The 128,132-nt window shown below is 48.3% G+C and overlaps 2 protein-coding genes across 3 annotated transcripts; both read left to right on the top strand.

The window, feature by feature from the left end:
• Positions 1-9,249: 9,249 nt before the first annotated feature.
• LOC135575081 (double-strand-break repair protein rad21 homolog A-like) lies at positions 9,250-32,494 on the top strand. 2 transcript variants are annotated; one of them, XM_065027249.1, is made up of 14 exons: positions 9,250-9,382; positions 10,138-10,327; positions 10,854-10,983; positions 11,528-11,627; positions 12,136-12,242; positions 13,384-13,578; positions 14,834-14,956; positions 16,412-16,537; positions 21,521-21,744; positions 22,136-22,286; positions 23,836-23,969; positions 25,498-25,680; positions 27,102-27,182; positions 31,390-32,494. In XM_065027249.1, exons 2-14 carry the CDS (start codon positions 10,184-10,186, stop codon positions 31,579-31,581), a joined length of 1,890 nt encoding a protein of 629 aa, XP_064883321.1. In that variant the 5' UTR covers positions 9,250-9,382; positions 10,138-10,183; the 3' UTR covers positions 31,582-32,494. The 2 variants fall into 2 exon arrangements, with proteins under 2 accessions (XP_064883321.1, XP_064883322.1); XM_065027250.1 differs by lacking the exons at positions 9,250-9,382; positions 10,138-10,327; positions 10,854-10,983 and adding an exon at positions 11,096-11,113.
• A 4,375-nt stretch (positions 32,495-36,869) lies between these two features.
• On the top strand, positions 36,870-119,377 carry LOC135574923 (eukaryotic translation initiation factor 3 subunit H-like). The gene is made up of 4 exons (XM_065027043.1): positions 36,870-37,014; positions 58,575-58,731; positions 98,116-98,283; positions 119,274-119,377. The coding sequence occupies exons 1-4, from the start codon at positions 36,907-36,909 to the stop codon at positions 119,375-119,377; spliced, it is 537 nt and encodes a 178-aa protein (XP_064883115.1). The 5' UTR covers positions 36,870-36,906.
• The last annotated feature ends 8,755 nt before the right edge of the window (positions 119,378-128,132 follow it).

The following is a 128,132-nucleotide window of genomic DNA, read 5'->3' as shown; positions in this document are numbered from 1 at the left end:
CGCAGGATGACAGTTTAATGGCTGTGGGCCAGCTACAACAGGATGACAGTTTAATGGCTGTGGGCCAGCTACTGCAGGATGACAGTTTAATGGCTGTGGGCCAGCTACTGCAGGATGACAGTTAAATGGATGTGGGCCAGCTACTGCAGGATGACAGTTAAATGTATGTGGGCCAGCTACTGCAGGATGACAGTTAAATGTATGTGGGCCAGCTACTGCAGGATGACAGTTAAATGGCTGTGGGGCGAACTAAAACATCCTTTCTCTCTCTTTCCACTCCAGAGCAAGACTACCCAACATGCAGTGTGTGTGTGTGTGGGGGGGGTTAATGAGGACGTCTCTAACATACACACCAGAAGCTCCAGGAAGGTATCCCACTGTCTGGAGGGTTGACAACTCCACTGGGTTCGGATCCTCATTGAATATATTAAGATTAAACGCATCAGGAAGCTATTAGCAACATGCATCATGGGATTGAGGAAAGCGGGAGTCATCTCTGAATATTTGCAAGAGATATAACTTGGGTTTGTTTCACTCTCCTCATTAGTGAGTCCCTTGGCGAGACTATATGCAGAGGAGAATAGAGAAGCCCTGACCACAGTAGAATAGGGAAGCCCTGACCACAGTAGAATAGGGAAGCCCTGACCACAGTAGTATAGGGAAGCCCTGACCACAGTAGAATAGGGAAGCCCTGACCCACAGTAGAATAGAGAATCCCTGACCACAGTAGAATAGGGAAGCCCTGACCACAGTAGAATAGAGAAGCCCTGACCACAGTAGAATAGGGAAGCCCTGACCACAGTAGAATACAGCAGCCCTGACCCACAGTAGAATAGGGAAGCCCTGACCACAGTAGAATAGGGAAGCCCTGACCACAGTAGAATAGGGAAGCCCTGACCACAGTAGAATAGAAAAGCCCTGACCCACAGTAGAATAGGGAAGCCCTGACCACAGTAGAATAGGGAAGCCCTGGCCACAGAGGGTGTAATACTGTTTGTCAAATACAAAGACTATATGTAGAGTAGAATAAGGAAGCCCTGACCCACAGTATAATAGGGAAGCCCTGACCACAGTAGAATAGAGAAGCCCTGACCCACAGTAGAATAGGGAAGCCCTGACCCACAGTAGAATAGGGAAGCCCTGACCACAGTAGAATAGGGAAGCCCTGACCACAGTAGAATAGAGAAGCCCTGACCACAGTAGAATAGGGAAGCCCTGACCACAGTAGAATAGAGCAGCCCTGACCCACAGTAGAATAGGGAAGCCCTGACCACAGTAGAATAGGGAAGCCCTGACCACAGTAGAATAGGGAAGCCCTGACCACAGTAGAATAGGGAAGCCCTGACCCACAGTAGAATAGGGAAGCCCTGACCACAGTAGAATAGGGAAGCCCTGACCACCGTAGAATAGAGAAGCCCTGACCACAGTGGAATAGGGAAGCCCTGACCACAGTAGAATAGGGAAGCCCTGACCACAGTAGAATAGGGAAGCCCTGGCCACAGAGGGTGTAATACTGTATGTCAAATACAAAGACTATATGTAGAGTAGAATAGGGAAGCCCTGACCCACAGTATAATAGGGAAGCCCTGACCACAGTAGAATAGAGAAGCCCTGACCCACAGTAGAATAGGGAAGCCCTGACCCACAGTAGAATAGGGAAGCCCTGACCACAGTAGAATAGGGAAGCCCTGACCACAGTAGAATAGAGAAGCCCTGACCACAGTAGAATAGGGAAGCCCTGACCACAGTAGAATAGAGCAGCCCTGACCCACAGTAGAATAGGGAAGCCCTGACCACAGTAGAATAGGGAAGCCCTGACCACAGTAGAATAGGGAAGCCCTGACCACAGTAGAATAGGGAAGCCCTGACCCACAGTAGAATAGGGAAGCCCTGACCACAGTAGAATAGGGAAGCCCTGACCACAGTAGAATAGAGAAGCCCTGACCACAGTGGAATAGGGAAGCCCTGACCACAGTAGAATAGGGAAGCCCTGACCACAGTAGAATAGGGAAGCCCTGGCCACAGTAGAATAGAGAAGCCCTGACCACAGTGGAATAGGGAAGCCCTGACCACAGTAGAATAGGGAAGCCCTGACCACAGTAGAATAGGGAAGCCCTGGCCACAGAGGGTGTAATACTGTATGTCAAATACAAAGACTATATGTAGAGTAGAATAGGGAAGCCCTGACCCACAGTAGAATAGGGAAGCCCTGACCACAGTAGAATAGAGAAGCCCTGACCCACAGTAGAATAGGGAAGCCCTGACCACAGTAGAATAGAGAAGCCCTGACCACAGTAGAATAGGGAAGCCCTGACCACAGTAGAATAGAGAAGCCCTGACCCACAGTAGAATAGGGAAGCCCTGACCACAGTAGAATAGGGAAGCCCTGGCCACAGAGGGTGTAATACTGTATGTCAAATACAAAGACTATATGTAGAGTAGAATATGGAAGCCCTGACCCACAGTAGAATAGGGAAGCCCTGACCACAGTAGAATAGAGAAGCCCTGACCCACAGTAGAATAGGGAAGCCCTGACCACAGTAGAATAGGGAAGCCCTGACCACAGTAGAATAGAGAAGCCCTGACCACAGTAGAATAGGGAAGCCCTGACCACAGTAGAATAGGGAAGCCCTGACCACAGTAGAATAGAGAAGCCCTGACCCACAGTAGAATAGGGAAGCCCTGACCACAGTAGAATAGGGAAGCCCTGGCCACAGAGGGTGTAATACTGTATGTCAAATACAAAGACTATATGTAGAGTAGAATATGGAAGCCCTGACCCACAGTAGAATAGGGATGCCCTGACCACAGTAGAATAGAGAAGCCCTGACCCACAGTAGAATAGGGAAGCCCTGACCACAGTAGAATAGGGAAGCCCTGACCACAGTAGAATAGGCAAGCCCTGACCACAGTAGAATAGGGAAGCCCTGACCACAGAGGATGTTAAACTGTATGTCCAATACAAAGTAGGACTAGGTCTTCCATGGTAACTCTACTAACAAGACAAACCGTTGTCTACAATGATGAAATGGTTCCAAATATTCAGAATTGAACAAGCACCAGTTTTAGAGGGATACAACATATTATATAAACTGCAGTGATCAGGTTATCTGCACCAAATTCCCTCCAGACAGATATATGGTCTTGTTCAACCGGTTTATCTGCACCAAACTCCCTCCAGAGAGATGGTCTGGTTCATCAGATTATCTGCCCCAAACTCCCTCCCTACAGATGGTCTGGTTCATCAGGTTATCTGCACCAAACTCCCTCCCTACAGGTGGTCTGGTTCATCAGGTTATCTGCACCAAACTCCCTCCCTACAGGTGGTCTGGTTCATCAGGTTATCTGCACCAAACTCCCTCCCTACAGATGGTCTGGTTCATCAGGTTATCTGCACCAAACTCCCTCCCTACAGGTGGTCTGGTTCATCAGGTTATCTGCACCAAACTCCCTCCCTCCCTACAGGTGGTCTGGTTCATCAGGTTATCTACACCAAACTCCCTCCCTACAGGTGGTCTGGTTCATCAGGTTATCTGCACCAAACTCCCTCCCTCCCTACAGATGGTCTGGTTCATCAGGTTATCTGCACCAAACTCCCTCCCTCCCTACAGATGGTCTGGTTCATCAGGTTATCTGCACCAAACTCCCTACAGACAGATGGTCTGGTTCATCAGGTTATCTGCACCAAACTCCCTCCAGATAGATGGTCTGTCAGGCTCTGCAGGCTACAACAGACAGAAGAAGAAGACAGAAGACATGTACATTTCTCACCCTGAACAGGGCCAGTATATATAACCTTGTTGATTTGATGATGTTTAAATTGATATGGTGCCGGAATTAGCGGAGGCGCCTGTTGTCTTTGTGCTGACTTGCGGTAACAAATCAGCGGTTGTTTAATAAACTGTTGAAAACGTTAACTTGCTTGAATGTGGACTTCTCCGGACAGATATTCCTCTCCGGTTTTGTGATGAAACAAACGTATTAGCGATTTACAGTATTGAGTGCATACATTTTCATAATTGTCCTCGGTTAGGAATCGAACCTACAACCCTGGTGTTGCAAGCGCTGCGCTCTGACACACACAAACACATACACACACACACACGCGCATATTGATGCCACATACACACACACACACACACACATACACACACGCATATTGATGCCACATACACACGCACACACACACACACACACACACACACACACACACGCGCATATTGATGCCACATACACACACACACACACACACACACACACACACATACACACACGCATATTGATGCCACATACACACACACACACACACACACACACACACACACGTGCATATTGATGCCACATACACACACACACACACACACACACGTGCATATTGATGCCACACACACACACACCCACACACACACACGTGCATATTGATGCCACACACACACGTGCATATTGATGCCACACACACACGTGCATATTGATGCCACACACACACACACCCACACACACACACACACACGTGCATATTGATGCCACACACACACACACCCACACACACACACACACACGTGCATATTGATGCCACACACACACACGTGCATATTGATGCCACACACACACACACACACACACACACACGTGCATATTGATGCCACACACACACACACACACACATAGACACTCTTTCACACTCTCATATGCTGCTGCTACTCTGTTCATTATCTATCCTGATTGCCTAGTCACGTTTACCCCTAACTAGTTGTACATATTACCACAACTACCTCAGACTCCTGCACAGTGACTCGACTCCTTGTATATAGTCTCATTACTACCTGGTACCCCTGCACAGTGACTCTACTCCTTGTATATAGTCTCATTACTACCTGGTACCCCTGCACAGTGACTCTGTACTCCATGTATATAGTCTCATTACTACCTGGTACCCCTGCACAGTGACTCTACTCCTTGTATATAGTCTCATTACTACCTGGTACCCCTGCACAGTGACTCGACTCCTTGTATATAGTCTCATTACTACCTGGTACCCCTGCACAGTGACTCTACTCCTTGTATATAGTCTCATTACTACCTGGTACCCCTGCACAGTGACTCTACTCCTTGTATATAGTCTCATTACTACCTGCTACCCCTGCACAGTGACTCTGTACTGGTACTCCTTGTATATAGTCTCATTACTACCTGCTACCCCTGCACAGTGACTCTGTACTGGTACTCCTTGTATATAGTCTCATTACTACCTGGTACCCCTGCACAGTGACTCTATACTGGTACTCCTTGTATATAGTCTCATTACTACCTGGTACCCCTGCACAGTGACTCTACTCCTTGTATATAGTCTCATTACTACCTGCTACCCCTGCACAGTGACTCTGTACTGGTACTCCTTGTATATAGTCTCATTACTACCTGCTACCCCTGCACAGTGACTCTGTACTGGTACTCCTTGTATATAGTCTCATTACTACCTGCTACCCCTGCACAGTGACTCTGTACTGGTACTCCTTGTATATAGTCTCATTACTACCTGGTACCCCTGCACAGTGACTCTGTACTCCTTGTATATAGTCTCATTACTACCTGGTACCCCTGCACAGTGATTCTACTCCTTGTATATAGTCTCATTACTACCTGCTACCCCTGCACAGTGACTCTGTACTGGTACTCCTTGTATATAGTCTCATTACTACCTGCTACCCCTGCACAGTGACTCTGTACTGGTACTCCTTGTATATAGTCTCATTACTACCTGCTACCCCTGCACAGTGACTCTGTACTGGTACTCCTTGTATATAGTCTCATTACTACCTGGTACCCCTGCACAGTGACTCTGTACTCCTTGTATATAGTCTCATTACTACCTGGTACCCCTGCACAGTGACTCTATACTGGTACTCCTTGTATATAGTCTCATTACTACCTGGTACCCCTGCACAGTGACTCTACTCCTTGTATATAGTCTCATTACTACCTGCTACCCCTGCACAGTGACTCTGTACTGGTACTCCTTGTATATAGTCTCATTACTACCTGCTACCCCTGCACAGTGACTCTGTACTGGTACTCCTTGTATATAGTCTCATTACTACCTGCTACCCCTGCACAGTGACTCTGTACTGGTACTCCTTGTATATAGTCTCATTACTACCTGGTACCCCTGCACAGTGACTCTGTACTCCTTGTATATAGTCTCATTACTACCTGGTACCCCTGCACAGTGACTCTACTCCTTGTATATAGTCTCATTACTACCTGCTACCCCTGCACAGTGACTCTGTACTGGTACTCCTTGTATATAGTCTCATTACTACCTGCTACCCCTGCACAGTGACTCTGTACTGGTACTCCTTGTATATAGTCTCATTACTACCTGCTACCCCTGCACAGTGACTCTGTACTGGTACTCCTTGTATATAGTCTCATTACTACCTGGTACCCCTGCACAGTGACTCTGTACTCCTTGTATATAGTCTCATTACTACCTGGTACCCCTGCACAGTGACTCTATACTGGTACTCCTTGTATATAGTCTCATTACTACCTGCTACCCCTGCACAGTGACTCTGTACTGGTACTCCTTGTATATAGTCTCATTACTACCTGGTACCCCTGCACAGTGACTCTGTACTGGTACTCCTTGTATATAGTCTCATTACTACCTGGTACCCCTGCACAGTGACTCTGTACTCCTTGTATATAGTCTCATTACTACCTGGTACCCCTGCACAGTGACTCTATACTGGTACTCCTTGTATATAGTCTCATTACTACCTGCTACCCCTGCACAGTGACTCTGTACTGGTACTCCTTGTATATAGTCTCATTACTACCTGGTACCCCTGCACAGTGACTCTGTACTCCTTGTATATAGTCTCATTACTACATGGTACCCCTGCACAGTGACTCTGTACTGGTACTCCTTGTATATAGTCTCATTACTACCTGGTACACCTGCACAGTGACTCTGTACTGATACTCCTTGTATATAGTCTCATTACTACCTGGTACCCCTGCACAGTGACTCTGTACTGGTACTCCTTGTATATAGTCTCATTACTACCTGGTACCCCTGCACAGTGACTCTGTACTCCTTGTATATAGTCTCATTACTACCTGGTACCCCTGCACAGTGACTCTGTACTGGTACTCCTTGTATATAGTCTCATTACTACCTGGTACCCCTGCACAGTGACTCTGTACTCCTTGTATATAGTCTCATTACTACCTGGTACCCCTGCACCGTGACTCTGTACTGATACTCTTTGTATATAGTCTCATTACTACCTGGTACCCCTGCACAGTGACTCTGTACTGGTACTCCTTGTATATAGTCTCATTACTACCTGGTACCCCTGCACAGTGACTCTGTACTCCTTGTATATAGTCTCATTACTACCTGGTACCCCTGCACCGTGACTCTGTACTGATACTCTTTGTATATAGTCTCATTACTACCTGGTACCCCTGCACAGTGACTCTGTACTGGTACTCCTTGTATATAGTCTCATTACTACCTGGTACCCCTGCACAGTGACTCTGTACTGGTACTCCTTGTATATAGTCTCATTACTACCTGGTACCCCTGCACAGTGACTCTGTACTGATACTCCTTGTATATAGTCTCATTACTACCTGGTACTCCTGCACAGTGACTCTGTACTGGTACTCCTTGTATATAGTCTCATTACTACCTGGTACCCCTGCACAGTGACTCTGTACTGGTACTCCTTGTATATAGTCTCATTACTACCTGGTACTCCTGCACAGTGACTCTGTACTGATACTCCTTGTATATAGTCTCATTACTACCTGGTACCCCTGCACAGTGACTCTGTACTGATACTCCTTGTATATAGTCTCATTACTACATGGTACCCCTGCACAGTGACTGGTACTCCTTGTATATAGTCTCATTACTACCTGGTACCCCTGCACAGTGACTCTGTACTCCTTGTATATAGTCTCATTACTACCTGGTACCCCTGCACAGTGACTGGTACTCCTTGTAAATAGTCTCATTACTACCTGGTACCCCTGCACAGTGACTCTGTACTCCTTGTATATAGTCTCATTACTACCTGGTACCCCTGCACAGTGACTATGTACTGGTACTCCTTGTATATAGTATCATTACTACCTGGTACCCCTGCACAGTGACTGGTACTCCTTGTATATGGTCTCATTACTACCTGGTACCCCTGCACAGTGACTCTGTACTCCTTGTATATAGTCTCATTACTACCTGGTACTCCTGCACAGTGACTCTGTACTGGTGCTCCTTGTATATAGTCTCATTACTACCTGGTACCCCTGCACAGTGACTCTGTACTGGTACTCCTTGTATATAGTCTCATTACTACCTGGTACCCCTGCACAGTGACTCTGTACTGGTACTCCTTGTATATAGTCTCATTACTACCTGGTACCCCTGCACAGTGACTCTGTACTGGTACTCCTTGTATATAGTCTCATTACTACCTGGTACCCCTGCACAGTGACTCTGTACTCCTTGTATATAGTCTCATTACTACCTCAGACCCCTGCACAGTGACTCTGTACTCCTTGTATATAGTCTCATTACTACCTGGTACCCCTGCACAGTGACTCTACTCCTTGTATATAGTCTCATTACTACATGGTACCCCTGCACAGTGACTCTGTGCTGGTACTCCTTGTATATAGTCTCATTACTACCTGGTACCCCTGCACAGTGACTCTGTACTCCTTGTATATAGTCTAATTATTGTTATTGTATTGTGTTACTGTTACCTTTTTTGCTCATTGTTTTGACTTTTTAACCCTGCATTGTTGGGAAAGGGCTTGTACATAAGCATTTCACGGTAAAGTCCACACATGTTGTATTCGGCGCATGTGACATTTATTACATTTACTTTTGCCCGTTCAAGTCACGGGCCATAGACTGGTGCTCCTTGGCTAATCGAATCCGCACATTTTAAAGTCTGGCTCAGGAGCAAAGCATCTCGTCCTTCTCTATCTTTCACACACATACATGTTTTAGTCAGTTATCCAGAGAGATTATACAGTAGATAGTGCATACACATTTTCGTACACAACAAACACACTTGAATGAATCAGATTGCATATTTTATTTTTGCAATAATCGAATTTAAACAATCTCGCCCGCTATCATTGGTCAATGTATTTGCCATTTGCAGCTGGCTGTCAACACGAGCAGACTCCTCCTTCGCCATGTTTCGGGCTGTAAACATCCTGCTGATTTTAAAAGGACACTGAGCGGGAGGAAGTCTACTGGCGCCATCTTGATTCTTTTCATGAGTACAACAGGAAGAGACAATCGCTGGGAGTAATTGCATAATCATTGATATTTATTTTGAAAGGGGGGGTACAATCGGTAAGTTAAATATATTTTACTTTATGAAAAAAAAAATGATTTGTGAGTTTTGTGATCAGAAATTAGCGTGCACGCCGATGCTTTCTGTACCGGGGCCCTCCTACCAACTAGCGCGCCTGCTAACCGCTACCGGGGGGAAAAAAGTGTTTGCAGTTAATGCACGCACGCTCAGCACCGTCGCTAGTTAGCGTGAAATGATGCATCCCACAATTATGATCAATTATGATTACGCATTATCATGCTTCTCTTCTTATTTTGTTTACTTCGATATATTTTCCGAAATTGTTGCTAGGATTTCAAGCTAGCTAACTAGCTCTCTTGCTAACTGAACGGTTAACGTGAGCTAGCATGTTAGCATGCTAACCTAGCCATGTTCAATCAAAGCCCCAAGTAGTAGATTTTTTTTTCGGACAACTTTTAACTCGCAAGTCCACCAGTACTTGAACATGAGCTGCTAACTATATAAATCCTGTTTCAACCAGTACAATAATTAGCTAACTTAAGTTGTTTATTAGATTGCAAGGCAGATATTTCTGATTATTGGTCTCCTATCATCCAAAAAGCCAAAAGAGTCGTGAATGAGTCTGATCTTCAATCCAAAACGACACTTCATTTGTTGATATTAGCTACAACTACCGCCTATTTTGCATGTAGAATTTTCTTCCCAAAAGCTTAGCTACCTAAACATTTAGAGAAAGTTGCTATTTCACATTCCATCTTAATAAAGCTTTCAAATACGTCTTTCTCTATTCCAGGTGCTCTTACCCCCGGTTCTTCAAGAGCTAGCAACCAACCGGGACAATGTTCTACGCCCACTTTGTCCTGTCCAAACGTGGGCCTCTGGCCAAGATCTGGCTAGCGGCTCACTGGGACAAGAAGCTAACCAAGGCTCATGTGTTTGAATGTAACCTAGAGAGCAGTGTGGAGAGCATTATCTGCCCCAAGGTAAGCGGAGACCTGGCTAGCAGGTATCATGATTCATGTCTCTGTTGAATGCCCTTACACAATGAAGACCCAGTCTGAGAAGTCAGTCTCATCCCTTGGCTGTCCCATTGGCTAACCTTATTTCCGCATTGACCAAGCCAATAGTTTCAGATCTACGTGTGGAAGAAGTAGACATGGGTCTAATGATGGAACTAGCTAGTGACCAGATTAGTACCAGGCCGATTGACTGAGACTGCATGCATGTTACCCACATCGAGTAACATACCTTGGTAGTGACCACAGCTACTGGGTGATGCTTGCGGTTGACTGTTCTTCAGCCGATGGTGATGATGTAATGTGATCTATGGGACCTGTTCAGGAGGGCACATCATTACGCAACGTTCTAGAACTAGAAGTCTATTTTGTAGACCAGAAATGATTGTCAGATAGAATAGAGAATCATATCGTCTCTCTTCATTCTGTTTCAACAGCGTTCATAACATTTCACCACACTGAATACACCCATGGTTCTGTCTCCTCCCCCTAGGTGAAGATGGCACTGAGGACCTCCGGTCACCTCCTGCTCGGTGTGGTGAGGATCTACAACAGGAAGGCCAAGTACCTCCTGGCTGACTGTAATGAAGCCTTCATCAAGATCAAGATGGCTTTCAGACCAGGTGCGTAGCTTGGCTCTTATTATGGGACTAGGAAATAATCTTCATCAACGTGGCTTTCAGACCACGTGCGTAGCTTGGCTCTTATTATGGGACTAGGAAATAAACTTAATCAAGATGGCTTTCAGACCAGGTGCGTAGCTTGGCTCTTATTATGGGACTAGGAAATACACTTAATCAAGGTGGCTTTCAATCCAGGTATGTAGCTAGGGTGTTAAGTGACTAGGAATAAGGTTAATCAACGTGGCTTTCAGACCAGGTATGTAGCTAGTGTCTTATGGGACTAGGAATAAGCTTAATCAACGTGGCTTTCAGACCAGGTACTTGACTAGGAATAAGGTTAATCAACGTGGCTTTCAGACCAGGTACTTGACTAGGAATAAGGTTAATCGACGTGGCTTTCAGACCAGGTACTTGACTAGGAATAAGGTTAATCAACGTGGCTTTCAGACCAGGTACTTGACTAGGACTAAACTTGAAGAGATCAGGAGTTTGAGCGCCTGGTGATCCCAGTCTTACTGTTGTTTATTTGCTCACCACCCTCCAGGTGTGGTGGATCTGCCAGAGGAGAACAGAGAGGCTGCCTACAACGCTATCACCCTGCCGGAGGATTTCCACGACTTTGACCAACCCTTACCTGACCTTGAGTAAGTCATATAGATATATAGAAATAGATAGATATATAGATAGATATATAGATAGATAGATAGATAGATATATATATAGATAGAGATATAGATAGATATATAGAGATAGATATATAGAGATAGATATAGAGATAGATAGATATATATAGATAGAGATATAGATAGATATAGAGATATAGAGATAGATATATAGAGATATATAGATAGATTTATAGATATATATATATATCTCTATATATATATATATATATATTAGTGTCTATGGAGGAAGTTCCCTCCCAATACAACCCGACACAAGCCTCCCAGGAAGAGGACTGTTGCTAATTGTAACAGGCAACTAATGAGGATGCAAATCACCAAACAAGTATTCTCCTAATTTTAGGAGACCCCCGTCCCCTTCCTAACCAAATACAGATTGTACTCGGCTATCTGACATAAGGAACGGGTGATTATGCAGCGCTATAAGGAACTGAGTTGAAACGTTTTACACTGCCGTTTGTTTCCACAGCGACATAGACGTCGCCCAGCAGTTCACCCTGAACCAGAGCAGAGTGGAGGAGATCACCATGAGGGAGGAGGTGGGCAACCTCAGCCTCATGCAGGACAATGACTTTGGTAAGGAGCTGTCTGTCAATATTCCTGGCTTTTGTTCGACATAATCCAGTACTTTGGCGATCAAGAAAGTGTGTATATTTATTTCAACTCCCGCCTTTGGCTTGATGTCAATGTGGAGTTTACATCTTCCCCATGTGGGCCAGCCCCCTAGCAATTTTAGTTCTAGCCAATGAGCTTCAGCTCCTCCCATTTGAGTGACAGCTAGCCGGAGGCCTGCCCAGCGCTATCCAGGGCGGGCTCAACGGCCCAGTGGACACAGCAGGGAGAGAGAGAGCAACAACGTTGTGCACATTTGTGATGTATTATGCACATTTTTGTGGACCGCTTTTGGCTCGTGTGCTACTTTCAGAACTACTGGCTGAAAAGTATACAAAGTACCTGAGAATCTCTTTAACTGGGTTTTGGATCGCTACTGAATATGCATAGCAAGTCATGTTCATAATACACATTGTATTTCCCCTGTAAAAACCAACTGGTTCATGAATATGCAAATCTAAAACTAAGTCATACATTCTCATAATGCTACCTAGATTACCTAGCTGGAGACATTCTCATTATGCTAACTAGATTACCTAGCTGGAGACATATTCTCATTATGCTACCTAGATTACCTAGCTGGAGACATATTCTCATTATGCTACCTAGATTACCTAGCTGGAGACACATTCTCATAATGATAACTAGATTACCTAGCTGGAGACACATTCTCATAATGCTAACTAGATTACCTAGCTGGAGACATTCTCATAATGCTAACTAGATTACCTAGCTGGAGACATATGCTCATAATGCTAACTAGGTTACCTAGCTGGAGACATATGCTCATAATGCTAACTAGGTTACCTAGCTGGAGACATTCTCTCATTATGATAACTAGATTACCTAGCTGGAGACATTCTCATAATGCTAACTAGATTACCTAGCTGGAGACATTCTCTCATTATGATAACTAGATTACCTAGCTGGAGACACATTCTCATAATGCTAACTAGATTACCTAGCTGGAGACATACTTAGATTAGTTAGAATCAGACCTTCTCATGAATATTACCTTACCTTAATATTACCTTTACATCCCATCTCTTTGCCATTGGCTTTCCATGTATTGTAACAACCCTCTGTGTCCCTCCTGCGCTCCCAGCTGACTTTGGCATGGATGACCGTGAGATGATGAGGGTAGAGGGAGGCTTTGAAGAGGACATCATCCATGGAGCGGCAGCCTCTAATCTGCTGCTGGAGGCGGAGCCTGGGCCTGCTCAACTGCCGGACAAGTCCAACCACCTGGAGTACGACGACTTTGGAGACACCATGGAGAACAACGAAGGAGGAATGCTGGGTAGGGAGGAGGGGGGATGCTGGGTAGGGAGGGGGGATGCTGGGTAGGGAGAGGGGGATGCTGGGAGGGGGGGGGTGCTGGGTAGGGAGGGTTGGGGGTGCTGGGAAACCGCTCCATAGTGTCAACTGTTTCTGTGCTCTTAGGGAGGAGAATGCTGGGTAGGGAGGGAGGGGAATGCTGGGTAGGGAGGGAGGGGAATGCTGGGTAGGGAGGGAGGGGAATGCTGCGTAGGGAGGGAGGGGATGCTGGGTAGGGAGGGAGGGGAATGCTGGGTAGGGAGGGAGGGGGATGCTGGGAAACCGCCCCATAGTGTCAACTGTTTCTGTGCTCTTAGGGAGGGGAATGCTGGGTAGGGGAGGGAGGGGAATGCTGGGTAGGGAGGGAGGGGGATGCTGGGAAACCGCCCCATAGTGTCAACTGTTTCTGTGCTCTTAGGGAGGGGAATGCTGGGTAGGGAGGGAGGGGAATGCTGGGTAGGGAGGGAGGGGAATGCTGGGTAGGGAGGGAGGGGATGCTGGGAAACCGCCCCATAGTGTCAACTGTTTCTGTGCTCTTAGGGAGGGGAATGCTGGGTAGGGAGGGAGGGGAATGCTGGGTAGGGAGGGGGGGTGCTGGGAAACCGCCCCATGGTGTTTACTATCTGTGCTCTTAGGGAGGGAGGGGAATGTTGGGGAGGGAGGGAGGGGAATGCTGGGATACCGCCCCGTAGTGTTGACTGGTTCTGTGCTCTTAGGGAGGGGGATGCTGGGATACCGCCCCATAGCGTTGACTGTCTCTGGGCTCTTAGGGAGGGAGGGGAATGCTGGGATACCGCCCCATAGTGTTGGCTGTCTCTGTGCTCTTAGGGAGGGGAATGTTGGGTAGGGAGGGAGGGGAATGCTGGGATACCGCCCCATAGTGTTGACTGTCTCTGTGCTCTTAGGGAGGGAGGGGAATGCTGGGATACCGCCCCATAGTGTTGGCTGTCTCTGTGCTCTTAGGGAGGGGAATGTTGGGTAGGGAGGGAGGGGAATGCTGGGATACCGCCCCATAGTGTTGACTGTCTCTGTGCTCTTAGGGAGGGAGGGGAATGCTGGGATACCGCCCCATAGTGGTGACTGTCTCTGTGCTCTAAGCTGTGTGTTTGTGTGAAGGATTAATATAGTACTATTCTAAATTCAGGGTGATGCGATGACGGCAGTCAATGTGTTATCACCCCCCCCACTCCAAATGGTTTGTCCCGGAGCCTGAACCGTGTGTTGTCTCGTTTGTCCAGTGGATAAACTACTGTCCCAGGAGGATGGGGGTGGTATATTTGACGACCCTCCAGCCATCACAGAGAGCGTGATTCCCCCAGACCATGGAGACGATGACGACGACTTCGACAACCTACAGTCACGTACGTTCATTACCCAGACCAATGTGGTCATTTAAAATCTGTTGATCTTTCTCTCTTTCTGGGATAACATATCAGTGTGTTGTTCATTTGGGGCGTACCGTAGCAAATACTTTTCCCCAGCAGAAAACAAACACCTGTGTTCTCATTGGACAAGTTCAGGTTGTACCTCCCTGTTTCAAAACGTTTTCTCCCTACTGAACACTACCCGGATCACAAGCTTGTATGTTTGGTTAATCGATAACAATTCACAATTAAAATGACCTATGAACTTATTATTATTGATTTAACCATGACACAATTAAAACGTTTATTATTGATTTAACCATGACACCATTAAAACGTTTATTATTGATTTAACCATGACACAATTAAAACGTTTATTATTGATTTAACCATGACACCATTAAAACGTTTATTATTGATTTAACCATGACACCATTAAAACGTTTATTATTGATTTAACCATGACACCATTAAAACGTTTATTATTGATTTAACCATGACACAATTAAAACGTTTATTATTGATTTAACCATGACACAATTAAAACGTTTATTATTGATTTAACCATGACACAATTAAAACGTTTATTATTGATTTAACCATGACACAATTAAAACGTTTAATATTGATTTAACCATGACACCATTAAAACGTTTATTATCGACTTAACCATGACACAATTAAAACGACCTATGAACTTGTTTATTATTGATTTAACCATGACCCCATTAAAACGACCTATGAACTTGTTTATTATTGATTTAACCATGACACCATTAAAACGTTTATTGATTTAACCATGACACAATTAAAACGACCTATGAACTTGTTTATTATTGATTTAACCATGACCCCATTAAAACGACCTATGAACTTGTTTATTATCGACTTAACCATGACCCCATTAAAACGACCTATGAACTTGTTTATTATTGATTTAACCATGACCCCATTAAAACGACCTATGAACTTGTTTATTATTGATTTAACCATGACACCATTAAAACGACCTATGAACTTGTTTATTATTGACTTAACCATGACCCCATTAAAGCGACCTATGAACTTGTTTATTATTGATTTAACCATGACCCCATTAAACGACCTATGAACTTGTTTATTATTGATTTAACCATGACCCCATTAAAACGACCTATGAACTTGTTTATTATTGATTTAACCATGACCCCATTAAAACGACCTATGAACTTGTTTATTATTGATTTAACCATGACACCATTAAAACGACCTATGAACTTGTTTATTATTGACTTAACCATGACCCCATTAAAACGACCTATGAACTTGTTTATTATTGATTTAACCATGACCCCATTAAAACAACCTATGAACTTGTTTATTATTGATTTAACCATGACACCATTAAAACGACCTAGAAGATAATTACTGCTGTCATCACTCCCTGCATTAAGATGTGTTGTTGTGCCACAGCGGGTCCAGACAGTCCCGACTCCGGCCCAGTCGAGCCCCTGCCGGCCATGCAGGACCAGACGGAACAGACCACTCTGGTCCACAATGAGGAGGAGGCTTTTGCCTTGGAGCCCATCGACATCACTGGTGAGCAGCTCTCCTCTGTCAGAATAGTGGAGAGACACAACCCAAAAACACTTCTCTCAGCTCTCCTCTGTCAGAATAGTGGAGAGACACAACCAATAACACTTCTCTCAGCTCTCCTCTGTCAGAATAGTGGAGAGACACAACCCAAAAACACTTCTCTCAGCTCTCCTCTGTCAGAATAGTGTAGAGACACAACCCAAAAACACTTCTCTCAGCTCTCCTCTGTCAGAATAGTGGAGAGACACAACCCAAAAACACTTCTCTCAGCTCTCCTCTGTCAGAATAGTGGAGAGACACAACCCAAAAACACTTCTCTCAGTTCTCCTCTGTCAGAATAGTGGAGAGACACAACCCAAAAACACTTCTCTCAGCTCTCCTCTGTCAGAATAGTGGAGAGACACAACCAATAACACTTCTCTCAGCTCTCCTCTGTCAGAATAGTGGAGAGACACAACCCAAAAACACTTCTCTCAGCTCTCCTCTGTCAGAATAGTGGAGAGACACAACCAAAAACACTTCTCTCAGCTCTCCTCTGTCAGAATAGTGGAGAGACACAACCCAAAAACACTTCTCTCAGTTCTCCTCTGTCAGAATAGTGGAGAGACACAACCCAAAAACACTTCTCTCAGCTCTCCTCTGTCAGAATAGTGGAGAGACACAACCAATAACACTTCTCTCAGCTCTCCTCTGTCAGAATAGTGGAGAGACACAACCCAATAACACTTCTCTCAGCTCTCCTCTGTCAGAATAGTGGAGAGACACAACCCAATAACACTTCTCTCAGCTCTCCTCTGTCAGAATAGTGGAGAGACACAACCCAAAAACACTTCTCTCAGCTCTCCTCTGTCAGAATAGTGGAGAGACACAACCCAATAACACTTCTCTCAGCTCTCCTCTGTCAGAATAGTGGAGAGACACAACCCAATAACACTTCTCTCAGCTCTCCTCTGTCAGAATAGTGGAGAGACACAACCCAAAAACACTTCTCTCAGCTCTCCTCTGTCAGAATAGTGTAGAGACACAACCCAAAAACACTTCTCTCAGCTCTCCTCTGTCAGAATAGTGGAGAGACACAACCCAATAACACTTCTCTCAGCTCTCCTCTGTCAGAATAGTGGAGAGACACAACCAATAACACTTCTCTCAGCTCTCCTCTGTCAGAATAGTGGAGAGACACAACCCAAAAACACTTCTCTCAGCTTGTCTGGTGAGCAGCTCTCCTCTGTCAGAATAGTGTAGAGACACAACCCAAAAACACTTCTCTCAGCTCTCCTCTGTCAGAATAGTGGAGAGACACAACCCAATAACACTTCTCTCAGCTCTCCTCTGTCAGAATAGTGGAGAGACACAACCAATAACACTTCTCTCAGCTCTCCTCTGTCAGAATAGTGGAGAGACACAACCCAATAACACTTCTCTCAGCTCTCCTCTGTCAGAATAGTGGAGAGACACAACCCAAAAACACTTCTCTCAGCTCTCCTCTGTCAGAATAATGTAGAGACACAACCCAAAAACACTTCTCTCAGCTCTCCTCTGTCAGAATAGTGGAGAGACACAACCCAAAAACACTTCTCTCAGCTCTCCTCTGTCAGAATAGTGGAGAGACACAACCCAAAAACACTTCTCTCAGCTTGTCTGGTGAGCAGCTCTCCTCTGTCAGAATAGTGTAGAGACACAACCCAAAAACACTTCTCTCAGCTCTCCTCTGTCAGAATAGTGGAGAGACACAACCCAATAACACTTCTCTCAGCTCTCCTCTGTCAGAATAGTGGAGAGACACAACCAATAACACTTCTCTCAGCTCTCCTCTGTCAGAATAGTGGAGAGACACAACCCAATAACACTTCTCTCAGCTCTCCTCTGTCAGAATAGTGGAGAGACACAACCAATAACACTTCTCTCAGCTCTCCTCTGTCAGAATAGTGGAGAGACACAACCCAATAACACTTCTCTCAGCTCTCCTCTGTCAGAATAGTGGAGAGACACAACCCAAAAACACTTCTCTCAGCTCTCCTCTGTCAGAATAATGTAGAGACACAACCCAAAAACACTTCTCTCAGCTCTCCTCTGTCAGAATAGTGGAGAGACACAACCCAAAAACACTTCTCTCAGCTCTCCTCTGTCAGAATAGTGGAGAGACACAACCCAAAAACACTTCTCTCAGCTTGTCTGGTGAGCAGCTCTCCTCTGTCAGAATAGTGTAGAGACACAACCCAAAAACACTTCTCTCAGCTCTCCTCTGTCAGAATAGTGTAGAGACACAACCGAAAACACTATTTCATTGACTGTTAAAATGTGAATCTGCTATAAAAACAACGCTGTGAAAAAGTATTTGCCCCCTTTTTCTGATTTAAAATAAATAAATAAAAAATAGTAAAATTATTTTGGATATTTCTGATACTGAATGTTATCAGATCTTCAACCAAAACCTGATATTAGATAAAGGGGAACCTGAGTTCACAAATAACAAGGAAAAGGTATAGTTATACTTAAAGCATCCCCCAAAACCATCACAATACCACCACCATGCTTGACCGTTGGTATGAGGTTCTTACTGTGGGATGCAGTGTTTGGTTAAAATTTGAAGTTTTATTGAGTTGTAAAGGAGGCAATTACTTTTTCACCGGGGAATTGGGTGTTGAATAACTATATAATAATAATATATTTAATTATTTCTATACTCTGGTTCCCTTTATCTAATATTAGGTTTTGGTTGAAAATCTGATTTACATTTCAGTATCAAAAGTATGCCAAACAAATCTTTCTTCCCAGCAAAGCGGTGTTGGGTACTTTTAATCTCTAGTTCTGTAAAAACACAATGAAAAACACTTCAGTTGTCTCCGCTTGTCTGGAACTAAGAGAATAACTTGAGTTGTCTCAGCTTGTCTGGAACTAAGAGAATAACTTGTTGTCTCAGCTTGTCTGGAACTAAGAGAATAACTTGAGTTGTCTCAGCTTGTCTGGAACTAAGAGAATAACTTGAGTTGTCTCCGCTTGTCTGGAACTAAGAGAATAACTTGAGTTGTCTCAGCTTGTCTGGAACTAAGAGAATAACTTGAGTTGTCTCAGCTTGTCTGGAACTAAGAGAATAACTTGAGTTGTCTCCGCTTGTCTGGAACTAAGAGAATAACTTGAGTTGTCTCCGCTTGTCTGGAACTAAGAGAATAACTTGAGTTGTCTCCGCTTGTCTGGAACTAAGAGAATAACTTGAGTTGCCTCCGCTTGTCTGGAACTAAGAGAATAACTTGAGTTGCCTCTGGTTGCCTCTGATATTGTTGAACATTGACACCACAGGGACTTGATATGGTTGAACATTGACACCACAGGGACTTGATATGGTTGAACATTGACACCACAGGGACTTGATATGGTTGAACATTGACACCACAGGGACTTGATATGGTTGAACATTGACACCACAGGGACTTGATATGGTTGAACATTGACACCACAGGGACTTGATATGGTTGAACATTGACACCACAGGGACTTGATATGGTTGAACATTGACACCACAGGGACTTGAGCTTTGGAAGAATCTCCTTTTCTTTGAATGACTCCAGTCTGCGTACGAAACCCGGAAATAAACACCTGCCCCCTGCTGGCGAAGAATCACCTTCTTTATTCTGCTAACGTTTCAGCTAACCTATCAAACTTCTTTATTCTGCTAACGTTTCAGCTAACCTATCAAACTTCTTTATTCTGCTAACGTTTCAGCTAACCTATCAAACTTCTTTATTCTGCTAACGTTTCAGCTAACCTATCAAACTTCTTTATTCTGCTAACGTTTCAGCTAACCTATCAAACTTCTTTATTCTGCTAACGTTTCAGCTAACCTATCAAACTTCTTTATTCTGCTAACGTTTCAGCTAACCTATCAAACTTCTTTATTCTGCTAACGTTTCAGCTAACCTATCAAACTTCTCGCTCTGTGGCAGAAGAAAACTAATGTTAAAGAAATGGGGATTTTTGGTCATTAGTGGGAAAATGACATCCACACTTCTGTCTAGTGAACGAGAATGACATCCACACTTCTGTCTAGTGAACGAGAATGACATCCACACTTCTGTCTAGTGTCAGAGAATGACATCCGCACTTCTCTGTCTAGTGAACGAGAATGACATCCGCACTTCTCTGTCTAGTGAACGAGAATGACATCCGCACTTCTCTGTCTAGTGAACGAGAATGACATCCGCACTTCTCTGTCTAGTGAACGAGAATGACATCCGCACTTCTCTGTCTAGTGAACGAGAATGACATCCGCACTTCTCTGTCTAGTGAACGAGAATGACATCCGCACTTCTCTGTCTAGTGAACGAGAATGACATCCGCACTTCTCTGTCTAGTGAACGAGAATGACATCCGCACTTCTCTGTCTAGTGAACGAGAATGACATCCGCACTTCTCTGTCTAGTGAACGAGAATGACATCCGCACTTCTCTGTCTAGTGAACGAGAATGACATCCGCACTTCTCTGTCTAGTGAACGAGAATGACATCCGCACTTCTCTGTCTAGTGAACGAGAATGACATCCGCACTTCTCTGTCTAGTGAACGAGAATGACATCCGCACTTCTCTGTCTAGTGACAGAGAATGACATCCGCACTTCTCTGTCTAGTGAACGAGAATGACATCCGCACTTCTCTGTCTAGTGAACGAAGAATGACATCCGCACTTCTCTGTCTAGTGAACGAGAATGACATCCGCACTTCTCTGTCTAGTGAACGAGAATGACATCCGCACTTCTCTGTCTAGTGAACGAGAATGACATCCGCACTTCTCTGTCTAGTGAACGAGAATGACATCCGCACTTCTCTGTCTAGTGTCAGAATGACATCCGCACTTCTGTCTAGTGAACGAGAATGACATCCGCACTTCTGTCTAGTGAACGAGAATGACATCCGCACTTCTGTCTAGTGAACGAGAATGACATCCACACTTCTCTGTCTAGTGTCAGAATGACATCCACACTTCTCTGTCTAGTGAAAGAGACCAAGGCGAAGAGGAAGAGGAAGCTGATTGTCGACAACCTGAAAGAGCTGGACAGTAAATCGATCCGCGCCCAGCTCAGCGACTACTCGGACATCGTGACCACGTTGGACCTGGCCCCTCCCACCAAGAAGCTGATGATGTGGAAAGAGACCGGAGGAGTGGAGAAACTCTTCTCTCTCCCCGCACAGCCGCTCTGGAACAGCAAACTGTTGAAGGTAAGAGACCGGAGGAGTGGAGAAACTCTTCTCTCTCCCCGCACAGCCGCTCTGGAACAGCAAACTGTTGAAGGTAAGAGACAGGAGGAGATCAAAGCACAGCCGCTCTGGAACAGCAACCTGTTGAAGGTAAGAGACAGGAGGAGATCAAAGCACAGCAAACTGTTGAAGGTAAGAGACAGGAGGAGATCAAAGCACAGCCGCTCTGGAACAGCAAACTGTTGAAGGTAAGAGACAGGAGGAGATCAACACACAGCCGCTCTGGAACAGCAAACTGAACTATGTCCTGTGTTGTCAGATGTTCACACGGTGCCTGACTCCCCTGGTGCCTGATGAGATGAGGAAGAGGAGGAAGGGTGGAGAGGCACTGAACTATGTCCTGTTTTGTCAGATGTTCACGCGGTGCCTGACTCCCCTGGTGCCCGATGAGATGAGGAAGAGGAGGAAGGGAGGAGAGGCTGATAGTCTGGATGAGTTCCTGAAGGACCTGGAGAACCCCGAGGTGCCCAGAGAGGAGGCTCTGTCTGGCAGGGACGTTATTGGTAAGTTACCTTCAGCCTCCCACCCCTCATATACTAACCCCAGAGAGGAGGCTCTGTCTGGCAGGGACGTTATTGGTAAGTTACCTTCAGCCTCCCACCCCTCATATACTAACCCCAGAGAGGAGGCTCTGTCTGGCAGGGACGTTATTGGTAAGTTACCTTCAGCCTCCCACCCCTCATATACTAACCCCAGAGAGGAGGCTTTCTCCCTGTCTCACCCCTCATATACTAACCCCAGAGAGGAGGCTTTCTTCCTGTCTCACCCCTCATATACTAACCCCAGAGAGGAGGCTGTCTCACCCCTCATATACTAACCCCAGGGAGGAGGCTGTCTCACCCCTCATATACTAACCCCAGAGAGGAGGCTGTCTCACCCCTCATATACTAACCCCAGAGAGGAGGCTGTCCCACCCCTCATATACTAACCCCAGAGAGGAGGCTGTCCCACCCCTCATATACTAACCCCAGAGAGGAGGCTGTCTCACCCCTCATATACTAACCCCAGAGAGGAGGCTGTCCCACCCCTCATATACTAACCCCAGAGAGGAGGCTGTCCCACCCCTCATATACTAACCCCAGAGAGGAGGCTGTCCCACCCCTCATATACTAACCCCAGAGAGGAGGCTGTCTCCCTGTCTCACCCCTCATATACTAACCCCAGAGAGGAGTCTGTCTCCCTGTCTCACCCCTCATATACTAACCCCAGAGAGGAGGCTTTCTCCATGTCTCACCCCTCATATACTAACCCCAGAGAGGAGGCTGTCCCACCCCTCATATACTAACCCCAGAGAGGAGGCTGTCTCCCTGTCTCACCCCTCATATACTAACCCCAGAGAGGAGGCTGTCTCCCTGTCCCACCCCTCATATACTAACCCCAGAGAGGAGGCTGTCTCACCCCTCATATACTAACCCCAGAGAGGAGGCTGTCTCACCCCTCATATACTAACCCCAGAGAGGAGGCTGTCCCACCCCTCATATACTAACCCCAGAGAGGAGGCTGTCCCACCCCTCATATACTAACCCCAGAGAGGAGGCTGTCCCACCCCTCATATACTAACCCCAGGGAGGAGGCTGTCTCACCCCTCATATACTAACCCCAGAGAGGAGGCTGTCTCACCCCTCATATACTAACCCCAGAGAGGAGGCTGTCCCACCCCTCATATACTAACCCCAGAGAGGAGGCTGTCTCACCCCTCATATACTAACCCCAGAGAGGAGGCTGTCCCACCCCTCATATACTAACCCCAGAGAGGAGGCTGTCCCACCCCTCATATACTAACCCCAGAGAGGAGGCTGTCCCACCCCTCATATACTAACCCCAGAGAGGAGGCTGTCCCACCCCTCATATACTAACCCCAGAGAGGAGGCTGTCCCACCCCTCATATACTAACCCCAGAGAGGAGGCTGTCCCACCCCTCATATACTAACCCCAGAGAGGAGGCTGTCCCACCCCTCGTATACTAACCCCAGAGAAGGTTTTCTCCATCTCTCTCCTCAGACCAGACCTGTCATTATCAAACCAACCCTGTGTCTCTCTCTCTCTCCTCAGACCAGACCATCATGGAGGAACCCAGTATGCTGCAGGCCTCAGCCATGGAGGGAAGTAGGACCACCCTGGATGAGTCTGTCATGCCACCACCGTCCACCCCACACGGACTCAAACACAAGGAGGCTGGCCTGCCTGTGAGTACTGCTGCTTTCATTCAGGAGGCTGGCCTGCCTGTGAGTACTGCTGCTTTCATTCAGGAGGCTGGCCTGCCTGTGAGTACTGCTGCTTTCATTCAGGAGGCTGGCCTGCCTGTGAGTACTGCTGCTTTCATTCAGGAGGCTGGCCTGCCTGTGAGTACTGCTGCTTTCATTCAGGAGGCTGGCCTGCCTGTGAGTACTGCTGCTTTCATTCAGGAGGCTGGCCTGCCTGTGAGTACTGCTGCTTTCATTCAGGAGGCTGGCCTGTCTGAGTACTGCTGCTTTCATTCAGGAGGCTGGCCTGCCTGTGAGTACTGCTGCTTTCATTCAGGAGGCTGGCCTGCCTGTGAGTACTGCTGCTTTCATTCAGGGGGCTGGCCTGCCTGTGAGTACTGCTGCTTTCATTCAGGGGGCTGGCCTGCCTGTGAGTACTGCTGCTTTCATTCAGGGGGGCTGGCCTGCCTGTGAGTACTGCTGCTTTCATTCAGGAGGCTGGCCTGCCTGTGAGTACTGCTGCTTTCATTCAGGAGGCTGGCCTGCCTGTGAGTACTGCTGCTTTCATTCAGGAGGCTGGGGTAGCCTAGTGGTTAGGTGTAGGCGGCTGCCTAGTGGTTAGAGTGAGGCGGCAGGGTAGCCTAGTGGTTGAGTACTGCTGCCTAGTTTCATTCAGGAGGCTGGCCTGCTAGTGGTTAGAGTGTAGGCGGCAGGGTGCCTAGTGGTTTCATTCAGTGGTTAGGCTGGCCAGGGTAGCCTAGTGGTTAGAGTGTAGAGGCGGCAGGGTAGCCTAGTGGTTCAGGAGGCTGTAGCCTAGTGGTTAGAGTGTAGAGGCGGCAGGGTAGCCTAGTGGTTAGAGGTAGCCTAGTGGTTAGAGTGTAGAGGCGGCAGGGTAGCCTAGTGGTTAGAGTGTAGAGGCGGCAGGGTAGCCTAGTGGTTAGAGTGTAGAGGCGGCAGGGTAGCCTAGTGGTTAGAGTGTAGAGGCGGCAGGGTAGCCTAGTGGTTAGAGTGTAGAGGCGGCAGGGTAGCCTAGTGGTTAGAGTGTTGGACTAATAACCAAAAGGTTGCAAGTTCAAATCCCAGACCTGACAAGGTACAAATCTGTTGTTCTGCCTCTGAACAAGGCAGTTAACCCACTGTTCCCCGGTAGGCCGTCATTGTAAAAATAAGAATTTGTTCTTAACTGACTTGCCTAGTTAAATGAAGGTAAAATAAATACATTTTAAAAACCCCGTCAGAATGGATATGGAACAACCAGCCAGCAATGGAATCATTCATGTTTTGTCCATTTCCTGTGACTAGTTGTCTTACCTACTGTAGTCGGATGCACCTAGTTAAGTCTCTGAATCAGAGCATCTGCTACACTTACATAATGTTAAACGATGTGCGTAACCCCCCCCCCCCCAATAATAACAGCAAAGTGTATTTAAATGTATTCAACTACCAGTAATGAAAAGGTTGATGTTTTGTCTTGCCTCTGACTAGTTCTGGTATGTGTATCCAACAACCCTCTCTCGTCTCGTCCATTTAGATGGGAGCCCAGGAGCCTCAGGCTGATCTCTCAGTCCTCTCCATGGCCCAGGTAGACCTGCCCCAGGTAGACCTGCCCCAGGTAGACCTGCCCCCAGAGGAGAGCCTCAGCCTCACACAGCTGGTCCCTGAGCTGGATCTGCTGGACAAGGAGAAGAAGGACAAGGATGACAGTGATGAGGAGGTGAGTGGTGGCAACTTACTATCAGAGAGGGTTTATATGGGGGGGAGGGTAGAGACTGGGGAGGGGGGGGGGTAGAGACCTGGGGGTTGGGGAGGAGGGGAGGGTAGAGACCTGGGGGGGGGAGGGGGAGGGTAGAGACCTGGAGGGGAGGGTAGAGACCTGGGGGGAGGGTAGAGACCTGGGGGGGGGAGGGTAGAGACCTGGGGGGGAGAGGGGGGGGAGTGGAGACCTGGGGGGAGGGGGGGGGGTAGAGACCTGGGGGGGGGGGAGGGTAGAGACCTGGGGGGGGGAGGGGGTAGAGACCTGGGGGGGGAGGGGAGGGAGGGTAGAGAGGAGGAGGGGGTAGAGACCTGGGGGGGGGGGGTAGAGACCTGGGGGGGGGAGGAGGGGGAGGGTAGAGACCTGGGGGGGGAGGAGGAGGGGTAGAGACCTGGGGGAGGAGGGGAGGGTAGAGACCTGGGGGAGGGGAGGGTAGAGAGGAGGGGTAGAGACCTGGGGGGAGGGGAGGGTAGAGACCTGAGGGGGGGGGAGGGTAGAGACCTGGGGGGGGGGAGAGACCTGGGGGGGGTAGAGACCTGGGGGGGAGGGGAGGGTAGAGACCTGAGGGGGGGAGGGTAGAGACCTGGGGGAGGAGGGGAGGGGTAGAGACCTGGGGGGGAGGGGAGGGTAGAGACCTGGGGGGGAGGAGGGGAGGGTAGAGACCTGGGGGGAGGGGGAGGGTAGAGAGGAGGGGGTAGAGACCTGGAGGGGAGGGTAGAGACCTGGGGGGAGGAGGGGGTAGAGACCTGGGGGGGAGGGGAGGGTAGAGAGGGGGGAGGGGGGAGGGTAGAGACCTGGGGGGGGGGGAGGGTAGAGACCTGGGGGGGTAGAGACCTGGGGGGGAGGGGGAGGGTAGAGACCTGGGGGGAGGGGAGAGGGTAGAGACCTGGGGGGGGGGGGGGTAGAGACCTGGGGGGGGAGGGAGGGTAGAGACCTGGGGGGAGGGGGGAGGGTAGAGACCTGGGGGGGGGGTAGAGACCTGGGGGGGAGGGGAGGGTAGAGACCTGGGGGGAGGGGAGGGTAGAGACCTGGGGGGAGGAGGGGAGGGTAGAGACCTGGAGGGGACCTGGAGGAGGAGGGGAGGGTAGAGACTCTTCACTCTTGGGGTCAACTTGGGGGGAGGAGGGGAGGGTAGAGACCTGGGGGGGGGGGAGGGTAGAGACCTTCACTCTTGGGGAGGGGGTAGAGAGACTCTTCACTCTTGGGGTCAACTTGAACCTTAGCTTGATAAACACCTCAACAATTTGACCTCAACTGGCCTGATGGAAAAGTAACATTTGTGGGTAATACACATCTATGATACCTTTGGAGATGAATGGACTGTGTCCAGCCACCTTGAGGTCCTGCATGTTTTCAGAGTGTGTGTGTGTGTGTGTTTGCAGGAGGAGGAGGGGGATCCAACTCAGGACCAGGAGGAGAAGAGGTGGAATAAGAGGACCCAGCAGATGCTGCACGGCCTTCAGGTAAACAAATATCTTGTTATTCACTTCTTCAAGTAAACAAACAAACTATGCTAATGTTCTGTTGGGAATTAGAGGTACAGAATATTACATTTCCATGTGGAAAACTGCTATAATGGAAAACAGGTCGTTGGAGAATATCTGATGACATCTGATGTCTACATCTGGTGATATCTGATGTCTACATCTGGTGATATCTGATGTCTACATCTGGTGATATCTGATATCTACATCTGGTATCTACATCTGGTGATATCTGATGTCTACATCTGGTGATATCTGATGTCTACATCTGGTGATATCTGATGTCTACATCTGGTGATATCTGATGTCTACATCTGGTGATATCTGATGTCTACATCTGGTGATATCTGATGTCTACATCTGGTGATATCTGATGTCTACATCTGGTGATATCTGATGTCTACATCTGGTATCTACATCTGATGATATCTACATCTGGTGATATCTGATGATATCTACATCTGGTGATATCTGATGATATCTACATCTGGTTTCTACATCTGGTGATATCTGATGTCTACATCTGGTGATATCTGATGTCTACATCTGGTGATATCTGATGTCTACATCTGGTGATATCTGATGTCTACATCTGGTGATATCTGATGTCTACATCTGGTGATATCTGGTATCTACATCTGGTATCTACATCTGGTGATATCTGATGTCTACATCTGGTGATATCTGATGTCTACATCTGGTGATATCTGGTATCTACATCTGGTGATATCTGGTATCTACATCTGGTTTCTACATCTGGTGATATCTGATGTCTACATCTGGTGATATCTGATGTCTACATCTGGTGATATCTGATGTCTACATCTGGTGATATCTGATGTCTACATCTGGTGATATCTGATGTCTACATCTGGTGATATCTGATGTCTACATCTGGTGATATCTGATGTCTACATCTGGTGATATCTGATGTCTACATCTGGTGATATCTGATGTCTACATCTGGTGATGTCTGATGTCTACATCTGGTGATATCTGATGTCTACATCTGATGTCTACATCTGGTGATATCTGATGTCTACATGATATCTGATGTCTACATCTGGTGATATCTGATGTCTACATCTGGTGATATCTGATGTCTACATCTGGTGATATCTGATGTCTACATCTGGTGATATCTGATGTCTACATCTGGTGATATCTGATGTCTACATCTGGTGATATCTGATGTCTACATCTGGTGATATCTGATGTCTACATCTGGTGATATCTGATGTCTACATCTGGTGATATCTGATGTCTACATCTGGTGATATCTGATGTCTACATCTGGTGATATCTGATGTCTACATCTGGTGATATCTGGTATCTACATCTGGTGATATCTGGTATCTACATCTGGTGATATCTGGTGTCTACATCTGGTGATATCTGATGTCTACATCTGGTGATATATCTACATCTGGTGATATCTGGTATCTACACATCTGGTGATATCTGATGTCTACATCTGGTGATATCTGATGTCTACATCTGGTGATATCTGATGTCTACATCTGGTGATATTTGATGTCTACATCTGGTGATATCTGATGTCTACATCTGGTGATATCTGATGTCTACATCTGGTGATATCTGATGTCTACATCTGGTGATATCTGATGTCTACATCTGGTGATATCTGATGTCTACATCTGGTGATATCTGATGTCTACATCTGGTGATATCTGATGTCTACATCTGGTGATATCTGATGTCTACATCTGGTGATATCTGATGTCTACATCTGGTGATATCTACATCTGATGTCTACATCTGGTGATATCTGATGTCTACATCTGGTGATATCTGATGTCTACATCTGGTGATATCTGATGTCTACATCTGGTGATATCTGATGTCTACATCTGGTGATATCTGATGTCTACATCTGGTGATATCTGATGTCTACATCTGGTGATATCTGATGTCTACATCTGGTGATATCTGATGTCTACATCTGGTGATATCTGATGTCTACATCTGGTGATATTTGATGTCTACATCTGGTTTCTACATCTGGTGATATCTGATGTCTACATCTGGTGATATCTGATGTCTACATCTGGTGATGTCTACATCTGGTGATATCTGATGTCTACATCTGGTGATATCTGATGTCTACATCTGGTGATATCTGAGGTCTACATCTGGTGATATCTGAGGTCTACATCTGGTGATATCTACATCTGGTGATATCTGATGTCTACATCTGATGAGCTGTTCAGGTTCATCTGGTGATATCTGATGTCTACATATGATGAGCTGTTCAGGTTCATCTGGTTGTCTGGAGGCAACTGACTTCATATCTTAGCGGTCATTCCATCATCTCTTATTTGGGCGAACCACTTTCTCCTGGGTCGGTCTGTTTTCTAGCTGGACGAACCCCTGGGTCGGTCTGTTATCTGGACGACCCCATCTGGTCTGTTATCTAGCTGACCCCCTGGGTCGGTCTGTTATCTAGCTGGACGACCCCTGGGTCGGTCTGTCATCTAGCTGGACGACCCCTGGGTCGGTCTGTTATCTAGTCGGACACCCCTGGGTCGGTCTGTTATCTACGCTGGACGACCCCCTGGGTCGGTCTGTTATCTAGCCGGACGACCCCCTGGGTCGGTCTGTTATCTAGCTGGACGACCCCCTGGGTCGGTCTGTTATCTAGCTGGACGACCCCCTGGGTCGGTCTGTTATCTAGCTGGATGACCTTCTGGGTCGGTCTGTTATCTAGCTGGACGACCCCCTGGGTCGGTCTGTTATCTAGCTGGACGACCTTCTGGGTCGGTCTGTTATCCTGGGACACCCCTGGGTGGTCTGTTATCTAGCCGGACGACCCCCTGGGTCGGTCTGTTATCTAGCTGGGACCCCTGGGTCGGTCTGTTATCTAGCTGGACGACCCCCTGGGTCGGTCTGTTATCTAGCTGGACGACCCCCTGGGTCGGTCTGTTATCTAGCTGGACGACCCCCTGGGTCGGTCTGTTATCTAGCTGGACGACCCCCTGGGTCGGTCTGTTTTCTAGCTGGACGACCCCCCCTGGGTCTGTCTGTTTTCTAGCTGGACGACCCCCCCTGGGTCGGTCTGTTATCTCGCTGGACGACCCCCTGGGTCGGTCTGTTATCTAGCTGGACGACCTTCTGGGTCGGTCTGTTATCTAGCTGGACGACCCCCTGGGTCGGTCTGTTATCTAGCTGGACGACCCCCTGGGTCGGTCTGTCATCTAGCTGGACGACCCCCTGGGTCGGTCTGTTATCTAGCCGGACGACCCCTGGGTCGGTCTGTTATCTCTACCCCCTGGGTCGGTCTGGACGGACGACCCCCTGGGTCGGTCTGTTATCTAGCTGGACGACCCCCTGGGTCGGTCTGTTATCTCGCTGGACGACCCCCTGGGTCGGTCTGTTATCTAGCTGGACGACCTTCTGGGTCGGTCTGTTATCTAGCTGGACGACCCCCTGGGTCGGTCTGTTATCTAGCTGGACGACCTCCTGGGTCGGTCTGTTATCTAGCTGGACGACCCCCTGGGTCGGTCTGTTATCTAGCCGGACGACCCCCTGGGTCGGTCTGTTATCTAGCTGGACGACCCCCTGGGTCGGTCTGTTATCTAGCTGGACGACCCCCTGGGTCGGTCTGTTATCTAGCTGGACGACCCCCTGGGTCGGTCTGTTATCTAGCTGGACGACCCCCTGGGTCGGTCTGTTATCTAGCTGGACGACCCCCTGGGTCGGTCTGTTTCTAGCTGGACGACCCCCTGGGTCTGTCTGTTTTCTAGCTGGACGACCCCCCCTGGGTCGGTCTGTTATCTCGCTGGACGACCCCCTGGGTCGGTCTGTTATCTAGCTGGACGACCTTCTGGGTCGGTCTGTTATCTAGCTGGACGACCCCCTGGGTCGGTCTGTTATCTAGCTGGACGACCCCCTGGGTCGGTCTGTTTTCTAGCTGGACGACCCCCCCTGGGTCGGTCTGTTATCTAGCTGGACGACCCCCTGGGTCGGTCTGTTTCTAGCTGGACGACCCCCTGGGTCGGTCTGTTATCTAGCTGGACGACCCCCTGGGTCGGTCTGTTATCTAGCTGGACGACCCCCTGGGTCGGTCTGTTATCTCGCTGGACGACCCCCTGGGTCGGTCTGTTATCTGGTTGAACAGACCATTGATCAGTAAGGTGACCGTCTCTCTGTTCTCTCCTCTCTACAGCGAGTCATGGCCAAGACGGGAGCCGAGCAGGTCAGCTTGTTGGCGCTGTGTCGAGACAACAACAAGAAGCAGGCGGCCGCCAAGTTCTACAGTTTCCTGGTTCTGAAGAAACAGCAGGCCATCGAGCTCAACCAGACCGAGCCTTACAGTGACATCATCGCTACAGCCGGACCAAGATTCCACCTGGTTTAGACACTGCCTGAGGTCCAAATGCCACTGGTTCCTATACAGCGCCCTACTTTTGACCAGAGCCTCCTAGGGTTCTGGGCAAAAGTAGTGCACTATATAGGGAATGTGGTGCCATTTGGGAATGTCTTTTTCACTATTTTTATGTATGTTTTAGTTGTTTTTTTTGCCTTTTTGTTGGGGGGTGGGGGGTCCTAAATGCTAACTTTGAAAAGGATTGTACTGTTTCTACCACCAACTGAATCATGCAGTATTGTTGTTTTTTTAGTGAGAAATGCATTTATCCAGTATATTTATATTTCCTGTCTAGTTGTTTTTTTTTTTTTTTTTTCATTTTGTAAAGCTTTCCGACCACACTCGTTGTTTTGTTTTGGGGAGGGGGGGGTTGGGAACAATACATGTCCCATTGCTCTGCAACGGTCAAATTCATCAAAAGATTCATCAAATTTTTAGTCTCCAATCAAGAATTCCCCTCCAAAAAAAATAGTGTAAGAACATTAGTCTTTCATGCTACATACATGCTGTTTACAGGTACTGTTATATCATGAGAGAAATGGAATAAGTGCTCTTCACCTCGAGGTCTTCCTCATTGCACTTGACATAAAATTCTGGTTTTCATGAGAGAGAAAAAAAAAATCATTTTTTTTAGTTTTTACAGGTTGTTATTTGTGTTTATAAATTGGCTATATTACGACTAGCATTGAATTGTATTGTTTAGGTGTATAATAATAATGCCCATTTTATTCCCGTTGCGTTTTGTACCTCCAACAGCTATGTTTGTTGTCGTTGCGTAAAGTAACTAGACGCTTGCACATGTTTCAATGAAAGTTGGATGATCCCGTGTTTTTTTAAGTCTTATGGTTAACTAGCTGTTGTGATACTTCTGTAAAGAATTTGAAATAAAAAAGTGTTTTAATTACTTGGTTTACAAACTCTGAACCATTTCAGTCTGGTGAAATGACATCTGTTCCAGAAAGCAAGATCAATGACTTGGTCCAGCGGACTTGTTCAAAATGACTTGGCCCAGCGGACTGTTCAAAATGACTTGGCCCAGCGGACTTGTTCAAAATGACTTGGCCCAGCTGACTTGTTCAAAATGACTTGGCCCAGCGGACTGTTCAAAATGACTTGGCCCAGCTGACTGTTCAAAATGACTTGGCCCAGCGGACTTGTTCAAAATGACTTGGCCCAGCGGACTGTTCAAAATGACTTGGCCCAGCGGACTGTTCAAAATGACTTGGCCCAGCGGACTGTTCAAAATGACTTGGCCCAGCGGACTGTTCAAAATGACTTGGCCCAGCGGACTGTTCAAAATGACTTGGCTGTTCAGCGGACTGTTCAAAATGACTTGGCCCAGCGGACTGTTCAAAATGACTTGGCCCAGCGGACTGTTCAAATGACTTGGCCCAGCGGACTGTTCAAAATGACTTGGCCCAGCTGACTGTTCAAAAAATGACTGTTCAAAATGACTTGGCCCAGCTGACTTGTTCAAAATGACTTGGCCCAGCTGACTTGTTCAAAATGACTTGGCCCAGCTGACTGTTCAAAATGACTTGGCCCAGCTGACTGTTCAAAATGACTTGGCCCAGCGGACTGTTCAAAATGACTTGGCCCAGCTGACTGTTCAAAATGACTTGGCCCAGCTGACTGTTCAAAATGACTTGGCCCAGCTGACTGTTCAAAATGACTTGGCCCAGCTGACTGTTCAAAATGACTTGGCCCAGCGGACTGTTCAAAATGACTTGGCCCAGCGGACTGTTCAAAATGACTTGGCCCAGCGGACTGTTCAAAATGACTTGGCCCAGCGGACTGTTCAAAATGACTTGGCCCAGCGGACTGTTCAAAATGACTTGGCCCAGCTGACTGTTCAAAATGACTTGGCCCAGCTGACTTGTTCAAAATGACTTGGCCCAGCTGACTTGTTCAAAATGACTTGGCCCAGCTGACTGTTCAAAATGACTTGGCCCAGCGGACTGTTCAAAATGACTTGGCCCAGCGGACTGTTCAAAATGACTTGGCCCAGCGGACTGTTCAAAATGACTTGGCCCAGCTGACTGTTCAAAATGACTTGGCCCAGCTGACTGTTCAAAATGACTTGGCCCAGCTGACTGTTCAAAATGACTTGGCCCAGCTGACTGTTCAAAATGACTTGGCCCAGCTGACTGTTCAAAATGACTTGGCCCAGCTGACTGTTCAAAATGACTTGGCCCAGCTGACTGTTCAAAATGACTTGGCCCAGCTGACTGTTCAAAATGACTTGGCCCAGCGGACTGTTCAAAATGACTTGGCCCAGCGGACTGTTCAAAATGACTTGGCCCAGCTGACTGTTCAAAATGACTTGGCCCAGCTGACTGTTCAAAATGACTTGGCCCAGCTGACTGTTCAAAATGACTTGGCCCAGCTGACTGTTCAAAATGACTTGGCCCAGCTGACTGTTCAAAATGACTTGGCCCAGCTGACTTGTTCAAAATGACTTGGCCCAGCTGACTGTTCAAAATGACTTGGCCCAGCTGACTGTTCAAAATGACTTGGCCCAGCGGACTGTTCAAAATGACTTGGCCCAGCGGACTGTTCAAAATGACTTGGCCCAGCGGACTGTTCAAAATGACTTGGCCCAGCTGACTGTTCAAAATGACTTGGCCCAGCGGACTGTTCAAAATGACTTGGCCCAGCGGACTGTTCAAAATGACTTGGCCCAGCGGACTGTTCAAAATGACTTGGCCCAGCGGACTGTTCAAAATGACTTGGCCCAGCTGACTGTTCAAAATGACTTGGCCCAGCTGACTGTTCAAAATGGCTTGAAATTATTTAATCTTTTAGAGAAATGTGGACTTAAAATAACTGACTTGACACAAGTTGAGGCAACTTAAAGGGATGCTTAAATATTTTGGTAATGAAGCCTTTTTACCTACTTCCTCAGAGTCCAATGAATCCGTGGATATAATTTTCATGTCTGTGTGCAGTTTGAAATCAAATAAAAAAAATGTAAAAGGATGTTGCTAACTAGCGTTAGCGCATTGAATGGAAGTCTATGGGAACAGCTAGCATGCTTCATACTGGACACAGTCTGAGACATAAAATGGTATCCATGAGTTAATCTGACTGGGGAAGAAGATAAAGGGCTTAATTGCCAAAATCTCGAGGTATCCCTTTAGTAATCCTGCTGTTTAGAATACAACACCAGTTGACACTCCCGACGAAAAAGCTTAAAACCCGCCAGCTGTATGTTAATGATGTTGTTGTTCAGCCACGACTCTGTGAAACATTAGATATTAATCAAATGAAATGTATTTATAAAGCCCTTCTCACATCAGCTGATATCTCAAAGTGGTGGACTATACATATATGTAAACAGCCGGTGCACGATATCTTAAGGTTTTGCTCGCCTGAGGTAGAGTATCTCATGATAAACTGTAGAATCAATCAATCAAATGTATTTATAAAGCCCTTCTTGCATCAGCTGATGTCACAAAGTGCTGTACAGAAACCCAGTCTAAAAACCCCCAAACAGTAAGCAATGCAGGTGTAGAAGCACGGTGGCTAGGAAAAACTCCCTAGAAAGGCAGGCACCTAGGAAGAAACCTAGAGAGGAACCAGGCTATGAAGGGTGGCCAGTCTTCTTCTGGCTGTGCCAGGTGGAGATTATAAGAGAACATGGCCAAGATGTTCAAATGTTCATAAATGACCAGCATGGTCAAATAATAATAATCACAGTAGTTGTTGAGGGTGCAGCAAGTCAGCACCTCAGGAGTAAATGTCAGTTGGCTTTTCATAGCCGATCATTAAGAGTATCTCTACCGCTCCTGCTGTCTCTAGAGAGTTGAAAACAGCAGGTCTGGGACAGGTAGCACGTCCGGTGAACAGGTCAGGATTCCATAGCCGCAGGCAGAACAGTTGAAACTGGAGCAGCAGCATGGCCAGGTGGACTGGGGACAGCAAGGAGTCATCATGTCAGGTAGTCCTGGGACATGGTCCTAGGGCCCAGGCCAGTTGAAACTGGAGCAGCAGCATGGCCAGGTGGACTGGGGACAGCAAGGAGTCATCATGTCAGGTAGTCCTGGGGCATGGTCCTAGGGCTCAGGTCCTCCGAGAGAGAGAAAGAAAGAAAGAGAGAAGGAGAGAATTAGAGAACGCACACTTAGATTCACACAGGACACCGAATAGGACAGGAGAAGTACTCCAGATATAACAAACTGACCCTAGCCCCCCGACACATAAACTACTGCAGCATAAATACTGGAGGCTGAGACAGGAGGGGTCAGGAGACACTGTGGCCCCATCCGAGGACACCCCCGGACAGGGCCAAACAGGAAGGATCTTCCTCTCCTCCTTCCTTTCATCTTTCCTTCATTCCTTCCTTCCCCCCCTCTTTCTCCCTCTCTTCTCTTCATAACAGTAGAGGCAAAGCCCTCTAAAGAGGTGGAGACCACAGTGGGACCACACGTTGACACATTATTCCACTCATTCAATCTGTCTCTTAGCAACCCCTCCATCTTGTTGTGTCATTCTGGCACATTGAAGAATTCCTCCAGTACGGGGTGTGTAATCGCTGCCCTGATATCAAGAAGCTCTTTTCGGTCATAAGACACATCGTCAGAAACATTATGTACAAAATAAGTGACAAATAAAAACATACATATTGGTTACAGGATCGTAAAACGGCAACCATCTCCTTCGGCGTCATTATTATGTAGTGTCTAAGGCACTGCATCTCAGTGCAAGAGGCGTCACTACAGTCTCTGGTTCGAATCCAGGCTGAATCACATCCGGCCGTGATTGGGAGTCCCAAAGGCCGAGTACAATTGGCCCAGCGTCGTCCGGAGTAGGCCGACATTGTAAATAAGAATTTGTTCTTAACTGACTTGCCTCGTTAAATAAAAAGCTTACATTTAAAACGGCAACATCTTCTCTATGCCTCATGGCAAAATGTGTACAATTGCAGGAAATTAACTCTAAAACGTATTTTTTCCCTAACCGCTGTCAAGGGGGGGCTGCTAAAATGTTTTGATCGCTGGGGGTGGGGGAAATTAAATGTTGCTTTGGGCCCCAAAAGGCTCGTGAACGGCACAAGACAATTTACTGTTAAAAAGTATAGAAAGGAGAGAGGTTGAATATCTTTTCCTCATGAAATGAATTATGTGATGGCAGCAATAAATCAATGACATCGTGTTTGAACTACTTACTGTTTGTAGATATGACTGTATCCAGTCTTTGAATAATGGCTCTACACTCGGAACTATTTATCATGTAACCATTTATCCCAAGCGTAGAAAGCCGGTGCACCATGTCCCACCCTCTCTTTCCTCCCTCTTTTTTTCGGCGTGTTTCAGAATGGCTACTCGCAAGGAAACACCGTCGACACCAACCGCCCCGATGGCTGCCACGTCTCCGGGAGCAACTTTAGATTCACCCGTGAAGCAGATTCAGATCGAAGGGCTGGTGAGTTAAATACGAGGTTATTTCTGTCCGTTTTTGGAGGCTGTGGGACCCGGATAGACTGGCTGGAAAGTGTGGCTATGCTAGTTAGCTTTAGCATCATGGCGGACACAAGCGGGATGTATGGAATGTGTCCTAACTGTTAAATGTGGTTGGATAGTATCGCTGTCTACCATTTTTGTTGTTGTGACAATAAAAAACCCGATTTACCAGACATTAACACCAGGGTCTTGTTGCTAACGTTAAATGTGGTTAGTACTGCCATACTGTGTTGGATCCTCTCTAGCCATCTTGTCTCAAGAGGACCACAATGGAAATAATCCCGTTAACCTCGATTTTTATTCATGTTCATTTATAAGGCTTTTAAGTTTTATGTGTACTTTTTTTTTTTTTTTTTTAATGGTCGAATTAATAAATTAAACTAAAACACTTTTTTTTTCATGTAGAAAAGGATAGTGACGTCACTCCTACCATACGGCTGAAAATCCATCTCAAACTATGTAGTTAAATAAACAGGGGTGGACAAAAGTACCCCCTTTTCAAACTTGAGTAAATGTAGACCTCTTAAAAGAAAATGACTCAAGTAAAAGTCACCCAGTAGAATACTATTAGAGTTAAAGTCTTAAAGTATTTGGTTTAAAATGTACTTAAGTATCAAAAGTTATAGTATACATTTAAAATGTCTTATATTAAGAGAACCAGACGACACAATGTTCTTGTTTTTTTACATTTACGGATAGCCAGGGTCACAGTTCAACTCTCAGACATAATTTACAAACTAAGCGTTTGTGTTTAGTGAGTCCTCCAGATCAGAGGCAGTAGGGATGACCAGGGATGTTCTCTGTTTAGTGAGTCCTCCAGATCAGAGGCAGTAGGGATGACCAGGGATGTTCTCTGTTTAGTGAGTCCTCCAGATCAGAGGCAGTAGAGGTGACCAGGGATGTTCTCTGTTTAGTGAGTCCTCCAGATCAGAGGCAGTAGGGACGACCAGGGATGTTCTCTGTTTAGTGAGTCCTCCAGATCAGAGGCAGTAGGGATGACCAGGGATGTTCTCTGTTTAGTGAGTCCTCCAGATCAGAGGCAGTAGGGATGACCAGGGATGTTTCTCTGTTTAGTGAGTGTTTAGTGAGTCCTCCAGATCAGAGGCAGTAGGGATGACCAGGGATGTTCTCTGTTTAGTGAGTCCTCCAGATCAGAGGCAGTAGGGATGACCAGGGATGTTCTCTGTTTAGTGAGTCCTCCAGATCAGAGGTAGGGATGACCAGGATGTTCTCTGTTTAGTGAGTCCTCCAGATCAGAGGCAGTAGGGATGACCAGGGACGTTCTCTGTTTAGTGAGTCCTCCAGATCAGAGGCAGTAGGGATGACCAGGGATGTTCTCTGTTTAGTGAGTCCTCCAGATCAGAGGCAGTAGGGATGACCAGGGATGTTCTCTGTTTAGTGAGTCCTCCAGATCAGAGGCAGTAGGGATGACCAGGGATGTTCTCTGTTTAGTGAGTCCTCCAGATCAGAGGCAGTAGGGATGACCAGGGATGTTCTCTGTTTAGTGAGTCCTCCAGATCAGAGGCAGTAGGGATGACCAGGGATGTTCTCTGTTTAGTGAGTCCTCCAGATCAGAGGCAGTAGGGATGACCAGGGATGTTCTCTGTTTAGTGAGTCCTCCAGATCAGAGGCAGTAGGGATGACCAGGGATGTTCTCTGTTTAGTGAGTCCTCCAGATCAGAGGCAGTAGGGATGACCAGGGATGTTCTCTGTTTAGTGAGTCCTCCAGATCAGAGACAGTAGGGATGTTCTCTGTTTAGTGAGTCCTCCAGATCAGAGGCAGTAGGGATGACCAGGGACGTTCTCTGTTTAGTGAGTCCTCCAGATCAGAGGCAGTAGGGATGACCAGGGATGTTCTCTGTTTAGTGAGTCCTCCAGATCAGAGGCAGTAGGGATGACCAGGGATGTTCTCTGTTTAGTGAGTCCTCCAGATCAGAGGCAGTAGGGATGACCAGGGATGTTCTCTGTTTAGTGAGTCCTCCAGATCAGAGACAGTAGGGATGTTCTCTGTTTAGTGAGTCCTCCAGATCAGAGGCAGTAGGGATGACCAGGGACGTTCTCTGTTTAGTGAGTCCTCCAGATCAGAGGCAGTAGGGATACGTTCTCTGTTTAGTGAGTCCTCCAGATCAGAGGCAGTAGGGATGACCAGGATGTTCTCTGTTTAGTGAGTCCTCCAGATCAGAGGCAGTAGGGATGACCAGGGATGTTCTCTGTTTAGTGAGTCCTCCAGATCAGAGACAGTAGGGATGTTTCTGTTTAGTGAGTCCTCCAGATCAGAGGCAGTAGGGATGACCAGGGCGTTCTCTGTTTAGTGAGTCCTCCAGATCAGAGGCAGTAGGGATGACCAGGGACGTTCTCTGTTTAGTGAGTCCTCCAGATCAGAGGCAGTAGGGATGACCAGGGATGTTCTCTGTTTAGTGAGTCCTCCAGATCAGAGGCAGTATGGTGACCAGGGATGTTCTCTGTTTAGTGAGTACAGATCAGAGACAGTAGGGATGTTCTCTGTTTAGTGAGTCCTCCAGATCAGAGGCAGTAGGGCGTTCTCTAGTGAGTCCTCCAGATCAGAGGCAGTAGGGATGGGGATGTTCTCTGTTTAGTGAGTCCTCAGATCAGAAGTAGGGATGACCAGGGGCGTTCTCTGTTTAGTGAGTCCTCCAGATCAGAGGCAGTAGGGATGACCAGGGATGTTCTCTGTTTAGTGAGTCCTCCAGATCAGAGGCAGTATGGATGACCAGGGATGTTCTCTGTTTAGTGAGTCCTCCAGATCAGAGACAGTAGGGATGTTCTCTGTTTAGTGAGTCCTCCAGATCAGAGGCAGTAGGGATGACCAGGGACGTTCTCTGTTTAGTGAGTCCTCCAGATCAGAGGCAGTAGGGATGACCAGGGACGTTCTCTGTTTAGTGAGTCCTCCAGATCAGAGGCAGTAGGGATGACCAGGGATGTTCTCTGTTTAGTGAGTCCTCCAGATCAGAGGCAGTAGGGATGACCAGGGACGTTCTCTGTTTAGTGAGTCCTCCAGATCAGAGGCAGTAGGGATGACCAGGGATGTTCTCTGTTTAGTGAGGCCAGATCAGAGGCAGTATGGATGACCAGGATGTTCTCTGTTTAGTGAGTCCCAGATCAGAGACAGTAGGGATGTTCTCTGTTTAGGAGTCCTCCAGATCAGAGGCAGTAGGGATGACCAGGGACGTTCTCTGTTTAGTGAGTCCTCCAGATCAGAGGCAGTAGGGATGACCAGGGATGTTCTCTGTTTAGTGAGTCCTCCAGATCAGAGGCAGTACATTTACATTTACATTTAAGTCATTTAGCAGACGCTCTTATCCAGAGCGACTTACAAATTGGTGCTTTCACCTTATGACATCCAGTGGAACAGCCACTTTACAATAGTGCATCTAAATCTTTTAAGGGGGTGAGAAGGATTACTTTATCCTATCCTAGGTATTCCTTAAAGAGGTGGGGTTTCAGGTGTCCCGGAAGGTGGTGATTGACTCCGCTGTCTGGCGTTGAGGGAGTTTGTTCCACCTGGGGGCCAGAGCAGCGAACAGTTTTGACTGGGCTGAGCGGGAACATTCAGTGGTAGGGAATGCAGGCCACAAGGTGGATACTTTTGAGTCAGAGCCACTGAGGTGAAAATGCAAGGCAAGCACCATGGTTGTAGTTTACAGTAGGGATGACCAGGGATGTTCTCTGATAAGTGTGTGAATTGGACCATTTCCATTTCCTGTCCTGCTAAACATTCTAAATGTAACAAATACTTTTGAGTTTCAGAGAAAATGTTTGGAGTAAAACCTAAAATTGTCAAAAATATAAATAGTTCATTACAGATACCCCCCCAAAAAAACTTCCTAAGTACTTTACACCACTAGTAGTTAGTCTGTAGCAATAACTGGGAGCATATATACATAGTTCAAAGAGGGATGTTGCCATGCCGACCAATTTGAGGCACATTCATGTTCAGGCGTCAAAACAAACCACAGGACTGACAGTCAGTGCCAGAAGTGGCCCCTGCTGTGTCCACAGTACAGGACTGACAGTCAGTGCCAGAAGTGGCCCCTGCTGTGTCCACAGTACAGGACTGACAGTCAGTGCCAGAAGTGGCCCCTGCTGTGTCCACAGTACAGGACTGACAGTCAGTGCCAGAAGTGGCCCCTGCTGTGTCCACAGTACAGGACTGACAGTCAGTGCCAGAAGTGGCCCCTGCTGTGTCCACAGTACAGGACTGACAGTCAGTGCCAGAAGTGGCCCCTACTGTGTCCACAGTACAGGACTGACAGTCAGTGCCAGAAGTGGCCCCTGCTGTGTCCACAGTACAGGACTGACAGTCAGTGCCAGAAGTGGCCCCTGCTGTGTCCACAGTACAGGACTGACAGTCAGTGCCAGAAGAGGCCCCTGCTGTGTCCACAGTACAGGACTGACAGTCAGTGCCAGAAGTGGCCCCTACTGTGTCCACGGTACAAAACACAGGACTGATAGTCAGTGCCAGAAGTGGCCCCTGCTGTGTCCACAGTACAGGACTGATAGTCAGTGCCAGAAGTGGCCCCTGCTGTGTCCACAGTACAGGACTGACAGTCAGTGCCAGAAGAGGCCCCTGCTGTGTCCACAGTACAGGACTGACAGTCAGTGCCAGAAGTGGCCCCTACTGTGTCCACGGTACAGGACTGACAGTCAGTGCCAGAAGTGACCCCTACTGTGTCCACAGTACAGGACTGACAGTCAGTGCCAGAAGTGGCCCCTACTGTGTCCACGGTACAAAACACAGGACTGACAGTCAGTGCCAGAAGTGACCCCTGCTGTGTCCACAGTACAGGACTGACAGTCAGTGCCAGAAGTGGCCCCTGCTGTGTCCACAGTACAGGACTGACAGTCAGTGCCAGAAGTGGCCCCTACTGTGTCCACGGTACAAAACACAGGACTGATAGTCAGTGCCAGAAGTGACCCCTGCTGTGTCCACAGTACAGGACTGACAGTCAGTGCCAGAAGTGACCCCTGCTGTGTCCACAGTACAGGACTGACAGTCAGTGCCAGAAGTGGCCCCTGCTGTGTCCACAGTACAGGACTGACAGTCAGTGCCAGAAGTGGCCCCTGCTGTGTCCACAGTACAGGACTGACAGTCAGTGCCAGAAGTGGCCCCTACTGTGTCCACAGTACAGGACTGACAGTCAGTGCCAGAAGTGGCCCCTGCTGTGTCCACAGTACAGGACTGACAGTCAGTGCCAGAAGTGACCCCTACTGTGTCCACAGTACAGGACTGACAGTCAGTGCCAGAAGTGACCCCTGCTGTGTCCACAGTACAGGACTGACAGTCAGTGCCAGAAGTGACCCCTGCTGTGTCCACGGTACAAACCACAGGACTGACAGTCAGTGCCAGAAGTGGCCCCTACTGTGTCCACAGTACAGGACTGACAGTCAGTGCCAGAAGTGGCCCCTACTGTGTCCACAGTACAAAACACAGGACTGACAGTCAGTGCCAGAAGTGACCCCTGCTGTGTCCACAGTACAGGACTGACAGTCAGTGCCAGAAGTGACCCCTGCTGTGTCCACGGTACAAAACACAGGACTGACAGTCAGTGCCAGAAGTGACCCCTGCTGTGTCCACAGTACAAAACACAGGACTGACAGTCAGTGCCAGAAGTGACCCCTGCTGTGTCCACAGTACAGGACTGACAGTCAGTGCCAGAAGTGACCCCTACTGTGTCCACAGTACAAAACACAGGACTGACAGTCAGTGCCAGAAGTGACCCCTGCTGTGTCCACAGTACAGGACTGACAGTCAGTGCCAGAAGTGACCCCTGCTGTGTCCACAGTACAGGACTGATAGTCAGTGCCAGAAGTGACCCCTGCTGTGTCCACGGTACAAACCACAGGACTGACAGTCAGTGCCAGAAGTGGCCCCTGCTGTGTCCACAGTACAAAACACAGGACTGATAGTCAGTGCCAGAAGTGGCCCCTGCTGTGACTACTCAAACAAATAACAAAAAAGCTCACAAATGAACTGGAAAAACAGAAATAACAGATTTGCATCTAGGCTACATGGACCTTTTCTCTTGCACTACCTCCGTTTTGCCAACAGAGGGCGCCATTGTTTTACTGCTAGTGAAATCTCATCAATCTGCAGTATAAAAAAATAAAGAGGTAGTTTTTTTTTAATGCTTCACGTTTAAGGAGAGGAGAGGAACTTGACTGGGCAGCTGCTGCTAGAACACGATTTGATCGTCCTCGTTATAAGTCAACAGCCAGACTAGAGGACTAAAGGTTCAAATCAGAGTCTACTGTGTATTGTTTAAGTGCTTGGCTGGTTAGATACAAGGACATTTGTTATGAAGAAATATGGACTCATTTTGGGGAAATAATTGTCTGGCCGCATCTCAAATAGCACCCTATTCTCTAATATAGCGCACCGCCCCTGGTTAACAGTAGTGCACTATATAGGGAATAGGGCCCTGGTCTAAAGTAGTGCACTATATAGGGAATAGGGCCCTGGTCTAAAGTAATGCACTATATAGGGAATAGAGCCCTGGTCTATAGTAATGCACTATATAGGGAATAGGGCCCTGGTCTAAAGTAATGCACTATATAGGGAATAGGGCCCTGGTCTATAGTAATGCACTATATAGGGAATAGGGCCCTGGTCTATAGTAATGCACTATATAGGGAATAGGGCCCTGGTCTAAAGTAATGCACTATATAGGGAATAGGGCCCTGGTCTATAGTAATGCACTATATAGGGAATAGGGCCCTGGTCTAAAGTAGTGCACTATATAGGGAATAGGGCCCTGGTCTAAAGTAGTGCACTATATAGGGAATAGGGCCCTGGTCTAAAGTAATGCACTATATAGGGAATAGGGCCCTGGTCTAAAGTAGTGCACTATATAGGGAATAGGGTGTCATTCAGGATTCAGCCTGTGTTTGTCTGTGAAATAAACTGCATTCGTTCATTTTGGGGCTTCCGAGTGGCTCAGCGGTCTAAGGCACTGCAACTCGGTGTTAGGCGTCACTACAGGCCCTGGTTCGATCCCGGGCTGAATCACAGCCGGCCGTGATCGGAAGTCCCATAAGGCAACGCACAATTTGGCCCAACGTCGTCCCGGGTTAATGGAGGTTTTGGCCAGTGGTAGGCCGTCATTTGTAAATAAGAATTAACTGACTTGCCTGGTTGAGTAAAACATTTAACCCACCTGTGGTTGCTGCCTGCCTGGTGCTAGATTGGATCATTGTGAAGGACAGTTATTCCCAGTGTAGCTAAACTATTCACCTGCTCGGGGGTACTTGGAGCCAGCCAGCTAGTTGCTATTCCATTGCATCATGCTAAGTCAAGAGAGTCAGGTCTAGAGTCAGGTCTAGAGTCAGGTCTAGAGTCAGGTCTAGAGTCAGGTCTAGAGTCAGGTCTAGAGCCAGGATGTCCTGTTCAAACAGAAGCAGGATCTGTTTTATTTCTGTAGATGCATATGAATCATTTATAAAGCCACAAATATAATGTTTTTAGTCACATGCAGCGAATACAACTGATATAGACCTTAGAGTGAAATGCTGAATACAACAGGTGTAGTAGACCTTACAGTGAAATGCTGAATACAACAGGTGTAGTAGACCTTACAGTGAAATGCTGAATACAACAGGTGTAGTAGACCTCACAGTGAAATGCTGAATACAACAGGTGTAGTAGACCTTACAGTGAAATGCTGAATACAACAGGTGTAGTAGACCTCACAGTGAAAAGGGGGGTACCGGTACAGAGTCAATATGGAGACTATATACAGGGGGTACCGGTACAGAGTCAATGTGGAGACTATATACAGGGGTACCTTACAGAGTCAATGTGGAGGCTATATACAGGGGGTACCGGTACAGAGTCAATGTGGAGGCTATATACAGGGGGTACCGGTACAGAGTCAATGTGGAGGCTATATACAGGGGGGGGTACCAGTATAGAGTCAATGTGGAGGCTATATACAGGGGGCACCGGTTAGTTGAAGTAATTGAGGTAATATGTACAGAGTCAATGTGTGGGGAGCATCAGTTAGTCGAGGTACTATGTACATGTAGGTAGAGATATTAAAGTGACTAGATGATAACAGAGTAGCAGCAGTGTAAAGATGAACACTTAGGCAATAAATGAACAGTTAGGCCATTGATTTATAGACCTAATTACATTGGAGTTTCCTCTCTCTCCTCAATTTTCTCAGACAATTAGGCGAAGGGCTGTTTCCTCGTCTTCACTGCCTCCGCCTCATTGTTCTCCCTCTCAACATGCTGGTTTCATTTAGTTATTATGCACATAGCAACATAGGGAAAGGTGCCAATTCCACAGTTATTATGCACATAGCAACATAGGGAAAGGTGCCAATTCCACAGTTATTATGCACATAGCAACATAGGGAAAGGTGCCAATTCCACAGTTATTATGCACATAGCAACATGTGGAAAGGTGCCAATTCCACAGTTATTATGCACATAGCAACATAGGGAAAGGTGCCAATTCCACAGTTATTATGCACATAGCAACATAGGGAAAGGTGCCAATTCCAATGTTATTATGCACATAGCAACATAGGGAAAGGTGCCAATTCCACAGTTATTATGCACATAGCAACATAGGGAAAGGTGCCAATTCCACAGTTATTATGCACATAGCAACATAGGAAAGGTGCCAATTCCACAGTTATTATGCACATAGCAACATAGGGAAAGGTGCCAATTCCACAGTTATTATGCACATAGCAACATAGGGAAAGGTGCCAATTCCACAGTTATTATGCACATAGCAACATAGGAAAGGTGCCAATTCCACAGTTATTATGCACATAGCAACATAGGGAAAGGTGCCAATTCCACAGTTATTATGCACATAGCAACATAGGGAAAGGTGCCAATTCCACAGTTATTATGCACATAGCAACATAGGGAAAGGTGCCAATTCCACAGTTATTATGCACATAGCAACATAGGGAAAGGTGCCAATTCCACAGTTATTATGCACATAGCAACATGGGGAAAGGTGCCAATTCCACAGTTATTATGCACATAGCAACATAGGGAAAGGTGCCAATTCCACAGTTATTATGCACATAGCAACATAGGGAAAGGTGCCAATTCCACAGTGCACTAAAAACAATGTTTCAGAACCGCGGACAGCGACCGTAATGACACGGGAGAAAGTGCTTTCGTTATAAAACATAACATTAGACGGTGATTGGCGGCTGGCGTGGCTGAAGTTTTTCTATGTAGAGGGACTATCGGCAAGGCCAATGGAGAAGGGCAGGTGTCGGCCCCATATATTGGTCATTCTCTATTGATCAACTTGGAGTCACGCGATGAGTTTAACCAGCTGTTGTTGTTGTTGTTGGTGTTGCTGGTGTTGTTGTTGGTGTTGTTGTTGTTGCTGTTGTTGCTGTTGGTGTTGTTGCTGTTGTTGCTGTTGCTGTTGTTGCTGTTGTTGGTGTTGTTGGTGTTGTTGGTGTTGGTGTTGTTGCTGTTGTTGTTGTTGTTGTTGTTGGTGCTGTTGTTGCTGTTATTGCTGTTGTTGTTGTTGTTGTGTGCTGTTGTTGTTGTTGGTGCTGTTGTTGTTGGTGTTGTTGTTGTTGTTGGTGCTGCTGTTGTTGTTGGTGCTGCTGTTGTTGTTGTTGGTTGTTGTTGTTGTTGGTGGTGTTGTTGCTGTTGTTGGTGGTGGTGTTGGTGCTGTTGTTGGTGGTGGTGTTGTTTGCTGGTGTTGTTGCTGTTGTTGGTGGTGTTGTTGTTGGTGTTGTTGTTGGTGGTGTTGTTGGTGGTGTTGTTTGCTGTTGTGCCAATTGGTGTGGCTGTTGTTGCTGTTGTTGGTGGTGTTGTTGCTGTTGTTGGTGGTGTTGTTGCTGTTGTTGGTGTGGTGGTGTTGTTGGTGGTGTTGTTTGGTGGTTGGCTGTTGGTGGCTGTTGTTGGTGGTGTTGTTGGTGGTGTTGTTGGTGCTGTTGCTGCTGTTTGGTGTTGGTGGTGGTGGTGGTGTTGCTGCTGTTGGTGGTGTTGTTGGTGGTGTTGTTGTTGGTGCTGTTTGGTGTTGTTGTTGTTGTTGCTGTTGTTGGTGCTGTTGCTGCTGTTGTTGGTGGTGGTGTTGTTGTTGGTGGTGTTGTTGGTGTTGTTGTTGTTGTTGGTGGTGTTGCTGTTGTTGGTGGTGTTGATGTTGTTGGTGCTGTTGTTGGTGCTTGTTGTTGTTGGTGGTGTTGTTGGTGGTGTTGTTGTTGTTGGTGGTGTTGTTGTTGTTGGTGGTGTTGCTGTTGTTGGTGGTGTTGCTGTTGTTGGTGGTGTTGCTGTTGTTGGTGGTGGTGTTGTTGGTGGTGTTGTTGCTGTTGTTGGTGCTGTTGCTGCTGTTGTTGGTGGTGTTGTTGTTGTTGGTGGTGTTGCTGGTGGTGTTGCTGCTGTTGTTGGTGGTGTTGTTGTTGTTGGTGGTGTTGTTGTTGTTGGTGGTGTTGCTGTTGTTGGTGGTGTTGCTGTTGTTGGTGGTGTTGTTGTTGTTGGTGCTGTTGTTGTTGTTGGTGCTGCTGTTGTTGTTGGTGCAATAGTCACTGATCTGGCTTTCAAGTCTATGAAAATTTCGTTTTTTTGTTGTTGTGACAAACAGCATAAATCCATGTTCATTGATACTCTTGTATTTAGTAATGTCTGCTCTGAACTGCAGGTTTGAGGAATTGAGACATAAAGGCTAACTTGTCTATTACAGTAAAATAATGTCTAAATGTGTTTTGGTGTCTATGTCCTATTTCTGTTGGATCAAACCTCAAAATGTAAATAGGGAGTTGAAACCGCTTGTCAGACAGGATGATGTGATCTGTCAACTTTGTTGGTGTGAGGCAAGGGGGGGGGGGGGCTTGGTGTGAGGGGGTGGGGCTACACGGCGGTCGCGTGGCCCTACACGGCGGTCGCGTGGCCCGGCCCTACACGGCGGTCGCGTGGCCCGGCCCTACACGGCGGTCGCGTGGCCCGGCCCTACACGGCGGTCGCGTGGCCCGGCCCTACACGGCGGTCGCGTGGCCCCTACACGGCGGTCGCGTGGCCCGGCCCTACACGGCGGTCGCGTGGCCCGGCCCTACACGGGGTCGCACGGAGGCCCACGGAGGCCCGGCCCTCCACCGAGGCCCTTGCCAGCCCTACCAACAGTTCTATTGAGCGTTGCACCAGGTTAACAGGTCAGGTGGAGGCCTCAGTCAGCTACTTCAGATGCTTGGCAGGTGCAAACATTCCACATCGTAGATCCTGAGTCACTAACGTCCGGGCAACTCAAAGCTAACGTTTTATTTCTGACATCGTGTTGCCTTTCCCTTCAGGATGTGTTATTGTGTCTGTGTGGCTCATGATTTATGGCCTGGAGTTGAGGATGGAAGTCAGCAGAGTTTCCGCCTACGATTTCATTATTTATTTATTTGTTTGTTGCTTGATTCAATTTTAAACCTGTTTTGATTTTTTTTTTTACAATTTTAGTGCCCACACATATCCATCTTTCTTCTCCACATGAAGTTTGCTGCCACCAGCTGTTTGAGCAAGATCGATCTGAGGTAGAAGAGAAACCTACCTAATAAAGTCCAACAGGCTTTACTTGCAATACCTGATGGTATTTATATGAAGCCTGAATATCAACACAAAGCCACTACTAGCTGATTTTAACTCGCAGTCCTTCAGGAGATGTGGGACGATCGATTTGTCGCAGTTCCAGCTCTGTTGTGACACTCCATTATTTTAGTTTTTGAGACGTGATGAAAGGATTGGTGTGGCTGGGTGAAGGTTTAGAATACGAGACGTGATGGAAGGATTGGTGTGGCTGGGTGAAGGTTTAGAATACGAGACGTGATGGAAGGATTGGTGTGGCTGGGTGAAGGTTTAGAATACGAGACGTGATGAAAGGATTGGTGTGGCTGGGTGAAGGTTTAGAATACGAGACGTGATGAAAGGATTGGTGTGGCTGGGTGAAGGTTTAGAATACGAGACGTGATGGAAGGATTGGTGTGGCTGGGTGAAGGTTTAGAATACGAGACGTGATGAAAGGATTGGTGTGGCTGGGTGAAGGTTTAGAATACGAGACGTGATGGAAGGATTGGTGTGGCTGGGTGAAGGTTTAGAATACGAGACGTGATGGAAGGATTGGTGTGGCTGGGTGAAGGTTTAGAATACGAGACGTGATGGAAGGATTGGTGTGGCTGGGTGAAGGTTTAGAATACGAGACGTGATGAAAGGATTGGTGTGGCTGGGTGAAGGTTTAGAATACGAGACGCGATGAAAGGATTGGTGTGGCTGGGTGAAGGTTTAGAATACGAGACGCGATGGAAGGATTGGTGTGGCTGGGTGAAGGTTTAGAATACGAGACGTGATGGAAGGATTGGTGTGGCTGGGTGAAGGTTTAGAATACGAGACGCGATGAAAGGATTGGTGTGGCTGGGTGAAGGTTTAGAATACGAGACGTGATGGAAGGTTTGGTGTGGCTGGGTGAAGGTTTAGAATACGAGACGTGATGGAAGGATTGGTGTGGCTGGGTGAAGGTTTAGAATACGAGACGTGATGGAAGGATTGGTGTGGCTGGGTGAAGGTTTAGAATACCAGACGTGATGAAAGGATTGGTGTGGCTGGGTGAAGGTTTAGAATACGAGACGTGATGAAAGGATTGGTGTGGCTGGGTGAAGGTTTAGAATACGAGACGTGATGGAAGGATTGGTGTGGCTGGGTGAAGGTTTAGAATACGAGACGTGATGAAAGGATTGGTGTGGCTGGGTGAAGGTTTAGAATACGAGACGTGATGAAAGGATTGGTGTGGCTGGGTGAAGGTTTAGAATACGAGACGTGATGGAAGGATTGGTGTGGCTGGGTGAAGGTTTAGAATACGAGACGCGATGGAAGGATTGGTGTGGCTGGGTGAAGGTTTAGAATACGAGACGTGATGGAAGGATTGGTGTGGCTGGGTGAAGGTTTAGAATACGAGACGTGATGGAAGGATTGGTGTGGCTGGGTGAAGGTTTAGAATACGAGACGTGATGGAAGGATTGGTGTGGCTGGGTGAAGGTTTAGAATACGAGACGTGATGGAAGGATTGGTGTGGCTGGGTGAAGGTTTAGAATACGAGACGTGATGGAAGGATTGGTGTGGCTGGGTGAAGGTTTAGAATACGAGACGTGATGGAAGGATTGGTGTGGCTGGGTGAAGGTTTAGAATACGAGACGTGATGGAAGGATTGGTGTGGCTGGGTGAAGGTTTAGAATACGTGAGTATTGACAGACTTTAATCTGACCCTGTGGCTTTGAGAGAGGAAAGAAGGACGTTTGGGGGAATAGGCCTTTAAAAAGTGTCCGTTCTGTCCCTATAAAATGTGGACTGAATCCAGACGTTGGGGGGAAAAAACGATTTTTCAACAATATAAAACAAATGTATTGAATTTGGGAATCAAGTAAATGTATTGAAAATAAATGCAGGGTACGTAGGAGTCTTACCACTTAACGTGATTGGTCTGAGTGGCCAGGGGAGGGGCTTGGTGTGAGTGGCCAGGGGAGGGGCTTGGTCTGAGTGGCCAGGGGAGGGGCTTGGTGTGAGTGGCCAGGGGGAGTGAGTGGCCAGGGGAGGGGCTTGGTGTGAGTGGCCAGGGGAGGGGCTTGGTGTGAGTGGCCAGGGGGAGGGGCTTGGTGTGAGCGGCCAGGGGGAGGGGCTTGGTGTGAGCGGCCAGGGGGAGGGGCTTGGTGTGAGTGGCCAGGGGGAGGGGCTTGGTGTGGGCGGCCAGGGGGAGGGGCTTGGTGTGAGTGGCCAGGGGAGGTATAAATGCAGGGTACGTAGGAGTCTTACCACTTAACGTAGCCGTTAGCGATGATGCTAACGAAAAGTCTTCTGGTAGATTAAAAGTTCCCCCCCCAAAAAAACTTCTCAATTAAATGTTAAGTACGAAGTAGCCAATGTTCACCTGGCAGAATGACCTCGTGAATATTGTCTTCGATACAGAGGGTTTTCTGTTCACACACCTCCTGTTGGTGGAGAGCACATTATACACCCATTGTCATCGATACAGAGGGTTTTCTGTTCAGACACCTCCTGTTGGTGGAGAGCACATTATACACCTATTGTCATCGATACAGAGGGTTTTCTGTTCAGACACCTCCTGTTGGTGGAGAGCACATTATACACCTATTGTCATCGATACAGACCTCCTGGGTTTTCTGTTCGATACAGACACACCTCCTGTTGGTGGAGAGCACATTATACACCTATTGTCATCGATACAGAGGGTTTTCTGTTCACACACCTCCTACACCTATTGTCATCGATACAGAGGGTTTTCTGTTGGTGGAGAGCACATTATACACCTATTGTCATCGATACAGAGGGTTTTCTGTTCACACACCTCCTGTTGGTGGAGAGCACATTATACACCTATTGTCATCGATACAGAGGGTTTTCTGTTCACACACCTCCTGTTGGTGGAGAGCACATTATACACCTATTGTCATCGATACAGAGGGTTTTCTGTTCACACACCTCCTGTTGGTGGAGAGCACATTATACACCTATTGTCATCGATACAGAGGGTTTTCTGTTCACACACCTCCTGTTGGTGGAGAGCACATTATACACCTATTGTCATCGATACAGAGGGTTTTCTTTTCTGTTGGTGGAGAGCACATTATACACCTATTGTCATGATACAGAGGGTTTTCTGTTCACACACCTCCTGTTGGTGGAGAGCACATTATACACCTATTGTCATCGATACAGAGGGTTTTCTGTTCACACACCTCCTGTTGGTGGAGAGCACATTATACACCTATTGTCATCGATACAGAGGGTTTTCTGTTCACACACCTCCTGTTGGTGGAGAGCACATTATACACCTATTGTCATCGATACAGAGGGTTTTCTGTTCACACACCTCCTGTTGGTGGAGAGCACATTATACACTTTTATTATTAACTAACTTTTATTTCCGGCAATTCTATGTTTTTTTTACCATCGAGGGTAGATATTATTTTTGTTGCCATTTTAAAAGCTCTCTTCCTGTGATTCTACATATTTCGCAGTGTGTGTGTTCATGTGATATTTCAGAGACTCCCAACATCACAACTAAATCAGATGTTTTAGAGAAACAAGCTATAAAACACGTTGGCTGCCCTGGGCTCGTTGCCCCTGGGCTCGTTGCCCCTGGGCTCGTTGCCCTGGGCCTTTCTGACAGGTCTGTTATTCCCCATGGTTCCCTGGTCTGTTATTCCCCATGGTTCCCTGGTCTGTTATTCCCCATGGCTCCCTGGTCTGTTATTCCCCATGGCTCCCTGGTCTGTTATTCCCCATGGCTCCCTGGTCTGTTATTCCCCATGGCTCCCTGGTCTGTTATTCCCCATGGCTCCCTGGTCTGTTATTCCCCATGGCTCCCTGGTCTGTTATTCCCCATGGCTCCCTGGTCTGTTATTCCCCATGGCTCCCTGGTCTGTTATTCCCCATGGCTCCCTGGTCTGTTATTCCCCATGGATCCCTGGTCTGTTATTCCCCATGGCTCCCTGGTCTGTTATTCCACATGGCTCCCTGGTCTGTTATTCCCCATGGCTCCCTGGTCTGTTATTCCACATGGCTCCCTGGTCTGTTATTCCCCATGGCTCCCTGGTCTGTTATTCCCCATGGCTCCCTGGTCTGTTATTCCACATGGCTCCCTGGTCTGTTATTCCCCATGGCTCCCTGGTCTGTTATTCCCCATGGCTCCCCATGGTTCCCTGGTCTGTTATTCCCCATGGTTCCCTGGTCTGTTATTCCCCATGGCTCCCTGGTCTGTTATTCCCCATGGCTCCCTGGTCTGTTGGTTCCCCTGTTATTCCACATGGTTCCCTGGTCTGTTATTCCCCATGGCTCCCTGGTCTGTTATTCCCCATGGCTCCCTGGTCTGTTATTCCCATGGCTCCCTGGTCTGTTATTCCCCATGGCTCCCTGGTCTGTTATTCCCCATGGCTCCCTGGTCTGTTATTCCCCATGGCTCCCTGGGTTCCCATGGCTCCCTGTTATTCCCCATGGCTCCCTGGTCTGTTATTCCCCATGGCTCCCTGGTCTGTTATTCCCCATGGCTCCCTGGTCTGTTATTCCCCATGGCTCCCTGGTCTGTTATTCCCCATGGCTCCCTGGTCTGTTATTCCCCATGGCTCCCTGGTCTGTTATTCCCCATGGCTCCCTGGTCTGTTATTCCCCATGGCTCCCTGGTCTGTTATTCCCCATGGTTCCCTGGTCTGTTAATCCCCATGGTTCCCCATGGCTCCCTGGTCTGTTATTCCCCATGGCTCCCTGGTCTGTTATTCCCCATGGCTCCCTGGTCTGTTATTCCCCATGGCTCCCTGGTCTGTTATTCCCCATGGCTCCCTGGTCTGTTATTCCCCATGGCTCCCTGGTCTGTTATTCCCCATGGCTCCCTGGTCTGTTATTCCCCATGGTTCCCTGGTCTGTTATTCCCCATGGCTCCCTGGTCTGTTATTCCCCATGGCTCCCTGGTCTGTTATTCCCCATGGCTCCCTGGTCTGTTATTCCCCATGGCTCCCTGGTCTGTTATTCCCCATGGCTCCCTGGTCTGTTATTCCCCATGGTTCCCTGGTCTGTTAATCCCCATGGTTCCCCATGGCTCCCTGGTCTGTTATTCCCCATGGTTCCCCATGGCTCCCTGGTCTGTTATTCCCCATGGTTCCCTGGTCTGTTAATCCCCATGGTTCCATGGCTCTGGTCTGTTATTCCCCATGGCCCCTGGTCTGTTATTCCCCCTGGTCTGTTATTCCCCATGGCTCCCTGGTCTGTTAATCCCCATGGTTCCCCATGGCTCCCTGGTCTGTTATTCCCCATGGCTCCCTGGTCTGTTATTCCCCATGGTTCCCCATGGCTCCCTGGTCTGTTATTCCCCATGGTTCCCCATGGCTCCCTGGTCTGTTATTCCCCATGGTTCCCTGGTCTGTTATTCCCCATGGTTCCCCATGGTTCCCTGGTCTGTTATTTCCCATGGTTCCACATGGTTCCCTGGTCTGTTATTCCCCATGGTTCCCACATGGTCTGTTATTCCCCCTCCCTGGTCTGTTATTCCCCATGGTTCCACATGGTTCCCTGGTCGGTTATTTCCCATGGTTCCACATGGTTCCCTGGTCTGTTATTTCCCATGGTTCCACATGGTTCCCTGGTCTGTTATTTCCCATGGTTCCACATGGTTTCCTGGTCTGTTATTCCCCATGGTTCCACATGGTTCCCTGGTCTGTTATTCCCCATGGTTCCACATGGCTCCCTGGTCTGTTATTCCCCATGGTTCCCTCATCTGTTATTCCCCATGGTTCCACATGGTTCCCTCGTCTGTTATTTCCCATGGTTCCACATGGTTCCCTGGTCTGTTATTTCCCATGGTTCCCTGGTCTGTTATTTCCACATGGTTCCCTCGTCTGCTATTTCCCATGGTTCCACATGGTTCCCTGGTCTGTTATTTCCCATGGTTCCACATGGTTCCCTGGTCTGTTATTTCCCATGGTTCCCTGGTCTGTTATTTCCCATGGTCCCACATGGCTCCCTGGTATTAATAACCAATAGGGTTCCTCAACCTCTCCTCTGTTCCAGCAGTGTGAGATTGTCTGTTGGTCTCGACCTGCTTCTGCTCTTATCAATGTGATTTATGAAGAACTCTTGTGACCTGTTGTTTTTCAGCTTGTTACTCTTGTTTTATTCACACTGTTGTCCTTTTTGATCTTCCACTTATCTTCCGCGTCTCCGGTGTGTTCTCTCTAGAACAACAGAGCGCTAAGGCCTCTATATTTATGTTTATTCCACTTATCTTCCGCGTCTCCGGTGTGTTCTCTCTAGAACAACAGAGCGCTAAGGCCTCTATATTCATGTTTATTCCACTTATCTTCCGCGTCTCCGGTGTGTTCTCTCTAGAACAACAGAGCGCTAAGGCCTCTATATTCATGTTTATTCCACTTATCTTCCGCGTCTCCGGTGTGTTCTCTCTAGAACAACAGAGCGCTAAGGCCTCTATGTTTATTCCACTTATCTTCCGCGTCTCCGGTGTGTTCTCTCTAGAACAACAGAGCGCTAAGGCCTCTATGTTTATTCCACTTATCTTCCGCGTCTCCGGTGTGTTCTCTCTAGAACAACAGAGCGCTAAGGCCTCTATATTCATGTTTATTCCACTTATCTTCCGCGTCTCCGGTGTGTTCTCTCTAGAACAACAGAGCGCTAAGGCCTCTATGTTTATTCCACTTATTTCCGCGTCTCCGGTGTGTTCTCTCTAGAACAACAGAGCGCTAAGGCCTCTATGTTTATTCCACTTATCTTCCGCGTCTCCGGTGTGTTCTCTCTAGAACAACAGAGCGCTAAGGCCTCTATGTTTATTCCACTTATCTTCCGCGTCTCCGGTGTGTTCTCTCTAGAACAGAGCGCTAAGGCCTCTATGTTTATTCCACTTATCTTCCGCGTCTCCGGTGTGTTCTCTCTAGAACAGAGCGCTAAGGCCTCTATGTTTATTCCACTTATCTTCCGCGTCTCCGGTGTGTTCTTCTAAACAGAGCGCTAAGGCCTCTATATTCATGTTTATTCCACTTATCTTCCGCGTCTCCGGTGTGTTCTCTCTAGAACAGAGCGCTAAGGCCTCTATGTTTATTCCACTTATCTTCCGCGTCTCCGGTGTGTTCTCTCTAGAACAGAGCGCTAAGGCCTCTATATTCATGTTTATTCCACTTATCTTCCGCGTCTCCGGTGTGTTCTCTCTAGAACAGAGCGCTAAGGCCTCATCCCTCCATGGTGTCTATTTTTATATTTATATTTATTTCACTTTTATTTAACCAAGGAAGGCTAGTTGAGAACACCTTTATTTAACCAAGGAAGGCTAGTTGAGAACACCTTTATTTAACCAAGGAAGGCTAGTTGAGAACACCTTTATTTAACCAAGGAAGGCTAGTTGAGAACACCTTTATTTAACCAGGTAGGCTAGTTGAGAACACTTTTATATAACCAAGGAAGGCTAGTTGAGAACACCTTTATTTAACCAAGGAAGGCTAGTTGAGAACACTTTTATATAACCAAGGAAGGCTAGTTGAGAACACCTTTATTTAACCAAGGAAGGCTAGTTGAGAACACCTTTATTTAACCAAGGAAGGCTAGTTGAGAACACTTTTATATAACCAAGGAAGGCTAGTTGAGAACACCTTTATTTAACCAAGGAAGGCTAGTTGAGAACACCTTTATTTAACCAAGGAAGGCTAGTTGAGAACACCTTTATTTAACCAAGGAAGGCTAGTTGAGAACACCTTTATTTAACCAGGTAGGCTAGTTGAGAACACCTTTATTTAACCAAGGAAGGCTAGTTGAGAACACCTTTATTTAACCAAGGAAGGCTAGTTGAGAACACCTTTATTTAACCAAGGAAGGCTAGTTGAGAACACCTTTATTTAACCAAGGAAGGCTAGTTGAGAACACCTTTATTTAACCAGGTAGGCTAGTTGAGAACACCTTTATTTAACCAAGGAAGGCTAGTTGAGAACACTTTTATTTAACCAAGGAAGGCTAGTTGAGAACACCTTTATTTAACCAGGTAGGCTAGTTGAGAACACCTTTATATAACCAAGGAAGGCTAGTTGAGAACACCTTTATTTAACCAAGGAAGGCTAGTTGAGAACACCTTTATATAACCAAGGAAGGCTAGTTGAGAACACCTTTATTTAACCAAGGAAGGCTAGTTGAGAACACTTTTATATAACCAAGGAAGGCTAGTTGAGAACACTTTTATTTAACCAGGTAGGCTAGTTGAGAACACCTTTATTTAACCAAGGAAGGCTAGTTGAGAACACCTTTATTTAACCAAGGAAGGCTAGTTGAGAACACCTTTATATAACCAAGGAAGGCTAGTTGAGAACAAGTTCTCATTTCGAGTGACCTGGCCAAGAATAAAGCAGAGCAGTGACACACAACAAACATCAACACAGAGTTTCACATGGAGTAAACAAACATACAGTCAATAACACAGTAGACATAAAGTCTATATACAGTGAGTGGAAATGAGGTGAGATTAAGGAGGTGAGGCAATAAATAGGCCGTAGAGGTGAAGTAATTATAATATAGCAATTAAACACTGGAGTGATGAATGTGCAAGTAGAGATACTGGGGTGCAAAGGAGCAACACAATACAAGTAACACTATGGGGATGAGGTAGTTAGATGGGCTATTTAGAGATGGGCTATGTAGAGGCGGGGCTGTGTAGAGGCGGGGTTATGTACAGGTGCAGTGATCTGTGACCGCTGGTGCTTAAAGCTAGTGATGGAGATATGAGTCTCCAGCTTCAGTGATTTTTGCAGTTTGTTCTAGTCATTGGCAGCAGAGAACTGGATGGAGAGGCGGCCGAAGGAGGAATTGGCTTTGGGGGTGACCAGAGAGATATACCTGCTGGAGCGTGTGCTATGGCTGGGTGCTGCTATGGTGACCAGTGAGATACTGTATACCTGCTGGAGCGCGTGCTATGGCTGGGTGCTGCTATGGTGACCAGAGAGATATACCTGCTGGAGCGCGTGCTCCGGGTGGGTGTTGTTATGGTGACCAGTGAGATATACCTGCTTTAGCGCGTGCTACAGGTGGGTGTCCACACAGTCAGGATTATTCCCCGAGTCTAGTGGAGACTAATAATCCTCTATAGTGTCTGGCTTGGTCAGTTTCTGACAAATACTTTGTCTTGCCCTTTTCTGAAATTATCTCTCTCCCCCTCTCTCCCACCCCTCTCTCCCCCCCTCTCTCTCCCCCCTCTCTCTCCCACCCTCTCTCTCCCACCCCCTCTCTCCCCCCTCTCTCTCCCACCCTCTCTCTCTCCCCCTCTCTCTCTCCCCCTCTCTCTCCCCCTCTCTCTCCCCCCCTCTCTCTCTCCCCCTCTCTCTCTCCCCCTCTCTCTCCCCCCTCTCTCTCCCCCCTCTCTCTCCCACCCTCTCTCCCACCCTCTCTCCCACCCTCTCTCTCTCCCCCTCTCTCTCCACCCTCTCTCTCTCCCCCTCTCTCTCTCCCCTCTCTCTCTCCCACCCTCCCTCTCTCCCACCCTCTCTCTCCCACCCTCTCTCTCCCACCCTCTCTCTCCCACCCTCTCTCTCCCTCCCCCTCTCTCTCACCCTCTCTCTCTCACCTCTCTCTCTCTCACCCTCTCTCTCTCACCCCCTCTCTCTCCCACCCCCTCTCTCTCCCACCCTCTCTCTCCCACCCTCTCTCTCACCCTCTCTCTCCCACCCTCTCTCCCACCCTCTCTCCCACCCCCTCTCTCCCACCCTCTCTCCCACCCTCTCTCCCTCCCCCTCTCTCCCACCCTCTCTCCCACCCCTCTCTCCCACCCCTCCCACCCTCTCTCCCACCCTCTCTCCCACCCTCTCTCCCACCCTCTCTCTCTCCCACCCTCTCTCTCTCCCACCCTCTCTCTCTCCCACCTCTCTCTCCCACCCTCTCTCTCTCCCACCCTCTCCTCTCTCTCTCCCACCCTCTCTCTCTCCCACCCTCTCTCTCTCCCACCCTCTCTCTCACCCTCCCTATCTCTCACCCTCCCTATCTCTCCCTCTACAGGTGGTCCTGAAGATGATCAAGCATTACCAGGAGGAGGGTCAGGGCAGTGAGGTGGTTCAGGGTGTACTACTGGGCCTGGTAGTGGAGGACAGGTTAGAGATCACCAACTGTTTCCCCTTCCCTCAACACACCGAGGACGACGCCGACTTTGATGAAGGTACGTGAGAACACTGGGTTTGTGCTTCGAATTGGAAAAACCTACTGCTATTCTTTGTGTGTGTGTGTGTGTGTGTGTGTGTGTGTGTCCCTTCAGTGTGTGTGTGTGTGTGTCCCTTCCGTGTGTGTGTGTGTGTGTCCCTTCAGTGTGTGTGTGTGTGTGTCCCTTCAGTGTGTGTGTGTGTCCCTTCAGTGTGTGTGTGTGTCCCTTCAGTGTGTGTGTGTGTGTGTCCTTCAGTGTGTGTGTGTGCTCAGAATGTTCAGTGTTTCTCATTATGTCTCCCGTGTGTCAGTCAGTACCTCATCAGAGATCATTCCTCTGACCGGAGCCTCTGCTATTTTCCGTATCAGACCCTGTTTCTCCGGGCAGCTCGTTGGCCCTCAGTCCAACTGACTGACAGACAGTCTGTCCCGAGGAAGGGAAAGGTCTCTCCGATCATGTCCCTCATTTCTCTCACTAACAAGCTACGGTACTGAATTCTGGGTAATAACCCGAGCGAGCATGAGAGGTTGCTAAAAAGGTCGTTAGTATCAGAGGTCTGGGTGTATGTTAGTGAGCAATTTAGAGGTCTGTTTGTAGTAGTGAATGGAGAACAGTAACTCTGAGATATCTAGTAGGTCTGTCTGTAGTAGTGAATGGAGAACAGTGACTGAGATATCTAGTAGGTCTGTCTGTAGTAGTGAATGGAGAACAGTAACTGAGATATCTTGTAGGTCTGTAGTAGTGAATGGAGAACAGTAACTCTGAGATATCTAGTAGGTCTGTAGTAGTGAATGGAGAACAGTGACTGAGATATCTAGTAGGTCTGTAGTAGTGAATGGAGAACAGTGACTGAGATATCTAGTAGGTCTGTAGTAGTGAATGGAGAACAGTGACTGAGATATCTAGTAGGTCTGTAGTAGTGAATGGAGAACAGTGACTGAGATATCTAGTAGGTCTGTAGTAGTGAATGGAGAACAGTAACTGAGATCTAGTAGGTCTGTAGTAGTGAATGGAGAACAGTGACTGAGATATCTAGTAGGTCTGTAGTAGTGAATGGAGAACAGTAACTGAGATCTAGTAGGTCTGTAGTAGTGAATGGAGAACAGTGACTGATATATCTAGTAGGTCTGTAGTAGTGAATGGAGAACAGTAACTGAGATATCTAGTAGGTCTGTAGTAGTGAATGGAGAACAGTGACTGAGATATCTAGTAGGTCTGTAGTAGTGAATGGAGAACAGTGACTGAGATATCTAGTAGGTCTGTGTAGTGAATGGAGAACAGTAACTGAGATATCTAGTAGGTCTGTCTAGTAGTCTATTGAATGGAGAACAGTGACTGAGATATCTAGTAGGTCTGTCTGTAGTGAATGGAGAACGGTGACTGAGATATCTAGTAGGTCTGTAGTAGTGAATTGAGAACAGTAACTGAGATATCTAGTAGGTCTGTAGTAGTGAATGGAGAACAGTGACTGAGATATCTAGTAGGTCTGTGGTAGTGAATGGAGAACGGTGACTGAGATATCTAGTAGGTCTGTAGTAGTGAATGGAGAACAGTAACTGAGATATCTAGTAGGTCTGTCTGTAGTATTGAATGGAGAACAGTGACTGAGATATCTAGTAGGTCTGTAGTAGTGAATTGAGAACAGTAACTGAGATATCTAGTAGGTCTGTAGTAGTGAATGGAGAACAGTGACTGAGATATCTAGTAGGTCTGTGGTAGTGAATGGAGAACGGTGACTGAGATATCTAGTAGGTCTGTAGTAGTGAATGGAGAACAGTAACTGAGATATCTAGTAGGTCTGTCTGTAGTATTGAATGGAGAACAGTGACTGAGATATCTAGTAGGTCTGTCTGTAGTAGTGAATGGAGAACAGTAACTGAGATATCTAGTAGGTCTGTAGTAGTGAATGGAGAACAGTAACTGAGATATCTAGTAGGTCTGTCTGTAGTAGTGAATGGAGAACAGTAACTGAGATATGTAGTAGGTCTGTAGTAGTGAATGGAGAACAGTAACTGAGATATCTAGTAGGTCTGTCTGTAGTAGTGAATGGAGAACAGTAACTGAGATATCTAGTAGGTCTGTAGTAGTGAATGGAGAACAGTAACTGAGATATCTAGTAGGTCTGTCTGTAGTAGTGAATGGAGAACAGTAACTGAGATATCTAGTAGGTCTGTCTGTAGTAGTGAATGGAGAACAGTAACTGAGATATGTAGTAGGTCTGTAGTAGTGAATGGAGAACAGTAACTGAGATATCTAGTAGGTTTGTAGTAGTGAATGGAGAACAGTAACTGAGATATGTAGTAGGTCTGTAGTAGTGAATGGAGAACAGTAACTGAGATATCTCCTCACAGCTGATTGGTCAGTCATGTGTTCTAAGAAGCCCAGTCTCTGCACGACACTGACCCATGACCCCAACATATAGTGGTGCCCTGTAGTGTACAAAACCAATTTAAACGAACAGACAGCAGAGAAACAGGCTAAAGTGGTATGGGGCAGTAGAGGCGCTTGAAGATTTGTTTGTTTGTAGCCTTGGGTCTGGGAAAAATTAGACTTTAAAAATAAATAAATTATAAACTCATTTAATGCAATTCTATGTAATTATACACGACTGGAGAATTAACAGATTTTTAAAATTGTTATACTCAAATGATTGGCTGCTTTGACACTGACATGGAGAATGGGGCAGTAGATATACTCAACTTATACTCTAATGATTGGCTGCTTTGACACTGACAAATGGATAATGGGGCAGTAGATATACTCAACTTATACTCAAATGATTGGCTGCTTTGACACTGACAAATGGAGAATGGGGCAGTAGATATACTCAACTTATACTCAAATGATTGGCTGCTTTGACACTGACAAATGGAGAATGGGGCAGTAGATATACTCAACTTATACTCTAATGATTGGCTGCTTTGACACTGACAAATGGAGAATGTGAGATCATTAAACGACCTGGTCTTGAATCCATCAACAGTCGAGGTCGAGGTGTGTGGAAGAGAGACACATGGTACAATATGAGGAAGTTATAGTCCTAAACAAGCTTGCCTAGTTTCACCCACTCACCCAATGACGTGCAGCTCCCTCACAGGCCATGGCCAATGGGCTCGTGCCTAAAGCCCGTCTCTAGTTTGGTAAACAACACTGTTCGAGTCGATAGGTCTATTTGGAAGTTTAATAAAATATTTTTTTTGTAGACTACATACAGTCTTTATCTCAGCAGCTCTCCAAACTGTGCTGTCCCGTGATTTGTATTTGAAATAATGCGAAAGGCCTGTTTGTTTGTTTGTTTGTTTGTTTGTTTGTTGCTGCAATGCTGTTCACTGTCAGATATGTTAAGCGTTACAGACTGTAGGCGATGCCTTGTGATTGGACGATACACAATCCACAGCTAGGCTATTAAAAAAAATAAACAAGCTATCGATCCTCCGTGGCTAAATTATAGACCTACTCCTAGTGTAGTATTCTGAATTATTTCATTTATTTCTGAACAGACAGCAGTGATTTCTGTGACTTTGGCCAAATGTATTTCAGTTTTTCAGGGTTGTGTTAGCTCCACCGGGACCCTTCTCATGGCTGTGCCTCTATCAGGAAGTAAATGATGAAGGACCCTTCCTTCTCATGGCTGTGACTCTATCAGGAAGTAAATGATGAAGGTCCCTTCTCATGGCTGTGACTCTATCAGGAAGTAAATGATGAAGGACCCTCCCTTGTCATGGCTGTGACTCTATCAGGAAGTAAATGATGAAGGTCCCTTCCTTCCCATGGCTGTGACTCTATCAGGAAGTAAATGATGAAGGTCCCTTCTCATGGCTGTGACACTATCAGGAAGTAAATGATGAAGAACCCTTCCCATGGCTGTGACTCTATCAGGAAGTAAATGATGAAGGTCCCTTCCTTCTCATGGCTGTGACTCTATCAGGAAGTAAATGATGAAGGTCCCTTCCTTCTCATGGCTGTGACTCTATCAGGAAGTAAATGATGAAGGTCCCTTCCTTCTCATGGCTGTGACTCTATCAGGAAGTAAATGAAGAAGGTCCCTTCTCATGGCTGTGACTCTATCCGGAAGTAAATGATGAAGAACCCTTCCCATGGCTATGACTCTATCAGGAAGTAAATGATGAAGGACCCTTCCTGCCCATGGCTGTGACTATCAGGAAATAAATGCTGAAGGACCCTTCCTTCCCATGGCTGTGACTCTATCAGGAAGTAAATGATGAAGGACCCTTCCTTCCCATGGCTATGACTCTATCAGGAAGTAAATGATGAAGGACCCTTCCTTCCCATGGCTATGACTCTATCAGGAAGTAAATGATGAAGGACCCTTCCTTCCCATGGCTATGACTCTATCAGGAAGTAAATGATGAAGGACCCTTCCTGCCCATGGCTGTGACTCTATCAGGAAATAAATGCTGAAGGACCCTTCCTTCCCATGGCTATGACTCTATCAGGAAGTAAATGATGAAGGACCCTTCCTTCCCATGGCTGACTCTATCAGGAAGTAAATGATGAAGTTCCCTTCTCATGGCTGTGACTCTATCAGGAAGTAAATGATGAAGAACCCTTCCCATGGCTGTGACTATCAGGAAGTAAATGATGAAGGTCCCTTCCTTCCCATGGCTGTGATTCTATCAGGAAATAAATGAAGGACCCTTCCTTCCCATGGCTGTGACTCTATCAGGAAGTAAATGATGAAGGACCCTCCCTTCCCATGGCTGTGACTCTATCAGGAAGTAAATGATGAAGGTCCCTTCCTTCTCATGGCTGTGACTCTATCAGGAAGTAAATGATGAAGGACCCTTCCCATGGCTCTGACTCTATCAGGAAGTAAATGATGAAGGACCCTTCCTTCCCATGGCTGTGACTCTATCAGGAAGTAAATGATGAAGGACCCTTCCTTCCCATGGCTGTGACTCTATCAGGAAGTAAATGATGAAGGACCCTTCCTTCCCATGGCTGTGACTCTATCAGGAAGTAAATGATGAAGGACCCTTCCCATGGCTGTGACTCTATCAGGAAGTAAATGATGAAGGACCCTTCCTTCCCATGGCTGTGACTCTATCAGGAAGTAAATGATGAAGGACCCTTCCTTCTCATGGCTGTGACTCTATCAGGAAGTAAATGATGAAGGACCCTTCCTTCCCATGGCTGTGACTCTATCAGGAAGTAAATGATGAAGGTCCCTTCTCATGGCTGTGACTCTATCAGGAAGTAAACGATGAAGGTCCCTTCTCATGGCTGTGACTCTATCAGGAAGTAAAGGATGAAGGTCCCTTCCTTCTCATGGCTGTGACTCTATCAGGAAGTAAATGATGAAGGACCCTTCCTTCCCATGTCTGTGACTCTATCAGGAAATAAATGAAGTTCAACTCTAGAGAGATGAGAGGTGCAGGCTCGTATCTATCAGAGCTGAGCGAGGGAGGAGAGAGATCATTGAAATATCATCTGGTTATGTGAGAGATGTACTTCTCTCTCTCTCTCTCACCACAGCAATGGCCACGAGTTGGTCTACAGGCTACAACGTTGCGCACATCATGAACCCGAGCCGGCCCAACCCGACTCAATCATTTGTTGTTCCTTCGACCATGAGACACTTATTAGGTTCAGTCGGGTCAATGCAGCGTATGTAACAATGTGTTCAGTCTCTGCATGGTCAACGCAGCACATTGAGACACCTGTCAGTCTGCATGGTCAACGCAGCACATTGAGACACCTGTCAGTCTGCATGGCACATTGAGACAAGTCTGCATGGTCAACGCAGCACATTGAGACACCTGTCAGTCTGCATGGTCAACGCAGCACATTGAGACACCTGTCAGTCTGCATGGTCAACGCAGCACATTGAGACACCTGTCAGTCTGCATGGTCAACGCAGCACATTGAGACACCTGTCAGTCTGCATGGTCAACGCAGCACATTGAGACACCTGTCAGTCTGCATGGTCAACGCAGCACATTGAGACACCTGTCAGTCTGCATGGTCAACGCATCAACGCAGCACATTGAGACACCTGTCAGTCTGCATGGTCAACGCAGCACATTGAGACACCTGTCAGTCTGCATGGTCAAAGCAGCACATTGAGACACCTGTCAGTCTGCATGGTCAACGCAGCACATTGAGACACCTGTCAGTCTGCATGGTCAACGCAGCACATTGAGACACCTGTCAGTCTGCATGGTCAACGCAGCACATTGAGACACCTGTCAGTCTGCATGGTCAACGCAGCACATTGAGACACCTGTCAACCTGTCAGTCTGCATGGTCAACGCAGCACATTGAGACACCTGTCAGCAGCACATTGAGACACCTGTCAGTCTGCATGGTCAACGCAGCACATTGAGACACCTGTCAGTCTGCATGGTCAACGCAGCACATTGAGACACCTGTCAGTCTGCATGGTCAACGCAGCACATTGAGACACCTGTCAGTCTGCATGGTCAACGCAGCACATTGAGACACCTGTCAGTCTGCATGGTCAACGCAGCACATTGAGACACCTGTCAGTCTGCATGGTCAACGCAGCACATTGAGACACCTGTCAGTCTGCATGGTCAACGCAGCACATTGAGACACCTGTCAGTCTGCATGGTCAACGCAGCACATTGAGACACCTGTCAGTCTGCATGGTCAATGCAGCACATTGAGACACCTGTCAGTCTGCATGGTCAACGCAGCACATTGAGACACCTGTCAGTCTGCATGGTCAACGCAGCACATTGAGACACCTGTCAGTCTGCATGGTCAACGCAGCACATTGAGACACCTGTCAGTCTGCATGGTCAACGCAGCACATTGAGACACCTGTCAGTCTGCATGGTCAACGCAGCACATAAGTTCAGTCGGGTCAATGCAGCACATTGAGACACCTGTCAGTCTGCATGGTCAACGCAGCACATTGAGACACCTGTCAGTCTGCATGGTCAACGCAGCACTTAAGTTCAGTCGGGTCAATGCAGCACATTGAGACACCTGTCAGTCTGCATGGTCAACGCAGCACTTAAGTTCAGTCGGGTCAACGCAGCACTTAAGTTCAGTCGGGTCAATGCAGCGCATTGAGACACCTGTCAGTCTGCATGGTCAACGCAGCACTTAAGTTCAGTCGGGTCAACGCAGCACATTGAGACACCTGTCAGTCTGCATGGTCAATGCAGCTCCGCCCTGCCCCGCCCCGCCCTGCCCCGCCCCCATCCCGCCCTGCCCCGCTCCGCCCCGCCCCATCCCGCCCCGCTCCGCTCCGCCCCGCCCTGCCCCATCCCGCCCTTCCGCCCGCCCCGCTCCGCCCTGCCCCGCCCCATCCCGCAGCACATGTAACAATGTTGACGACAACGATGCTGTTTTCACTTTGCATCTTAATATCAATCCACTAGGTTTCTATAGTGACACTATTAGTTTGTGTTTCTTACATCTGTAAACATCTAGTTTGTCTTTTTCTTAGCAAGTTGGGACCTGAATCATGTTAGCCGCTAATGCTAGTTAGCTGGCTAGCTAATAAATGTACTGAGTGAGAGCAAACGTAGCTAGCTAATAAACGTACTGAGTCAGAGCAAACGTAGCTAGCTAATAAACGTACTGAGTCAGAGCAAACGTAGCTAGCTAATAAATGTACTGAGTCAGAGCAAACGTAGCTAGCTAATAAACGTACTGAGTCAGAGCAAACGTAGCTAGCTAATAAACGTACTGAGTCAGAGCAAACGTAGCTAGCTAATAAACGTACTGAGTCAGAGCAAACGTAGCTAGCTAATAAGCGAGGGCTGAGTCAGAGCAAACGTGCTAGCTAATAAACGTACTGAGTCAGAGCAAACGTAGCTAGCTAATAAATGTACTGAGTCAGAGCAAACGTAGCTAGCGAATAAATGTACTGAGTCAGAGCAAACGTAGCTAGCTAATAAATGTACTGAGTCAGAGCAAACGTAGCTAGCTATACAGCCTGATAATACCAGCTGGAGACCGGTCCTCAGAGACTACGTGAGGAGTGACTGGAATAAGACTGGGCTCAGATGGGTAGATGGAGACCGGTCCTCAGAGACAACCAGCAAGGAGAATCAGGGTTGCACATTCCTGCCAACTTTACCCAAATGTAAAGTAGAGGACATTCAGCAGCTCTTGAAGGACAATGGAAGTACATAAAAACACCGTCTTTATTGTTACAAGTAAACACGTTCATTTTGGCTTTCCTCCAAACTCCCCGTTTTTCCAAAAATCCCGATTGGAGGATATAGCGGCACTAGGGAGAGAGAGACTGGGTTATGGGGAGGGAGAGACTGGGTTTATGGGGAGGGAGAGACTGGGTTTATGGGGAGGGAGAGACTGGGTTTATGGGGAGGGAGAGACTGGGTTTATGGGGAGAAAGAGACTGGGTTATGGGGAGGGAGAGACTGGGTTTATGGGGAGGGAGAGACTGGGTTTATGGGGAGGGAGAGACTGGGTTTATGGGGAGGGGGTTTATGGGGAGGGAGAGACTGGGTTTATGGGGAGGGAGGAGGGCTGGGTTTATGGGGAGGGGAGACTGGGTTTATGGGGAGGGAGAGACTGGGTTTATGGGGAGGGGAGACTGGGTTTATGGGGAGGGAGACTGGGTTATGGGGAGGGAGAGAGACTGGGTTATGGGGAGGGAGAGAGAGACTGGGTTATGGGGAGGGAGAGAGAGACTGGGTTATGGGGAGGGAGAGACTGGGTTTATGGGGAGGGAGAGACTGGGTTTATGGGGAGGGAGAGACTGGGTTATGGGGAGGGAGAGACTGGGTTATGGGGAGGGAGAGACTGGGTTATGGGGAGGGAGAGACTGGGTTTATGGGGAGAGAGAGACTGGGTTATGGGGAGGGAGGAGAGACTGGGTTTATGGGGAGGGAGGACTGGGTTTATGGGGAGGGAGAGACTGGGTTTATGGGGAGGGGAGAGACTGGGTTTATGGGGAGGGAGAGACTGGGTTTATGGGGAGGGAGAGACTGGGTTTATGGGGAGGGAGAGACTGGGTTTATGGGGAGGGAGAGACTGGGTTTATGGGGAGGGAGAGACTGGGTTTATGGGGGGGGGAGACTGGGTTTATGGGGAGGGGAGACTGGGTTTATGGGGAGGAGGGACTGGGTTATGGGGAGGGAGAGAGACTGGGTTATGGGGAGGGAGAGAGAGACTGGGTTATGGGGGGGAGGAGAGACTGGGTTATGGGGAGGGAGAGACTGGGTTATGGGGAGGGAGAGACTGGGTTATGGGGAGGAGGGGAGACTGGGTTATGGGGAGGGAGGAGAGATGGGTTATGGGGAGGGAGAGGATGGGTTATGGGGAGGAGAGAGAGATGGGTTATGGGGAGGGAGAGAGAGACTGGGTTATGGGGAGGGAGATGGGCAGAGAGAGAGACTGGGTTATGGGGAGGGAGAGAGAGAATGGGTTATGGGGAGGGAGAGATGGGTTATGGGGAGGGAGAGAGAGATGGGTTATGGGGAGGGAGAGAGAGATGGGTTATGGGGAGGGAGAGAGACTGGGTTATGGGGAGGGAGTTATGGGGGAGAGAGACTGGGTTATGGGGAGGGAGAGAGAGATGGGTTATGGGGAGGGAGAGAGAGACTGGGTTATGGGGAGGAGAGAGAGATGGGTTATGGGGAGGAGAGAGAGACTGGGTTATGGGGAGGGAGATGGGCAGAGAGAGAGACTGGGTTATGGGGAGGAGAGAGAGAATGGGTTATGGGGAGGAGAGAGAGATGGGTTATGGGGAGGGAGAGAGAGATGGGTTATGGGGAGGGGAGAGAGATGGGTTATGGGGAGGGAGAGAGAGACTGGGTTATGGGGAGGAGAGAGAGACTGGGTTACGGGGGGGAGAGAGAGACTGGGTTACGGGGGAGGGAGAGAGAGAGACTGGGTTACGGGGAGGGAGAGAGAGACTGGGTTTGGGGAGGGAGAGAGAGACTGGGTTACGGGGAGGGGAGAGAGACTGGGTTACGGGGAGGGAGAGAGAGACTGGGTTACTGGGGAGGAGAGAGAGACTGGGTTACGGGGGGAGAGAGAGACTGGGTTACGGGGGAGGGAGAGAGAGACTGGGTTACGGGGAGGAGAGAGAGACTGGGTTACGGGGAGGGGAGAGAGACTGGGTTACGGGGAGGGAGAGAGAGACTGGGTTACGGGGAGGGAGAGAGAGACTGGGTTACGGGGAGGAGAGAGAGACTGGGTTACGGGGAGGGAGAGAGAGAGACTGGGTTATGGGGAGGGAGATGGGAGAGAGATGGGTTATGGGGAGGGAGAGAGAGACTGGGTTATGGGGAGGGAGAGAGACTGGGTTATGGGGAGGGAGATGGGAGAGAGATGGGTTATGGGGGAGGGAGAGAGAGACTGGGTTATGGGGAGGGAGAGAGAGACTGGGTTATGGGGAGGGAGAGAGAGACTGGGTTATGGGGGGGAGGAGAGAGAGACTGGGTTATGGGGAGGGAGAGAGAGACTGGGTTATGGGGAGGAGAGGAGAGACTGGGTTATGGGGGGAGGGAGATGGGGTAGAGAGGAGAGAGAGACTGGGTTAGGGGGGAGGGAGATGGGCAGAGAGAGATGGGTTATGGGGAGGGAGAGAGAGACTGGGTTATGGGGAGGGAGAGAGAGACTGGGTTATGGGGAGGGAGAGAGAGACTGGGTTATGGGGAGGGAGAGAGAGACTGGGTTATGGGGAGGAGAGAGAGACTGGGTTATGGGGAGGGAGAGAGACTGGGTTATGGGGAGGGAGAGAGAGACTGGGTTATGGGGAGGGAGAGAGACTGGGTTATGGGGAGGGAGAGATGGGTTATGGGGAGGGAGAGAGATGGGTTATGGGGAGGGAGAGAGACTGGGTTATGGGGAGGGAGAGAGAGACTGGGTTATGGGGAGGGATAGAGAGACTGGGTTATGGGAGGAGAGAGAGACTGGGTTATGGGGAGGGAGAGATGGGTTATGGGGAGGGAGAGATGGGTTATGGGGGAGGGAGAGATGGGTTATGGGAGGAGAGATGGGTTATGGGGAGGGAGAGAGAGACTGGGTTATGGGGAGGGAGAGATGGGTTATGGGGAGAGAGAGAGACTGGGTTATGGGGAGGGAGAGATGGGTTATGGGGAGGGAGAGAGACTGGGTTATGGGGAGGAGAGATGGGTTATGGGGAGGGAGATGGGGCAGAGAGAGAGACTGGGTTATGGGGAGGGGAGAGATGGGTTATGGGGAGGGGAGAGAGATGGGTTATGGGGAGGAGAGAGAGACTGGGTTATGGGGAGGGAGAGAGAGACTGGGTTATGGGGAGGGAGAGATGGGTTATGGGGAGGAGAGAGATGGGTTATGGGGAGGTAGAGAGAGACTGGGTTATGGGGAGGGAGAGATGGGTTATGGGGAGGAGAGAGAGACTGGGTTATGGGGAGGGAGAGAGAGACTGGGTTATGGGGAGGGAGAGAGAGACTGGGTTATGGGGAGGGAGAGAGACTGGGTTATGGGGAGGGAGAGAGAGACTGGGTTATGGGGGAGGAGAGAGAGACTGGGTTATGGGGAGGGAGGGTGAGATGGGTTATGGGGAGGGAGAGAGAGACTGGGTTATGGGGAGGGAGAGAGAGACTGGGTTATGGGGAGGGAGAGAGAGACTGGGTTATGGGGAGGAGAGAGAGACTGGGTTATGGGGAGGGGAGAGAGACTGGGTTATGGGGAGGAGAGAGAGACTGGGTTATGGGGAGGGAGAGAGAGACTGGGTTATGGGGAGGGAGAGAGACTGGGTTATGGGGAGGGAGAGAGAGACTGGGTTATGGGGAGGAGAGAGAGACTGGGTTATGGGGAGGGAGAGAGAGACTGGGTTATGGGGAGGAGAGAGAGACTGGGTTATGGGGAGGGAGAGAGAGAGACTGGGTTATGGGGAGGAGAGAGAGACTGGATTATGGGGAGGAGAGAGAGACTGGGTTATGGGGAGGGAGAGAGAGACTGGGTTATGGGGAGGGAGAGAGAGACTGGGTTATGGGGAGGGAGAGAGAGACTGGGTTATGGGGAGGGAGAGATGGGTTATGGGGAGGGAGAGAGAGACTGGGTTATGGGGAGGGAGAGAGAGACTGGGTTATGGGGAGGGAGAGAGAGACTGGGTTATGGGGGGGAGGGAGAGAGAGACTGGGTTATGGGGAGGGGAGAGAGAGACTGGGTTATGGGGAGGGAGAGAGAGACTGGGTTATGGGAGGGAGAGAGAGACTGGGTTATGGGGAGAGAGAGAGACTGGGTTATGGGGAGGGAGAGAGACTGGGTTATGGGGAGGAGAGAGAGACTGGGTTATGGGGAGGGAGAGAGAGACTGGGTTATGGGGAGGGAGAGAGACTGGGTTATGGGGGGAGGGAGAGAGAGACTGGGTTATGGGGAGAGAGAGAGACTGGGTTATGGGGAGGGAGAGAGAGACTGGGTTATGGGGAGGGAGAGAGAGACTGGGTTATGGGGAGGGAGAGAGAGACTGGGTTATGGGGAGGGAGAGAGAGACACTGGGTTATGGGGAGGGAGAGAGAGACTGGGTTATGGGGAGGAGAGAGAGACTGGGTTATGGGGAGGGAGAGAGAGACTGGGTTATGGGGAGGGAGAGGGAGAGACTGGGTTATGGGGAGGGAGAGACTGGGTTATGGGGAGGGAGAGACTGGATTATGGGGAGGGAGAGACTGGGTTATGGGGAGGGGGAGAGAGATGGGTTATGGGGAGGGAGAGACTGGGTTATGGGGAGGAGAGAGAGACTGGGTTATGGGGAGGGAGATGGGCAGAGAGAGACTGGGTTATGGGGAGGGAGAGAGAGACTGGGTTATGGGGAGGGAGAGACTGGGTTATGGGGAGGGAGATGGGGGCTCTGACTCTGATAAACAACCAAGTCACATGGAATTCTAAAGGACGTCTCCTGCAGTTGGAACCCAGCCAGGGAACCCAGTTCTACAGCGTTCCACCCAACCTACCCTCTCTAATCTCTACAGAGGTTTAATTAAGGAACGGAAATATTTCAACCAGATTTGAGTAAAGAGAGCGACGTGGGGGACTAAGAGAGGGGGAGACGGAAAGTGTGGGAGAAAGATAGAGACTGGGAGAGAGAGGAAAATGGTGAGATGGAGGGAACAGGCAGAGTGAAATGTCCTTTTGGCATTTGTTTTAATTAGCCAAATGAATGCACTTAAATGCCCAAATCTAGTTTATGGCACTGCAGTGAAGCCACCCCAAAACAAGGGCAGTATTTATTTGGGGGAGCAGTAATTATGGAGAGAAATACTTAACGGAGGAACCCTGCTCTTATGTCTGGGTGGAGGAGAGGGGCCCCGTCTCCTCTGTAGCCCTTAACACGGAGGGGCCCCGTCTCCTCTGTAGCCCTTAACACGGAGGGGCCCCGTCTCCTCTGTAGCCCTTAACACAGAGGGCCCCCCGTCTCCCCTGTTGGCCCTTAACACGGAGGGGCCCCGTCTCCTCTGTGGCCCTTAACACGGAGGGGCCCCGTCTCCTCTGTGGCCCTTAACACGGAGGGGCCCCGTCTCCTCTGTAGCCCTTAACACAGAGGGCCCCCCGTCTCCCCTGTGGCCCTTAACACGGAGGGGCCCCGTCTCCTCTGTGGCCCTTAACACGGAGCGTCCCCTTCTCCTCTGTAGCCCTTCTGTCTGTCCCCGGCTCCAACGGGCCGTCTCCTCTCTGTCCCCGGCTCCAAGGGCCGTCTCCTCTCTGTCCCCGGCTCCAACGGGCCGTCTCCTCTCTGTCCCCGGCTCCAATGGGCCGTCTCCTCTCTGTCCCCGGCTCCAACGGGCCGTCGTCTCCTCTCTGTCCCCGGCTCCTCTCTGTCCCCGTCTCCTCTCTGTCCCCGGCTCCAACAGGCCGTCGTCTCCTCTCTGTCCCCGGCTCCAACGGGCCGTCTCCTCTCTGTCCCCGGCTCCAACGGGCCGTCTCCTCTCTGTCCCCGGCTCCAACGGGCCGTCGTCTCCTCTCTGTCCCCGGCTCCAACGGGCCGTCGTCTCCTCTCTGTCCCCGGGTCCAACGGGCCGTCGTCTCCTCTCTGTCCCCGGCTCCTCTCTGTCCCCGGCTCCAACGGGCCGCCGTCTCCTCTCTGTCCCCGGCTCCAACGGGCCGTCGTCTCCTCTCTGTCCCCGGCTCCAACGGGCCGTCTCCTCTCTGTCCCCGGCTCCAACGGGCCGTCTCCTCTCTGTCCCCGGCTCCTCTCTTCCTTACTAATGCCAGGCCTTCAGCTTATTGGCAGGCAGAGGCAGTACTGAGAGTGTGTGTGTGTGTGCGCGCATTGGATTGCACAGCGTTTGTTACAATAGTTCTGTTTCACTGAAATGGCTGCATTGTAGGTCACAAGTCTGCATTATTCTATCTAGCCTCCACTATAGAGTAGACTCTACACCTCTACACCTCTATAATGTGAGGGTTCTATCTAGCCTCCACTATAGAGTAGACTCTACACCTCTACACCTCTATAATGTGAGGGTTCTATCTAGCCTCCACTATAGAGTAGACTCTACACCTCTATAATGTGAGGGTTCTATCTAGCCTCCACTATAGAGTAGACTCTACACCTCTACACCTCTATAATGTGAGGGTTCTATCTAGCCTCCACTATAGAGTAGACTCTACACCTCTACACCTCTATAATGTGAGGGTTCTATCTAGCCTCCACTATAGAGTAGACTCTACACCTCTACACCTCTATAATGTGAGGGTTCTATCTAGCCTCCACTATAGAGTAGACTCTACACCTCTACACCTCTATAATGTGAGGGTTCTATCTAGCCTCCACTATAGAGTAGACTCTACACCTCTACACCTCTATAATGTGAGGGTTCTATCTAGCCTCCACTATAGAGTAGACTCTACACCTCTACACCTCTATAATGTGAGGGTTCTATCTAGCCTCCACTATAGAGTAGACTCTACACCTCTATAATGTGAGGGTTCTATCTAGCCTCCACTATAGAGTAGACTCTACACCTCTATAATGTGAGGGTTCTATCTAGCCTCCACTATAGAGTAGACTCTACACCTCTACACCTCTATAATGTGAGGGTTCTATCTAGTCTCTACACCTCTATAATGTGAGGGTTCTATCTAGTCTCTACACCTCTATAATGTGAGGGTTCTATCTAGTCTCTACACCTCTATAATATGAGGGTTCTATCTAGTCTCTACACCTCTATAATGTGAGGGTTCTATCTAGTCTCTACACCTCTATAATGTGAGGGTTCTATCTAGTCTCTACACCTCTATAATGTGAGGGTTCTATCTAGTCTCTACACCTCTATAATGTGAGGGTTCTATCTAGTCTCTACACCTCTATAATGTGAGGGTTCTATCTAGTCTCTACACCTCTATAATGTGAGGGTTCTATCTAGCCTCTACAGTATAGTGTGAGGGCTCTATCTAGCCTCTACAGTATAATGTGAGGGTTCTATCTAGCCTCTACAGTATAGTGTGAGGGCTCTATCTAGCCTCTACAGTATAGTGTGAGGGTTCTATCTAGCCTCTACAGTATAGTGTGAGGGGGTTCTATCTAGCCTCTACAGTATAGTGTGAGGGGGTTCTATCTAGCCTCTACAGTATAGTGTGAGGGGGTTCTATCTAGCCTCTACAGTATAATGTGAGGGGGTTCTATCTAGCCTCTATAGTATAGTGTGAGGGGGTTCTATCTAGCCTCTACAGTATAATGTGAGGGGGTTCTATCTAGCCTCTATAGTATAGTGTGAGGGGGTTCTATCTAGCCTCTACAGTATAATGTGAGGGGGTTCTATCTAGCCTCTATAGTATAGTGTGAGGGGGTTCTATCTAGCCTCTACAGTATAGTGTGAGGGGGTTCTATCTAGCCTCTACAGTATAGTGTGAGGGGGTTCTATCTAGCCTCTACAGTATAATGTGAGGGGGTTCTATCTAGCCTCTACAGTATAGTGTGAGGGGGTTCTATCTAGCCTCTATAGTATAGTGTGAGGGGGTTCTATCTAGCCTCTACAGTATAGTGTGAGGGGGTTCTATCTAGCCTCTACAGTATAATGTGAGGGGGTTCTATCTAGCCTCTACAGTATAGTGTGAGGGGGTTCTATCTAGCCTCTATAGTATAGTGTGAGGGGGTTCTATCTAGCCTCTATAGTATAGTGTGAGGGGGTTCTATCTAGCCTCTACAGCAGGGGTGTCAAACTCATTTCGCATCGTGGGCCACATACGGCCTAGGGAGATGTCAAGTGGGCCGGACCATTAAAATTATACCATACTCTGCTACACTGCTCCACGAAATTGAAAATGTATGGAGTTGTATGAACAGTAGAATTCCATCACACAACTTTTGTTTTGAAGCTGCTGACTAACATTAAAGTGCACATTTTTTAAATCACCACAGTAAGGATTCATCTTCACAGAGCCTTATTCTTTCAATGCAAACAGTATCTAAGGCAGCATTTTAAAGGTGTTAGTCTAGTCTGGACTTGTATTTGTTCCTGAAACTTGGCATCTTTTGGCCTGTACAAGTGCATCAACACCAGGTGTCATGTCCTGACTAGCTGTCACTTTCAGAATGTCATTTAAGTGCTTGTTTGTGAGCCTTGAACTCATTTTTGTTTTATTGATATTCATCACTGAGAAAATTTGTTCACAAAGGTAGGTTGTCCCAAACATGCACAAAATTTTAGCAGCCAGGGCTGTTAATTTGGGGTACCCTGGTAGTAGATACTGATAAAATCTGTCCAGACCTACAGAGGCAAATTTGCCCTTCAAATCTGCATCACACTGCAAATCAATTATCTCTAGCTGAATTTCGACCGGCAGATCAGAAGCTTTAACTGTGAAAGGTGAGCGAAAAACTGAAAATTCTGTCTCAAGTTCACCAAATACCTGAAAACGTTTCTCTCCCGCAATAGTCCTGCAATTTTGTCTTTGTACCGTTTCATGTCCGCATCAGGTCTGGTCACACACACATCTCTCAGACAGGGGAAATGAGCAGGGTTGCCATTTGCCAGTTGCATCTCCCACAAAGTCAGCTTCAACTTAAATGCATGTATGTTGTCAGAAAACTGTGTGACAACTTTTTTGCGGCCTTGCAACATTTTGTTCAGATTGTTCAAGTGTTCAGTAATATCAACCAAGAATGCAAGGTCCCGTAGCCATTCCTGAGATTGTAATTCCAACACCGGTTTTCCTTTTTTCTCCATGAACTGTCCGATTTCCTCTCGTAGATCAAAGAAATGCCTCAGCACAGCGCCTCGGCTTAACCATCTCACTTCAGTGTGGTATGGCAGGCTGTGGGTAATGTTGCTGTCGCTGAGAAGTTTGTCAAACTGGCGATGGTTCAGACCTCTGGACCGGATGAAATTTACAGTGCGAACAACCACCTCCATGACGTGGTCCATTTTCAGCGACTTGCAACACAATGCCTCCTGGTGCAAAATACAGTGAAATGTCCAGAAACGATCTCCTCCATTAAGGGCTTGTACTTTGTCTTTGAACTTTGTCGCGACACCTGCTTTCTTTCCGACCATGGATGGCGCGCCGTCTGTAGCCAGGCTGACAGCGCGGGACCAGTCCACTCCAACTCTGTCCAATGCAGCAACGACAGAGCCGAAAATGTCCTCGGCTGTTGTGGTGTCCATCATTGGCACCAACTCAAGAAACTCTTCAGTAACAGTCAATGTCTCATCAACTCCTCGAATAAATATGGCCAGTTGCGTCTGTGATGTCAGTGCTCTCGTCAATTGCCACGGAAAATGCAATAAATGACTTGACTCTCTGTTTCAATTGACTGTCTAAATCTGCCGATAGTTCCGAAATCCTCTCTGCTATAGTATTCCTCGTCAGGCTAATATTGGCAAAAGCTTGTCGCTTCTCGGGACATACAAGTTCAGCCGCCTTCATCATGCATCGTTTAACAAAGTCACCGTCGAATACGGCTTCGATGCTAATGCTATTTCGCTAGCAATTAGGTAGCTGGCTTTTACCGCTGCTTCACTGACTTCTCGGCTCTGGATGAAAGTTGACTGCTGTTTCCTCAGACCCGCCAGCAATTCGTTAATCTTATCTCTTCTCAGTTGTCCTTGCAAGCCGTCATATTTTTCGCTGTGATGAGTCTCGTAGTGGCGTCGAATATTATATTCCTTCAATACCGAAACTTGTTGCAAACACACCAAGCACGAAGGTTTTCCGTGCATCTCTGTAAATAAATAGGGCGTGGTCCATTTTTCTTTGAAAATTCTACACTCCTTATCTACTTTTCTCCGTTTGGATAACGACATTTTGGCTAATGAGGGTGTAGCGGAGAGGTAGAGACCAAGGTATTAACAACGTCGTAACAAGCAGCAGATGGCGCATTGATACCGTCTGCTGTTTTCAGTCTGTCTCAGTGATGCGGCTTGTCTTCTACTCTGATGGAAAGAGTGCGCCCCTTAGCGGATAATCCATGAATTGTAGCGAATTAAAAATATTAATTCCATGTCTTTTATGCATTTTTTCCACTTTCAAATTATCCTGCGGGCCTGATCGAACCTCCTTGGGGGCCGGTTCCGGCCCGCGGGCCGTATGTTTGACACCCCTGCTCTACAGTATAGTGTGAGGGTGCTTTCTAGCCTCTACAGTATAGTGTGAGGGTTCTATCTAGCCTCTACATTATAGTGTGAGGGGGTTCTATCTAGCCTCTACAGTATAGTGTGAGGGGGTTCTATCTAGCCTCTACAGTATAGTGTGAGGGGGTTCTATCTAGCCTCTACAGTATAGTGTGAGGGGGTTCTATCTAGCCTCTACAGTATAGTGTGAGGGGGTTCTATCTAGCCTCTACAGTATAGTGTGAGGGGGTTCTATCTAGCCTCTACAGTATAGTGTGAGGGTTCTATCTAGCCTCTACAGTATAGTGTGGGGGTTCTATCTAGCCTCTACAGTATAGTGTGGGGGTTCTATCTAGCCTCTACAGTATAGTGTGGGGGCTCTATCTAGCCTCTACAGTATAGTGTGAGGGGGCTCTATCTAGCCTCTACAGTATAGTGTGGGGGTTCTATCTAGCCTCTACAGTATAGTGTGAGGGGGTTCTATCTAGCCTCTACAGTATAGTGTGAGGGGGTTCTATCTAGCCTCTACAGTATAGTGTGGGGGCTCTATCTAGCCTCTACAGTATAGTGTGAGGGTTCTATCTAGCCTCTACATTATAGTGTGTGGGGGCTCTATCTAGCCTCTACATTATAGTGTGTGGGGGCTCTATCTAGCCTCTACATTATAGTGTGTGGGGGCTCTATCTAGCCTCTACAGTATAGTGTGAGGGGGTTCTATCTAGCCTCTACATTATAGTGTTTGGGGGCTCTATCTAGCCTCTACAGTATAGTGTGGGGGCTCTATCTAGCCTCTACAGTATAGTGTGGGGGCTCTATCTAGCCTCTACAGTATAGTGTGAGGGTTCAGTGTAGTTGACAGCTATAATCCAGGACAGACCGTCTGTATAGTGTGAGGGTGCAGTGTAGTTGACAGCTATAATCCAGGACAGTGTGAGGGTTCTATCTAGCCTCTACAGTATAGTGTGAGGGTTCAGTGTAGTTGACAGCTATAATCCAGGACAGACAGTCTGTATAGTGTGGGGGCTCTATCTAGCCTCTACAGTATAGTGTGAGGGTTCAGTGTAGTTGACAGCTATAATCCAGGACAGACAGTCTGTATAGTGTGGGGGCTCTATCTAACCTCTACAGTATAGTGTGGGGGCTCTATCTAGCCTCTACAGTGTAGTTGACAGCTATAATCCAGGACAGACAGTCTGTATAGTGTGGGGGCTCTATCTAGCCTCTACAGTGTAGTTGACAGCTATAATCCAGGACAGACAGTCTGACCTCTACAGTGTAGTTGACAGCTATAATCCAGGACAGACAGTCTGTATAGTGTGGGGGGAAACATGAATAATAACTGAATGTGTAGTTGACAGCTATAATCCAGGACAGACAGTCTGTATAGTGTGGGGGGAAACATGAATAATAACTGAATGTAACCGGCTTGATTAGATCACTGCTGACTGCTGGTTCAGAGGTTTGCCCTCCTCACTCTCCTTTCGACCCTCCATCTCTCTCTCCATCTCTCTCTCTCCATCTCTCTCTCTCCATCTCTCTCCCTCCATCTCTCTCCCTCCATCTCTCTCCCTCCATCTCTCTCCCTCCATCTCTCTCCCTCCATCTCTCTCCCTCCATCTCTCTCTCTCCCTCCATCTCTCTCCCTCCATCTCTCTCCCTCCATCTCTCTCCCTCCATCTCTCTCCCTCCATCTCTCTCCCTCCATCTCTCTCTCTCCATCTCTCTCTCTCCATCTCTCTCCCTCCATCTCTCTCCCTCCATCTCTCTCCCTCCATCTCTCTCCCTCCATCTCTCTCCCTCCATCTCTCTCCCTCCATCTCTCTCCCTCCATCTCTCTCCCTCCATCTCTCTCCCTCCATCTCTCTCCCTCCATCTCTCTCTCTCCATCTCTCCCTCCATCTCTCTCTCTCCATCTCTCTCCCTCCATCTCTCTCTCCCTCCCATCTCTCTCTCTCCTTTCCTCTCTCCTTTCTCCCTCCATCTTTCTCCCTCCATCTCTCTCTCTCCTTTATCCCTCCATCTCTCTCTCTCCTTTATCCCTCCCTCTCTCCCTCCATCTCTCTCCTTTCTCCCTCCATCTCTCTCTCCATCTCTCGCTCTCCTTTCTCCCTCCATCTCTCTCCCTCCATCTCGCTCTCCTTTCTCCCTCCATCTCTCTCCCTCCATCTCTCTCTCCTTTCTCTCTCGCTCCCAATATGCATTAACTTAATTCTCCTTTCGTAATGTATCTTCCTTCCTTCCTTCCAGAGTTACACATCCATTAGATCATTGATTCAGTCTTGTTTTCTCTCTCTGAGCTTCACTAATTCAAATCATTTGTCAGTGTCCTTCAAAAGAAGTCAAGTTGAGGAAGAAACTGCTGTTTTGTATTGGCCCACCGGCCCAGCCGCATGGCGCCGGAGTGTCCAGAACGGTCCCAAGCCGGCCAACCCGACCCACTTCTGAGGGCTGGTTACCAGACCTGGGTTCAAGTACTATTTGAAATCATTTCAAATATTTTAGCTGTGCTTGATTGTCCAGGCGCCATGGACCAAATAGAATAGTTTCTGAACTGGGAACCTGGTCTTTCTGACTCTCCAGGCTCAAAAAAAAGTTTTTGAACACACAGGTCCGCTGGCTTGCTGTTTCCTGTTTGAAATGTAATCCATAAATTAGGTGTCTCCCGGGCCCCAGGGTGTCTGCGCCGGGCCCCAGGGTGTCTGCGCCGGGCCCCAGGGTGTCTGCGCCGGGCCCCAGGGTGTCTGCCGGGCCCCAGGGTGTCTGCGCCGGGCCCCAGAGTGTCTGCGCCGGGCCCCAGGGTGTCTGCCGGGCCCCAGAGTGTCTGCGCCGGGCCCCAGGGTGTCTGCCGGGCCCCAGGGTGTCTGGCGGGCCCCAGGGTGTCTGGCGGGCCCCAGGGTGTCTGGCGGGCCCCAGGGTGTCTGCCGGGCCCCAGGGTGTCTGCTTGCCGGTGCAGCTTGTGTAATATGACCAACCCACTACAAACAAATGATTAAAATCCAGACAAATATTTACACAAGAAGCAATCTAATATCACACAGTCAAACTCTCAGAATAAATAAAGGAATTCTGTTCTTCAACAGAAAGAGAAAGCACCATCACAAGGTCACAGAGCTAGAGACGTGGAGAGGGAGAGCTAGAGACAGGGAGAGAGAGAGAGCTAGAGACGTGGAGAGGGAGAGCTAGAGACAGGGAGAGAGAGAGAGCTAGAGACGTGGAGAGGGAGAGAGCTAGAGACAGGGAGAGAGAGAGAGCTAGAGATGTGGAGAGGGAGAGAGCTAGAGATGTGGAGAGAGAGAGAGCTAGAGATGTGGAGAGAGAGAGAGCTAGAGACGTGGAGAGAGAGAGAGCTAGAGACGTGGAGAGAGAGAGAGCTAGAGACGTGGAGAGGGAGAGAGCTAGAGACGTGGAGAGAGAGAGCTAGAGACGGGAGAGAGAGAGAGCTAGAGACGTGGAGAGAGAGAGCTAGAGACGTGGAGAGAGAGAGCTAGAGACGTGGAGAGAGAGAGAGCTAGAGACGTGGAGAGAGAGAGAGCTAGAGACGTGGAGAGAGAGAGAGCTAGAGACGTGGACAGGGAGAGCTAGAGACGTGGAGAGAGAGAGAGCTAGAGACGTGGAGAGAGAGAGAGCTAGAGATGTGGAGAGAGAGAGAGCTAGAGACGTGGAGAGAGAGAGAGCTAGAGACGGGGAGAGAGAGAGAGCTAGAGACGTGGAGAGGGAGAGAGCTAGAGACGTGGAGAGAGAGAGGGCTAGAGACGTGGAGAGAGAGAGAGCTAGAGACGTGGAGAGCTAGAGACGTGGAGAGAGAGAGGGCTAGAGACGTGGAGAGAGAGAGAGCTAGAGACGTGGAGAGAGAGAGGGCTAGAGACGTGGAGAGAGAGAGGGCTAGAGACGTGGAGAGAGAGAGAGCTAGAGACGTGGAGAGGGAGAGGGCTAGAGACGTGGAGAGGGAGAGAGCTAGAGACGTGGAGAGAGAGAGAGCTAGAGACGTGGAGAGGGAGAGCTAGAGACGTGGAGAGAGAGAGAGAGCTAGAGACGTGGAGAGAGCGAGAGCTAGAGATGTGGAGAGAGAGAGAGCTAGAGACGTGGAGAGAGAGAGAGCTAGAGACGGGGAGAGAGAGAGAGCTAGAGACGTGGAGAGAGAGAGAGCTAGAGACGTGGAGAGGGAGAGCTAGAGACGTGGAGAGGGAGAGAGCTAGAGACGTGGAGAGAGAGAGAGCTAGAGACGGGGAGAGAGAGAGAGCTAGAGACGTGGAGAGGGAGAGCTAGAGACGTGGAGAGAGAGAGAGCTAGAGACGTGGAGAGAGAGAGAGCTAGAGACGTGGAGAGAGAGAGAGCTAGAGACGGGGAGAGAGAGAGAGCTAGAGACGTGGAGAGAGGGAGAGCTAGAGACGTGGAGAGGGAGAGCTAGAGACGTGGAGAGGGAGAGAGCTAGAGACGTGGAGAGAGAGAGAGCTAGAGACGGGGAGAGAGAGAGCTAGAGACGTGGAGAGGGAGAGCTAGATACGTGGAGAGGGAGAGAGCTAGAGACGTGGAGAGAGAGAGCTAGAGACGGGGGAGAGAGAGAGCTAGAGACGGGGAGAGAGAGAGAGCTAGAGACGTGAGAGAGAGAGAGCTAGAGACGGGGGGAGAGAGAGAGAGCTAGAGACGTGGAGAGGAGAGCTAGAGACGTGGAGAGAGAGAGAGCTAGAGACGTGGAGAGGGAGAGAGCTAGAGACGTGGAGAGGGAGAGCTAGAGACGTGGAGAGAGAGAGAGCTAGAGACGTGGAGAGGGAGAGCTAGAGACGTGGAGAGGGAGAGCTAGAGACGGGGAGAGAGAGAGAGAGAGCTAGAGACGGGGAGAGAGATAGAGCTAGAGACGGGGAGAGAGAGAGAGCTAGAGACGGGGAGAGAGAGAGAGCTAGAGACGGGGAGAGAGAGAGAGCTAGAGATGTGGAGAGAGAGAGAGCTAGAGACGGGGAGAGAGAGAGAGCTAGAGACGGGGAGAGAGAGAGAGCTAGAGACGGGGAGAGAGAGAGAGCTAGAGACGTGGAGAGGGAGAGCTAGAGACGTGGAGAGAGAGAGAGCTAGAGACGTGGAGAGAGAGAGAGCTAGAGACGTGGAGAGGGAGAGCTAGAGACGTGGAGAGGGAGAGCTAGAGACGGGGAGAGAGAGAGAGCTAGAGACGGGGAGAGAGAGAGCTAGAGACGGGGAGAGAGAGAGAGCTAGAGACGGGGAGAGAGAGAGAGCTAGAGACGGGGAGAGAGAGAGAGCTAGAGACGGGGGAGAGAGAGAGCTAGAGACGGGGAGAGAGAGAGCTAGAGACGGGAGAGAGAGAGAGCTAGAGACGGGGAGAGAGAGAGAGCTAGAGACGGGGAGAGAAAGAGAGCTAGAGACTGGGAGAGAGAGAGAGCTAGAGACGGGGAGAGAGAGAGCTAGAGACGGGGGAGAGAGAGAGCTAGAGACGGGGAGAGAGAGAGAGCTAGAGACGGGGGGAGAGAGAGAGAGCTAGAGACGGGAGAGAGAGAGAGCTAGAGACGGGGGAGAGAGAGAGCTAGAGACGGGGGAGAGAGAGAGAGCTAGAGACGGGGGAGAGAGAGAGAGCTAGAGACGGGGAGAGAGAGAGCTAGAGACGGGGAGAGAGAGAGAGCTAGAGACGGGGAGAGAGAGAGAGAGAGCTAGAGACGGGGAGAGAGAGAGAGAGAGCTAGAGACGGGGAGAGAGAGAGCTAGAGACGGGGAGAGAGAGAGCTAGAGACGGGGAGAGAGAGAGAGAGCTAGAGACGGGGAGAGAGAGAGAGCTAGAGACGGGGAGAGAGAGAGAGAGAGCTAGAGACGGGGGGAGAGAGAGAGCTAGAGACGGGGAGAGAGAGAGAGAGAGAGCTAGAGACGGGGAGAGAGAGAGAGAGAGCTAGAGACGGGGAGAGAGAGAGAGAGCTAGAGACGGGGAGAGAGAGAGAGAGCTAGAGACGGGGAGAGAGAGAGAGAGCTAGAGACGGGGAGAGAGAGAGCTAGAGACGGGGAGAGAGAGAGAGAGAGAGCTAGAGACGGGGGGAGAGAGAGAGAGAGCTAGAGACGGGGAGAGAGAGAGAGAGAGCTAGAGACGGGGAGAGAGAGAGCTAGAGACGGGGAGAGAGAGAGAGCTAGAGACGGGGAGAGAGAGAGCTAGAGACGGGGGAGAGAGAGAGAGCTAGAGACGGGGAGAGAGAGAGAGCTAGAGACGGGGAGAGAGAGAGAGCTAGAGACGGGGAGAGAGAGAGAGCTAGAGAGGGGGAGAGAGAGAGAGCTAGAGACGGGGAGAGAGAGAGAGCTAGAGACGGGGAGAGAGAGAGAGCTAGAGACGGGGAGAGAGAGAGCTAGAGACGGGGGAGAGAGAGAGCTAGAGACGGGGAGAGAGAGAGAGCTAGAGACGGGGAGAGAGAGAGAGCTAGAGACGGGGAGAGAGAGAGAGCTAGAGACGGGGAGAGAGAGAGAGCTAGAGACGGGGGGGAGAGAGAGAGCTAGAGACGGGGAGAGAGAGAGCTAGAGACGGGGGAGAGAGAGAGCTAGAGACGGGGGAGAGAGAGAGAGCTAGAGACGGGGAGAGAGAGAGCTAGAGACGGGGGAGAGAGAGAGCTAGAGACGGGGGAGAGAGAGAGAGCTAGAGACGGGGAGAGAGAGAGAGCTAGAGACGGGGAGAGAGAGAGAGCTAGAGACGGGGAGAGAGAGAGCTAGAGACGGGAGAGAGAGAGAGCTAGAGACGGGGAGAGAGAGAGAGCTAGAGACGGGGGAGAGAGAGAGCTAGAGACGGGGAGGAGAGAGAGAGAGAGCTAGAGACGGGGGGAGGGAGAGAGAGAGAGAGCTAGAGACGGGGAGGGAGAGAGAGAGAGAGCTAGAGACGGGGAGGGAGAGAGAGAGAGAGCTAGAGACGGGGAGGGAGAGAGAGAGAGAGCTAGAGACGTGGAGAGAGAGAGAGCTAGAGACGTGGAGAGAGAGAGGGCTAGAGACGTGGAGAGAGAGAGGGCTAGAGACGTGGAGAGAGAGAGAGCTAGAGACGTGGAGAGAGAGAGCTAGAGACGTGGAGAGGGGGAGTTGTAATTTCCCCCCACTCCGTTTCTAATGGACTCAGAATGAACAGGGAGTTGTTGGTGAGGCGAGGGTTAATTTCCCTCCACTCCGTTTCTAATGGACTCAGAATGAACAGGGAGTTGTTGGTGAGGCGAGGGTTAATTTCCCTCCACTCCGTTTCTAATGGACTCAGAATGAACAGGGAGTTGTTGGTGAGGCGAGGGTTAATTTCCCCCCACTCGGTTTCTAATGGACTCAGAATGAACATGGAGTTGTTGGTGAGGCGAGGGTTAATTTCCCCCCACTCCGTTTCTAATGGACTCAGAATGAACATGGAGTTGTTGGTGAGGCGAGGGTTAATTTCCCCCCACTCGGTTTCTAATGGACTCAGAATGAACATGGAGTTGTTGGTGAGGCGAGGGTTAATTTCCCCCACTCCGTTTCTAATGGACTCAGAATGAACAGGGAGTTGTTGGGGAGGCGAGGGTTAATTTCCCCCCCGTTTCTAATGGACTCAGAAGGAACAGGGAGTTGTTGGGGAGGCGAGGGTTAATTTCCCCCACTCCGTTTCTAATGGACTCAGAAGGAACAGGGAGTTGTTGGGGAGGCGAGGGTTAATTTCCCCCACTCCGTTTCTAATGGACTCAGAAGGAACAGGGAGTTGTTGGGGAGGCGAGGGTTAATTTCCCCCCCGTTTCTAATGGACTCAGAATGAACAGGGAGTTGTTGGTGAGGCGAGGGTTAATTTCCCCCCACTCGGTTTCTAATGGACTCAGAATGAACATGGAGTTGTTGGGGAGGCGAGGGTTAATTTCCCCCGTTTCTAATGGACTCCGAAGGAACAGGGAGTTGTTGGTGAGGCGAGGGTTAATTTCCCCCCACTCCGTTTCTAATGGACTCAGAAGGAACAGGGAGTTGTTGGGGAGGCGAGAGTTAATTTCCCCCCGTTTCTAATGGACTCAGAAGGAACAGGGAGTTGTTGGTGAGGCGAGGTTAATTTCCCCCGTTTCTAATGGACTCAGAAGGAACAGGGAGTTGTTGGGGAGGCGAGAGTTAATTTCCCCCCGTTTCTAATGGACTCAGAAGGAACAGGGAGTTGTTGGTGAGGCGAGGGTTAATTTCCCCCCGTTTCTAATGGACTCAGAAGGAACAGGGAGTTGTTGGGGAGGCGAGGGTTAATTTCCCCCCCGTTTCTAATGGACTCAAAGGAACAGGGAGTTGTTGGTGAGGCGAGGGTTAATTTCCCCCCGTTTCTAATGGACTCAGAAGGAACAGGGAGTTGTTGGGGAGGCGAGGGTTAATTTCCCCCCCGTTTCTAATGGACTCAGAAGGAACAGGGAGTTGTTGGGGAGGCGAGGGTTAATTTCCCCCCCGTTTCTAATGGACTCAGAAGGAACAGGGAGTTGTTGGTGAGGCGAGGGTTAATTTCCCCACGTTTCTAATGGACTCAAAGGAACAGGGAGTTGTTGGTGAGGCGAGGGTTAATTTCCCCCCGTTTCTAATGGACTCAGTGGCTCCTCTCACCTGTTCTCTTCTGTTCCACCTGGTTCCTCTGATTGGCTGTAATTAATCTTAGTTAAGCACGGCTGCCACCCTGTCTGCTGCAGGGGTGCTGAGACACACACACACACACACGGACACACACACACACGGACACACACACACACGGACACACACACACGGACACACACACACGGACACACACACACACGGACACACACGGACACACACACACACGGACACACACGGACACACACACACACGGACACACACACACACACGGACACACACACACACACACACGGACACACACGGACACACACACACACGGGGACACACGGACACACACACACACGGACACACACACACACGGACACACACACACACACACGGACACACACACATGCGGACACACACACACACACGGAAAGACACACACACACACACACACAGATACGGAAACACACAGGGGTCTGACTCAACTACTGTTGACCAGGACCTCTAGGAAAACCCACAGGGGCCTGACTCAAAGCGAGTGCCCGGTCTAGGGAATACTGTGTCATTTGGTATATGACCATAGAGGGACTGACAACATTTAGTATGAATAATACCGAAAGCAGTGGGCTGTGACTTGGTCTCAGCCCCCTGGTCTCAGCCCCTGGTCTCAGCCCCTGGTCTCAGCCCCTGGTCTCAGCCCCCTGGTCTCAGCCCCTGGTCTCAGCCCCTGGTCTCATCCCCTGGTCTCAGCCCCTGGTCTCAGCCCCTGGTCTCAGCCCCTTGTCTCAGCCCCCTGACCTCATCCCCTGGCCTCATCCCCTGACCTCATCCCCTGGCCTCATCAGAGAGAGAGAGAGAGAGATACACCCCCTGTATATAGCCTCGTTATTGTAATGTAGATAAAAATAAAAACGTTGAGTTTATTTAGTAAATATTTATTTTTAACTCTATTTCTTGAACTGCGTTGTTGGATAATAAGGGCTTGTCAACATGTCAACATATCACGGTAACACCTGTCACACGTGACAAATATAAATAAATTAGATTTTGGTTTGAGAATGTAGCTGTGCTGTTGTCAATAGTCGTATGGAGAGAGATGAGCATCTAGAAGGTTGGACCGTTTTTATGAGGAAATGCGTAATGATGTAAATTATTCCTCTGTTTCTCTGCTCGTCTTTAGACTCAGTCGTCTGTCGAAACCACCTTTCCCTTTGAATCTTTTCACTTGAATGAGAATCACATAGCGTGTAACTACCTCCTCCCAGGCTTCATTATAGAGCACGGGCTTTTAAAGGAGCCATTACCCATAGTCCTCTCTGTTCTCCCACGGAATGTTATGGAAGACACTTCCGTCATCACTCCCACTTAAACCTCATCTCTCTCCGTGGGGGGTCTGAACAGACCATTCACCTGCTCCATACGAGGATCGGTACGGTGAGGTTCTGAACAGACCATTCACCTGCTCCATACGGTACGATGAGGATCTGAACAGACCATTCACCTGCTCCATACGTACGGTACGGTGAGGTTCTGAACAGACCATTCACCTGCTCCATACGGTACGATGAGGATCTGAACAGACCATTCACCTGCTCCATACGTACGGTACGGTGAGGTTCTGAACAGACCATTCACCTGCTCCATACGTACGGTACGAATCGTTCAACTGCGCCCCAAATGGCAGACTATTCCCCCCCCCTCTTTTTTATAGGGGTACTACTTTTGTTTAACACTAGTGCACTATAGAGGGAATAGGGCTCTGGTCTAAAGTAGTGTACTATATAGGGAATAGGGTCCTGGTCTAAAGTAGTGCACTATATAGGGAATAGGGCCCTGGTCTAAAGTAGTGCACTATATAGGGAATAGGGCCCTGGTCTAAAGTAGTGCACTATATAGGGAATAGGGCCCTGGTCTAAAGTAGTGCACTATATAGGGAATAGGGTCCTGGTCTAAAGTAGTGCACTATATAGGGAATAGGGCCCTGGTCTAAGTAGTGCACTATATAGGGAATAGGGTGTTGTTTTGGGGACGTGTGCTAGGAGAGGAGAGGTGAATGTGGCTGGGTCACATTGTCTCCGTGATTTATATAATAGAATTGGCTTTTCTCTGGGATAAGGAAGCTTCTAGACCACATATTATCTCTCTGGTTGGATCGGTGTGTGTGTGTGTGTGTGTGTGTGTGTGTGTGTGTGTGTGTGTGTGTGTGTGTGTGGTATTATGGTTCAGAGATGTGCAGTACGAGGATCATTTCAAGGCGGAAACAGAGAGACTGTCAGACAGCACCTGGAAACAGACCGGACTCTGAGCTTCAGCTAGAGTGACGGTCCTTGACCTGCACCCTATTCCCTATATAGTACACTACTGTTAACACTAGCCCCGTGGACGGAATAGGGGACGATTTGGAACGTGTCTCGTACACTACTGTTAACACTAGCCCCGTGGACGGAATAGGGGATGATTTGGAACGTGTCTCGTACACTACTGTTAACACTAGCCCCGTGGACGGAATAGGGGACGATTTGGAACGTTGATATTTGACTCACTTCATACTTGGATTTTTCTCTCACCGATTCTCTTCCAGAAACACCAGTCGTTGTGACCTACTTACCAAACGGGAGAGAAATCTACATTAAGATGTATTGGAGAGGAGAGCTACAGTTAGTTTATAAACATGTTTATTTGTTCTGAAAGGGTGTTTGAGTCCAGAAGTACGAGTCTGCCTGATGAATAATGTTTATAAAAGACTGTAGACTGTGTTCCACTAGCGTACACAACCTGTTAGTGTACACAGCCTGATGTTAGCGTACACAGCCTGATGTTAGCGTACACAGCCTGATGTTAGCGTACACAACCTGGTGTTAGTGTACACAGCCTGATGTTAGCGTACACAGCCTGATGTTAGCGTACACAGCCTGATGTTAGCGTACACAACCTGTTAGTGTACACAGCCTGATGTTAGCGTACACAGCCTGATGTTAGCGTACACAACCTGTTAGTGTACACAGCCTGATGTTAGCGTACACAGCCTGATGTTAGCGTACACAGCCTGATGTTAGCGTACACAGCCTGATGTTAGCGTACACAGCCTGATGTTAGGGTACACAACCTGATGTTAGCGTACACAGCCTGATGTTAGCGTACACAGCCTGATGTTAGCGTACACAGCCTGATGTTAGCGTACACAGCCTGATGTTAGCGTACACAGCCTGATGTTAGCGTACACAGCCTGATGTTAGGGTACACAACTTGATGTCAGCAGCCTGATGTTAGCGTACACAGCCTGGTGTTAGCGTACACAGCCTGATGTTAGGGTACACAACTTGATGTCAGCAACCTGATGTTAGCGTACACAGCCTGATGTTAACAACCTGATGTTAGCGTACACAGCCTGATGTTAGCGTACACAGCCTGATGTTAACAACCTGATGTTAGTGTACACAGCCTGATGTTAACAGCCTGATGTTAGCGTACACAACCTGATGTTAACAACCTGATGTTAGTGTACACAGCCTGATGTTAACAGCCTGATGTTAGCGTACACAGCCTGATGTTAGCGTACACAGCCTGATGTTAGCGTACACAGCCTGATGTTAGCGTACACAGCCTGATGTTAGCGTACACAGCCTGATGTTAGCGTACACAACCTGTTAGTGTACACAGCCTGATGTTAGCGTACACAACCTGATGTTAGCGTACACAGCCTGATGTTAGCGTACACAGCCTGATGTTAGCGTACACAGCCTGATGTTAGCGTACACAGCCTGATGTTAGCGTACACAGCCTGATGTTAGCGTACACAGCCTGATGTTAGCGTACACAACCTGATGTTAGGGTACACAACCTGATGTTAGTGTACACAGCCTGATGTTAGCGTACACAACCTGTTAGTGTACACAACCTGATGTTAGCGTACACAGCCTGATGTTAGCGTACACAACCTGTTAGTGTACACAACCTGATGTTAGCGTACACAGCCTGATGTTAGCGTACACAGCCTGATGTTAGTGTACACAGCCTGATGTTAGCGTACACAGCCTGATGTTAGCGTACACAACCTGTTAGTGTACACAACCTGATGTTAGCGTACACAGCCTGATGTTAGCGTACACAGCCTGATGTTAGCGTACACAGCCTGATGTTAGCGTACACAGCCTGATGTTAGCGTACACAGCCTGATGTTAGCGTACACAGCCTGATGTTAGCGTACACAACCTGATGTTAGGGTACACAACCTGATGTTAGTGTACACAACCTGATGTTAGTGTACACAGCCTGATGTTAGCGTACACAGCCTGATGTTAGTGTACACAGCCTGATGTTAGTGTACACAGCCTGATGTTAGTGTACACAGCCTGATGTTAGCGTACACAGCCTGATGTTAGCGTACACAACCTGTTAGTGTACACAGCCTGATGTTAGCGTACACAGCCTGATGTTAGCGTACAGAGCCTGATGTTAGCGTACACAGCCTGATGTTAGCGTACACAGCCTGATGTTAGCGTACACAGCCTGATGTTAGCGTACACAGCCTGATGTTAGGGTACACAGCCTGATGTTAGCGTACACAGCCTGATGTTAGGGTACACAACTTGATGTCAGCAACCTGATGTTAGCGTACACAGCCTGATGTTAACAACCTGATGTTAGTGTACACAGCCTGATGTTAGTGTACACAGCCTGATGTTAGTGTACACAGCCTGATGTTAACAGCCTGATGTTAGCGTACACAGCCTGATGTTAGCGTACACAGCCTGATGTTAGCGTACACAGCCTGATGTTAACAACCTGATGTTAGCGTACACAACCTGATGTTAGCGTACACAGCCTGATGTTAGCGTACACAACCTGATGTTAGCGTACACAGCCTGATGTTAGCGTACACAGCCTGATGTTAGCGTACACAGCCTGATGTTAGCGTACACAGCCTGATGTTAGCGTACACAGCCTGATGTTAGCGTACACAGCCTGATGTTAGCGTACACAGCCTGATGTTAGTGTCCTCCCTGGTATTTAACCAGGTTCTGTCTGTAGGGCTGAGAGGTCCTCCCTGGTATTTAACCAGGTTCTGTCTGTAGGGCTGAGAGGTCCTCCCTGGTATTTAACCAGGTTCTGTCTCAGGCTTTGGGTCCCTAGTTTCACTGCTGTACTTGTTGAACTCAGTCTGGCTTGTTCAACTTGTTGAACTCAGTCTGGCTGGCTGCTTTGTCTGCCTCAACAATGGCCTGGTTCTGCGTGACGGAGGCTAGCGTGGGGTGGGCGCCAAGGCCAGCACCTCTTCTAAATGTGTTCTATCATCTGTCCCATAGTCTGCTTTAAGCCTGTAGTCATGGGTTCTCAACATACATCTAGCTCTCTCTCCTGCTCATCTTCCTCCTCCTTCCTTCTCTTGTCTCCCTCATGTAACCTAGCTCCCTCTCCTCTTCCTCCTTCCCTCTCTTGTCTCCCTCATGTAACCTAGCTCCCTCTCCTCTTCCTCCTTCCCTCTCTTGTCTCCCTCATGTAACCTAGCTCTCTCTCCTCTTCCTCCTTCCCTCTCTTGTCTCCCTCCTCCTTCCCTCTCGTGTCCGCTGCTCATCTTCCTCCTCATCCTTCCCTCTCTTGTCTCCTGCTCTTCATCCTCCTCCTCCTTCCTTCTCTTGTCTCCCTCGTGTAACCTAGCTCTCTCTCCTCTCCCTCCTCCTTCCCTCTCTTGTATCCTGCTCCTCATCCTCCTCCTCCTTCCCTCTCTTGTCTCCCTCTTCCTCCTTATTCCACTCCTCCCTCTTCTTGTCTCTCTCCTCCATCTATTTATTTTTCTCCAGTCCTCCTTCCGTCAGTTTAACTGTTGCTAAGGCCAGAGCAGCCAGTCACTGAATCCCCAGTCCTCCTTCCGTCAGTTTAACTGTTGCTAAGGCCAGAGCAGCCAGTCACTTAATCCCCAGTCCTCCTCCCGTCAGTTTAACTGTTGCTAAGGCCAGAGCAGCCAGTCACTGAATCCCCAGTCCTCCTTCCGTCAGTTTAACTGTTGCTAAGGCCAGAGCAGCCAGTCACTGAATCCCCAGTCCTCCTTCCGTCAGTTTAACTGTTGCTAAGGCCAGAGCAGCCAGTCCTCCTCCCATCAGTTTAACTGTTGCTAAGGCCAGAGCAGACAGTCACTGAATCCCCAGTCCTCCTCCCATCAGTTTAACTGTTGCTAAGCTCCTTTCAGGGTGTCCAGTATGTAATCTAATCAAAATATATTCTTCAAGATCAAGTTATTCTCTCAGAAGGTCTTTATCGTCCAAGGGAGGAGGGTTGATATGTCTCTGTGTAGCTCACGTTCTCTCAGAAGGTCTTATCGTCCAAGGGAGGAGGGTTGATATGTCTCTGTGTAGCTCACGTTCTCTCAGAAGGTCTTATCGTCCAAGGGAGGAGGGTTGATATGTCTCTGTGTAGCTCACGTTCTCTCAGAAGGTCTTTATCGTCCAAGGGAGGAGGGTTGATATGTCTCTGTTCTCTCAGAAGGTCTTATCGTCCAAGGGAGGAGGGTTGATATGTCTCACGTTCTCTCAGAAGATCTTATCGTCCAAGGGAGGAGGGTTGATATGTCTCTGTGTAGCTCACGTTCTCTCAGGTCTTATCGTCCAAGGGAGGAGTGTTGATATGTCTCTGTGTAGCTCACGTTCTCTCAGAAGGTCTTATCGTCCAAGGGAGGAGGGTTGATATGTCTCTGTTCTCTCAGAAGGTCTTATCGTCCAAGGGAGGAGTGTTGATATGTCTCTGTGTAGCTCACGTTCTCTCAGAAGGTCTTATCGTCATTTACATTTTACATTTAAGTAATTTAGCAGACGCTCTTATCCAGAGCGACTTACAAATTGGTGCTTTCACCTTATGACATCCAGTGGAACAGCCACTTTACAATAGTGCATCTAGGTCTTTTAAGGGGGGAGAGAAGGATTACTTTATCCTATCCTAGGTATTCCTTAAAGAGGTGGGGTTTCAGGTGTCTCCGGAAGGTGGTGATTGACTCCGCTGACCTGGCGTCGTGAGGGAGTTTGTTCCACCATTGGGGGGCCAGAGCAGCGAACAGTTTTGACTGGGCTGAGCGGGAACTGTACTTCCTCAGTGGTAGGGAGGCGAGCAGGCCAGAGGTGGATGAACGCAGTGCCCTTGTTTGGGTGTAGGGCCTGATCAGAGCCTGGAGGTACTGAGGTGCCGTTCCCCTCACAGCTCCGTAGGCAAGCACCATGGTCTTGTAGCGGATGCGAGCTTCAACTGGAAGCCAGTGGCGAGAGCGGAGGAGCGGGGTGACGTGAGAGAACTTGGGAAGGTTGAACACCAGACGGGCTGCGGCGTTCTGGATGAGTTGTAGGGGTTTAATGGCACAGGCAGGAGCCCAGCCAACAGCGAGTTGCAGTAATCCAGACGGGAGATGACAAGTGCCTGGATTAGGACCTGCGCCGCTTCCTGTGTGAGGCAGGGTCGTACTCTGCGGATGTTGTAGAGCATGAACCTACAGGAACGGGCCACCGCCTTGATGTTATTTGAGAACGACAGGGTGTTGTCCAGGATCACGCCAAGGTTCTTAGCGCTCTGGGACGAGGACACAATGGAGTTGTCAACCGTGATGGCGAGATCATGGAACGGGCAGTCCTTCCCCGGGAGGAAGAGCAGCTCCGTCTTGCCGAGGTTCAGCTTGAGGTGATGATCCGTCATCCACACTGATATGTCTGCCAGACATGCAGAGATGCGATTCGCCACCTGGTCGTCAGAAGGGGAAAGGAGAAGATTAATTGTGTGTCGTCTGCATAGCAATGATAGGAGAGACCATGTGAGGTTATGACAGAGCCAAGTGACTTGGTGTATAGCGAGAATAGGAGAGGGCCTAGAACAGAGCCCTGGGGGACACCAGTGGTGAGAGCACGTGGTGAGGAGACGGATTCTCGCCACGCCACCTGGTAGGAGCGACCTGTCAGGTAGGACGCAATCCAGCGTGGGCCGCGCCGGAGATGCCCAACTCGGAGAGGGTGGAGAGGAGGATCTGATGGTTCACAGTATCGAAGGCAGCCGATAGGTCTAGAAGGATGAGAGCAGAGGAGAGAGAGTTAGCTTTAGCAGTGCGGAGCGCCTCCGTGATACAGAGAAGAGCAGTCTCAGTTGAATGACTAGTCTTGAAACCTGACTGATTTGGATCAAGAAGGTCATTCTGAGAGAGATAGCGGGAGAGCTGGCCAAGGACGGCGCGTTCAAGAGTTTTGGAGAGAAAAGAAAGAAGGGATACTGGTCTGTAGTTGTTGACATCGGAGGGATCGAGTGTAGGTTTTTTCAGAAGGGGTGCAACTCTCGCTCTCTTGAAGACAGGAGGGACGTAGCCAGCGGTCAGGGATGAGTTGATGAGCGAGGTAAGGGAGAAGGTCACCGGAGATGGTCTGGAGAAGAGAGGAGGGGATAGGGTCAAGCGGGCAGGTTGTTGGGCGGCCGGCCGTCACAAGACGCGAGATGTCATCTGGAGAGAGAGGGGAGAAAGAGGTCAGAGCACAGGGTAGGGCAGTGTGAGCAGAACCAGCGGTGTCGTTTGACTTAGCAAACGAGGATCGGATGTCGTCGACCTTCTTTTCAAAATGGTTGACGAAGTCATCTGCAGAGAGGGAGGAGGGGGAGGAGGATTCAAGAGGGAGGAGAAGGTGGCAAAGAGCTTCCTAGGGTTAGAGGCAGATGCTTGGAATTTAGAGTGGTAGAAAGTGGCTTTAGCAGCAGAGACAGAGGAGGAAAATGTAGAGAGGAGGGAGTGAAAGGATGCCAGGTCCGCAGGGAGGCGAGTTTTCCTCCATTTCCGCTCGGCTGCCCGGAGCCCTGTTCTGTGAGCTCGCAATGAGTCGTCGAGCCACGGAGCGGGAGGGAGGACCGAGCCGGCCTGGAGGATAGGGGACATAGAGAGTCAAAGGATGCAGAAAGGGAGGAGAGGAGGGTTGAGGAGGCAGAATCAGGAGATAGGTTGGAGAAGGTTTGAGCAGAGGGAAGAGATGATAGGATGGAAGAGGAGAGAGTAGCGGGGGAGAGAGAGCGAAGGTTGGGACGGCGCGATACCATCCGAGTAGGGGCAGTGTGGGAAGTGTTGGATGAGAGCGAGAGGGAAAAGGATACAAGGTAGTGGTCGGAGACTTGGAGGGGAGTTGCAATGAGGTTAGTGGAGGAACAGCATCTAGTAAAGATGAGGTCGAGCGTATTGCCTGCCTTGTGAGTAGGGGGAAGGTGAGAGGGTGAGGTCAAAAGAGGAGAGGAGTGGAAAGAAGGAGGCAGAGAGGAATGAGTCAAAGGTAGACGTGGGGAGGTTAAAGTCGCCCAGAACTGTGAGAGGTGAGCCGTCCTCAGGAAAGGAGCTTATCAAGGCATCAAGCTCATTGATGAACTCTCCGAGGAACCTGGAGGGCGATAAATGATAAGGATGTTAAGCTTGAAAGGGCTAGTAACTGTGACAGCATGGAATTCAAAGGAGGCGATAGACAGATGGGTAAGGGGAGAAAAGAGAATGACCACTTGGGAGAGATGAGGATCCCGGTGCCACCACCCCGCTGACCAGAAGCTCTCGGGGTGTGCGAGAGCACGTGGGCGGACGAGAGAGAGCAGTAGGAGTAGCGGTGTTGTCTGTGGTGATCCATGTTTCCGTCAGAGCCAAGAAGTCGAGGGACTGGAGGGAGGCATAGGCTGAGATGAACTCTGCCTTGTTGGCCGCAGATCGGCAGTTCCAGAGGCTACCGGAGACCTGGAACTCCACGTGGGTCGTGCGCGCTGGGACCACCAGATTAGGGTGGCCGCGGCCATGCGGTGTGGAGCGTTTGTATGGTCTGTGCAGAGAGGAGAGAACAGGGATAGACAGACACATAGTTGACAGGCTAGAGAAGAGGCTACGCTAATGCAGAGGAGATTGGAATGACAAGTGGACTACACGTCTCGAATGTTCAGAAAGTTAAGCTTACGTAGCAAGAATCTAATTGACTAAAATGATTAAAATGATACAGTACTGCTGGGGTAGGCTAGCTGCGTTGTTGACACTACCCTAATCAAGTCGTACCGTTGAGTGTGAAGTTTCTACAATGCTGCTTTTGGGAGCTAGCTGGCTAGCTAGCAGTGTTGGTTACGTTACGTTGCGTTAGGAGAACGACAATAGCTGGCTAGCTAACCTAGAAAATCGCTCTAGACTACACAATTATCTTTGAAACAAAGACGGCTATGTAGCTAGCTATGTAGCTAGCTACGATCAAACAAATCACACCGTTGGGACTGTAATGAAATGAAATGAAAATGTGATACTACCTGTGGAGCGAAGCGGAATGCGACCGGAATGCGAAAGTTCTATTCAGTAGGCGTTAGCTGGCTATTGGCTAGCTAGGAGTGTCTCCTACGTTAAGGACGACAAAATAGCTGGCTAGCTAACCTCGGTGAATTAAGATAATCACTCTAAGACTACACAATTATCTTGGATACGAAGACAGCAAAGACAACTATGTAGCTAGCTAATACTACACTAATCAAGTCGTTCAGTTGAGTGTGATAGTTACTACAGTGCTACGGTAGCCGGTGAACGTATGCTAGCTGGCTAGCTGCTAGGCAGATAGGAGGACGACGAAATACGATAATAACGCAATTATCTTTGATACAACGACGACTATGTAGCTAGCTAAGAAGAAATTGCTAAGATTAGACAAATCAGACCGTTGTACTATAATGAAATGAAATGAAATGTAATGAAAAAGTTATACAACCTGCAGACCGAAGCGCGGATGCGACCGGCTCGCTCCAACCCGGAAGACTAGTCTCACTCGTCCAAGGGAGGAGGGTTGATATGTCTCACGTTCTCTCAGAAGGTCTTATCGTCCAAGGAAGGAGGGTTGATATGTCTCTGTTCTCTCAGAAGGTCTTATCGTTAAGGGAGGAGGGTTGATATGTCTCTGAGGGGAGGGGGGGCTGGTTGGGGGATGGATGTTCTGAGGAGGGGCTGGTTGGGGGATGGATGTTCTGAGGAGGGGGCTGGTTGGGGATAGATGTTCTGAGGAGTGGGACCGGTTGGGGGACTGGTTGGGGATAGATGTTCTGAGTGGGGTGGACTGGTTGAGGGATGGATGTTCTGAGGGGGCTGGTTGGGGGATGTTCTGAAGGGGGAGGGGCTTGTTGGGGGATGTTCTGAGGAGGGGGGGACTGGTTGGGGGTCCAGAATGAGTGTTTGGGGATAAGTAAGGGGGTTGGAGGCCACAGCTGGCCAATGAGACACGGATGAATCAATTTCTCTCTCTCTCTCTCTCTCTCTCTCTCTCTCTCTCTCTCTCTCTCTCTCTCTCTCTCTGTCTCTCTGTCTCTCTGTCTCTCTCTGTGCCCTGTGATTGACTGGGATGGTACACACACAAACAGTCACACTCGGAGTGATGTGTAAATGTGCTGTCTGTCCTCGTTAACCTCCCGGTGCTGTCTGTCTCCGGTCTTCCTCTACTCTATTCTGTCTGTCAGTGGGAGGCCAGGGGAGGAATATGGCTGATTCCCCAGCAGAGAGGGAGATGGTTGATTCAGTCTGCTGTCATGTATTTATAACCTACCTGATGAATGGAAAAAGTAAAAATGTCTCCTCCTCCCTCTGCCTGTCCTGTCTCCTCCTTCCTTCCTTCCTTCCTTCCCTCTCCCTTTCCACCTCCCCTTCTCCTCCCCCACCCTCTCTCCTCCCCCTATCCCCACCTCTCCTTCTCCCCCACCCTCTCTCCTCCCCTATCCCCACCTCCCCTTCTCCTCCCCACCCTCTCTCCTCCCCCTATCCCTACCTCTCCTTCCCCTCCCCCACCCTCTCTCCTCCCCCTATCCCCACCTCTCCTTCTCCCCCACCCTCTCTCCTCACCCTATCCCCACCTCTCCTTCTCCCCCCACCCTCTCTCCTCCCCTATCCCCACCTCCCCTTCTCCTCCCCCACCCTCTCTCCTCCCCCCTATCCCTACCTCTCCTTCTCCTCCCCACCCTCTCTCCTCCCCCTATCCCCACCTCTCCTTCTCCCCCCACCCTCTCTCCTCCCCTATCCCCACCTCCCCTTCTCCTCCCCACCCTCTCTCCTTCCCCTCCCCACCTCCCCTTCTCCCCATCCACCCCCACACTCTCTCCTCCCCCTCTCCTTCTCCCACCCCCACACTCTCTCCTCCCCCTCTCTCCACCTCTCCTTCTCCCACCCCCCACCCTCCCCCCTCTCCTCCCCCTATCCCCACCTCCCCTTCTCCTCCCCCACCCTCTCTCCTCCCCCTATCCCCACCTCTCCTTCTCCCCCCTCTACCTCTCCTTCTCCCCCAACCTCTCTCCTTCCCCTCCCCCCACCCCCCCCCACACTCTCTCCTCCCCCCCACACTCTCTCCTCCCCCACCCTCTCTCCTCCCTCTCTCCACCTCTAGTCCAGTATCAGATGGAGATGATGCGGTCTCTCCGTCATGTCAACATTGACCATCTTCATGTGGGCTGGTACCAATCAACCTATTATGGATCATTTGTCAGCCGGGCCCTGCTGGACTCTCAGTTCAGTTACCAGCACGCCATCGAGGAGTCTGTCGTGCTCATCTACGGTAAGTCATCCGTCTGAGACGCGCACACACACACACCACACCACAAACACACCACACACACATCTGACAAGGCTGCTACGGTGTGAGCCATGCTCACCTACAGTAAGTGGAGATTGGATGGAAACTAAAGTTATATAGCTGACACACACCTTACAAATCCACCCTGACACGATACTACTGTCTCTGCTGTTAAGGTGCTGCTAGGTGGTAGTGATACTACTGTCTCTGCTGTTAAGGTGCTGCTAGGTGGTAGTGATACTACTGTCTCTGCTGTTAAGGTGCTGCTAGGTGGTAGTGATACTACTGTCTCTGCTGTTAAGGTGCTGCTAGGTGGTAGTGATACTACTGTCTCTGCTGTTAAGGTGCTGTTAGGTGGTAGTGATACTACTGTCTCTGCTGTTAAGGTGCTGCTAGGTGGTAGTGATGCTACTGTCTCTGCTGTTAAGGTGCTGCTAGGTGGTAGTGATGCTACGGTCTCTGCTGTTAAGGTGCTGCTGGGTGGTAGTCCTGCTACTGTCTCTGCTGTTAAGGTGCTGCTAGGTGGTAGTGATACTACTGTCTCTGCTGTTAAGGTGCTGCTAGGTGGTAGTGATACTACTGTCTCTGCTGTTAAGGTGCTGCTAGGTGGTAGTGATACTACTGTCTCTGCTGTTAAGGTGCTGCTAGGTGGTAGTGATACTACTGTCTCTGCTGTTAAGGTGCTGCTAGGTGGTAGTGATACTACTGTCTCTGCTGTTAAGGTGCTGCTAGGTGGTAGTGATGCTACTGTCTCTGCTGTTAAGGTGCTGTTAGGTGGTAGTGATACTACTGTCTCTGCTGTTAAGGTTCTGCTAGGTGGTAGTGATACTACTGTCTCTGCTGTTAAGGTGCTGCTAGGTGGTAGTGATACTACTGTCTCTGCTGTTAAGGTGCTGTTAGGTGGTAGTCATGCTACTGTCTCTGCTGTTAAGGTGCTGCTAGGTGGTAGTGATACTACTGTCTCTGCTGTTAAGGTGCTGCTAGGTGGTAGTGATGATACTGTCTCTGCTGTTAAGGTGCTGCTAGGTGGTAGTGATGATACTGTCTCTGCTGTTAAGGTGCTGCTAGGTGGTAGTGATACTACTGTCTCTGCTGTTAAGGTGCTGCTAGGTGGTAGTGATACTACTGTCTCTGCTGTTAAGGTGCTGCTAGGTGGTAGTGATACTACTGTCTCTGCTGTTAAGGTGCTGCTAGGTGGTAGTGATACTACTGTCTCTGCTGTTAAGGTTCTGCTAGGTGGTAGTGATGCTACTGTCTCTGCTGTTAAGGTGCTGTTAGGTGGTAGTGATACTACTGTCTCTGCTGTTAAGGTGCTGCTAGGTGGTAGTGATACTACTGTCTCTGCTGTTAAGGTGCTGCTAGGTGGTAGTCCTGCTACTGTCTCTGCTGTTAAGGTGCTGCTAGGTGGTAGTCATGCTACTGTCTCTGCTGTTAAGGTGCTGCTAGGTGGTAGTCATGCTACTGTCTCTGCTGTTAAGGTGCTGCTAGGTGGTAGTGATGCTACTGTCTCTGCTGTTAAGGTGCTGCTAGGTGGTAGTGATGCTACAGTCTCTGCTGTTAAGGTGCTGCTAGGTGGTAGTCCTGCTACTGTCTCTGCTGTTAAGGTGCTGCTAGGTGGTAGTGATACTACTGTCTCTGCTGTTAAGGTGCTGCTAGGTGGTAGTGATACTACTGTCTCTGCTGTTAAGGTGTTGCTAGGTGGTAGTGATGATACTGTCTCTGCTGTTAAGGTGCTGCTAGGTGGTAGTCCTGCTACTGTCTCTGCTGTTAAGGTGCTGCTAGGTGGTAGTGATGATACTGTCTCTGCTGTTAAGGTGCTAGTCATGCTACTGTCTCTGCTGTTAAGGTGCTGCTAGGTGGTAGTGATACTACTGTCTCTGCTGTTAAGGTGCTGCTAGGTGGTAGTGATACTACTGTCTCTGCTGTTAAGGTGCTGCTAGGTGGTAGTGATACTACTGTCTCTGCTGTTAAGGTGCTGCTAGGTGGTAGTGATACTACTGTCTCTGCTGTTAAGGTTCTGCTAGGTGGTAGTGATGCTACTGTCTCTGCTGTTAAGGTGCTGTTAGGTGGTAGTGATACTACTGTCTCTGCTGTTAAGGTGCTGCTAGGTGGTAGTGATACTACTGTCTCTGCTGTTAAGGTGCTGCTAGGTGGTAGTCCTGCTACTGTCTCTGCTGTTAAGGTGCTGCTAGGTGGTAGTCATGCTACTGTCTCTGCTGTTAAGGTGCTGCTAGGTGGTAGTCATGCTACTGTCTCTGCTGTTAAGGTGCTGCTAGGTGGTAGTGATGCTACTGTCTCTGCTGTTAAGGTGCTGCTAGGTGGTAGTGATGCTACAGTCTCTGCTGTTAAGGTGCTGCTAGGTGGTAGTCCTGCTACTGTCTCTGCTGTTAAGGTGCTGCTAGGTGGTAGTGATACTACTGTCTCTGCTGTTAAGGTGCTGCTAGGTGGTAGTGATACTACTGTCTCTGCTGTTAAGGTGTTGCTAGGTGGTAGTGATGATACTGTCTCTGCTGTTAAGGTGCTGCTAGGTGGTAGTCCTGCTACTGTCTCTGCTGTTAAGGTGCTGCTAGGTGGTAGTGATGATACTGTCTCTGCTGTTAAGGTGCTAGTCATGCTACTGTCTCTGCTGTTAAGGTGCTGCTAGGTGGTAGTCATGCTACTGTCTCTGCTGTTAAGGTGCTGCTAGGTGGTAGTGATACTACTGTCTCTGCTGTTAAGTTGCTGCTAGGTGGTAGTGATACTACTGTCTCTGCTGTTAAGGTGTTGCTAGGTGGTAGTCCTGCTACTGTCTCTGCTGTTAAGGTGCTGCTAGGTGGTAGTGCTGCTAGGTGGTAGTCTGAGGCTAGTAGTGAGAAGATAAAACACCCTTTTGCACATGAAGGTAGTTGATGTTCTATGTTGGGTGACAACAGGGATGACAGATCTAACCCGGCGCTGACAGGAGCTGGACGCAACCGCTGTAGATGGAGAACAGAACATTCATTTAGTTTGTTTTGTAATAAATGTGTGTGGATGTTTTAATGATGAGAACAGAGAGAGACGTGTCCAGATGATGTCCTCTCTAAACAGGGTCAGGGTTTAGTAATATGCTCAAGCTTTCATTGGTACAAAAACCCAACTTTTAGACTGAACTTTTTTTTGACAGGGTTTTCTCAGCCCTGGGGCGGCAGGGGTAGCCTAGTGGTTAGAGCGTTGGACTAGTAACCGGAAGGTTGCAAGTTCAAATCCCCTGAGCTGACAAGGTACAAATCTGTCATTCTGCCCCTGAACAGGCAGTTAACCCACTGTTCTGAGGCCGTCATTGAAAATAAGAATTTGTTCTTAACTGACTTGCAGAGTTAAATAAAGATAAAATAAAAGTGTAATGTCACCTAAAAGTGCCTTCTGAAGGTTTTCACACCCCCTTTTTTTTAACCTTTTTCACATTTTGTTGTTACAAAGTCAGATTTAAAATGTATTTAATTGTATTTCTGGTGTCAATGATCCTCATGAAATATTTCTGTCAGATCGGGGAGATCGATCACCCCAGAGTAATGTACAACAATACATTACATGATTTCCACTGTCTCTATAGCCAAGATCTAGTCTGGATTTTCAGAACAAACTGTGTCTCTATAGCCAAGATCTAGTCTGATTTTCAGAATAAACTGTGTCTCTATAGCCAAGATCTAGTCTGGATTTTCAGAATACACTGTCTCTATAGCCAAGATCTAGTCTGGATTTTCAGAACAAACTGTCTCTATAGCCAAGATCTAGTCTGGATTTTCAGAACAAACTGTCTCTATAGCCAAGATCTAGTCTGGATTTTCAGAACACACTGTCTCTATAGCCAAGATCTAGTCTGGATTTTCAGAACAAACTGTCTCTATAGCCAAGATCTAGTCTGGATTTTCAGAATAAACTGTGTCTCTATAGCCAAGATCTAGTCTGGATTTTCAGAACAAACTGTCTCTATAGCCAAGATCTAGTCTGATTTTCAGAACAAACTGTCTCTATAGCCAAGATCTAGTCTGATTTTCAGAACAAACTGTCTCTATAGCCAAGATCTAGTCTGATTTTCAGAACAAACTGTCTCTATAGCCAAGATCTAGTCTGATTTTCAGAACAAACTGTCTCTATAGCCAAGATCTAGTCTGATTTTCAGAACAAACTGTCTCTATAGCCAAGATCTAGTCTGATTTTCAGAACAAACTGTCTCTATAGCCAAGATCTAGTCTGATTTTCAGAACAAACTGTCTCTATAGCCAAGATCTAGTCTGATTTTCAGAACAAACTGTCTCTATAGCCAAGATCTAGTCTGATTTTCAGAACAAACTGTCTCTATAGCCAAGATCTAGTCTGATTTTCAGAACACACTGTCTCTGTAGCCAAGATCTAGTCTGGATTTTCAGAACAAACTGTCTCTGTAGCCAAGATCTAGTCTGATTTTCAGAATAAACTGTCTCTATAGCCAAGATCTAGTCTGATTTTCAGAACAAACTGTCTCTATAGCCAAGATCTAGTCTGGATTTTCAGAACAAACTGTCTCTATAGCCAAGATCTAGTCTGGATTTTCAGAACAAACTGTCTCTATAGCCAAGATCTAGTCTGATTTTCAGAACAAACTGTCTCTATAGCCAAGATCTAGTCTGATTTTCAGAACAAACTGTCTCTATAGCCAAGATCTAGTCTGATTTTCAGAACAAACTGTCTCTATAGCCAAGATCTAGTCTGGATTTTCAGAATAAACTGTCTCTATAGCCAAGATCTAGTCTGATTTTCAGAACACACTGTCTCTATAGCCAAGATCTAGTCTGATTTTCAGAACAAACTGTCTCTATAGCCAAGATCTAGTCTGATTTTCAGAACAAACTGTCTCTATAGCCAAGATCTAGTCTGATTTTCAGAACAAACTGTCTCTATAGCCAAGATCTAGTCTGATTTTCAGAACAAACTGTCTCTATAGCCAAGATCTAGTCTGATTTTCAGAACAAACTGTCTCTATAGCCAAGATCTAGTCTGATTTTCAGAACAAACTGTCTCTATAGCCAAGATCTAGTCTGATTTTCAGAACAAACTGTCTCTATAGCCAAGATCTAGTCTGATTTTCAGAACAAACTGTCTCTATAGCCAAGATCTAGTCTGATTTTCAGAACAAACTGTCTCTATAGCCAAGATCTAGTCTGATTTTCAGAACAAACTGTCTCTATAGCCAAGATCTAGTCTGATTTTCAGAACAAACTGTCTCTATAGCCAAGATCTAGTCTGATTTTCAGAACAAACTGTCTCTATAGCCAAGATCTAGTCTGATTTTCAGAACAAACTGTCTCTATAGCCAAGATCTAGTCTGATTTTCAGAACAAACTGTCTCTATAGCCAAGATCTAGTCTGATTTTCAGAACACACTGTCTCTATAGCCAAGATCTAGTCTGATTTTCAGAACACACTGTCTCTATAGCCAAGATCTAGTCTGATTTTCAGAACAAACTGTCTCTATAGCCAAGATCTAGTCTGATTTTCAGAACAAACTGTCTCTATAGCCAAGATCTAGTCTGATTTTCAGAACACACAGGAGCAGATTCCACTTATCTGTCTCTCTCTCTCTCTTTACCCAGTGAAGGTCACATGCAGTTTGGCCACGGTGTTTTTTCCAGATGTGATCTATTCATCTCCCAACTCCTGTGTATATTTGTCTCTGTGTTTTAGGTTTTAGGAAGGTGAGTTCAACTCTACCAGGTGTCTGTTAGAAAGCAGACTGAGACAGGTTCTCCTCTAGGGTGTTGCCTGTGATTTAGGAAGGTGAATTCATCTCTACCAGGTGTCTGTTAGAAAGCAGACTGAGACAGGTTCTCCTCTAGGGTGTTGCCTGTGATTTAGGAAGGTGAATTCATCTCTACCAGGTGTCTGTTAGAAAGCAGACTGAGACAGGTTCTCCTCTAGGGTGTTGCCTGTGTTTTAGCTTCATTTACGGCTCCTTTTACCCTAAACCCCCCCCGCCCCCCCCCCAGTCCCGACATACTCTACTGGCGGACCGGATCCAGACCCAGAACCGGGTCAATGCGGACCGCAAGGCCCGAAGAAAGTTTTAAAAAGATACAGTAGCAGTCGAAAGTTTGGACACACCTACTCATTCAGGGGTTTTTCTTTATTTTGGACTATTTTCTACATTGTAGAATAATAGTGAAGACATCAAAATAATGAAATAGCACATATGGAATCATGTAGTAACACATATGGAATCATGTAATAACACATATGGAATCATGTAATAACACATATGGAATCATGTAATAACACATATGGAATCATGTAGTAGCACATATGGAATCATGTAGTAACACATATGGAATCATGTAGTAACACACATGGAATCATGTAATAACACATATGGAATCATGTAATAACACATATGGAATCATGTAGTAAACACATATGGAATCATGTAATAACACATATGGAATCATGTAATAACACATATGGAATCATGTAATAACACACATGGAATCATGTAATAACACATATGGAATCATGTAATAACACATATGGAATCATGTAGTAACACATATGGAATCATGTAATAACACATATGGAATCATGTAGTAACACACATGGAATCATGTAGTAACACATATGGAATCATGTAATAACACATATGGAATCATGTAATAACACATATGGAATCATGTAGTAACACATATGGAATCATGTAGTAACACATATGGAATCATGTAGTAACACACATGGAATCATGTAGTAACACACATGGAATCATGTAGTAACACACATGGAATCATGTAGTAACACATATGGAATCATGTAGTAACACATATGGAATCATGTAGTAACACATATGGAATCATGTAGTAACACATATGGAATCATGTAGTAACACACATGGAATCATGTAATAACACATATGGAATCATGCAATAACACATATGGAATCATGTAGTAACACATATGGAATCATGTAATAACACATATGGAATCATGCAATAACACATATGGAATCATGCAATAACACATATGGAATCATGTAGTAACACATATGGAATCATGCAGTAACACATATGGAATCATGTAGTAACACATATGGAATCATGTAATAACAGAAAAAAAGTGCTAAATCAAAATATATTTTAGATTTGAGATTCTGCAAAGTAGCTTTGCACACGCTTGACACTCTCTCAACCAGCTTCACCTGGAATTATTTTCCAACAGTCTTGAAGGAGTTCCTACATATGCTGAGCACTTGTTGGCTGCTTTTCCTTCACTCTGTGGTCCAACTCATCCCAAACCTTCTCAGTTGGGTTGAGGTCAGGTGATTGTGAAGGCCAGGTCATCTGATGCAGCACTCCATCACTCTCCTTCTTGGTCAAATAGCCCTGACACAACCTGGAGGTGTGTTGGGTTATTGTCCTGTTGAAAAACAAATGATAGTCCCACTAAGCACAAACCAGATGGGATGGTGTATCACTGCAGAACGCTGTGGTAGCCATGCTGGTAAAGTATGCCTTGAATTCTAAATAAATCACAGACTGTTTCACCAGCAAAGCACCATCACACCTCCACCTCCATGCTTCACTGTGGGAACCACACACGTGGAGATCATCCGTTCATCTACTCTGTGTCTCACAAAGACACGGCGGTTGGAACCAAAAATCTTAAATTTGGACTCATCAGACCAAAGGACAGATTTCCACCGGTCTAATGTCCATTGTTTGTGTTTCTTGGCCTTATCGGTGTCCTTTAAAAATATATATATTGAGCTAGGCAAGTTTGTTAAGAACAAATTCTAATTTTACAATGCCGGCCTAACCCGGACAGCGCTGGGCCAATTGTGCGCAGCCCCATGGGATTCCCGATCACGGCCTGTTGTGACAAAGCCCAAGATCAAACCACTGAGATGCTTTAGACCACAGTGACAAAGCCCAAGATCAAACCACTGAGATGCAGTGCTTTAGACCACAGTGACAAAGCCCAAGATCAAACCACTGAGATGCTTTAGACCACAGTGACAAAGCCCAAGATCAAACCACTGAGATGCAGTGCTTTAGACCACAGTGACAAAGCCCAAGATCAAACCACTGAGATGCTTTAGACCACAGTGACAAAGCCCAAGATCAAACCACTGAGATGCTTTAGACCACAGTGACAAAGCCCAAGATCAAACCACTGAGATGCAGTGCTTTAGACCACAGTGACAAAGCCCAAGATCAAACCACTGAGATGCTTTAGACCACAGTGACAAAGCCCAAGATCAAACCACTGAGATGCAGTGCTTTAGACCACAGTGACAAAGCCCAAGATCAAACCACTGAGATGCTTTAGACCACAGTGACAAAGCCCAAGATCAAACCACTGAGATGCAGTGCTTTAGACCACAGTGCCACTCGGGAGCCCAGAAATAGTAGTGTTATTTTGTTGTTGCAGCATTTCGACCATGAAGGCCTGATTTCACACTGTCTCCTCTGAACAGTTGATGTTGAGATGTGGCTGTTACTGGAACTCTGTGAAGCATTTATTTGGGCTGCATTCTGAGGTGCAGGTAACTCTAATGAACTTATCCTCTGCAGCAGAGGTAACTCTGGGCGGTCCTCATGAGAGCCAGTTTCATCATAGTGCTTGGTGGTTTATGCGACTGCACTTGAAGAAACTTTTGTTGACATTCTCCGTATTGACTGATCTTCATGTCTGAAAGTAATGATGGACTGTCGTTTCTCTTTGCTTATTTAAGCTGTTCTTTCCATAATATGGATTTAGCCCTATTTGGTAAAAGACCATCTTCTGTGTACCAGCCCTACCGTGTCACAACACAACTGATTGGCTCAAACACTTTAAGAAGGAAAGAAATTGCACAGATTAACTTTGAACAAGGCACACCTGTTAATTGAAATGCATTCCAGGTGACTACCTCATAACTCACTCTGTCTAGTGTGCTCTATAGGGTATAGGGTGCCATGGGTATAGGGTGCCATGGGTATAGGGTGCCATGGGTATAGGGTGGTGCCATGGGTATAGGGTGGTGCCATGGGTATAGGGTGGTGCCATGGGTATAGGGTGGCGCCATGGGTATAGGGGGGCGCCATGGGTATAGGGGGGCGCCATGGGTATAGGGGGCGCCATGGGTATAGGGGGCGCCATGGGTATAGGGTGGCGCCATGGGTATAGGGGCGCCACGGGTATAGGGGGCGCCACGGGTATAGGGGGCGCCACGGGTATAGGGGGCGCCACGGGTATAGGGGGGCGCCACGGGTATAGGGGGGCGCCACGGGTATAGGGGGGCGCCACGGGTATAGTGGGGCGCCACGGGTATAGGGGGGCGCCACGGGTATAGGGTGGTGCCACGGGTATAGGGTGCCAGAGAATTGAATGTGTCAGGAAGACCAGCAGTTCATAACTCACTCCGTCTTCTGCATGTCTAATGAGGGACCACTGTTAATCCGTTGGCAATCAATAATGAATACCTAGGATTCATTCCAAATGGCACCCTATTCCCTATATAGAAGGTACCCTATACCCTATACAGATGGCACCCTATTCCCTATATAGGGCTGTCTGGTCAAAAGTAGTGTGCTCTATAGGGTATAAGGAATAGGGTAGCATCTATATAGGGAATAGGGTACCTTCTATATAGGGTGCCATCTGTATAGGGAATAGGGTGCCATCTGTATAGGGAGCCATCTGTATAGGGTGCCATCTTTCGGTACATCTCATATCATATAAGGAATGAGAGGACGGAGCCTAGTAATTTGCCTGAATGTTCTCTAGGGGGCAGTAGTGAGCTATAGCCAGGCTACTTGTGCAAGCTAGAAGAGAGAATTCCAAACAGCACTGCTTCTTCAGACTAAAACATCATAACTCCAGTTGACAGAACTGGTTCCGGACTCCAACCCAGGAGAATACTTTTCTTACAGAGCAGACGAGGGTCCGACCCACCGAAACAACGAAGCCATTTCACACACGACATTTGCATTGTAACGTTGTAGTTTATTCTACTAAATTAGAATTGTTTTTGAGTGACAATGAACAGATATACAGTACGACATTCATCAAATCAAACCTTACCGTGAAATACTGAATACAACCGGTACCTTACCGTAAAATACTGAATACAGCAGGTACCTTACCGTGAAATACTGAATACAGCAGGTACCTTACCGTGAAATGCTAAATACAGCCGGTACCTTACCGTAAAATACTGAATACAGCAGGTACCTTACCGTGAAATGCTGAATACAACCGGAACCTTACCATAAAATACTGAATACAGCAGGTACCTTACCGGGAAATACTGAATACAGCAGGTACCTTACCGTGGAATGATGAATACAACCAGTACCTTACCGTAAAATACTGAATACAGCAGGTACCTTACCGTGAAATACTGAATACAGCAGGTACCTTACCGTGAAATGTTGAATACAGCAGGTGCCTTACCGTGGAATGATGAATACAACCGGTACCTTACCGTAAAATACTGAATACAGCAGGTACCTTACCGTGGAATGATGAATACAACCGGTACCTTACCGTAAAATACTGAATACAGCAGGTACCTTACCGTGAAATAATGAATACAGCAGGTACCTTACCGTGAAATAATGAATACAGCAGGTACCTTACCGTGAAATGATGAATACAGCAGGTACCTTACCGTGAAATGCTGAATACAACAGGTACCTTACCGTGAAATGCTGAATACAGCAGGTACCTTACCGTGAAATGCTGAATACAGCAGGTACCTTACCGTGAAATGCTGAATACAGCAGGTACCTTACCGTGAAATGCTGAATACAACAGTTACCTTACCGTGAAATGCTGAATACAACAGGTACCGTGAAATGCTGAATACAACAGGTAGTGTGAAATACTGAATACAACAGGTACCTTACCATGAAATGATGAATACAGCAGGTACCTTACTGTGAAATGCTGAATACAGCAGGTACCTTATCGTGAAATGCTGAATACAGCAGGTACCTTACCGTGAAATGCTGAATACAACAGGTACCTTACCGTGAAATGCTGAATACAGCAGGTACCTTACCGTGAAATGCTGAATACAACAGGTACCTTATCGTGAAATGCTGAATACAGCAGGTACCTTACTGTGAAATGATGAATACAACAGGTACCTTACCGTGAAATGCTGATTACAACAGGTACCTTACAGTGAAATGCTGAATACAACAGGTGTAGTAGACCTTACAGTGAAATGCTGAATACAACAGGTGTAGTAGACCTCACAGTGAAATGCTGAATACAACAGGTGTAGTAGACCTTACAGTGAAATGCTGAATACAACAGGTGTAGTAGACCTCACAGTGAAATGCTGAATACAACAGGTGTAGTAGACCTTACAGTGAAATGCTGAATACAACAGGTGTAGTAGACCTTACAGTGAAATGCTGAATACAACAGGTGTAGTAGACCTCACAGTGAAATGCTGAATACAACAGGTGTAGTAGACCTTACAGGGAAATGCTGAATACAACAGGTGTAGTAGACCTTACAGTGAAATGCTGAATACAACAGGTGTAGTAGACCTTACAGTGAAATGCTGAATACAACAGGTGTAGTAGACCTTACAGTGAAATGCTGAATACAACAGGTGTAGTAGACCTCACAGTGAAATGCTGAATACAACAGGTGTAGTAGACCTTACAGTGAAATGCTTACTTTCAAGCCCTTAACCAATAATGCAGTTGTTGGTTAAGAAATAGTGTTAAGAAAAGATATACTAAATAATGAAATAAAATCAAAAAGTAATACATAACAATTACCATAACAGGTGTTTAGTCCCAGGGTCCTTAGCTTAGTGATGAGCTTTGTGGGCACTACTGTGCTTCTACACCTGCATTGCTTGCTGCTTGGGGTTTTAGGCTGGGGGTTTCTGTACAGCACTTTGAGATATCAGCTGATGTACGAAGGGCTTTTATAAATACATTTGATTTGGTGTTGAACGCTGAACTGTAGTCAATGAACAGCGTTCTCACGTAAGTGTTCCTGTTTGTTCAGGTGGGGGAAAGGGGCCAGCGTGGAGAGGAGATTGAGACTTGCGTCACCTTGTAGATTTGTTGGGGCGATATGCGAATTGGAGTGGGTCTAGAGTTTCCAGCATGCTGGAGTTTGTGAGCCACGACCAGCCTTTTCAAAGCCCTTCACGGCTACCGACGCGACTGTTGCTAAGCTACGTTGCACTTGTCATTTAGGGTCATTTTCAATCCCATTGATGATATTAATCACTATAAGCTTTGACCAATTCCCCAGAGGTTACAAGGCCCTGGTTAATAGAAGAATTAGACAATGTCCCAGTCTGTATTAGATCAATACTTTATATCAGAGAGTACTCTGAGTATACTGATATATACTCTGACTTCAAAATGACAACACAATCTTTTTATCACACACACACACACACGAACTCACATCAGTACAAACTCCACCTCTCTTTAAGTAGTGGGCTGTATTTTTTCCACATTACTAACACATGGTTTCTCATTATCTTCTGCAAGCCTTGCCATTCCTAACAGTTACTCCCCTACCTAGATCACAAGTCGACAGTTCAGTTGGCCTTGAATGCCTCAACTATACCCAGCTCATATTGAGAAATAGTAACCCAATGGCCTATTGAATTATGACTCTAACACATTTCATACAATTTATATGGTTTCAGGGTGGAATACTTTAGTCATTACTTTAAACATATAAATTCCATTATCATTTAGGCAGGCTACCTTCTCATTCTTGGGCACAGGGACTATGGTGGTCTGTTTGAAACATGTTGGTATTACAGACTCAGTCAGGGAGAGGTTGAAAATGTCAGTGAAGACACTTGCCAGTTGGTCCGCACATGCTTTGAGTTCACGTCCTGGTAATCCGTCTGGCCCCTATGGCTTTGTGAATGTTGATCTGTTTAATAAGGTCTTGCTACGGAGAGCGTGATCACACAGTCATCCAGAACAGCTGGTGCTCTCATGCATGCTTCAATGTTGCTTGCCTCGAAGCTAGCATAAAAGGCATTTAGCTTGTCTGATAGGCTCGCGTCACATGTTAGCATTATAATATGATTACACAACCCAAAAGTAATGTGAAATACACTCACAACTTAACAGAAACATACTGTATGTAGACTGCTTCATGTTTGTCTGTGCTTGCTAGCAGTAGCCAAATAGCCAGTCGGCATCCCTGGGCAGAGCATTACACCCTGGGAAGTGAAATGTACTCTGGGATTTGTTGTATGCTGTGTAAATTCCATTGTATTTCTATGGCGTGTAGACTACATGTGTAGTAGATGGCGTGTAGACTACATGTCCTCCGTCGTGACTTCCCCTAAAGGCCCATCTGCTAGCCGCAGCCAGCTAGCTATCTAGAGCATATCGGACTGTTAACTGAAGAGGTCCATCAGCCAATTTCTTGGGCTACAATAACTATTTTGCCAATTGGCCTGGACCTTTTTACTGCCGACACGGGACCCTGCGACTGGTCTGCCGACGTAACCGTCCGAGGGGGTCTACAACAGACTGTCCCGTCGCAACGTCCCCCTAAGGCCCTTCTGCTAGTCTGCTAGCACCCGCCCGCTAGCTGTCTGAATCGCCATGTCTCCAGCCCTCCTAGCTACCCACTGGTCCCTATGATCACTCGGCTACGCATGCCTCTCCCTAATGTCAATATGTCATGTCCATTACTGTTTTGGTTAGTGATTATTGTCTTATTTCACTGTAGAGCCTCCAGCCCTGTTCAATATGCCTTGTCCATTGCTGTTTTGGTTAGTGATTGTCTTATTTCACTGTAGAGCCTCCAGCCCTGCTCAATATGCCTTAGCTGGCCCTTTTGTTTTACTGTAGAACCTCCAGCCCTACTCAATATGCCTTAGCTGGCCCTTTTGTTTTACTGTAGAACCTCCAGCCCTACTCAATATGCCTTAGCTGGCCCTTTTGTTTTACTGTAGAACCTCCAGCCCTACTCAATATGCCTTAGCTGGCCCTTTTGTTTCACTGTAGAGCCTCCAGCCCTGCTCAATATGCCTTAGCTGGCCCTTTTGTTTCACCTCCCACACATGCGGTGACCTCACCTCGTCTAAATGATGTCTCTAGAGACAAAACCTCTCTCATCGTCACCTCATCACCTCTCTCAATGCCTAGGTTTACCTCCACTGTATTCACATCCTACCATACTCTTGTCTGTACATTATGCCTTGAATCTATTCTTCCGCGCCCAGAAACCTGCTCCTTTTACTCTCTGTGCCGAAAGCACTAGACAAGTTTTTATAGCCTTTAGCCCGTAGCCTTATCCAACCCCTCCTCTGTTCCTCTGGTGATGTAGAGGTTAATCCAGGCCCTGCAGTGCCTAGCTCCACTCTCATTCCCCAGGCTCTCTCATTTATTGACTTCTGTTAACATTAGAAGCCTCCTCCCTAAGTTTGTTTTATTCACTGCTTTAGCACACTGTGCCAACCCAGATGTCCGAGCCGTGTCTGAATCCTGGTTTAGGAAGGCCAACAAAAAACCTGAAAATTCCAACCCCAACTATAACATTTTCTAGACAAGATAAGATAGGGGGCGGCATTGTAATCTACTGCAGAGAGAGAGCCTGCAGAGTTCTTCTAAAAATCCACCTTTCCAGAAACAAGTCTCTCTCCATTGCCGCTTGTTATAGACCCCCTCAGCCCCCAGCTGTGCCCTGGACACCATATGTGAATTGATTGCCCCCCATCTATCTTCAGAGCTCGTACTGTTAGGTGACCTAAACTGGGGCATGCGTATCTCCCCGGCCGTCCTACAATCTAAGCTCGATGCCCTCAAATCTCACACAAAATATCAATGAATCTACCAGGTACAAACTCAAATCTGTAAACACGGGCACCTTTATAGATATCATCCTAACCAACTTGCCCTCTAAATACACCTCTGCTGTCTTCAACCAAGATCACAGCGATCACTGCCTCATTGCCTGCACCCGTAATGGGTCTGCGGTCAAACGACCACCCCTCATCACTGTCAAACGCTCCCTAAAAAACTTCAGCAAGCAGGCCTTTCTAATCGACCTGGCCGGGGTATCCTGGAAGGATATTGACCTCGTCCCGTCAGTAGTGGATGCCTGGTTATTCTTTAAGTGCTTTTCTCACCATCTTAAATATTCAAAAACAATGTGAACCAGGAACAGATATAGCCATTGGTTCACTCCAGACCTGACTGCCCTTGACCAGCACAAAAACATCCTGTGGCGTTCTGCATTAGCATCGAATAGCCCCCGCGATATGCAATTTTTCAGGGAAATTAGAAACCAATATCCACAGGCAGTTAGGAAAGCGAAGGCTAGCTTTTTCAAACAGAAATGTGTGTCCTGAACCACAAACTCCATAAAGTTCTGGGACACTGTAAAGTCCATGGAGAATAAGAGCACCTCCTCCCTGCTGTTCACTGCACTGAGACTGTTAAACACTGTCAGCACTGATAAATCCACCATAATTGATCATTTCAATGGCCATGCTTTCCACCTGGCTACCCCTACCCCGGTCAACAGCCCTGCACCCCCCACAACAACTTGCCCAAGCCTCCTCCATTTCTCCTTCACCCAAATCCAGATAGCTGATGTTCTGAAAGAGTTGCAAAATCTGGGCCCCTACAAATCAGCCGGGCTAGACAATCTGGACCCCTACAAATCAGCCGGGCTAGACAATCTGGACCCCTACAAATCAGCCGGGCTAGACAATCTGGACCCCTACAAATCAGCCGGGCTAGACAATCTGGACCCCTACAAATCAGCCGGGCTAGACAATCTGGACCCCTACAAATCAGCCGGGCTAGACAATCTGGACCCCTACAAATCAGCCGGGCTAGACAATCTGGACCCCTACAAATCAGCCGGGCTAGACAATCTGGACCCCTACAAATCAGCCGGGCTAGACAATCTGGACCCCTACAAATCAGCCGGGCTAGACAATCTGGACCCCTACAAATCAGCCGGGCTAGACAATCTGGACCCCTACAAATCAGCCGGGCTAGACAATCTGGACCCCTACAAATCAGCCGGGCTAGACAATCTGGACCCCTACAAATCAGCCGGGCTAGACAATCTGGACCCCTACAAATCAGCCGGGCTAGACAATCTGGACCCCTACAAATCAGCCGGGCTAGACAATCTGGACCCCTACAAATCAGCCGGGCTAGACAATCTGGACCCCTACAAATCAGCCGGGCTAGACAATCTGGACCCCTACAAATCAGCCGGGCTAGACAATCTGGACCCCTACAAATCAGCCGGGCTAGACAATCTGGACCCTCTAAAGTTATCTGCTGAAATTGTTGCAACCCCTATTACTAGCCTGTTCAACCTCTGTTTCGTATCGTCTGAGATCCCCAAAGGTTGGAAAGCTGCCGCGGTCATCCCCCTCTTCAAAGTGAGAGAAACTCTAGACCCAAACTGTTACAGACCTATATTTTTGGTGATCTGATACTATTTCTGATTGTCTTAACTCACCACCACTAATGAGCTGTGAAGCTTCTCAAATGTTTTCTTCACCTCAAACAGGATGTGAACCAAAGTCTGTTTTTACATCCATGGAAAAAGGCTACTATAAGGAACTATTGTCGATTTGAAAAATATTTCCAGCTCTCTCCCTTAACCAATCGGATTGAAAAGGCGGAGGGAAATGGTGGAAACGTCATAAAATAGCTGATTTACTTCTGATCTCCTTGCGCAAATAGCCTTCGGTTGTCTGTCAGGAACTCCACTGGTGCAGGGAACTCCGAGGTTCCAGAATATTTTATACAATGTTGCAAGTTAGCACCAGCTTCAGTCTGGACAGAGTTGATACAATGTTGCAAGTTAGCACCAGCTTCAGTCTGGACCAAGTTGATCGTCGATACAATGTTGCAAGTTAGCACCAGCTTCAGTCTGGACAGAGTTGATCGTCGATACAATGTTGCAAGTTAGCACCAGCTTCAGTCTGGACAGAGTTGATCGTCGATACAATGTTGCAAGTTAGCACCAGCTTCAGTCTGGACAGAGTTGATAGTCGATACAATGTTGCAAGTTAGCACCAGCTTCAGTCTGGACAGAGTTGATAGTCGATACAATGTTGCAAGTTAGCACCAGCTTCAGTCTGGACAGAGTTGATCGTCGATACAATGTTGCAAGTTAGCACCAGCTTCAGTCTGGACAGAGTTGATCGTCGATACAATGTTGCAAGTTAGCACCAGCTTCAGTCTGGACAGAGTTGATCGTCGATACAATGTTGCAAGTTAGCACCAGCTTCAGTCTGGTCCAAGTTGATCGTCGATACAATGTTGCAAGTTAGCACCAGCTTCAGTCTGGACAGAGTTGATCGTCGATACAATGTTTCACCTTCCTTGCAGACACGCCATGCGTAGCCAATGTCATTTATCAAGATATGTTCTGCCTGCAGGTTGCAATGTTTTTATTTGTTGACTTTATGTAGGCTATTTTTTACATACACTATAAATATATGGATACCACTTTTTAAATGAGTGGATTCGGCTATTTCAGCCTCGCCCGTTGCTGACCGGTGTATAAAATCCCAGCACACATCCATGCGATCTCCATAGACAAACATTGGCAGTAGAATGGCCTTACTGAAGAGCTCAGTGACTTTCAACGTGGCACCGTCACAGGATGCCACCTTTCCAACAAGTCATTTCGTCACATTTCTGTCCTGCTAGAGCAGCCCCCGGTCAACTGTAAGTGCTGTTATTGTGAAGTGGAAACGTTTAGTAGCAACAACGGCTCAGCCTCGAAGTGGTAGACCACACAAGCTCACAGAACGGGACTGCTGACGCACATACCGTGTAAAAATCGTCTGTCCTCGGCTGCAACACTCACTTCTGAGTTCCAAACTGGAAGCAAAGTCGGCACGAACTGTTCGCCGTGAGCTTCGTGAAATGGGTTTCCATGGCAGAGCAGCCGCACACAAGCCTAAGATCACCATGCGCAATGCCAAGCGTTGGCTAGAGTGATGTTAAGTTTGCCGCCATAGAAAACACATTCTCTGGAGTGATGAATCAAGCTTCTCCATCTGGTAGTCTGGCGAATTTAGGTTTGGCGGATTCCAACTGTAAAGTTTGGTGGATGAGGAATAATGGTCTGGGGCTGTTTTTCATGGTTCAGGCCCCTTAGTTCCAGTGAAGGGAAATCTTAACACTACAGCATACAATGACATTCTAGATGATTCTGTGCTTCCAACTTTGTGGCAACTGTTTGGGAAAGCCCTTTCCTGTTTCAGCATGACAATGCCCCCAGTGCACAAAGTGAGATCTATACAGAAATGGTTTGTCAAGATCAGTGTAGAAGAACTTCACTGGCCTGCACAGAGCCCTGACCTCAACCCCATCGAACACCTTTGGGATGAATTGGAATGTCGACTGCGAGCCAGGCCTAATCGCCCAACATCAGTGCTCAACCTCACTAATGCTCTTGTGGCTGAATGGAAGCAAGTCCCTGCAGCAATGTTCCAACATCTAGTGGAAAGCCTTCCCAGAAGAGTGGAGGCTGTTATAGCAGCAATGTTCCAACATCTAGTGGAAAGCCTTCCCAGAAGAGAGGAGGCTGTTTAGCAGCAATGTTCCTACATCTAGTGGAAAGCCTTCCCAGAAGAGTGGAGGCTGTTATAGCAGCAATGTTCCATCATCTAGTGGAGAGCCTTCCCAGAAGAGTGGAGGCTGTTATAGCAGCAATGTTCCAACATCTAGTGGAAAGCCTTCCTAGAAGAGTGGAGGCTGTTATAGCAGCAATGTTCCAACCTCTAGTGGAAAGCCTTCCCAGAAGAGTGGAGGCTGTTATAGCAGAAATGTTCCATTATCTAGTGGAAATCCTTCCCAGAAGAGTGGAGGCTGTTATAGCAGCAATGTTCCAACATCTAGTGGAAAGCCTTCCCAGAAGAGTGGAGGCTGTTATAGCAGCAATGTTCCAACATCTAGTGGAAAGCCTTCCCAGAAGAGTGGAGGCTGTTATAGCAGCAATGTTCCTACATCTAGTGGAAAGCCTTCCCAGAAGAGTGGAGGCTGTTATAGCAGCAATGTTCCTACATCTAGTGGAAAGCCTTCCTAGAAGAGTGGAGGCTGTTATAGCAGCAATGTTCCAACATCTAGTGGAAAGCCTTCCCAGAAGAGTGGAGGCTGTTATAGCAGCAATGTTCCATCATCTAGTGGAAAGCCTTCCCAGAAGAGTGGAGGCTGTTATAGCAGCAAAGAGAGGACCAACTCCATATTAATGCCCATGAATTTGGAATGAGATGTACATGGTGTTTCTCTCTAGATTCTATACATGGTGTTTCTCTCTAGGTTCTATACATGGTGTTTCTCTCTAGATTCTATACATGGTGTTTCTCTCTAGATTCTATACATGGTGTTTCTCTCTAGGTTCTATACATGGTGTTTCTCTCTAGGTTCTATACATGGTGTGTCTCTATAGATTCTATACATGGTGTTTCTCTATAGATTCTATACATGGTGTTTCTCTCTAGATTCTATACATGGTGTTTCTCTCTAGATTCTATACATGGTGTTTCTCTCTAGATTCTATACATGGTGTGTCTCTCTAGATTCTATACATGGTGTTTCTCTCTAGGTTCTATACATGGTGTTTCTCTCTTGATTCTATACATGGTGTTTCTCTCTAGATTCTATACATGGTGTTTCTCTCTAGATTCTATACATGGTGTTTCTCTCTTGATTCTATACATGGTGTTTCTCTCTAGATTCTATACATGGTGTTTCTCTCTAGATTCTATACATGGTGTTTCTCTCTAGATTCTATACATGGTGTTTCTCTCTTGATTCTATACATGGTGTTTCTCTCTAGATTCTATACATGGTGTTTCTCTCTAGATTCTATACATGGTGTTTCTCTCTAGGTTCTATACATGGTGTTTCTCTCTGGATTCTATACATGGTGTTTCTCTCTAGGTTCTATACATGGTGTTTCTCTCTAGATTCTATACATGGTGTTTCTCTCTAGGTTCTATACATGGTGTTTCTCTCTAGGTTCTATACATGGTGTTTCTCTCTAGGTTCTATACATGGTGTTTCTCTCTAGGTTCTATACATGGTCTTTCTCTCTAGGTTCTATACATGGTGTTTCTCTCTAGGTTCTATACATGGTGTTTCTCTCTAGGTTCTATACATGGTGTTTCTCTCCTCTCTAGGTTCTATACATGGTGTTTCTCTCTAGATTCTATACATGGTGTTTCTCTCTAGGTTCTATACATGGTGTGTCTCTCTAGATTCTATACATGGTGTTTCTCTCTAGTTTCTATACATGCTGTTTCTCTCTAGGTTCTATACATGGTGTTTCTCTCTAGGTTCTATACATGGTGTTTCTCTCCTCTCTCTAGGTTCTATACATGGTGTTTCTCTTCTCTCTCTAGGTTCTATACATGGTGTTTCTCTCTAGGTTCTATACATGGTGTTTCTCTCTAGGTTCTATACATGGTGTTTCTCTCTAGGTTCTATACATGGTGTTTCTCTCTAGTTTCTATACATGGTGTTTCTCTCTAGATTCTATACATGGTGTTTCTCTCTAGATTCTATACTTGGTGTTTCTCTCTAGGTTCTATACATGGTGTTTCTCTCTAGGTTCTATACATAGTGTCAGTGTTAGGTCTTATGGTGTGTTGTCCCATATTATAAGTGAACCACTTAATAGAATGTTTGACATTTTGTTTTAATCTTAACACATGTTTCTCTCCCTCTCTCTCCCTCCCCTGCTCTCTCTCCCTCTCCCCCTGCCCCCTCTCCCCTCCCCATTTCTCCTTCGTTTGCTCTCTCCTCCTCCCCCTGCCCCCTCTCCCTCCCTCTCCCCCTGCCCCCTCTCCCTCCCTCTCCCCCTGCCCCCCTCCCTCCCTCTCCCCCTGCCCCCTCTCCCACCCCCTCTCCCACTCCCCATCTCTCCTTCGTTTGCTCTCTCCTCCTCCCTCTCCCCCCGCCACTGTCCCCCGCCACTCTCCCCTCCCTCCCTCCCTCTCCCACTAGATCCCATTAAGACCGCCCAGGGCTCCCTGTCCCTGAAGGCTTACAGGTTAACACCCAAACTGATGGAGATCTGCAAGGAGAAGGACTTCTCAGCCGAGGGGTGAGACACACACACACACGAGGAGACACACACATGAGGAGACACACACACACACACACACACACACACACACACACACACACACACACACACGCGCACACACACGCGCACAGGCACCAGCCTCCACTTCAGAAGCTGGATGAGAATTGCCATCAATACCACACACACACACACACCACAAAGACACAAATACGAACTGCACCTTTCCTGATAAGAATTCAGCATCAATGCTGCTCTTTGTGAAACTCCCTTCAAAAGATTCCAATGCCTGATGTTATTTTCCCCACGAGCAGGGAGAGCCTCATCAGAGGCTCTTAGTGATGTGATGATGGGGGTTTATAACTAGTGTGTGTGTTGGGGCTGTCAAACAGCTATACTGCCATGTTGATCCTCCGCCTGGCTGGTTTTGACCCTCAGGCTGCTGGCCATTGATTTGCATCTGAATGAAGTGTAATGAGAGAGACGTTTTCAAATAGATCTGAGTTCCCACAAGCTGAGTTTATGAAAAGAAGGAATCCCAACAGACTGGTATTAAATTGACCAGAAAATAAACTGCTTTTGGATTTAAAAAAAGGTGAGTCAGTATTAGGAACTGTTGGCTTTGGCTTGGATTACTCCTTATTCTATAGTTAGTTTCACACCCACACCTACCCTTACCTACCTACCCTACCTACCTACCTACCTACCTACCTACCTACCTACCCTTACCTACCTACCTACCCTTACCTACCTACCTACCCTTACCTACCTACCCTTACCTACCTACCTACCCTTACCTACCTACCTACCCTTACCTACCTACCTACCCTTACCTACCTACCTACCATTACCTACCTACCCTTACCTACCTACCTACCCTTACCTACCTACCTACCTACCCTTACCTACCTACCCTTACCTACCTACCTACCTACCCACCTACCCTTACCTACCTACCCTTACCTACCTACCTACCCTTACCTACCTACCCTTACCTACCTACCCTTACCTACCAACCCTTACCTACCTACCAACCCTTACCTACCTACCAACCCTTACCTACCTACCCTTACCTACCTACCAACCCTTACCTACCCTTACCTACCTACCCTTACCTACCTACCTACCCTTACCTACCTACCTACCCTTACCTACCTACATACCCTTACCTACCTACCCTTACCTACCTACCCTTACCTACCCTCACCACCTACCTACCCTTACCTACCTACCCTTACCTACCTACCTACCCATACCTACCTACCTACACTTACCTACCTACCCTTACCTACCCTACCCTTACCTACCCTACCCTTACCTACCCTTACCTACCTACCCTTACCTACCCTTACCTAACCTTACCTACCTACCCTTACCTACCTACCTACCCTTACCTACCTACCTTACCTACCTACCCTTACCTACCTACCTACCCTTACCTACCCTCACCTACCTACCTACCCTTACCTACCTACCTACCCCTACCTACCTACACTTACCTACCTACACTTACCTACCTACCCTACCTACCTACCCTTACCTACCTACCTTACCTACCTACCCTACCTACCTACCCTTACCTACCTACACTTACCTACCTACACTTACCTACCCTACCTACCTACCCTTACCTACCTACCCTTACCTACCTACCCTTACCTACCTACACTTACCTACCTACCCTACCTACCTACCCTTACCTATTTACCCTTACCTACCCTTACCTACCTACCTACCTACTCTTACCTACCTACCCTTACCTACCTACCCTTACCTACCTACCTACCATTACCTACCTACCCTTACCTACCTACCTACCCTTACCTACCTACCCTTACCTACCTACCCTTACCTACCTACCCTTACATACCTACCTATACCTACCTACCCTTACCTACCAACCCTTACCTACCTACCAACCCTTACCTACCTACCTACCTACCTACCCTTACCTACCTACCAACCCTTACCTACCTACCCTTACCTACCTACCTACCCTTACCTACCTACATACCCTTACCTACCTACACTTACCTACCTACCCTACCTACCTACCCTTACCTACCCTCACCTACCTACCTACCCTTACCTACCTACCCATACCTACCTACCTACCCATACCTACCTACCTACACTTACCTACCTACCCTACCTACCCTACCCTTACCACCCCTACCCTTACCTACCCTTACCTACCCTACCCTTACCTACCCTTACCTACCTACCTACCTACCTACCCTCACCTACCTACCTACCCTTACCTACCTACCTACCCCCACCTACCCACCTACCCTTACCCACCCACACCCCCACTCCACCTACCCTACCTACCCTTACCTACCTACCTTACCTACCTACCCTTACCTACCTACCCTTACCTACCTACCCTTACCTACCTACACTTACCTACCTACACTTACCTACCTACCCTACCTACCTACCCTTACCTACCCTTACCTACCTACCTACCTACTCTTACCTACCTACCCTTACCTACCTACCTACCTACCCTTACCCCCCTACCAACCCTTACCTACCTACCCTTACCTACCTACCAACCCTTACCTACAGGGGTGGTCAGGTGTAACAGGGGTGGTCAGGTGTAACAGGGGTGGTCAGGTGTAACGGGTGGTCAGGTGTAACAGGGGTGGTCAGGTGTAACAGGGGTGGTCAGGTGTAACAGGTGTGGTCAGGTGTAACAGGGGTGGTCAGGTGTAACAGGGGTGGTCAGGTGTAACAGGTGTGGTCAGGTGTAACAGGGGTGGTCAGGTGTAACAGGTGTGGTCAGGTGTAACAGGGGTGGTCAGGTGTAACAGGGGTGGTCAGGTGTAACAGGGGTGGTCAGGTGTAACGGGTGGTCAGGTGTAACAGGGGTGGTCAGGTGTAACAGGGGTGGTCAGGCGTAACAGGGGTGGTCAGGCGTAACAGGGGTGTAACAGGGGTGGTCAGGTGTAACCGGGGTGGTCAGGTGTAACAGGGGTGGTCAGGTGTGGTCAGGTGTAACAGGGGTGGTCAGGTGTAACAGGTGTGGTCAGGCGTAACAGGGGTGGTCAGGTGTAACCGGGGTGGTCAGGTGTAACGGGGTGGTCAGGTGTAACGGGGGTGGTCAGGTGTAACAGGGGTGGTCAGGGGTGGTCAGGTGGTCAGCCTGCCACAGTCTCCTCATGGAGCAACGTAATCGGCCAGAATCAGCGTCCAAAAAGGCCAATTACCAATTTGTTATGAAAACTTGAAATCGGCCCAAATGAATCGGTCATGCCGACCTCTACTTACCTACACCTACACACTTACCCACCGACCTACCTAACCACAACCCTACCTACCCACTTAACCACCAACTGAACTACCTACCCACCCACCTACCATCTACCTACCTACCCACCCACCTACCATCTACCTACCTACCTACCCACCCAACCACCTACCTACCCACCCAACCACCTACCTACCCAACCACCCACCTACCTACCCAACCACCCATCTACCTACCTACCCATCTACCTACCTACCCATCTACCTACCTACCCATCTACCTACCCACCCACCCAACCACCTACCTACCCACCCAACTACCATCTACCTACCTACCCACCCAACCACCTACCCACCCAACCACCTACCCACCTACCATCTACCTACCCACCCACCTACCATCTACCTACCCACCCACCTACCATCTACCTACCCACCCACCTACCATCTACCTACCTACCCACCCATTTTTTACCATCTACCCATCTACCTACCTGGAAAAACCTACCTACCTACCCATCTACCTACCTACCCATCTACCTACCTACCTACCCATACCTACCTACCTACACTTACCTACCTACCCTACCTACCCTACCCTTACCTACCCTACCCTTACCTACCCTTACCTACCTACCCTTACCTACCCTTACCTACCTACCTTACCTACCTACCCTCACCTACCTACCTACCCTTACCTACCTACCTACCCTACCCTTACCTACCTACACTTACCTACCTACCCTACCTACCCTTACCTACCTACCTTACCTACCTACCCTTACCTACCTACCCTTACCTACCTACACTTACCTACCTACACTTACCTACCTACCCTACCTACCTACCCTTACCTATTTACCCTTACCTACCCTTACCTACCTACCTACCTACTCTTACCTACCTACCCTTACCTACCTACCTACCTACCCTTACCCCCCTACCAACCCTTACCTACCTACCCTTACCTACCTACCAACCCTTACCTACCTACCTACCCTTACCTATCTACCTACCAACCCTTACCTACCTACCTACCTACCCTTACCTACCTACCAACCCTTACCTACCTACCCTACCTACCCTACCCTACCTACCCTTACCTACCTACCCTTACCTACCCTACCTACCTACCTACCTACCTACCCTTACCTACCTACCCTACCTACCTACCCTTACGTACCCTCACCTACCTACCTACCCTTACCTACCTACCCTTACCTACCTACCCATACCTACCTACCCTTACCTACCTACCTACACTTACCTACCTACCCTACCCTTACCTACCCTTACTTACCTACCCTTACCTACCCTTACCTACCTACCCTTACCTACCTACCTACCCTTACCTACCTACCCTTACCTACCTACCCTTACCTACCTACCTACCCTTACCTACCTACCTACCCTTACCTACCTACCTACCCTTACCTACCTACCTTACCTACCTACCTACCCTCACCTACCTACCTACCCTTACCTACCTACCCTACCCTTACCTACCTACCTACCCTTACCTACCTACCTACCCTTACCTACCTACCTACCCTCACCTACCTACCCTTACCTACCTACACTTACCTACCTACCCTACCTACCTACCCTTACCTACCTACCTTACCTACCCTACCTACCTACCTACACTTACCTACCTACCCTTACCTACCTACCTTACCTACCTACCTACCCTTACCTACCCTCACCTACCTACCTACCCTTACCTACCTACCTACCCTCTACCTACCTACCTACCCTTACCTACCTACCCCCTCCCCACCCTTACCTAGGTGTAACAGGGGTGGTCGGGTGTAACAGGGGTGGTCGGGTGTAACAGGGGTGGTCAGGTGTAACAGGGGTGGTCAGGTGTAACAGGGGTGGTCAGGTGTAACAGGGGTGGTCAGGTGTAACAGGGGTGGTCAGGTGTAACAGGGGTGGTCAGGTGTAACAGGGGTGGTCAGGTGTAACAGGTGTGGTCAGGTGTAACAGGGGTGGTCAGGTGTAACAGGTGTGGTCAGGTGTAACAGGGGTGGTCAGGTGTAACAGGGGTGGTCAGGTGTAACAGGGGTGGTCAGGTGTAACAGGGGTGGTCAGGTGTAACAGGGGTGGTCAGGTGTAACAGGGGTGGTCAGGTGTAACGGGTGGTCAGGCGTAACAGGGGTGGTCAGGTGTAACGGGTGGTCAGGTGTAACAGGGGTGGTCAGGCGTAACAGGGGTGGTCAGGCGTAACAGGGGTGTAACAGGGGTGGTCAGGTGTAACCGGGGTGGTCAGGTGTAACAGGGGTGGTCAGGTGTGGTCAGGTGTAACAGGGGTGGTCAGGTGTAACAGGTGTGGTCAGGCGTAACAGGGGTGGTCAGGTGTAACCGGGTGGTCAGGGTAACGGGGGTGGTCAGGTGTAACGGGGGTGGTCAGGTGTAACAGGGGTGGTCAGGGGTGGTCAGGTGGTCAGCCTGCCACAGTCTCCTCATGGAGCAACGTAATCGGCCAGAATCAGCGTCCAAAAAGGCCAATTACCAATTTGTTATGAAAACTTGAAATGGTCAAATGAATCGGTCATGCCGACCTCTACTTACCTACACCACACACTTACCCACCGACCTACCTAACCACAACCCTACCTACCCACTTAACCACCAACTGAACTACCTACCCACCCACCTACCATCTACCTACCTACCCACCCACCTACCATCTACCTACCTACCTACCCACCCAACCACCTACCTACCCACCCAACCACCTACCTACCCAACCACCCACCTACCTACCCAACCACCCATCTACCTACCTACCCATCTACCTACCTACCCATCTACCTACCTACCCATCTACCTACCCACCCACCCAACCACCTACCTACCCACCCAACTACCATCTACCTACCTACCCACCCAACCACCTACCCACCCAACCACCTACCCACCTACCATCTACCTACCCACCCACCTACCATCTACCTACCCACCCACCTACCATCTACCTACCCACCCACCTACCATCTACCTACCTACCTACCCACCCAACCACCTACCATCTACCCATCTACCTACCCACCTACCTACCTACCTACCCATCTACCTACCTACCCATCTACCTACCTACCTACCCACCCATCTACCTACCCACCTACCTACCTACCTACCTACCTACCCACCCACCTACCTACCTACCTACCTACCACCCATCTACCTACCCACCCACCTACCACCTGCCCATCTACCTACCCACCCACCTACCATCTACCCATCTACCTACCCACCTACCTACCTACCTACCCATCTACCTACCTACCTACCCACCCATCTACCTACCTACCTACCTACCCACCTACCTACCTACCTACCCATCTACCTACCTACCTACCTACCCATCTACCTACCCATCTACCTACCTACCCATCTACCTACCTACCCATCTACCTACCTACCCATCTACCTACCCACCCACCCAACCACCTACCTACCCACCCAACTACCATCTACCTACCTACCCACCCAACCACCTACCCACCCAACCACCTACCCACCTACCATCTACCTACCCACCCACCTACCATCTACCTACCCACCCACCTACCATCTACCTACCTACCTACCCACCCAACCACCTACCTACCCACCCACCTACCATCTACCCATCTACCTACCCACCTACCTACAAATCAAATCAAATCAAATCAAATTTATTTATATAGCCCTTCGTACATCAGCTGATATCTCAAAGTGCTGTACAGAAACCCAGCCTAAAACCCCAAACAGCAAACAATGCAGGTGTAAAAGCACGGTGGCTAGGAAAAACTCCCTAGAAAGGCCAAAACCTAGGAAGAAACCTAGAGAGGAACCAGGCTATGTGGGGTGGCCAGTCCTCTTCTGGCTGTGCCGGGTAGAGATTATAACAGAACATGACCAAGATGTTCAAATGTTCATAAATGACCAGCATGGTCGAATAATAATAAGGCAGAACAGTTGAAACTGGAGCAGCAGCACAGTCAGGTGGACTGGGGACAGCAAGGAGTCATCATGTCAGGTAGTCCTGGGGCACGGTCCTAGGGCTCAGGTCCTCCGAGAGAGAGAGAAAGAAAGAGAGAATTAGAGAGAGCATATGTGGGGTGGCCAGTCCTCTTCTGGCTGTGCCGGGTGGAGATTATAACAGAACGTGGCCAAGATGTTCAAATGTTCATAAATGACCAGCATGGTTGAATAATACCTACCTACCCACCTACCTACCTACCTACCTACCCACCCATCTACCTACCTACCTACCCACCCATCTACCTACCTACCTACCCACCCATCTACCTACCTACCTACCCACCTACCTACCTACCCATCTACCTACCTACCCATCTACCTACCCACCCATCTACCTACCCACCTACCTACCTACCTACCTACCTACCTACCTACCTACCTACCTACCCATCTACCTACCTACCTACCTACCTACCCATCTACCTACCCACCCACCTACCATCTACCCATCTACCTACCCACCTACCTACCTACCTACCCATCTACCTACCTACCTACCTACCCACCCATCTACCTACCTACCTACCCACCTACCTACCTACCTACCCATCTACCTACCTACCTACCTACCCATCTACCTACCCATCTACCTACCTACCTACCTACCCATCTACCTACCCATCTACCTACCTACCTACCCACCCATCTACCTACCTACCCACCCATCTACCTACCTACCCACCCATCTACCTACCCACCTACCTACCTACCTACCTACCCACCCATCTACCTACCTACCTACCCACCCATCTACCTACCTACCTACCTACCTACCCACCCATCTACCTACCTACCTACCCACCCATCTACCTACCTACCTACCTACCTACCCACCCATCTACCTACCTACCCACCCATCTACCTACCTACCCACCCATCTACCCATCTACCTACCTACCTACCCACCCATCTACCTATCTACCTACCTACCTACCCACCCATCTACCTATCTACCTACCTACCTACCCACCCATCTACCTACCTACCCACCCATCTACCTACCTACCTACCTACCCACCCATCTACCTACCTACCTACCCACCCATCTACCTACCTACCTACCTACCTACCCACCCATCTACCTACCTACCCACCTACCTACCTACCTACCCATCTACCTACCCATCTACCTACCCACCCACCCACCTACCTACCCACCCTCTACCTACCCATCTACCTACCCACCTACCTACCTACCTACCCACCTACCTACCCATCTACCTACCTACCTACCCACCCATCTACCTACCTACCCATCTACCTACCTACCTACCTACCCCTCTACCCACCCTCTACCTACCCACCTACCTACCCACCCTCTACCTACCTACCATTCTACCTACCTACCCATCTAAGTAGTAGTTATTTCCTCTCTGAGGTCAGTTGCTCATTTATTGGCTGGTTGCTTAGCCACTGACTCCATCTGACTCTACCCATCTACCTACCTACCCATCTACCTACCTACCTACCCATCTATCTACCTACCTACCTACCCA

Source organism: Oncorhynchus nerka, linkage group LG14, assembly GCF_034236695.1.
Source record: "Oncorhynchus nerka isolate Pitt River linkage group LG14, Oner_Uvic_2.0, whole genome shotgun sequence".
In the NCBI taxonomy this organism is placed as follows: Eukaryota; Metazoa; Chordata; class Actinopteri; order Salmoniformes; family Salmonidae; genus Oncorhynchus; species Oncorhynchus nerka.
This window is presented reverse-complemented; position numbering and strand designations above follow the sequence as displayed.

Bases quoted from the DNA above. Each gene is read 5' to 3' on its own strand.
- LOC135575081 (XM_065027249.1), top strand. From the start codon at position 10,184: ATGTTCTACGCCCACTTTGTCCTGTCCAAACGTGGGCCTCTGGCCAAG. The intron at 11,628-12,135 runs GTAAGTCATATA...TTGTTTCCACAG, and splicing joins CAACCCTTACCTGACCTTGA to CGACATAGACGTCGCCCAGC. The intron at 14,957-16,411 runs GTACGTTCATTA...GTTGTGCCACAG, and splicing joins CTTCGACAACCTACAGTCAC to CGGGTCCAGACAGTCCCGAC.
- LOC135574923 (XM_065027043.1), top strand. From the start codon at position 36,907: ATGGCTACTCGCAAGGAAACACCGTCGACACCAACCGCCCCGATGGCT. The intron at 37,015-58,574 runs GTGAGTTAAATA...CTCCCTCTACAG, and splicing joins AGATTCAGATCGAAGGGCTG to GTGGTCCTGAAGATGATCAA. The intron at 98,284-119,273 runs GTAAGTCATCCG...CTCTCCCACTAG, and splicing joins GTCTGTCGTGCTCATCTACG to ATCCCATTAAGACCGCCCAG.